We start from the raw sequence: 111,672 nt of genomic DNA on the forward strand, positions 1-111,672 counted from the left end.
AACCCTGGCAGCAGTGGCAGGAGCCCCTCAGGACCTGTGGCCCCCACAGGGTAGTCCCGCGAGGGTGTTATTTATGCCACTGACCAGACTCCAGCAAGTTAGTTGATTCTGGGCCTGCTTTCATGCACATGCCAATAATCAGTCCTGTCTGGCAGTAGCCTAAGGGCAGAGACACACGTGGAGATTTGGGGAGATTAATCGCCCTATCGACAAATTGTTTTTTCTACGGGCGAATAATCTCCACGAACTGCCTGCCCGCCAGCTAGAGTGAAAATCGCCTGTGGGATGACACTCGGAACACTTCCGTTTCCAAAGTCGACTGAAGTTTCCTAGTGAGGCAACTTCGGAAAACTAAGGGTAAGGGCACATGGGCAAATTCGAGGAGATTTAGTTGCCGAATCGAAGCACCGTGAGTGCATTAGCGCAGGTGATTCTTCATTCAAGCATACGGATGGGATATGGGAGAGATCCCATGATCCTGGACTGTTGCAGAAGATTCTTGGCTCGGCGGAGCAATGTGGCTGTATCTATAGCCGTCTTTGGGGTAACTACCCGCTCCCAAGTACAGAGTCTCAGCAGGAGCCTCTAACCCGGGCTCCCTCGGCCGCTCGTAGTATTCTGGGGACTGGTTGTGCAAGTAGTTATTTTGAGAATACTCTTCGCAGGGTGGGAATTTGGGCTCGATGTAGTAGGAGTTTTATTAACAACAAACTTGTGGCCATTAATTACCCCAGATCCCGGGGTCATCAGTGGGGAATTTCTGCCAGAGGGACAACAGGCACAGGGTGATACCTTTCCTTAGAATTAACAGCAGATAGTATTTGCATGATGGGGCTGAGAGTCTGACAGCTGAAGTGCAAGCAGTTACTCAAGTGTCTGTGTAAGTAATCCATTCTGCCTGTAATATACAATAGCCATGTTATACACATGCAGGGCTGCTTACATATACAGTTGTGTCACTGATCATCTAAAGGGGAACTGCATTTTATATCTTGTAAATCTGACACCAGCCCAGAAATTATTTTTTATTTTTTTTGTTGCACTTGCACAAATTAATGGCCGAGGGAGCCAGGGTTAGAGGCTCCTGATGAGACTCTGTACTTGGGATCGGGTAGTTACCCCAAAGACGGCTATAGATACAGCCACAGTATTACTTACCAGCTGTTTTGAAAAATTCTCCTTAGGAAAAATAAAGACCTAGGAGGGAAGTAAGATTTAAAGTGAGTATGGTTCAAATAAATAATTACAAAAGAATTAGGCATACAACACAAAGCCAAACGTCATGATATACACAAAGTAATATTACATATGGTTCCTTTCTACAAAGGCCAACACATTATAAGCAGTATTGCACCGAAAAAAAATCTCTTTGTGCAGTTGCAGGCAGGTGGAGAATGCATGCAAATAAACACCACATGTAACAATTTTCAACAACTTAAAAATATTACTACAGGTATGGGACCTGTTATCCAGAATGCTTGGGACCTGGGGGTTTCCGGATAATGGATCTTTCCGTAATTTGGGTCTTAATGCTTAAGTCTACTAGAAATTCATTTAAACATTAAATAAACCCAATAGGCTGGTTTTGCCTCCAATAAGGATTAATTATATCTTACTTGGAATCAAGTATAAGCTACTGTTTTATAACTACACAGAAAAAGGAATTCTTTTTGAAAAATGTGGATCATTTGATTAAAATGGAGTCTATGGGAGACAGCCATTCCATAATTCGGAGCTTTGTAGATATTGAGTTTCCGGATACGGGATTCTATACCTGTACACTAATCATGCCCAATATATTTTAGCATTGACAGGGATGCCTTCTGGTTGTCACTAGGCAATAGACCACGATGATGGCCTGAAAATGCACAGATATTCACTAATAACACACAAAGAATAGCTTCAGCCATAACAGTTTTTTCTGTGATTATATTTTATTTACAGGTGCGTTTCAGGTATTAATGCCGCCCCCACCTACCCCGACACACTTGCCAATCATACACTGTTGGACAATAGAATATGCAGCACTTGTCACTGTCTACAATGCTATGCCTGAGGTTACTGCTAGACAGGGATTATCTGCATGCATATGAAATAAGGTAGACAGTAAACTGAATTGCTGGTGTCTGCTCCAGTTTGTGTCTGCATTGTGAGGCACTTTGGTTGCCCTGGTGCAGAAAAAAAGTGTTTTTTGCGCAAATAATATTTGGTAATGTACAACTGTATATAAAGTAAGGAAAAATGAAGTCACTTCCTTGGAAAAAAATCACAAAGTCACTGGTCTGGGTTGTGCTGCATCTTAGCAGTATTTCCCTTCTGCCTCCCTAGACGTGTGCAATATATTCAATTTATTTTATAAATGTGAAGTACTAAAAGTTTGGATACAAAAAAAGGGATAACTGTGAAATGTTTGGATGGTGGTACCATGGATCCATGAACTAGTAATCTTTTTATTGTGTATTACAAAAAAAGGTGCAATGTATGAAGGCCTAGTCCCCAAGTCTAGCACATTGTCATCTCATAAACTTGAATGCCATAACAGATTCTGATTCTCGCTAATTTTACTTCCCCTTTGCCCTTCTAACAGAATAGTAAGCCAGATAACCAGCATCACTATCAATTACATGCACAAATCCCTGAACCTTTACTATAATTTACAAATGCCACAACATACTGCCAATCTGATTCTAACATGTTCAAATTAAACTCTGCCCTAAATGATTAGTAAGCTAGTTCCCCAGTATCACTAACAATTTCTTGCATTAGTCCCTGAACATTCAATATAATGTACAACTCCCAGAACAGGCTGCCATTCTGATTCTAACAGATTAAAATCCCCATCTGCCATTCTTACTGATAATAAATCAACCCCCCAAGCCTCATCAACAATCTCTTGCACAACCGACCCCACCCCAAAACCCTCACAACTCCCAGTACAGGCTGGCAATTTGATGCCCAAACAAAATTGTTATATAAATCACTCTATGCAACCTCATGCTACTATAACAATTACACAAACATTCACACAAATATATAAAGGACATCACACAAACGAAACACTGAATGAGCTACTTAGACTGTTCTAGTTAATCTATGTCAGTGTGCATAAATGAGAAAAAAAATGAAATAGCTTTGCGCATAAAATGATCAGTAAATAAGACAAAGGGACACATGAACGAGTTAATCAAAAAACTCAGTAAACAGTTAAACATAAATCAGATTTATTCTTTACATAACTAGAGGGCAGATCAGGCATAACAATCAATAGCATTTTAAAATATATTATAAATTGAGAAAAGGCTGTTAATTTACCTACAGTGCATTAGCAGTATCAGAGAAGTCTTCCAGCTCTTCCTCCCAGTGCTGCTGTGATCTGGAATGAACCAGAACGAGCAGGGAGTGCATGTGAGGAGAAAAAAAAAAAAGCTGCTCGTGCACACACTGGCTCTGCCTTCCTCCCAGCTATGACACAGCATGCAAATGATCTCTCCGACTAGTCAGAGAGATAAGGAGAGCTCAGCAAGCTTAGGGGTGGGGCTTCACCCTGCACCAGGAAGAAGGGGAAAGAAGCTGCTGACAACGCTGGAACCAGAGCAGACTTGCAGCAGGGACTAAGGTACATTAATCTGGGGGGCTGTTTAGAGTAAATTTATAGACAGAAAAAAAAAACGTTTACTTATTCTTTCAGTGTGGTGGACAGGCAAAATCTGATAGTATATGAGAGATACTGAAACTGCCCTAGTTATACAGTTATGTAAGTTGTGAGTGACTTTATATGTTTTGACAATTCATTGGATTTCCTACAAATGTGACACCTAGTTATTTGTATTCAGGCTAGTCTAGGAATTTTTTGACTGCTGACTTTGCCCCCCCCCCCGGAAAATTTTCTGTGGACGCCCATGCTCTTTGGTCCATAACTCCAATCTGAGCCTTCGGGCCCTGACAAGCATCCACTTATATTACAGACAAACCTAATTTTCTGCTTGATAATTTGCAACGACCCCTAAGCTTAGCTTCTCAACAGCTGCTCAGAGCCCACTGATGATGTGAGTGTCACAGATACTTCCCAAGATGGTGACTTAATGATCATTGCTGAAATTGACAAGCTGAAACTTTAGGCTGGTGCAATAAGTTCAGTATATAAAATATGGCATTTTTAGACATATTCTTTAAAAAAAAAAAAAAAAAGTTGTAGGACATAGTACATAGTAAGTTAGGTTGAAAAAGACACACGTCCATCAAGTTCAACCTTTTTACTTTTTTTAACCTGCCTAACTGCCAGTTGATCCAGAGGAAGGCAAAAAACCCCATCTGAAGCCTCTCCAATTTGCCTCAGAGGGGGAAAAAATCCTTCCTGACTCCAAAATGGCAATTGGACTAGTCCCTGGATCAGCTTGTACTATGAGCTATCTCCCATAACCCTGAATTCCCTCACTTGCTAAACACCATCCAATCCCTTCTTAAAGCTATCTAATATATCAGCCTGTACCACTGATTCAGGGAGAAAATTCCACATCTTCACAGCTCTCACTGTAAAAAACCCCTTCTAATCGGAATGGGTGACCTTGTGTCAGCTGGAAAGACCTACTGGTAAATAAAGCATTAGAGAGATTATTATATGATCCCCTTATATATTTATACATAGTTATCATATCACCCCTTAAGGGCCTCTTCTTCAGTGTGAACATCCCCAATTTCGCCAGTCTTTCCTCATAGCTATGATTTTCCATACCTTTTACGAGCTTAGTTGCCATTCTCTGCACCCTCTCCAATACAATAATGTCCTGTTTGAGTGAGGGGGACCAAAACTGTACGGTATATTCTAGGCATTGATTGCTACAGCCAAGTTTATCATCTACAAGGCTCCAAGGTCCTTTTCCATAATGGATTTACCTAGCCTTTAAATAATATGCCCACCACCGATGCCAAACCTACTGGCCTATAATTGCCAGGCTGAGATCGTAATACCTTTTTAAATATTTGAATAACATCAGCTTTTCTCCAATCCATAGGCACCATACCAGATGAAAACGAATCTGAGAAAATCAGAAATAGGGGCTGGTCTAAAACTGAACTAAGCTCTTTTAGAACTCAGGGGTGTATGCCATCAGGCCCTGAAGCCTTTTTTTACAATAATTTTTATTAAAGCTTTATGGATCATATCCTGAGTCAGCCACTGACTAAATTGAGCTCAGCCACCAGTGCAGCTATGAAGTAAGCCTGGGAATTCAGACTCCTCCATTTATAGGGTTTAGTTTTCTTTTAAAAATTCCTATATCTCTGGTGCTAATCCTGTTCTTTGTAATGCAGCCCCAAGGCACATCTCTTACCATTTGAGTCCAGAGGAAGAAGGTTGACAGCATTAAGGATCTCCAGTCTGTTTCTGCTCAGAGGAGCGGTAGCTGGCTTTCACTGTCACAGCCCCATACTTCTCCGAAGTGTACTCAGTTAAAAAATCATAGCCCTTTGTCTGGCTTCCACAATAGGATTAATGCATTAAGAACTAACGTGTACTGGAAAATAAACTTGCTGCGGTCTTAAATATGCCCAGAGTAGATGATTGATGACATGGGGTGAGTTCTCTGTTAATGACCAATGGTCAGCCCTGAAAACCTTGCATTATTCCTACGTGTCCAATAAACGTTACATAGACGGTTAGCTTATCTATTGTGAGTTTGATACGTTCTTGCTTCTAAAAAAAGGGCCAGTTTATTATGGCTAAACAAGAGTACACAAGTTGGAACCCCAGCTGTGACCATGTGACCTAAAAAGCCTCAGTAGAAATTCACAATTACGCATCCATAAGTGATATATTGTTTAGGGTTTAAAAAACTGTCACTGGGGCGATGTTTGTTGTTAAGGAGGTGCCCTACAACAAATTGTGCACCAGGGCCCAATATGCCCTGGCTACTTTGGGTCACACAAGTAGTAAATGTGAGCTGTGCAATTTAAATCAACAGTAAAACCAAAAAATGTATGTATTTTAAAGGAATGACAATATAATGTACTGTTGACCTGCACTGGTAAAACTGGGGCATTTGCTTCAGAAACACAGCTATAGTTTATATAAACAAGCTGCTGTGTAGCCATGGGGGCAGCCATTCAAGCACAGGATACACAGTAGATAACAGATACTTCTGAAGAATCCCATTGTATACTACAGAGCTTATCTGTTATCTGCTGTGTTTTTCAGCTTTGAATGGCACTCAGAGCGCCTCACGCACGAAATTTCGGAAAAATGAAGCGCTTCTAATGCCATCCCGCCGGCGATTTAGATTCTAGCCGGCGGGAAGGCATTGCAGGGAGATTAGTCGTCTGAAGAAGAAACTATTTGTCGCCAGGCAACTAATCTCCCACAAATAGGGTGTGTGTCCCTACCCTAAAACTGCGCACACAAACCCACACTTTTGTATGACAGGAGCAGAGTAGCACTGGTCAGTGTCAGAAAGCACTGTAATAATGGCCACCTTGAGGTCCCTTAATGCAGTGCCAACACAGCTTCACACCAATTATACAGTATCATTTATATCACTGGAATATGAAGCTCTAATGACATACATTAGATATCATTCTGCACTGAAGTTGTACTTTTTAACATATTAGTGTTTATTTATACCCGTGCAAACAGCCACTATTGTTCTGATGAGGTCACCTCATATACAGACTTATTATTATTATTATAATTAAAGATGCAAATTCATTATTGTCCCTTTATAGGGAAAAAAACTCTAGCTATAGCCATTTGGGAAGATAAATGGCAGTTTAAGCTAAAACAAACCAAAGAATTTAAATCCACAAGGGAGTGTGAGAAAATACGACATATCATACATCACTACAGTTATATATTGATTGAGAACTTTTTCTAAAGGCGGCTATAGACGCAAAGACCCTCGATTCGTATGATTTTTGGACCGTGTGTGGAGAGTCCTGACATTTTTCGTCCGGCGGAGATCTGTCGATCGGATAGGTTTGATTTTGTCCCGACCGTCCCGTCGGAGCCCATTGCGCTCTCATCATAATCCTTGGCCGTTAGTGGCATATCGGGGAAAGATTGGCTTGTTTGGCGATGTCGCCAAATGAGCGGATCTTTGCGTCTATGGCCACCTTAAGAGTTGATTGTATAGAGTTGAATGATTGTATAGTGTCCTCTGGTGACAGGTATAAAATCTCTCTGTATGCAATGAGAAACAAAATAAATGAATATATGTCACACATGGATTGACTGGCATCAGATTTTTAGATAAAGCTTGTGGCAATTGCTCATGTGGAAATGGAAGCTGCTTATGAAGATTGCTGAAATGTTATGTTTATGGCCTAAAGGGGGGATAGGAAAAAGCTGCTGCTCCAGCAAGATAGATACTCTAAACTTGAACCATTAGGACTTAATGATGCACAGAGCTATACATTTTTTTTATCTTTTCAGCATTTATGGACTTATGAACGATTTGTGTTGACATTTTACTCAGCAGGTAGGAGACTATCAACGTTGTTTCATTTCACTGTGTACTGTACATGGATGAAATGACAAACTCACTCTTGACTTGACTTGAACTGCTGTGACATTTGGGGGCATATCAAGGGTCGAAGTTACAAAAAACTTTGAATTCAAAAAGACCAACCAAATAGAGGTCGAAGGTTTTTGGGGGTCGAAGTGGTCCGTATTCAGCTGACTTCGAATGGTACAAATAGCGCCGTTGATCTTCTTCGATTCAAAGTTTTCCCCCCAAAAAATTTAGATCTCTCAAACACCACCAATTGCCTCCATATAGGTTCTAGGAGGTCCCCCATAGGCTAAAACAGCACTTCGACAGCTTTTAGGCGGTGAATGGTCGAAGTCAAAGTTTTAAAGAGACAGTACATGATAAATTTCGATATTCGAAGTTTTTTCCAACTTCGAATCGAAGTTGGACTATTCGATGGTCGAAGTACCCAAAAATTACTTCTAAATTCGAAGTTTTTTTACTTCGAAAATTCACTTCGACCTTTGATAAATCTGCCCCTTGATGTTTAAATGTTCTGAAAGTCTTGGTACATTACCGGAGCAGGCCAGTAGATGTCAGTGTTCTGTAAGAAATTTTGTATACCAATGTGTGGACACACTTGTTTGTATTCTGTTAGTTTTAAAAGGGACTTGGGTTATGTACACAGTCTATATGAGCACCTGAGGAAGGATCACCCGATCCGAAACATGTTGTCCATTTTTCAAATAAAGTGATTACTGACTAGAGAAATCGGTTCTCCAGAGTGATATCTATATGTCAATAACCTCTCTTTTTCCATAACAGGCAAAAAACATAAAGTAATTGAGTCGTTAGAATAACTTTTTTTTATTCTTTATGCAAAACACATTCTGAAAGCAACCTTAATATCTTTAAAATAAATTATTTATACATTAAATCTTGTGCGCGCACTTTTATATATATATATATATATATATATATATATATATATATATATATATATATATATATATATATATATATATATCTCAACAGTTAACTTCCGGTGTCATACAGAGAGCATTGTTTCTAGAAATAATCCTACTTGGTTTTAATGGTAAGCAGCAGAATACTGGGGGGTTCAATCTGCAGTAACATATGTGCAACCGGCACTATGACATGCTTAGTCCCCTCTGAAAGGACATTCAAAACATTGTAAAACACAGTATTGAAAGATAAGTCCACTTTGCATGAACCCTGGTTCCATTATCTTCCTACAGCTGAGGTGCTCTCTTTCCAGGTGGGGGGGAGGGGTTGGAATAGATCAAGTGGGTTCAAACTGCATTGATCTCTATGTGTAGTGTAAAGCAGGCTGGTGGGAGATAGAGCTCTTGCTTTCCATGGAATCGAAAAGTCAAAATCAGCTCTCTTAGCTTGGACCAAGCCTTCTTTTCTAGTTGACCATGGGAAGGAAAGAGAGCAGACAATGTGCTTGAATTTCAGACTGCTGTATTCCTTAACCTGTGCAAATAATTAAGACGGTTTGATTCACTTATTCAGACAGGGGTTCCTAATATGGCTAAATGAAAACAGGCCAAAGTGGGCAAGCTAAACAAGCTTTCAGCAGAGAACTGCTAAAGGAACATCGATGTATTTAGCAAACAGCAAACTTCGGCATTAACAGAGCAGTTAAACAAGCATGCTGCTGTCAGAACTAGCTTTTAGATATAAAGCAGTTTGATTTTTAACCATCAATTGTGTGTGTAAAGGAAATAACAGAACTGCAGTGGTACAACAGAGGGCACACTCTATTTTACAGATGAAGAAGAGCCCCTGTGGCCAAGAAATACAAGCCAGAAAGCAGGATGTTCCATTTATTGGGTTTTCTTGTCCTCTGGTGGGAAGTAAGGGGGTGGTGGAGGGAGGTCCTGAAGAGAAAGATAAAATGTTATAGAGATGGAGTAGAGCACTGAGCACAGACAGGGTAAAGACACTGGGCTTACCGATGGCAGGTAGGAGTGTGGAGGGTTCTGTTGGCCATAGTAGCCACTGGCTGCAGCTTCTGCAGCTTTGGCTTCTGCTAGAAGGGAAAAAACACAAGCCACCTTATTGTATGCCCAGAACATTCCATCTCTCTATATTTGCAATCACACATATGTGTAGGAATTGTTTCTTTTAGACAGTACAATATGAAGGAATAGATTATTATGTGCCCAGATCATTCCTCTTCTGTATATCAGTATTCATACATATTGGAGGGAGCTGCCCTAGTGTCTCCCTTAGACCAGTGATCACCAACCAGTGGTTCGTGAGAAACATGATGCTCACCAGCCTGTTGAATGTTGCTCCCAGTGGCCTCAAAGTCGGTGCTTATTTTTGAATTCCTGGCTTGCATAAAAAACAGATGTACTGCCAAAAAGAGCCAGTCCACATAAGGACTACCAAATAGCCAATCACAGCCCTTATTTGGCACCCCAGAACACAGGTATAATAGGTTGGGGACCCCTGCCTTAGACAGTGCAATATGTGGGTATCGTTTATTGTGCAGCCAGAACATTCTGTATATTTATACATATGGGTAGGAGCTTCCACATTGTTTCCTTTAGACAGTACAGTATGAGGGTATCTGTGCAGAATATTTCTACTCTGTATATATAAAACTGAGAGATTGGTAATTTCACCCATATTATTTCTCTCACCTGCTGGAGTGTAAGGCAGATCAGGTGCACAGGCTGAGAGAGACTCCATAGGTCCAGGGTAAGGGGGAGGTGGAGGATGCATGTAGGTAAGGGCTCCGTCCTGTGGGCCAGCTCCTGTGTAAAACTCTGAAAAAGCAGGAGATTAAAAGATGCAGGCTAAAGTTGCTTAGGAACATTCTGCATTTTTCAGTTAGCTATGGGAAAGTCACAGAATGTTTTATCTCTTATTTTCTCAAAGACAAAAAAAATTGCTAATTTAATTGTATTAAAGGGGAAGAATATATTTTTCTACACTCAAATAAAGAAAGACCTGCACATAGCTATTTACACAGAGAAGGTATTCTGTTTCTGGGAGATGCTAGTCCGTTTAAAGCATTGGTTGTGGTTAGTGGTGCTGTGCCTATAGAAAATAAAAGATCCTGGCAACACTGGTGAGAAATGAGCCTGCAACTCAAGGACATGCTGTTGCAATAATAAGCATCTTCCATGTTGTTTTCCATAGCCGAGACATCCTCTACATTCTGCTACAGAACAGCACATATTATGCAGTTATTGTTGTCGTATATGGAGCATGACAGAATTGACAATACCATTTTATAATAGTGTGTTTATAAGAGTAAAATGACTTACCGCTGGGTGGTGGCGGGTAGGGATAACCAGCAGGTGGTGGTGGGTAGATGCCATTGGCTGCAGGAGGTGGGAAGACATAGCCTCCATTGGGCATATACGGGTAGGTAACACTTGGGGCTCCTCCTCGTGAGGCTAAACAGAGGAGAAGAAACACTATTTAATAATGGTGCATAAACGAGTAAAGGATGAGATGAACTGCATAGCCTGAGGCTGAATTTCTGAATTAAGACTCTGCAAGGAGACTGTAGTTAGATTTTCCTATTAGGGCAGGGACACGCGGGCAGATTCAGGGAGATTTAGTCGCCTGGCGACTAATCGCCTCTTCTGCGAGGCGACAATCTCCCTGAACTGCCTTCCCCCTGCTATAATGAGAAAACGCCAGCACAATGGCACTTGCGGTGCTTCGATTTCCGAAGTCGCCAGAAGTTGCCTCACAAGGAGTGCATTGGCGCAGGCGATTATTCATTTTAGCAGGGGGAAGGCAGTTCGGGAGATTGTCGCCCCGCAGAAGAGGCGATTAGTCGCCAGATGACTAAATCTCCCTGAATCTGCCATTGAGCCCCTGCCCTTAAACTTTTTCTTAAACTATGGGACTTGGAGCAAAATGCTTGTTTGCTCTCCTAGGTAGTCCTGGCAGTCCAACCTAAACAAGAGATTGTGGCTGAACACTTGTTGTTGTCTTAGGTATTCTTGTAACTCTTGGTAAAAGACTGATACATGTTTTGCTGTATCTTTACCCTTGCTATTAAGTAAGGGGAACCCTGACCAGATCTTGGGACTCAAATTGTTACTTTAACTGAAAAAAAAGAAGAATACTGCTGAACTAAACCAGTATTGATTCAAACCAAATGCAGCTCACCTTGAGAAGCCACATGTAGCATATGCTGGCCGAATTCTATAGCGCCCCCTGACGGAAAGTTTAGTTTAAATGTAGCAGATCCTTCCCAGCCACCTACGGGCAAAGAAATTAATTCCAGGTTTGTGTTGTATTTATTGCATAACGCAGAGGAAAATGTTGGTGCTTTATAAATACATGTGTATTATTATTATTATAAATAATAATAATAATAATACTTATCTTGGAAACAGTAACACTGCTAACCTCCAGTCTCAGCTCTCACAATGCCCTTGATAAAATTGGCTCCAAATACAGGCTGCTTAATTTCACAGTCCTTCATCAGGTAGAAGGGCATCATAAACGACTGCAGAGGATCCCTCCCTCTGGACACAAATATCACCTGGGGATGCAAAGTTGAGTTATTACCCGCCTCTATAATATGCAGGAACCATGAATAACTCCTAAAATATATCCTTATAATACACAAGAACTAGGAGTATCCTCTAAATGAGATCCTTATAAAAGTTGCTTAGTTATGTCAGCAGTTCGTGCTTAAAGAATAAGTAAACCTTTTTTTATTTTTAAATCTCTAAAATGACTAAATCTTGCCCAGAATAACATACCTTTCTCCCTGCATACAGTCTTGCATTGTTTTTAAATTACAAGCAGCTTGTTTCAGCTAGTTTTGAAGCTCCTCCCCCTTTTCTTTTCTGAGCTCTCATACGTTCTGTTTACTTTAAGAACTGCACTGGCCCAATCGGTCCAACGCTTAGGGACAGAAGCAAGTGTGGCTCATGATACACCCCAGCAAGGAGATGTCAAAATTGTAGCCTGTTAGTCTCAACCGTTTCCTAGTGCCATCTTATACAGAGTCCCTTAACAAATGTATTTACTTGAGTGGACTCAGAAGTCTGTGTGGTGGCATTAGTACAGCACCTCTGAAATAGTGTACCACTGCAATGGCAGAGTTGCTTACACCCCTATAGGGCTAATTTTTATTTTTTTGGGAGAATGTATCTCCAGGTTCGAGGAGAATACCAGTTAGTGGGGTGAGTTACAATGCTGGGGTTTATGTTATGTTTCTTTATTTTCTTCTTCTTCACTCTTTTTTTTTTCTCTTTAGTTGGCGAAGAGTTAGACTTGTGGAGGAATACCAGACTTTACTTCACCCTAACACCACAAATGGCCCATCCTGGATGTGCATGGAAAAAATAATAAAATCAAGAGCCACTTATGGTGGCTGCATGGTATGACAGTAGGGACAAGAACAGAAAACATGTACCTCTTTTCTAGCAAGGGGAGATATACCAAGAACAGTGATACAGAATATGATGGCTGGTGCACCCCAATATGACACGGAGCGCGCAGTTGACACCCCCTCCGGTCCTTGCAAAAAATTATGGCTTTACACCGGTCCCTGTGGCAAAAAAAGGTTGGGAACTGCTGCTCTAAATGATGCATGTTATGATGCTCATGTCACCCTAATCTTTAAAGCGAGTAAACCCCGGCGATGTTGCCAAACGAGCGGATTCCTCCCCGATATGCCCACAGTGAGGTGGGCGATATCAGGCTGATCCGATCGTTGGGTCCTAGGTTAGAATGGGTCAATACGGGTGGTCGGATCTAGGGACCGTATCAAAGAACAGATGTGGCCACGATCCCACAGGATTTTTTGTACCCTGCCAGGTAGTCATCAGGCCGACTTTCGGCCAGATATCAATCAGGGAAGGGTCCCACACACAGGCCAATAAGCTGCCGACTAGATCTGTCGGCAGCTTTTATCGGCTCGTGTAAGTCTAACTGTCCTATATCACTACTTCATTCTGATATAGTGAATAAAGTACGCCCTCGTTACCGAGGAGTTTCATGACCATATAAAAACACAAGGCCGAAGGCCGAGGTAATTTATTATAATACACAAGTTTCAGTGAGTCATCTGAGAGAAATGACATCACTACTCACCATTTATAACTGATGACATCAGTACTTACAGTTTATAAGGATATAATTTACAAGATATTCATGGCTTTTGTGTATTATATCGTGAATAAAGGAACCCCTCTTGTAAAATATAAGTATATTATAAGTAACCAAGGAGTTTCATGACCATATTTTGCAACTGGGGGTACTTTATTATAATACACAAGTTTCAGTGAGTCATGTGACAGAAATTACATCAGAACTCACCGTTTATAACTGAAAACATCAGAACTCACCGTTTATAAGGATATAATTTACAAGATGTGCATGGCTTTTGTTTATTATATGAAGATATTTGCCAAGGTCTTAGCCCAAACACTGTAGCTGGCTGTACTTAGGTTAACTCATGCTGAATTATACAGACCCAATAAATAGGGACTGTGTATGGCATCTTGCAAAAGAACCTCTGGCATTTGGCAAATTGAACAAATTGCCAGTCTGGGCCTGGTTCCAATAAATACTTAGCCATTCTGACAGCAGCAAAGCAGACTGCACCTAAAGAGTCGAGAGGCAGACTTACTCTATAGGGTGTCAGAATGACTCTGCCTTTCTTGGTCCCTCTGAAAGCCTCTGGGGTGTTTTCCATATCACTAAATATGAGCTCCACATGTTCATAGGATGTAAGGATACTGGAAGATAATAAAGGACAAAGATCAGTGAGACATATAGAGAACAGTACCTCGTCATATTGGGCCAAACTGACCATCTTCCCATGTATTTAAGAAATAAGAGTAGGGCCTAGGGTGTAACCTTAGAGGAAGCAGACACTGTAACTGCTGGGGCCCTCAATGCATAAGGGTAGGACTACACGGACGTTTTCCGACGTGCTGCGACAAAACGCCGGCATCAAATCGCATGTGACAGAAATAAAGTATGTGGATGCATTGTCGGATGAAGTCGCAGCATTGATAAGACGCGACAAGACTGTCGGATGCAGGCGCTGCGTCGTGTCGCGTCAAATCAACTCTGCGACTTCATCTGATATTTCTCTTACCTTATTTCTGTCGCATGCGATTTGACGCCGGCGTTTTGTCTCAGCGCATCGGATTGCGCTGAAAACGTCCGTATAGTCCTACCCTAAGGGACCCAATAGCAGCATTACCTATTTAGCCCTTCAGCAAAATATTATTAGGGTCCCCATAAACTTTGGGCTTGGGAAGAAGACATAAAAATATATTAAAACTGCACATCAGTTAATGTCCTGCTGGCACTGACTCCTAAATCTCTGCCACCAGCATTCCCATGCAGAAGTATGCTTAGATATATATATATGGGTACATTTATGTGGATAGCTTTGAATGTGAATAGGGACATACAGCCAATATTATACAAACAGACATTTCACAAAATAATAATCAATAGTACTGCAGTTGAGTTGTGGAATAGGGTGGGGTTTATGTCTATAGCAGCTCCTGGACTGGCCTAACTCCCTGCTCGTCACACGATGCTCCGCCCCAATGATCCTATGGATAAAGACAGACACCCGGAAGCCATATTTAGGAAAGGGAGATGCTAACGTAGAGGAGTGGTGAATGACCGCCAGCCTTACAAGACCCATACTATTCTGTCACTGGCCGACCTACCTCTCGCTGTTGTTAATTATTGCACCTCCGCCATCCAGGTGGTTCCTGTTAAGCGCCATATTGCGGAGAGAAAAAGGCACGTCTACGCAGCCTAGCAACAGCCAATGAACGCACTCCAAGATTGTCAGCCGCAGTCCGTGAACACATAGCCAATAGCAAGGCTGGATGGGTGATTGCGAGGCTGTAGGGGCCAGGCGTGCATTGGCTGAGCGAGGAATCAATAACAAGAAGTAAACTAAACACGTGCGCTATAGGGGCTGGACTAGAAGGTAAAAACAACACTAATCGCTAAGTGGTATTGTAGGAAGGGCAGGTATCAACAAAAATGAAAACTGCCCCGCCCCCTGCGCGCAAACGAGGACGCGCACAATCCTGAGTCAGCGAACGGCATCCGCTTTAGTCCCTCCAGTGGCGGACTAGGGTTAGGCAGTTTATGAGGTACATACCTGGTGCGGTAGAGACTAGTTCCTATCCCTGGAAAGGACCGTCCCTCTAGTAGGAAATAGATGATTCACGTGGCAGTGGGCTAGTTTCTATCCCTAGAAAGGACCTAATGCCTCTAGTGGTGAGGTACCAGGAAAGGATAGGAATTAGTCCAGTCTATAATGACAAAGCTAAATTCCATCCAGTACAAGGACCTTCAAAGTAAGGTCCCAAATAAGGATAGACTCTAGTCTGTTCTAATAGAGCTAGCTATTTCTCATCCTTATAAAGGCCCTCACAATATATTAACCTCAGTGACGTAACTAGTTGTTGGGCCCCATAGCAAATTCAATTTAGGGCCCCAAAATATTTATAAGTTGGCCTATTTTACCAAGATATATTAAAATTGCTAATTAATTAGGGTCTCACTGGGCCCCCCTGCAACCGCAGGGTCTGCTTCCTCTATAGTTACGCCCCTGATTAACCTTATGGTATGTTAAATAGATCGAAAACTATTTGCAACTCATTAAAGGACATATTTCTGCCATTTTTAGAGATAGTACTTAGTTATTCATATATAAGATGTGTGAAATCCATCATCTGTGTTAGACTGTTTTACTGCTATTTCATATGAGGTCCAGTAAAGGGATAGAAACTAGTCAGCTCATACAAGCTAATTCCCATCCTGTCTATGGACCTTCTATTACAGTACAGGGACCATCTGTATTAGGCAAATACCTGGCAGGAAGAAACTAGTCAGTTCATATAAGAACAAGCTAATTCCTAACTTATCTAAGGACCTTCTCTAACAGTACAGGAACCATCTGTATTAGGCAATTACCTGACACTAGGTCCAGTAAAGGGATAGAAACTTGTCAACTCATATGTGAACAAGCTAATTCCCATCCTGTCTAAGGACCTTCTCTAACAGTACAGGGACCATCTGTATTAGGCAAAAACCTGACAGGTCCAGTAAAGGGATAGAAACTAGCAGTAACGTAACTAGAGTCTTCCGGGCCAGGGCACAGGATGTGCACCCGGCCCCTCCCCCACCCCTCTAGATGCGCGGATTACTTACCACCGCGATTTTTGGCGAGACTACCGCACTACAGCGCGATCTCCGGTAGGCCCAGAGGAGGAGTGGGTCCTGGTGCAATTGCACCCCCCCCCCTCCCCCAGTAGTTATGCCACTGGAAACTAGACAGTTCATATAAGAACAAGCTAATTCCTATCCTATCCAAGGACCTTCTCTAACAGTACAGGCAACCATCTGTATTAGGCAAATACCTGACAGGTCCAGTAAATGGATAGAAACAAGTCAGTTCATATAAGAACAAGCTAATTCCTATCCTGTCTAAGGACCTTCTCTAACAGTACAGGAACCATCTGTAGTGGGTAAATACCTGACAGGTCCAGTAAAAGGATTGAAACTAGTCAGTTCATATAAGAACAAACTAATTCCTATCCTATCCAAGGACCTTCTATAACAGTACAAGGACCATCCGTATTAGGCAATTACCTGACAGGTCCAATAAAGGGATAGAAACTAGTCAATTCATACAAGAACAAGCTAATTCCTATCATATCTAAGGACCTTCTCTGACAGTACAAGAACCATCTGTAATGGGAAATTACCTGACAGGTCCAGTAAAGGGATAGAAACTAGTCAGTTCATATAAGTACAGGCTAATTCCTATCCTGTCTAAGGACCTTCTCTAACAGTACAGAAACCATCTGTATTAGGCAAATACCTGACAGTTCCAGTAAAGTCATAGAAACTAGGGTAATTCTAGGTAATTCCTATCCTGTCTAAGGACCTTCTCTAACAGTACAGGAACCATTTGTATTAGGCAAATACCTGACAGTTCCAGTAAAGTCATAGAAACTAGGGTAATTCTAGGTAATTCCTATCCTGTCTAAGGACCTTCTCTAACAGAGCCATTGACATACATTATAGGACTGCTCCTAGGTACTGTCACGGTCGGCACCCTAAACCAGAACTAGTTACAAGCTCCCTGGTCTCGGCTCGGCTTCACCAGTAGTGTGACCGCCTTTGGCTTCGGGAGGAGCCCTCAGCGTACTCAGATGCCACCTGGACTTTTCGAGAGGAGCAAGGCGAGGAGTTCTGGCAGGCAAAGGGACACGACAGTTGTTAAAGTCAGTTAGGCCGAAGGTTGCGGTACAACAGGATAAGGCAGAATCCGTAGTCAGGCAGGTTGGGTCGAGGCAGGCAGATAGCAAGGATCGTAAAACAGGAAAAGGATCAAAACTGGATGATCAATCAAGGGGTTAAGCAGAAGAGTTGTCGTAGGCAGGCAAAGGTCAGGATACAGATTGTTGGATTGTCAGGAAGCAGGCTGGGTCAAATACGGATAATCAGATCGGAATACAAGCAGACGCACAAGGCTCAGGAAACCACAAGAACTATGTTCTATCACGGGCAATGTCTGGAAGCCCTTTCAGGCTATTTGTACATCTAAATTTGGTGCCAATGCACCAGCGCCTTTAAGAGACATGGAGGCGCACGCGCCCTTAGGGGGACAAGATGGCGCTGGATATGGAGCGGCGTGGTGGGCGTCCCCGCTGCACCCCTAGACCACCAGGGCAGGTAGGTTTTGTTACAGGTAACAGGGTTTAGCAGTCTACTAAAAATATCCAATTAAAGGTTCCCTCTACCCAGTTATGACCTAAGTTTATTGGTCCATACAAAATCCTTGAAATTCTAAGTCTGTCAAGGTTTGTTTAGAGCTGCCAATGGATGAATACTGTGATTCACATTTCTTTAAGTTGCTCCAAGACACCAACCATAGGGTCCAGAGGCAGCCCTTTTGATCGAAGCCTTTCTATTTGCCTTAGAGGGGAAAAAATATTTTTCCTGACTCCAAAATGGCAATGGGACTAGTCCCTGGATCAACTTGTACTATGAGCTATCTTCCATAACCCTGTATTCTCTCACTTGCTAAAAAGCCATCCAACCCCTTCTTAAAGCTATCTAATGTATCAGCCTGTACAACTGATTCAGGGAGAGAATTCCACATCTTCACAGCTCTCACTGTAAAAAAACCCTTCCGAATATTTAGCCGGAACCTCTTTCTTCTGTCAGCTGGAAAGACCTACTTGTAAATAAAGTATTAAAGAGATTATTATATGATCCCCTTATATATTTATACAGTACATAGTATCATATCACCCCTTAAAGCGATACTGACAAGTTCCTATAAAAATCATAGGAACGTGTCAGTATCAAGTAGTTGCTGCACCTCAAAGTGACCCTCTGACACTACTAATTGATCTTCTGCCTTGCTTCCATGATGCTGTGCTGGGGGCAGAGCGATCCTTCCATAGGCTGAAGTTCTGTTTTTATTTGTAATTAGCCTATGGAAGGATTGTGCCGCCCCCAGCCCAGTGTCACTGAAACAGCACAGAAGATCTTTTAGCAGTGTCAAAGGGTCGGGTCAACGTAGGTTCGCAGGGCTGGCGGTGGCTTTGAGGGGAACTATTGCGGGCGCAGCACCTGATACTGACACGTTCCTATGAAAGGATTGTGTCAGTATCAATTTAAGCACCTCTTCTCCAGTGTGAACATCCCCAACTTGGCCAGTCTTACCTGATAGCTAAGATTTTCCATACCTTTTACCAGCTTAGTTGCCCTTTTCTGTACACTCTCTAATGCAATAATGTCCTGTTTGTGTGATGGAGACCAAAACTGTATGGCATATTCTAGATGGGGCCTTACCAGTGCTCTATAAAGTGGAAGAATGACCCCCTCCTCCAGTGAATCTTTGCCCCTTTTAATACAGCTCAAGACCTTATTTGCCCTTGATGCTGCTGACTTGCATTGTTTGCTACAGCCAAGTTTATTATATAAAAAGACGCCAAGCTCCGTCTCCATTATGGATTTGCCTAGTGCAGTCCCATTAAGGGTATAAGTGGATATTTTTACATCCCATGTGCATGACTTTACATTTATCAACATTGAATCTCATTTGCCACTTAGCTGCCCAGATTGCCAGTTTGTCAAGATCCTGTTGCAAGTGCCACATCCTGGATGGAATTAATTGGTATGGATAGTTTTGTGCAAACATTGATACATTACTTACAATACCCTCCCTTAAGTCATTAATGAACAAGTTAAATAAAAGTGGACCCAATACCGAGCCCTGATGGGCCCCACTAAGAACCTTACTCCAAGTAGAGAATGTACCATTAACAACCACCCTCTGTACCCTATCCTGTAGCCAGTTTCCTATCCATGTGCAAACGACTTCATTAAGCCCAACAGACCATAATTTAGAAAGCAGTAGTTTGTGGGGCACGGTATCAAATGCTTTGGCAAAATCCAAATAGTTGACATCTACTGCCCCCACTGTCCCGCATCTTACTTACCTCTTCATAAAAAGCAATTACATTTGTCTTACATGACCTTTCCTTCATAAAGCCATGCTGATTGCTGCTAATAATGCCATTCACTAGGACATTTTGAACATGATCCCTTAACAAGCCTTCAAATAACCTGCATCTTTTTACTATTAATATATATAAAAAACTTTTTGGGGTTAGTCTTAGCCTCAGTCTCAATGCTCTCTTCATTTACTTTCTTTGCCTTCTGGATTGCTGTTTTATAACATTTATTATAGTGTTTATATTCATTAAATACAGCTTTTGTCCCAACAGACTTGTCGTTTTTAACCCTGCCAGCCGATTTGTCCTAAATGCAAACATCTACTGCCAAGCAGTTTTTAGACAATTTGTACTCTTTCACTTTAAGGGCCTTTCCTGTGGGGATCTCTTAGTTTACCCAATGTAAACAATACATTGTTTTTTTTTTTCAGGACAACCTGAGCTTTCAAAATATGCTAGAATTTTGGTGTAATTCCACTTCTGTAAAACGATATAGGCTTCTAAGTGTCTAATAAAATGAAAAATCATGTTTCACATAGTACAGCCACATATATCAGAAACATAATTTATTTATGTATGAGAACACAGCAGATTTGTAAAGTTCTGTGTCTCCTGAACGCGCAATTATCAAATAAGGAGATTTTGTGGACTCACCATTAAATCTCTCTTTTTCAGTCGTTTGGGGGACACAGGAAACAGTGGGGTATAGCTCTTATCACTAGGAGGCAGGACATAACCAAAAGAATAAGTAGCTCCTCCTCCACTGTCTATACCCCTCCAGTGGACGGAGCCCTAATTAGTTTGTACCAAAGAAAGTCAAAAAACGTGACCCAAGTAATAATTAAGGAACAAGTACTTCAATTATTTGTTGAGTGGTCCCTCACTCCAAAGTCATCCAGCTCTATCCAACAGAGTCAGTGGCACCGTCCAAGCCACACAATATCCAAGGTATATGCAAAAGTTCACTCTGGAGAGCCAATTTGAATTCAGTGTATTTTATTCAGACACACAACATGTTTCGGACAGCACCTGATGAAGGACATGTCTGTCCGAAACATGTTGTGTGTCTGAATAATAATTAAGGAACAAACCTGTTGGCTAATGCCAAACCATGTCTAATAAAAAACCTTGGGCCTCCAACCAGGGAGGGAAGTCCTGTGTCCCCCAAGTGACTGAAGAGAAAGAGATTTAACAGTGAGTCCACAAAATCTCCTTTTCTTCATTGTCTGTTTCAGTGACACAGGAAACAGTGGGGACAACCAAAGCTGTCCCCAACGTAGGGTGGGCAAGAGGTCCTATGTTTAAGAGATCACTGCGGCTTGCAAAACCTTCCTGCCAAAGCATGTGTTAAGTGCCGAAAAGGTGTCAAAGTAGTAAAGTTTTGCTCTGCACAGTTGTTCTGCCGAGGCTTGGTTACTGAACACCCACAATGTACAGAAATTCATAGGCACAGTGATACCCCCTTACCCCACAGACATTTAGAGACACAGTGACTCCCCCTTCACCCCACAGAAATTCATAGGCACAGTGATCCCACCCCTCACCCCACAGAAATTCAGAGGCACACTGATCCCCCTCACCCTACAGAAATTCAGAGGCACAGTGATCCCCCTCACCCTACAGAAATTCAGAGGGACAATGATTACCCATTACCACTTTCCCATGTTTGAATTTGCTGCTCACTAATAGGTAATTCGCAGTGGAGCGTTGACATGGTAGGATCACATGACTGTGACGTCAGGTCCTTTCTGAGGATAGGAACTAGCCACTACCGAAGAAAAAGGTGATTAAGATGGTGGCCTATGGCGTGCAGGGACCCTCACCCACTGCCAGACTACTGTGAGGAAGGAGTCCATAGCAGGACCTCTTCCGTGCATTATCTGCATCTGACAGCCCGGGACAATTTGAGGAGTGGTTTCCTCTTGCCCCCCCCAAGCTGTCTCAGTGCTTCTCTCCACCGCCTCAGCCCCATTCCGCCCAGCAGCATCATGGGGGTGCAGGGCTTCCAGGAGTTCCTGGAGAAGTGTTGCCCAGGGGCTGTGGTGCCCGTGGACTTGTTGAAGTTGGCCAGGACCATAGCCAGACAACAGCACAGGGCCCAGGGGTTCCCTAGCACTGGATTTAGTGGGCGGGCGGTCCTGGTGCCTGGCCTCGCAGTCCTAGTGCCCACATACCCCCCTCCCATGTGAGCGCACATGCGAGCCCCCTGGAGCACTGGGGAGCTACGCTCCCCGGTAAACGGCTGGGCGCCATGCATCCCCTAATATTCTGCTGCCCTAGGCCCGGGCCTTTATGGCCTCGCCACTCACATAGGACGCCAAACCTGCCCTCACACAGGGCCCAAACCCACCCTCACACAGGGCCCTCACTCTCTAGTACCGCCCTCACACAGGGCCCCAAACCCACCCTCACAGAGAGCACTAAACCCACCCTCACACAAGGCCCTCACTCTCTAGTACCCACCACCAGCCTCCCCATAGGTCCCTTTACTGGTAACCATGAGCCCTGGTTGTTACCGGAGTACGATTCATTAGCCCTTCATTATAGTGGGAGGCCGTGCTGGCTAGCATGTAGGGGTTCATGGGAAAGAAATAGGTCCGTAGGGGAATGGGACAAATCCCTAGATCTGCCCTGGCTGTCATATTGTATTGACAAATTTCACAGGATCATCTGTACGGAGCAAGCAACTTTTGCACAGTGGTGTTTTCCAAGGTACAAAATGGGGGTGTGGAAGCACTCTAAAGGCTAAGTAATAGTATATTTAAGTATAATGGAAGTGCTAGTTTTTATGCACATTCCCTGGGCCCCTGTCTCAAAAGTAAGTTTACAAAACAGGGGTTTTTAGTTACAAAGTTATGATCATAAAGTTGAAAAGCCACCATACCACGTCAAGGTAAACCCCACATGGCGGTCCCTAACTTGTTTGCCTTTCGGCCATAGTATAAAAAGTCTTACTGCATAGTAGCATTCAGTGTAATCAGTGTATGTTGAACCTTGGTTTCAGTGAAAAGGATCTATCCTCCCCCGCCAGTATGCGGCTTTTAAGGGAGAGGCATTGTCCAACCAACGCCCATTTTTAAAAGTATAGGGCCCCATTAGTTTAAGGGGGGTATGGGGTGCTATTAAAAACCACATGAAGCTCAGCCACAGCTTCTGGCAACAATACAATGTACAAAATGGGGGTGTGGAAGCACTCTAAAGGCTAAGTAATAGTATATTTAAGTATAATGGAAGTGCTAGTTTTTATGCACATTCCCTGGGCCCCTGTCTCAAAAGTAAGTTTACAAAACAGGGGTTTTTAGTTACAAAGTTATGATCATAAAGTTGAAAAGCCACCATACCACGTCAAGGTAAACCCCACATGGCGGTCCCTAACTTGTTTGCCTCATAACTTTGTAACTAAAAACCCCTGTTTAGTAAAATTACTTTTGAGACAGGGGCCCAGGGAATGTGCATTAAAACTAGCACTTCCATTATACTTAAATATACTATTACTTAGCCTTTAAAGTGCTTCCACACCCCTATTTTGTACAGTGTTTTCCAAGGGGTGGGTCACCTTTAAATTAACTTTTAGTATATTATAGAATGGCTAATTCTAAGCAACTTTTCATTTGGCTTTAATTTATTATTTTATATAGTTTTTTGAATTATTTGCCTCTATCTTCTGATTTTTTCCAGCTTTCAAACAGGAGTCACTGACACTATCAAAAAACAAATAACTCTATAAGGCTACACATTTTACCATTATTGCTACTTTTTATTACTTCTCTTTCGATACAGGCCCTCTCCTATTCATATTCAAATCAGTGCATGGTTACTAGGGTAATTGTGACCCTAGCAACCTAGATTGCTGAAACTGCAAACTGGAGAGCTGCTGTCTAAAAATAACAAAAAAAAAACCCATCATAAAAAATTAAAACCAATTGCAAATTGTCTCAGAATATCTCTCTTCAGCATACTAAAAGTTCAGTTAAAGGTGAACAAGACCTTTAAATGCTGGTATTTTGATTTACTCATTTTCTGTGTGGTCTCGCCACTCACACAGGACCCCAAACCTGCCTTCACACAGGGCCCTCACTCTCTAATACCTGCCCTCACACAGGGCCCCAACCCTCACACAGGGCCCCAAACCCACCCTCACACAGGGCCCTCACTCTCTAGTACCCGCCACCAGCCTTCCCATAGGTCCCTTCACTGCTAACCATGAGCCCCGGATGTTCCTGGAGTACGATTCATTAGTCCTTCATTATAGGTGGAGGCTGTGCTGGGTAACATGTAGGGGCTCATGGGAAAGAAATAGATCTGTAGGGGAATGGGCGGACGAATCCCTAGATCTGCTCCCTGTCATGAGACTGACTGATGCCAGGCCCTGGCTGTCATATTGTATTGACAAATCTCACAGGATCATCTGTAAGGAGCAAGCAACTTCTGCACAGTGGTGTCTTCCAAGGGGTGGTTCACCTTTAAATTAACTTTTAGTATATTATAGAATGGCTAATTCTAAGCAACTTTTCATTTGGCTTTAATTTATTATTTTATATAGTTTTTTGAATTATTTGCCTCTATCTTTTTTTTCAATCAAAATTGAAAAATCAAAATAACTAAAAAAAACAACCCATAAATCATGAAAAAATGAAAACCAAATGCAAATTGTCTCAGAATATCTCTCTTCATCATACTAAGAATTAATTTAAAGGTGAACAACACCTTTAAATGCTAGGGCCAGAAATGGGCTGCCAGATCAATTCTGTGCACCATTTATAACCACAGCAGGGCATACTGGGTGCTAGTAAGGCCTGCTTGTAATTGATCTGGCAACCTCTTATTCTGTTGTTGCTGTCCTCATGCTCTGCAGAGACTCAAAGTTGGGGCCTGTCAGCCTTGCTGCAACCCTCTTCAGTTTTGAGTTGTACATGGGACAGGACCTGGGGTATTTCGGATAAGGGATCTTTCCCTAATTTTGGTCTTCGTACCTTAAGTCTACTAGAAAATCATGTAAACATTAAATAAACCCAATAGGCTTGTTATGCTTCCAATAAGGATTAATTATATCTTAGTTTGGATCAAGTACAAGCTACTGTTTTATTATTACAGAAAAAAAAAGGAACTCCCTTTTTTTTCTGTTATCCAGAATGGTCGAGACCTGATGTTTTCCGGATAACGGACCTTTTCTTAATTTGGATCTTCATACCTTAGGTCTAGAAGAAAATCATGTAAATATTAAATAAACTCAATAGACTGTCTTTGCTTCCAATAAGGATTAATTGTATCTTAGTTGAGATCAAGTACAAGCTACTGTTCTATTATTACAGAAAAAAAAGGAACTCCCGTTTTACCAGTGCAGGGCAACACTGCATCATATTTTGATTATTTTAAAACACTTGATGCTACTTTTCCTTTAAATGGCTCTGGTGCTCAGACTCCACTTTGTGGGCTTCTGCTAGAGCTTTGTCTCCCTCCTCATAACGCTGTGATGCCAACTGAGAAAAGAGAAGGAAGTCTGATATTTTAAATGGTTATTGACCAATCTGCCACAAGATGTCAGTGCTGTAACATCTTCATGAGCAACAATAGCTCTTGTATTAGCTATTATTATGGGGAATAGGGGAAAAAAAGAATTGGAAGAGAAGCATGTGAGTGGGCATACATTACCTTGTTCATGCTCTCTATTTCCTCAGCACGCTTTCGCACCTGCAGTGCTTTCTTTTTCCAGACGGAGGTCTTATCCATAGCCTCTCTGGCCAAAACCAGCTTTTCCTCTATGTTAAGCAGCTCACTAGCCTTGATCTTTAACTCTGCCTGCTCCTGGGGGAAGCAGAGCCGTGGAGAGGTTTATATAAAAGAAACCTGACTGTATCCAGTGAAATTCCCCCCTTCATTTACTGCTGTGGATAGGAATTGTCAGCAGGTCCCTAACTGCTCTGCAGGGAAACAGTCATACTTATGAACAGCAGGGGGAGCCCCCGCCTTACTTCCCAGCCATGCAGAACTCAAGCAGCTTTGTTTGTTTTCCTGTATAGAGATTTGTATTGGATTTTATTTTTGCCTTTACATTCCCTTTACTGTTTCTAACTCCAGCTACTGGGACAAAGATCATGGAGCCAGATTTAAACAGATAAACTTTGGAGGATTATTTTGCTGCAGACACTGGTTCTGGAGAGTTGGAGAAAGTTTGTATTAAACAAAACAAAAGCTATAAAATCCACATTAGATTACATGACAACACAGGGCCCAGTGCAGTCTGTATATTCTGATTATTAATCAGTCTTGCTGTATCGGCTTCTGGCAGTTATTCATTAACTTGTGCTGTTATGATAATTTATGACGATCCCTAAGCAGCTCAGACCACACTGAGCATGTGCACAGTCATTTGTTTGATTAGGCTTGTGGTGCAGTAAGTTCATGTTAATGTTTAGTATACAAAATACAGCATGTCTAGCCTTATTCTATTTTAGACTTTAATTCCCTTTTAATGATGCACCTTTATTTGAACTCACACTCTACTGGAGAAGTGCTCTTTTTCTTTCACCTTTTAGGTTTGCATGCCCTTTAACCAACCTTCGGACCGTAGTGCCTTTAGGAGGTGGAGATTGGGTACTAAATTCTGCAGACCGTAAAATAGTTCTCTGATGTCCAGGCTTCCTGTAGCTCTACAAAATGCTCTTAAGATAGTGTAAAACCTTTTTTATTATAACCAATTTGAATATAAAATTGCACTCACATTGCACTTAATGGCTTAAAATAGCATGTATCAATATTCCCGCATTGCCATATCCCGGACCCACTATTTCCATGAATGTGCGATTGATGTTTGAAAGAATACACAGGCCTTATATTATAGAAATATAAGGGACAAAAAGGGTAATGAAAATCCCGAGCTATCCCAGACACAAGCAGGTTAATGTGTAAATTGTTGATAATAAATTCCAACTGAGACTCCTATAAAGGTGTGCTCTGGATTTATATGTGCCTATTTCTTAGTGAATCCATATGGTAGCCTGGCAACAGATACAGACACTTTAGTTTCTTACAATTGCCTCACTAGCAGTAATGTTCATGCAATCAGAGCCGGGGGGGGGATATATAAACAGACTGTGGCTATATGTGATTATACGATTGAAGAAGCGGTTATGGCGGAGCTCACCGCGGTGTTCAGCGATCCCTTCCTGGTCGCAGCTATCGCGAGACTTCGGGTGTTAGACCCATATACAACAATCTTCACGCAAATAACTCCTCGCTAGCAGCGCCGACCATTCAACGGAGGGGACACCGATGTTTTAATATCAATCCGGCTTTATTATTTCACACAGTGTAGAGTTACATTCACAGTGGGTGCGCTATGTCAACCTACGCGTTTCGTGTCTAAGTGAACGACACTTCCTCAGGAAGTGTCGTTCACTTAGAAGAGGAAGTGTCGTTCACTTAGACACGAAACGCGTAGGTTGACATAGCGCACCCACTGTGAATGTAACTCTACACTGTGTGAAATAATAAAGCCGGATTGATATTAAAACATTGGTGTCCCCTCCGTTGAATGGTCGGCGCTGCTAGCGAGGAGTTATTTGCGTGAAGACTGTGGCTATACCATAAATCATTTTTAATATACCCACACACATTCTATCTCACTGGGCACAGGTTTAACAACGATGTGGCATTAATAGGGGACATGTAGTTTACAATATACAGTTTTAATGGAAAGACTATATTTTACTGTATATGCCAAGTAATGGGCGTTTAGTTTACAAGTCAGCTGAGTTTGCTTGAGTAACGAACCAGAAGCCACAAATTCTTATATCATTGATGAGTAACACTTTGCTCATGGCAGTGATGTTAATATACGATTGTGCCCAATAATGTGAGATAAAAAGAATATTATCAAGGGGATTCAACCAGTGTAGCAACTTAGACCCCTGTGTTTGGATGTAGTCCAGCAACATTGTGTCATTGTGAGGCCCAAGGAGAAACAGGGCACTAGACTTATACCATAAGGCACAGCCTGCAAGAAGCCGTAAGCCCTATTACAAAAGCATGCTTTCAAAGGGAATGTCACCTTATTTCCACCCACACACATTTAAAATTTGTGGAATGCTCAGGTCCTGCATAAAACAATCAAATTCCTGGGTAGAAGGACTGCAGACAAACGTCTGGACTGGGGAGCGAAAATAATTTAAGTACTTGTATGCCTAGCTTCATACAAAGACACACTTCATTTCATTGACACAGCTTATTTGTTGAGGGCAGGTCTGGACTGGGAGTCAAAATAGGCCCTGGCATTCCAAGTACACAGAGGCCCAAATAGTCCTCCACCAGCCCACTAAATAGTGACTGTCTATGGGACCTTACAGCAGCATTTGCCAGAACCCAAAGATTGCCAGTCCAGGCCTGGTTGAGGGGAACAAACTTTCCTTTCCCTGAAGGAAGTGACATGAAACAACACACACTCACCTTCCCTTTGCCCCGGTTCTTTTAGGACTGTTCAAATCAAATCCAAGGGCATCTATGAGATCATCTGTCTCCTCCCCAAAGTTAAAGTCTTCCTTTTTAGGGGTGGCTAGAGAGGGGTTTGTTGGGCTAATGGGAAGATTATCTAGAGACAGAGCATATATATATATATATATATATAATTTGAGTCACAGGCCACAACAAAATACTGTAGGTCTGTTTTTTATTATTGGGTTTTCCACACACTTTGCTACTAAGAAAGATTTTATGCAAGTTTTAAAGCATTAGCAACTTTTCTTGCCTATCTGGGCATCTGCCCTCCATGTAAGGAGGATACTCTGGCAATGAGGTTACTGCAATGCCTTGTGCATTAAAGGAGAACTAAACTCTAAAAATACATATGAATAAATGCCATATTTTATATAATAACCTTATTGCACCAACCTAAATTTTCAGCTTCTCAATAGCAGCAATGATCCAGGACTTCAAACTTGTCACAGGGGGTCACCATCTTGGAAAGTGTCTGTGACACTCACATGCTCAGTGGGCTCTGAGCAGCTGTTGAGAAGTTAAGCTTAGGGGTTGTTGAAAATTATAAAGCAGAAAATGAGGCTGGTCTGTAATATAAGCTGATGCTACAGGGCTGATTATTAAATTCTGATGCTAATTGCACTGGTTTCTGTGCTGTCATGTAGTAATTGTCTGTATTAATTACTAATCAGTCTTATATTGTGACATTTAGATTCTATATGTATTGTATATTGTGAGTGGGTCCCTAAGTTCAGTAAGCACAGAGCATGTGCAGTGAATCAGCAGAAAAGAAGATGGGGAGCTACTAGGGTTGCCACCTTTTCTGGATTTTTATTTTCAAGGGAGGGGGATACAGGGAATTAACAAAAAACAAAACAACACATAGCATGGTTCACAGCATCGTTAAATTATACATATCGCATCTTAATGCCGCAGAAAACGTCATAGTACAATGTCACATCAGGGCTGTATTAAGGATGCATTATTGTCGTCCTGGCTCCAGGTCTGGGGATTGAGGGTCTTGTACTTAAGAATAGGGGTGATTCCCACCCTGTTCAAGGGGGGATTTACTCAGGAATCTCAACCAGGTTTATGTCTAGCCACGTGCTCCATATTTTGTCGAATTTTGCCGGGCAGCCACGGGCCTCGTACGTCAGCTTAATGAATGGTAACACTTTATTTACTTAGTTGACCCAGACAGGTATTCTTGTGGTATCCCTTCCCATCCAGCCCATTATTAGCATAATACAGCAATGTTCTCATGAGAGATCGTCTTATTCAGAGGGAGTAGGTCTTCTACCAGACCCAGAAGGCAAACCTCAGGGGATTTCTTGCATATATTTAATTAAGTTTGAAGCTGATGTGTGCTATTCAACACAGCACACAATGCCATCCACAGATTCAACCAACAGCAGCCTAACATCAGTGTCAGAACCACATTTACCAAACCTCTCTATACAGCACTGCCCACTGTGTAACTATAATAAAGAAACCGGAGGCAGAGCAAGAAAGAACACAACTTTATTAATATCTTTACATAAAAATTAACAGATTAATTACATTTCATACTTCTCTCTCTTTATATTAATGATGAGGCAGTCTCAGCTATGCATCAAATAACAACATTGAAACATTACAGTGAACACTTCCAGGTCCATTAGATAAATATTCCCTTACTTTCTGTGGTCAAAAGCGATCCTTAAAGTACAAGCTCTCCTTTAGAATAACATTAAGTGTATTGACTAGTGATGGGAGAATTTTTGCCGTTCCGCTTCACGGAATATTTGGGAACTTCCCGCGAAATGGTGAAAAATTTGTGAAACTTGAAAATTGACACCTGCGGTAAAGTCAATGGGGTATTTTATCAAAGAGTGAAGTTAATAGTGAAGTTCCGCCACTAGAGTGAAATTCCGCCACTCTCCATTCATTTCTATGGGATTTTTACAGGCGTATTTATCAAAGGGTGAACTTTCACTTTCGCCCATTGATAAATACGCCTTTCAAAATCCCATAGAAATGAATTGAGAGCTGCGGAATTTCACTCTAGTGGCTGAACTTCACTCTTTGATAAATTTACCCCAATGGGTGTCTGAATATTGTTGACGCTCAGCGATTTTGATGCAAACAACTATTCTGACGTGCGTCCAAAATTTTTTGACGCTGTAGAATTTTCGTGAATTTATTCGCTGCCAGTGAAACGCAGAAATTCTCGACGGGCAAATTTATTCGCCCATCACTAGTATTGACAAATGTATCCCAATATACTGTGCAGTTAAGTCTCTTTTATATTCTTTTCTATTTTGCATCTCTTCGAAGAATAACTTAAAAATTCCATTTGGTTTCTATGGAAGTGTAACTCACACTACTCTATACAAAATCGGGAGTCCATATTAATCAAACCAAGCCCACGGGACTTGCCCCAGTTCAAAAGGGCCATCAACTATAGAAAAATTTATATCAAAAAATGATATAAGTCCCAAAGCTTTCAAGTAAAAAATATTAATTTATTGAAGTACATTTTAAAAGAATTAAAGCTGGTACATACTACCCCCCATATCCCACCTTACGCGTTTCGCACCCTCCGGCGCTTAGTCATATGACTAAGCGCCGGAGGGTGCGAAACGCGTAAGGTGGGATATGGGGGGTAGTATGTACCAGCTTTAATTCTTTTAAAATGTACTTCAATAAATTAATATTTTTTACTTGAAGAAAGCTTTGGGACTTATATCATTTTTTGATATAAATTTTTCTATGGAAGTGTGCCTGGTAACCCTAAAAGCAGGTGGATGTGGGTCAAATGCTATTATAACTGTGTATTGCTTATCTTTCTCTTCTTTAGCACTTCTCCCCCCATTTTACTTATACTATCCTGTTGCTAAATTCAGTGAGCCTGTCACTCAAACAGTAAACAGCTCAAATTCTAGACCCAGACGAAAGTTTAGAGGTAGATTTATCAAAATGTGAGATTAGAGCTCACCACAGAAAAATTCACCCATTTTCTATTCAAACCTATGGAATTTTTGAAATCATATTTATCAGTGGGTGAAAGTGAGAGTTTCACCATTCAATAAATACAATTCATTCCCATAGGAATGAACAGAAAGTCAGTAAATTTTCCTGTAGTGAGCTCTAATCTCACATATTGATAAATCTGGCCTTTAGAATATCATTGCTACATCATTCTGAAAGGTTTATTATAAATTGGACTTCCACCTCTTTTTAACATTAATGGAGAGGCGCTTCTGCTGGTTAGATGGATCATTGCTCCTACTTTTGTTTATTAACCACTATACAAACAATGTTGTTCTTATAAAGGCTAAAAGGGTCGGTATGGCTCTACCAACTATATGGTTGTCTCCAACCTAGAGCAACAACAAGCCGTGCCAAAGGTTTGGTAAAATCTCAGTTAATGTGGGATTCCATTGCTTACGCCTTGCTTTGGCCCCTTGCTAATCAACAACATTTGATGGAAATTAGGTGAACAATTTCATTACTTCGAGGGTTGGTTATCAAACAAAGAAAACTGCTTTTTGTGTTTCCAGTTTCAGGTTAAGCGGCATTGGTGGGCGGATCACAGTTTGGACTGTAAAGGTTTCAAGTACTTGTGAAAGGATTCATGCACCTGTTGAACAATTATAAATTAGATTATCAGGCAAAAAACCTCGTCAGGCAGAAGTACTGTAAGGGGTTTATTTATTTCAAGTGCGAATGTTAAAAAGTCAAAAAATTCTAGTTTTTTTATTTATTATAAAATTCAAATTTTTAGTGGAAAAAAAACGTAATGCTGCAAAAAGTCGGAATCCGAAAATTCTTCATCTCGGACCTGCCGAGGTTGTATATAAGTCAATGGGAGAAGTCCCTATCCTAATTGAGAGTTTCTGTGATCTGTGTTGGAATCAGTTTGAAAATCCAACTTTTTTGGGCAAAAGTTTTGGCTTTTCTGGAAAAAGCCCCCCAAAAATCAAGCGAGTCGTGAAAAAATGACTTGATTGAATTGTGCTTTTTTAATAATAATAAATAAAGTCCGATTTTGATAAATAAGGCCCTAAATGTCCCTGTGTCCAAGGTTAAGATTTGTTATGTGTCTATACCTTTTCGAAACATTTCTGCTCACCTGTGTTTTGTTGAGTGGTGATTTCTTTGCCCACTCAAACATATTCTCATAGACGTTGCCATCATATCTACCCAGAACAGATCCCAGTTGTGTGTCTGAGTAATCAAAGGCATCCACCAAAGCCAGTGCATTAGGACGGATTACTGCTAGCAGATCCTTTACTCTTTGCTGCACTTGATCAACCTGAAGGGCGGTCAGAAGTCCAGCCTATAGAGAAAGAAGCATCCTATAATGACCTGAAATGAATTACCCCTATCAAGCAGAATGGTTCAGTTTGTCTCAGCTTTCAGTTGCTGTGCCAACTACATGGGGCCTTGGGATATACCAAGAGCGATTCAGGCATCAAAACTTTAACCAAGAAGTACACAGCTTACTTAGAGACTTGTCTTTTGCAGACAGTTCTGTCTGCAAAAGCCAATGAATATACAATATTGTTTATTATTATTGACAAAAAATTGACTTCTAAGCTGAAGTATATTACTGCCTATTCATAAAACACTGGTAAGGTCCCATTCGTCACTTGCAGTAGCTCTTTGGTCTCCAAATAACAAAAATAACATTAGGCAACACAAGAACAGCGATTAAGTTAATAAAGGAAAAAGATCTCCAATAAAAAGACAGGCTTCCAGTGTGGGGTTGAATATATGGAAGAACACCCAAGTATTAAACATTGGAACTGAAAGTTGTCTAGTGACTGTCCAGCACACAGACCTGAAGGAAGTCTCCAGTGTTCTTGCTGATCCCATGTAGGGCGTAGAACAGGCAGAGAGAGCTCAGAATACGATGAGCAGCCACATCGAGAACCTCAGACAACTTTTCTGCAAAGAGTCTCACGACCACATAATGACAGTGTGCCTGGGAGAAGAAAAATGGCGCTTTAATACAGGGCTAAGGTATTCCGATATTAGCAGAGTAGAGTGGTTATTGGTGCACACTACAAAGATATTATTGGTAATCTTCCTCTAGGAGCCATATTGTGATATTCACCTCCAGAGCTCCACCCATCCTTACCTCTGAAGCTCGGACAAGATCTACAGAATTCTTATTCCATGCATCTTCCTTGCGCATCTTCCTTGCGCTTTCCACGTCAGCGTTCACATTCTTGGCAGCAGCCACAACTAACCTGTAGCATAAACAATCAGAAAGAGTACAAGGAAAGTAATCAAACTGTGTGTCTATAAATGTGGAATCCATCCATTGTTACCATAGGGACATACCATGCAGCTCGCTGTTTGTAGGCCTCCACCAGATTTTGAATGTCATTGATGTCCTTGAGAAAGGATCGGCCAGCAACAGGGTGGGGCTGTACACGGTGCTGGGAAACATCATTGAGGTATGACACCGTTCCATCAAGTTGTTTCCCAGCAAGAACAGCTATGTAGCTTTTTACCAAAAACCTAGAGAGAAAAGATTACAGGCTTTAAAGGAAAACTATACCCCCAAAATGAATACTTAAGCAACAGATAGTTTATATCAAATTGAATGACATATTAATGAATCTTACCAAACTGGAATATATATTTACATAAATATTGCCCTTTTACATCTTTTGCCTTGAGCCACCATTTCGTAACTCTATCTGTGCTGCCTCAGAGATCACCTGACCAGAAATACTACAACACTAACTGTAACAGGAAGAAGTGAGGAAGCAAAAGGCAGAACTCTGTCTGTTTATTGGCTCATGTGACCTTACATGTGGTTTGTATGTGTACACAGTGAATCTTACAATCTCAGGGGGCGGCCCTTATTTTTTAAAATGGCAATTTTCTATTTATGATTACCCAATGGCACATACTACTAAAAAAGTATATTATTATGATAATGGTTCATTTACATGAAGCAGGGTTTTACACATGAGCTGTTTTACTCAGTATCTTTTAATAGAGACCTACATTGTTTGGGGGGTATAGTTTTCCTTTAAACAAAATAAAAAGTATAAGCTAACTTCCAACTGCAGCTATGCTTGTACTTTCCCGTTACCAGCGGTTTGCAACTAATCACTGCCCCAATTTAATATTTCCATTACATGAATACAATTGATTAATACTGTATTTCAAAAACTGCCTGGGCAAACAGTATTGGTCATAAACCAATAGAAATCACATATTTTGGCCACTCATTCTTCCTCCTCACCTTGCAGTCTGCAGCATCATCACTGTGTTTTCACCCTCATATGTGCATGAAGGAGTAAAGGTCACATAGATATCTGGTATCCCACTGGAACGGGAGTATCCATGCCCACCACATGCCATCCTGCACTCCTCAATACCTGCATTGGCTGCCCATGATGTGAAGGCTTTCAAGCCTGCAGAAAGGGCATGCAGCTGTCAGTGGGTAGAACAGCGGACCAACAGAAAAGAAAAAGGAAACAAATGCAAAATTAATTTGAACTCATTTCAAGGCATCCTGACTCATTATTATAGATAAAATAAGCACACTGTAAAAGTGATATTATATAGCAATAACAAAAAAAAAGAAACTTAAATGAGATATCAAAAAAATAAAATTAACTTTGAAAAAAATTCAGCAATTGGTTTAGTGGATCTTCAGCTTGGCATGTTAGATTTTATCTAGTTTCTAGAATTACTAATGCTAGCAAATGGGAAGAGGCAGAGCTAGAACTATTTTTTGAAGTTTTTGAAACCGTGACTATAATCACAATCTTTAAAACCACCGCTGTCACTGAATGTATCATAAAAAAGTATTATAAAAAGTATGAACGAAAAAAAGACAGCTGAACAAGCCAAAACCTATAAAAATTTTAAAAAACTCGAAATACTGATTGGTGTAAAAATGGTCCAATAGGAACAGTGCACCTCCCCCATTGACTTCTACAGCACCTCGATAACTTTTTCTTGGCATTGAAGGCTTTAATGGGGTTTACACTTAATAAATCTCTAATTTTAGAGCTATTTAGAATTATATACCAAAACCAAAATTTTTTCGAGATTTGTTAAAAAAAAAAAAAAAAACCCCCCACAATTTGATTGTTAGTAAATGGGCCAAGTGTCAGTGATTTTAGTTTGCCTGGTTTAACTTGGTCTGCTTCTACTAACTTAGTAAGGCTAAGGCAGACCACAAAAGCCAGCAATTCATTCAAAATGTTTAATAAAGTTTCAGTTTCTCATAAATAAATCACTGGGAAAGTTCATTTTAAATGTGTACCTCCCCTTTAAAGGAGAAGGAAAGGCAAAAATAAACTTCAGCTCTAAGTGAAGAACAGAACATATATTTAACAGCAAACATTCCCTCATTAGTTTCTTCCCCAATATAAGGGCTGCAATCGATTTAAAAAAAAGTTTAAACATGTATGTAAAATCATACCCAGTTTGCAGTCCGAAAATCACTCTGAATAGGGCGCACGCATGCGCAATAGTTAGCAGCAGTGCCCTGCGCATGCGCACTGGAATCTAATGTGGTCCCTGGTAGAGATGACGTTGCGGTCATGTGATGGAGCCGTACGTCATCACTGACCTCTCTGCCCCCGCCTCATTTGTTCTACCTCCAATCGGGATCCTGCTTCCTAGGACACTCAGTGAATCTTTGAAGCTCCTGCGCTTGCTCTGGTTTAAATTTACAGCTTGTCAGCGAGCGAGCGCAGGGGCTCAGGAGCTAAGCTGTAATTCAAAGATAAAAAGCAATCCAGCGAACGGGTATGTCTGACTGAGGTCTGCAGTGATTTATTATAAAAAAATGAAAAGACGCAAACTTTTGTTGTTAACTGTAAAGCTCTGGGCGCATGCGCAGGCGTAAGTGGTGCACCATTTTGAAAATGGCGGCGCCAAACTTTACACCACGGCAAAACTTCAAGACACTGGTGCCCAAAACTATTATAAAATGACAGTTTTCAATGCGGCGTTTCAGGTGGGGGCCTGATGACGCACAAAATGGAGTAGGTTATATTTTTTTGTTTCCTTCTCCTTTTATAATTTCCATTAGCATCTTCTCTATTTAGAGCAATATGTTGCTCCCCAAACGCTACTTGTTATTGCTAATAAAAAACCCTACCCTACATAGACCGCCTCCCTATTCCCCCCAGCCTAGGTGGTACCTTTGGTAAATGCTCCTAACTCTTTATTTACCCTGCGGTGCAGATTCAGGGCATTGGAGTTCACGGGCGCCATGTTCTTCTCTTTGGTAATCCTCCGGTCTTCTTCCGGCACTTTGGCAATTTCCGTGACTTTCGTCGCATGCGCCGTTACGCCTCTTTCTTCCCGAAGGTTACCAAAGAGAAGAAGATGGTGCCTGTGAACTCCGATGCCCTGAATCTGCACCAAGGGGTAAGTAAAGAGTTAGGGGCATTTACCAAAGGTACCACATAGGCTGGGAGGACAGGGAGGGGGTCTATGTAGGGTAGGGCTTTATTAGCAAGGGTTTACTTCTCCTTTAAGTAACATGACAGCCCCGCCATTCATGCATTGTGAACCACATCCCAATTTTATCTGAACACATAAAGGGACATATAGAATTTTTTGCAGAGCAACCCATACTAACCGATGAAAATTATCTGCTCTAGCCTGACTGAAGCTAATTGCGGATAAGGTGTGTGGTGCCATTAGTGCTCTTATGCAAAAGGACATCTGTGTTAGAAGAGCAGCGCTAATATCTCACCTCGGGCAGTTCATTCAGGTTACCAGCTTGGATTTCAGCGCTGATTCTGTGGTAAGTGTGGCTCATGTAGGATCCCACAAACTGGAAGGCATATGCTGTAGCCAGCAGTGGGAATAACTTGTATTGCTGAGTCTGAAAGTCTAGGATTTGGGGTTCTGGCTCTCTAAAAAAGACAAAGGCAAGACCTTATATACAAAGTAGCAATAAAAAAAGATGATGGAATGAGTGGAGAGACAGGAGAAGGAGCATGGTGGACGCTGAGAGTAGGCAGAGATACAGTATGTGAAGGAGAGAGCACATTGTGTTAAAATGTAAATAAAACATGCAAAATAAAGTTTTAGGAGGGCATTGTTCTAGGTCATGTTACAGACCAATAGGATAACATTTAAACTTTCACACCTCCACACAGCCCTGTTGTTGGGTGACACAACTTGGTCAGATACAATACCTGTTTGAAAGTGATCTGTAACTTTAATATGGAGATTTGGGTCTGGTTTCAAACATTCTGGATTTGATTTATGCCTTCAGTGCATCACATCTCTACATTCCTTCGTCTACAGCCAACTTAACAAGGACTCACCCAGCTCTGATCTCTGACTGGTGCCTCACTGCACTATACCGAATAGCAATGGTGCAGGCCCGGGAAAGGCTGCGTGCAGAGTCTCCCACAATCATCGAACGAATAAACACCATAGTGCCATAGGTCAGTTTGTCACTGAGTGGCTTCACGTAAGTCCCATCTGGCTCCACCTAGAGAAAACGGTACATGGGATCATATATTTCTAGCACTTTTTTTTTATCAATGATCCTTTAAATAGTTAATTGAAGAGTGCACACCTTGGCATACTTCATCAGCATATTCTCTCGAGGAATTCGAACTTTGTCAAACTTAAGGAACCCATTATCTGTTTCATCATATCCAAACTTAGGTCCTATGTCTCCAACCACCACACCTGCAGCCATGTGCGGTACAACAAAGAAGGACTTTGGTTAGACCAATAAAATTACTGTGCCAACAGCCAGGGATGTTACCTAAGCATGACTCACCTGGAAGAGGTTCATGGGTGCCCATGTGGCGGATAGGCACTATAAAAGCTTGAAGCCCTTTACATTCTCCTTGTGTGTAAAGTTGTGCCAGCACTACAGCATGATTTGAGGTCTTTCCCACTTTGAGAGAAAAGAAAAACAGATTAAAACTAATTATGTAAGATGGGTGGTTAGATGCCCATTTGAAACTTGTCAAACTGTTTAATAGAAATTGCATTTTTAACGAAAAACGTTAGTACTTAAAGGCTTTTGCTTTAAGCAGTTTCTTTTTAAATGGTCCTGGCCTCAACTGATGAATTATTGACTTGTAAAGCAAGATACAAGCTGCAACCCCAAATTCATCTGGGCAGACAGCTCAAACAATCGTAACAGCAAGATGCAGCTCCTCTTCTTAATCTGCCAATGCAGAATACACTGGCAAATAGACATATCAGCATATAAGATTTTCCATCATGCCTAACTCCTAAACTGACCAATATTTATAGCTCATAGTTATCCGTAGGGATACAAAAAATATAATCGGTAAATGTATGGCCTACACCAGTGATCCCCAACCTGTAGCTCGTGACAATATGTTGCTCACCAACCCTATGGATGTTGCTCCCAATGGCCTCAAAGCAGGTACTAGATTTTGAATTCTGGGCTAGGAAGCAAGTTGTAATTGCATAAAAACTAAGTATTCTGCCAAACTGAGTCTCCTGTAGGCTGCCAGTCCACATAGGAGCTACCAAATGGCCAATCACAGCCCTTATATGGCACCGCAAGGAACTTTTTCATACTTGTGTTGCTCCCCAACTCCTTTTACATTTGAATGTGGCTCATGGGTAAAAAAGTTGGGGACCCCTGGCCTACACCATGGGCATGGTCAAGGCAAGTAACATATTCCAATGTTCTTACATCCTCCAGGCCACCATTTGATAGAAGAAACAGTTGGGCTGTTGAGAATGAACTCCTGGGTGGATGGATCATAGGTAGCTGTGGTCTCCAGCCCTCGGAGGTGGGTTCCTAGTTTGAACGATAGACACAAAATCACTTGAAGAAAGTGACAGCAGGAACCAACCCTCCACATTAGTAAAAGAAGGGAGAGGCAACCTTAGGCTCTTTGTATGTTGCAGAAATACAACCTCTTTAACTGGTCAACTGGCTGTGATGGGAGTTGCAGATGTGGAGCATCTGGAGCACTGAAGGTTGACAACCCCTAACATAGAAAGAGAAGAAAACCAGCCCGGCCAGAGAGACCTAAACATGTGCCAAATAATAATCCTTTCTGTTGTATTCTTTTTCTCGGTCTAAGAAGCTTTTACAGGACAGGTTCATCAGAGGATGTACAATGCTAGGGTGAGGAATGTGGTTACCATGTCCCATCTCAGTTTGAGCATATGTCCCAATGATCTCCAGATTCCAGGCAGGCATGAAGAGACGCTCCTGCTGCTCGGGTGTAGCCTGGTTCAATAGCGTGGGCAAGAACATGCCCAGATGAATATCTAGGGGCTCTGGTCGGCCCCGGTGAACAAAACTGCAGAGGAAGGGGAAACAGAATGGAGGAGCATAGGAAAAATAATGGAGCAACAAAGCCAAACAAGAAACACAGGGAGAAAGGAGAAAACAGCAATGGAAATGAAAGGAAAAGAAAATTTGGGAAAATACAAGAGAAATTGAATGAAGACAACAAAATATAATGTTTTATGGAAAGAGAATCATAGGGTAACATAAAACAAAAAAGAGCATTAAGAAGGGTAAACAAATGAAGTCAGTTTGTAGCAGTAAATAAAGAAGGCAAGAAAGAAGTCATGATAGGTGATTGTATAATAGCAGTGAAATGTGAAAGGAGAAAATTACACCAGGAAAAAGAAAAGAAGAAAAAAAAATAAAAGGATTAATTTGTTAAGTACACTTGATTTGAATGTGGTGAGATCATAGCAGGCAAATAATTACACATGCACACACCAGTCAATAAATACTAACAGGCAAAGAAAAGGCTTGACAGGGCAGCTGTAGCAGCTAAGAGACAAAATAAAAAAAATTGTCGATCCAAACTCATCAATGGGAATCCAGTGAAATTTAACAGCTCGCTCTCACTATGGCAGCTTCCACTGAGATAATACACTCTGACACATTCCAGCTTTAAACATATGTCAGTATGACTTTAACCTGACCTGACACCAATTTTATCTTCTAAAATTAACTGCTTACCAACCAACAGTACCATAAGGCACCTCTATTGGACCTGGCACTGCTTTCCCAGTTGCCTCTATTGGGCTTAGAGTGAGGCAAAAACTTCAGTCAGATGAATATGCTTATTTGCTTAAAAATTACATAAATATGCAAAATAGAGTTTGAATGGGGTTTTGTGTTTGGTCAAATCTTTTGTGGAGCACACAGTATGGCGCCACTCCAAGTATTTGTGTTCCGTGCATCCCTACAACTTATTATTGAGAATGATTGTAGGTTGTTTTTTGGCATCTGTTGGGTCTCTCTGGCATTGCCACCCATCCCCCTAGCCCAGACTAACCATGTCCCAGCTCTGTCTGGGCATAGGTGCCAATGACCTGCAGATGACTGGCAAGGGGCAACCACTTCTGCTTCTGCAAATCCGTCAATTGATTGGCTAACATGTTGCTGAACATACTGAAGTGTAAGCCCAGGGGGTCGGTTTGAGAGCCAAGGCAGGTTCTACATAGGAGAGACAGAACAGTCAAAATGTCAAATAAAGGGTAGCTAATGAAGTCTAAGACTGGTTGCTATGGGTTAGTAGACTGAGTAAAATGTCTAAGCATGTTATGGCATTACCCACTTAGAAATAACTTCTACCATGTTATTAACTAATTTTGAAAAATAACAGCTACACTATATTGCCAAAAGAAACCAAATATCTGCCCGTCCAACAACTCATTCCCAACCCAAGGGTCATAATATGAAGTTGCCCCTCCCTTTACTGCTATAACAGTCCCTCCTCTTCTGGGAAAGTTCCCACTAGGATCTAGATCAGGGGTCCCCAACCTTTTTTACCCGTGAGCAACATTCAAAGTCCCTTGGGTGCCAAATAAGGGCTGTGATTGGCTATTTGGTAGCCCCTATGTGGACTGGCAGCCTACATGAGGCTCTACTTGGCACTATACATAATTTGAGGTCGCTGAGAGCAACATCCAAGGGGTTGGAGAGCAACATGTTGCTCACAAGCTACTGGTTGGGATCTCTGATCTAGATGATGGAACAATATTGGTGGGGTTTGCTTCCATTCAACCACAAGAGCACATGGGAATTGTTGTTTGGGATCAGGCCCAGCTCGAAGTCAGGGTTCCAATTAATCTCAAAGGGGTTCATATGGGTTGTGCTCAGGGCACTGTGCAGGCTAGACTTCTTCCACTCCCATCACACATTATTGTATTTGGTCTTCCCCAAACTGTTCCACAAAGTAGGAATCAAAGAGGTAATAATGTAATTTTACTGTGATGATTTATGACACAGAGCAGCTTTCTAAATGTCATGCTTGGGGCAGTCAATGTTCTGATAGGACATACTGTACGTAAACAAGTTTTCAATGCTTTTAAAGTCATCTGTAAATGGAAGGACAAGTGAAAGCAGTATTTGTGTCCCTGTCTGCACTGCTAGTTGCGTCTCTTGAAACAATGCTCAATTCAGTTCTCATCCAGGTCTGTTAAAGGAGAACTAAAGCCTAACTAAAGAAGTAGGCTAGAAAGGTTGTACATTGTATTCTGGGCTTCTGTATCATCCCAAGGTAACCACAGCCCTTTTAGCAGTAAAGATCTGTGCTCTCAAAGATGCCCCTGTAGCTTCAATGTAATATAAGGCTGATTAGTAATTAATACAGATAATTACTACATGGCAGCACGGAATCCAATGCAACTAGCATGAGAATCCAAAAATCAACCCTGTAGCATAAGTTTATATTACAGACAAACCTTATTTTCTGCTTCATAATTTGTGATGACCCCTAAGCTTAGCTTTTCAACAGCTGCTCAGAGCCCACTGAGCATGTGAGTGTCACAGATACTTTCCAAGATGACAGGTTTGAAATCCTGGATCATTGCTGCTAGTGAGAAGCTAAAATTTAAGGCTGGTGCAATAAGGGCATTACACAAAATATGGCATTTCTAGCCATATTGATTTTTAGGGTTTAGTTCTCCTTTAATCAGATGGCGTCTGCTACATTAATTCAGGAATCCGGACCAGCAGTGCAGAGAATATAAACAAGCATATAGTTAAAAGGTCTAGAATTACTGAACGCAGCAGTATTTATTTAAACAAGTGTTGTACAAAGTAAAACAACAGTGTTACACAAACACACTTTGTTCTCTGTGCAGTCTAATGTGAGTCTGTAACAGGGAATTCTGGGAAAAAAAGCTGTAGCTTTCACAGTGCCGAGAGAAAAAGTCCAAGGTTTGTGGGTGATAGTGTATGCTTGGAGAATCATGTACAAGGGTCACTACGGTTATACCCCTCCTATGTACTCATTGTATGTGACATAACAGTAAGGTTGGGCGGGGACTTGTGTTAACCTGTGCAATGAGAGGAATGCAAATGATGACTTAAAGCTTGAAGAATCTTGCAGGAAGCATTTCCCTGGTGCATTCATTTGTTGGTAGCGAATAAAAGGGTTTCATTGTGCCCCTGCCTCAAATCTATTCACAAGTTACCATGAAAAATGATTAAACTGAACACACTGTTAACCATTGCTTATGGGATAAAGTTCTCTCCTACTATTAAACATAAGGCTATTAGAAGTCACCATTGAGTAGGTCACAGGTCATTAGGTTATATGCGCTCTCCTGCATCATGAGTATAATACAAAAGGAGTAATGTACCCCCAACTGTAAATTATAAGGATATCAGAAGTCACTGAGGGGTTCTGTGACCATATAAAGGCACAAGGCTGCAGGCCTTATACATATAAAGGCAGAGTTATACAGGGAACTCTGAGTATCACTCATGTATTATAAGTAGGGATTCACCAAATCTAGGATTCGGTTCAGGATTTCGGGCAGGATTCGGCCTTTTTTAGCAGGATTCGGCTGAATCCTTCTGCCTGGCCGAACCGAATCCGAATTTGCAAATTAGGGACGGCGAGGGAAATAGCATAACTTTTTGTCACAAAACAAAGAAGTAAAAACGTTTTTCCCTTCCCATCCCTAATTTGCATATGCAAAGTAGGATTCGGTCCGGGATTCGGCCGAATCTTTCACAAGATTCGGCCGAATCCAAAATAGTGGATTCGGTGCATCCCTAATTATAAGGGATAGTGTACCCCCTACTGTAAATTATAAGGATATTAGAAGTCACTGAGGGGTTCTGTGACCATATAAAGGTAAGAGTGACTTCTAATATCCTCATAATTACTATAGGGTGTATATTCCCTATTTACCTTGTGTGTATCACTGTATTTACATACAGATGTGATGCCTTCAAAAGTCTCTCTTTATAAAGTAACAAGGCAGTAGAAATAGTAAGCAGACATAGCACCTTTTAAAAAAATGGAAAAAATGGAGTTTATAGTTCTCCGGCTCACAACCCTCACCAGCAATTTTCCTCAAACGGGGGCACAAATGTAATCTTTTTTCAGCATAGCCTCGCCCCATACCTTTTGAACCAGTAGATCTCCTCTGGGTCGGAGATGCCATGTTCCCTCATCTTCTGAACCATCAGGGCACTCTTCTTGATGGCCACTTCGTACCGCTCACTGCGTGACAGAAAGTTGGGGTCTTCATGCTGGAAGCTGGGGTCATTGAGAACCAGGCCCTCTATAAATGGTAAATTGAAGAAAGTGCGGAAAGGTCAAAACAGTTCAGCAGTTACTTGAAATATTTACTATTACTGCCCAATGATACTTTACGGTCATTGCCCCAGTGGATAGAGTAGGAATTCGCACCACATCTTGCTTTTCAACGGCCTGTGCATGGCATGAAAATGCGCTGTACCCAATTGGCTGCCCTTACTTTGATCCAGAGTACTGTCCCTATTCCAGGTTATGGCTTCTGTACTGCCATTATTCATAAATTACCCTGAGTTTTGCCCCTATTCATAATTATACCTCAAGTACAGCCTGCAGTACTGTCACTATCCCTACTGGTATTCCCCTAGAACTGCCTTTGTTCCTAGTGATGCCCCCCAGAACTGTCCCTATCTTTAGTGATACCCCAAAAGCTGCTCCTTCTCCTAATGATAACCCCAGGATTGCCCCGCCTCCTAGTGATAACCTGAGGATTGCCCCGCCTCCTAGTGATTATCCTGATATCCCCAGAACTGCCCCTGCTCCTCACGATAGCCCCAGTGCGACCCCTGCACCCACCAATTTCTCTCCTCCTGTGGGTCCTCTCGGGGCTGCCATCCAGGATGTAGGTGATGGTCTCGGGATTGAAGGAGGCGGCGGCCCTCTCCCTGCTTAAGTATGGGTTCATTCTCTTGTCTGTCCGGCTGGAATAAGCAACTCAGACCTTCGGCCTCACTAGTGACAGCTAAACCCCGCCCCTCCCGACCACATGACGGAAAAGGGCGGCGATCTAGCGGGAACCCGTCCCCCAGACTACAACTCCCAGCAGGCCCCGCGGTGGGCGTGACCATATAAGTGACCAAGTAGGAAATAAGCAAAAGTCACGGCGGGATGATTAGATTCGGGTGTTGTTGGTGCCCTGTCATGAGTGCGAATTTAGGGTAAAGGAACGAGTTTCTGAGTGAGTGTTGCAGCAGCAGCAGCGGGTGATTGAGGGGCAGGTATTGAGTGTATGCTGACAGGCAGTAGCTGCTTCTGAGTGAGTGCGGTCTCATGGGGGGGGGGGCAATGCTGCGTTATCCCTGAGTGAGTGTGAGAGAGGCTGGTACTGAGGCTGCACCTCTGAGGAGCCCCTTAGGTATGTGCTGCTGGAGTGTGGGAGACCGGTACTGATTGTACGGAAAGCATTTTAGGACATCCTCAGGGGAAATCGTTGTGGCGCTATCCTAAGCAAGAGGAATGTGACATTGCATGCTTTTTTACTCAGCCATCCTCTGAGGCATATGTCACACCTCGCTCCTCCCTCCTCAGCCGTCAGCTCTTCCTCCTCCCTCCTCAGCCATCCGTCCTGGGTCCTAGCTCCTCAGTCGTCAGCTCTTGCTCCTCACTCCTCGGGGTGCGCATATTCAGGTCGAGGACGCAGGTCGGATGGCTGAGGAGTGAGGAGCAGGACAGCTGAGAAGGGAGGAGCGAGGTGTGACGTCTGCTTTGAGGAGGGTTGAGTGGAAAAGCAGGCGTCATTGCATTCCTCTAGCATAGGAAATTGCATACAGGAGATTTCCCTTGACATTGTCCTAATATGCGTCCCATATGCAGGGTGTTATATGGAATTTGCACCCTGCATCCCCCATGCACAGAGTGGCTTGGGGGTAACTACTGGGCGCATCTTTAGAGACACAGGTCTTCATTACTAAAGTGATATGGTGGCTTTGGGATGGTACAGGAGACACATATAAGGTGCAGCATTTGCAGCCTTTGACCCGTAGTTCTGATAAAGCCCTTAGTATTGCACCCCCAGGCCTCACATATATAGTAGTATATATTTTGGGCTGCTGAATATGTCACATGGCAGTGCTGACATGTACAGTAACTGTTATGCTAATTAGGTGCCTTCTGATTGGCTGCACAGCAGGACCATCGCCATGGAGTCATCTTGTGATGTCATCAACCAAGTTAACCTTAGGGCCAGAAATGACAGTTTTTTCAGTTGTGGCTTTGCAGTCAGAAGAGAAGGAGCATTTTTCAGTTTTGGCTTTGCAGTCAGAAGAGAAGGAGAATTTTCAGTTTTGGATTTGCAGTCAGAAGAGAAGGAGAATTTTTCTTTGGAGAATATTTTATTGGTTTTAGGCGACGCAAGACATGGGAAATTACATCTCTACGTTCGTAGACCCCATCGTTGGCCTTAGAAGGAGAAGATTTCAGGCTCCATCAAAGTAAGAGAGTGGATAAAATATTGTAGATCTAGCCAGGAGAGGTGTCATTCATATTGGGTTTAAGCTGTATGGGAGCTCATATTAACTTGGTTTGGGAATGAGGGTCTGGAGCGCAGGGTCTGCTTCCTCTATAGTCACACTAGTGAGAGTTTGTGTGCCCACTGCAATCTATTGGCAGAGCATGAGTGGGGGGTGTAGTTTTCTGTTCATGGGTCTGGGGAGGTTTCTATGCAGGAAGGGGGCCCTGTTGGGAATCTCAGCATTACTCTCACTCTCCTCTCTCGCATATTCCCTATATTTTGTATGATTGCCTGTTCATAGATAGCAAACAAGCCAAGCTGTTATGTCTCTGCCTGACTCAACATGGCTGAAGGGAGCTCCAACTGTCACTGCAAAAGTCAGTTGGTCCTCCAGCCTGTGCTTGCAAAGGGGCTTCAGATAACTAATAAGTATGCAGATAGACAGATATACACACACAAATGCATTTCTCAAAGTAATTTCATGCAGAGGTGTATTTCTTTTTGCAATTGCTATTACATTTGGCAGTTGACTGTAGCTTATAGTTCAACTGCAGAGACCCTAATGCATTGATTGCTTGCAGATTCCCCTGTGCACTCAGCGTGGGTTACAAATGAATGTAAGGGGCAGAAATCACATTAGTATACTGTGCTCACTCCCCAATGAAACATGGGCAAAGAAACATTCCTAACAACAGATGGTATAGATCCACATGATTGTATATTCATTCTCCCATGATGCACTGGCCCTAAATCCGCCAATGTGCCACATCTTTTTTTAAATGTAGCCCCTTGTGCTCTTTTGTTGCCAAATCATGATTCCTAATTTGGAAATATTATGTTGCTTATACCCTGATGCACTGATTCACATGTTGTATTGCTACCCATGTTGAAAGTTGGTTCAGTTATAAATGGCTGCCAGTCGAGCCAAGCTGTTATGCTCTCTGCCTCACTCAACATGGCTGAAGGGAGCTCCAACTGTCACTGCAAAAGTCAGTTGCTCCTCCTGCCTTTGCTTGCAAAGGGGCTTCAGATAACTAATAAGTCTGCAGATAGACAGATATACGCACACAGATGCCTTTCTCAAAATCATTTCATGCAGAGGTGTATTTCCTTTTGCTGTTGCTATTACATTTGGCAGTTGGCTGTAGTTTCAAGATTCACATGTTGTATTGCTACCCATGTTGGAAATGGCAGTTGGTTGGTTCAGTTATAAATGGCTGCCTGGGTGGTGGGCACTGCCAGTTGAGTACCATGTGGATTTTTATGGACATGCAAACTTTAATAAAGATAAATTCGTTATTTTCATTGAGCCTGTCAATGTTGGAATCGAGTGTCTTCTCTGTTCTGTATCCATTAGTACAATGTGGCCCCAATAAAGAAAACACAATACTCTATAGCAGGGGTGGCCAAAAGGTAGATCAGGATCTGCCTGTAGCCCTTTAGCTGGGGATCAAAGAGCTGAAGACACTGTCGCAAGACACAGTTTGTCTAAATCCCCCTCCTATTTCATGTTTTTATTCAGATATTTATCATGATACAGTTACATAAGTAATAATTGTTTGTTGAATATAGCAACATACATTTTCTCATAAATCAATATTTAAGTCATATTTTCCATGGAACATAATGCCAACAATGCTTTTATGGATGTAGATTATAATGGGACATCATCACTAAAAGTAGACCTCACATTAGTAAAGAATGGGCACTTCTGCTCTATAGTACTAAGAGTTTATGTAAAAGTGAACAAGCCCTTTATGAATTCATATATATGATTTAAGTGACCAGACTTATGACCCAAGGGGTGAACTGGAATCACTAGTGTTCTGCATCCCTGTTTCTGTGTCCCTGTATTAGTGTTTCTCATAGACATTTCCTCTCATATATATTATTTCTTTAACCATGAGCTCACTGCTTTTATCTTTTCTTCCTAGATCTTCTCAAAAACATCCAGCGAGACATCGCAGCAGGTAGGTCATTTTTCACTATTACTGCTTTCAGGTGCCAATGTCTTTCAGATTCAGCATGTGCATAATGTCTCCACGCTGCTTATGGTTATGTGTTTTATGCCAAACTAATTATTTTTATTAATAACACCACATGGTCAAACTGATACTGTTACATAATTCTAGTAATCTGAATGCTTTCTAAGGTACAGATCCAGATTGTAGTTTTCGTGCACACAATATGCCTGGCTGGTGCAATGCTATAATGTGCAAAGATGCAAAGACTTGCGCCTATAACAAACAAGGGAAAGTTGTGCTCACCACTAATTTTTAAAACCATTAGGCGGGGGTGCAATGAGGCTGTGACCACAAAATACATATAGACACATACAAGAGTCCTCTGCACTCAACCCATTATCAATATATTTAAGACAGAGACATTTTGTGCATACTGCTACTCAAAAATGCCTTACCCTTTAAACAAAACAGGGATTGTTTGTCCATATATTGCAATATATTTAAGCTGGTCAACTACGTCAAAGTCATCCCATATCTGGCCAGTCCTATGCTCAATTTTCATCTGATTCATTAAGAATTCTATTGCCTCATTATACATTTCTCCTAGTCAGTTTGGGGGACACAGGGACCATGGGTATAGCTAGTACCACTAGGATGCAGGACACAACCCTAAAACAGAACTGACTCCTCCTTCACTGGCTATACCCCCAGTAGGCGGAGCTTAGGTCAGTTTGAGTTGTGTCCTCAGGAGGTTAGGTGAAAGTTCAGTCCGACAACTCAACGGCTGTGGCCTAGATCAACCACCAAGGCGGTACAAGAAGCAGGGGAGCGCTCAACGAGATAAAGCTTATCTTTCGATGGGCCGAAGCTCAGCAGGTTCACTTGTCGGCCATCTACATCCCGGGGTTGCTGAATTGCGAAGCGGACTTTCTCAGCCATCAGTTCCTAGACCCGGGCGAGTGGTCTCTAAACGACGACATCTTCCAGGAGTTAACGCTAAAGTGGGGCATCCCAGAAGTAGACCTCATGGCGACCAGACACAACAGGAAGGTTCCACAGTTCCTGGCTCGCTACAGAGATCCCCTGGCTCACAACGTCGATGACATCACGGCTCCCTGGCTCTTTTGGCTGGCGTACGCCTTTCTACCTCTGCCACTCATTCCCAGAACCCTCAGAAAGCTTCAAAGAGAAAGGACCACCCTCATTCTGATTGCTCCAAGGTGGCCCCGACGGGCTTGCTTCTCGGATCTCCTCAACCTATCCGTGGCAGAACCATGGATCTTACCGCCAATTCCAGACCTTCTCACCCAGGGACCGATCCGGCACCCAAACCTAGGAAACCTCTCCTTAACGGCATGGCTCTTGAGACTGAAATCCTGACCCAAAAGGGTTTTTCCACAGCGGAGTTCCTGCAAGTCGGTCTCTCCATGGGCCTGTCCTTAGGATCTCTGAAATCGCAGATCTCTTCCCTTTCGGTTCTCTTCCAGAAACGGCTCGCTCTCCTTCCAGACGTCAAGACATTCATGCAGGGAGTAGCTCATGTGGCTCCGCCAGTTCGCGCACCTGTTCCCGTGTGGGACCTTACCTTGGTTTTACATGCTCTTCAACTGCCTCCTTTTGAGCCTTTAGCATCTGTGACTCTCCAGTGGCTCACCTGGAAAGCCGTTTTCCTGCTAGTCATCGCCTCTGCGAGACGTGTCTCTGAACTCAGTGCCCTATCCTGTCAAGCTCCTTACCTTGTCTTCCATCACGACAGGGCTGTTCTTCGCACTATTCCATCCTTTCGCCAAAGGTCGTCTCGGAATTTCACCTGAACCAGGAAATTGTTGTGCCATCCTTTTGTCCGGCTCCAGCAAATCCTAAGGAACAAGGCTTGCACACCCTGGATCCCGTGAGAGCCTTGAAATTCTATCTGCATAGGGTTCATGACATCCGTAAGTCCGATGCGCTGTTGGTGATCCCTTCTGGACCTCGCCAGGGTACCCCGGCTTCCAAGCAGAACATTTCTAGATGGATGAAACAAGCTATCCAAAGAGCTTATACAGCAAAGGGGAAGGATCCCCCACACAGAGTCACGGCTCATTCCACCAGGGGTGTGAGTACTTCCTGGGCGTTCCGTAACCAGGTTTCGGCTGAACAGCTGTGCAAGGCAGCAACGTGGACCTCCGTCCATTCGTTCTCCAAATTTTACCACTTTGATACCTTTGCGGCATCTGACACTCGCTTCGGCAGACGGGTGCTGCAGGCCGCGGTGGCTTCTTCTTAGGCCTCTTATCCCACCCGGTTCTGGGGACAGCTTTGGTACGTCCCATGGTCCCTGTGTCCCCCAAGCTGACTAGGAGAAAAGGAGATTTTGTTTACTTACCGTTAAATCTCTTTCTCTTCAGTCACTTGGGGGACACAGGGCTTCCCTCCCTGGACTGAGGCCTTCACTTCCGTTAGATATGTTATGGTTACTGTTATGGTTGTTCATTACTATTGCTTTTGTTATTCCTGTTGACTTTGGTACAAACTGACCTAAGCTCCGCCTACTGGGGGTATAGCCAGTGAAGGAGGAGTCAGTTCTGTTTTAGGGTTGTGTCCTGCCTCCTAGTGGTACTAGCTATACCCATGGTCCCTGTGTCCCCCAAGTGACTGAAGAGAAAGAGATTTAACGGTAAGTAAACAAAATCTCCCTTTTACCTGCAACTTACTTGCTGCTTTTAAAGTAAAACTCCCAAACTTGGCTGCCCTTTTATTAGACACCAGTGGGATCACCTGACTATAGCTGGGAAGGGTGGGAGCTACAACATGGAGCCGGTCACTGCTCCTGTAAAACTATAAAAAACGAGGGAAAGTTGTGCTCACCACTAATTTTTAAAACCATAGGCGGGGGTGCAATGAGGCTGTGACCACAAAATACATATAGACACATACAGTACAAGAGTCCTCTGCACTCAACCCGTTATCAATATATTTAAGACTGAGACATTTTGTGCATACTGCTACTGAAAAATGCCTTATCCTTTTAAAAAAAACAGGGATTGTTTGTCCATATATTGCAATATATTTAAGCTGGCCAACTACGTCAAAGTCATCCCTTATCTGGCCAGTCCTATGCTCAGTTTTCATCTGATTCATTAAGAATTCTATTGCTTCATTATACATTTTACAAAAGGGACTAGGTTTACCTACAACTTACTTGATGCTTTCAAAGTAAAACTAAAGACTTGCGCCTGTCTCTGTCGGCTGCAGTGTAGCAAATTGCATCATATTGAACACCTCTTCCACATAAGGAGTGAGAATGTGGGAACATAATATGCGCTAGATCCTTTTACAGTGCTCCTTGAACCTGTGAGCGCCGCATTCTGCACCATTAAAGGGGCAGCTGGCACAAGAGTACAGAATACTGCTGTCCTGTATCAGTGTCAGGTACAAGGCCTGAATTACACAGGTGTCAGACAGCCGTAGGCTGGGCCTAGTCCAAGGGAGAGAGCAGATTGTTGCTGGGACCACCAATTTTCCATATTTATTTTGGGGTTAGGGATCCCTATAAAGATTTATCTCTAGGCCCTAGTGGCCAAATGGTTTTATCAGTGTTTATATCAAAGCTATGTGCCCATTTGAGTTGCACCCCCTGTTACAAAATACCACTAATGAATTGGTCTTTCCTCATTAGCGCTCAAAAGCAGAATTTGGGTTGGCCGATCAACGGCGGGGAGCCAACGAGATGGATAGAGCCCGGATACCATGGACCACAGGCGAGACCATCTTATTCCAGGTATGTGCTGCAATATTAGTACATAATAACATATTTTGCAGCTGTTGGTGTTACTGTTTCCTAAAGCATTATAGTACATTCTAGATATAGCATGTATTTGTGTGGCTCCATCAAAATGCAGAGGTAACTGGTATAGAGTATGTGATTAGTATTTATAAGGGTCATTTACTACATGCAGGGCAGGGTGCAAAGTGCAACAAAATTAATTCTCTGGGTTTTGCACTTTGCACCCTGCCCTCCCTTAACATAGGAAAATTGCTGTAGGTCTCTGCCCGCCAAGACATAGAGCAGAGACCTGCAGCTGCCCCTATGAATACAGTGCTGTTTGTTTGGCAGCAGTGTATTTATGACGGGTGGGAGGCATTTCGGCAGACTCACTTCTTACTCTTTTCCTGTATTTGGGTGTGCAGGTTGAGGAGCAGCTGCAGGCACAGTCTGAAAAAGGGCTCTGTAAGGACAGGACTGCCCTGCACCTGCAACCTCTGCTCTCTGCACCTCACAACAGTTTCAAACAATTTATAGGCCCACCCCAGAGCCGGGCCTGACAGGCCAGTCACCCTAGGCAACCCGACCGGTCACGGCGACCACCAGGTGCGCATGTGCTAAAACAAGTTCTCTGCCCATGTGCCAGAGCAGGGACTAGGAAGCAGATAAGGTACATGCCTGGTTCCCCCGCAGCTTTTAGCCCCAGGCACGTGCCTACTTTGCCTACCCCTAGTTCTGGCCCTGGCCCACCCGTACCTCCTTCCAATAGAAGTACACTATTGTGTACCTCCTTCCAATAGCCATTAAGAGGATTGCTAAATACATCTTTGGTATTAAAAGAGTCTCTTAACGCATACCTCCTGACTGTGGAACACTAGAGTGGATAAGAAGAAAGGTCTTGCCTATATTTATATGCTGGTCAGAGCTGATCAGAGAAACCTGAAGTACAGGTTTCTCTTCTGAACCCCATAAATGTATTTAAACCCCTGAAATATAACCTGGTTTCTCTTTTTCAGCCTGTACTCCACCCCACACTTCACGAGGAGCATGAAGACCACAGCTCCACCTGTGTCCTCCTTGCTGTTTCCAATGGAGGAGCAGAAGAAAAAGACGACCTCTGGCAGTTATTGGCTAAGTGTGCCCCCTATGGGGCCACCAATAAGGTGAGTCGATGGCACAGATTAGGTTCAGAGGGAACACAGGGCAGTGGCTCCACCACTCTTGACTGCCTTCCCCAGCTGCCCTTATCACTTAACCAGTAAAATGCAGCTCACCAAGGCAGAGAGATTCATCCTGAGATTATTGGGCAAATGTCTGTATCTGGACAGAGCTCTGATATAAATTGCACACACAGAAGAAAGAAAGAGCAGTAGCAGTTTGCTTTCCCCACTTTACCCTGTAATTTACAGAAAACTGAAAATAGCAAATCTATTTACCATATATTGTAGCTGCAGCAATGTTACAGGTCTGAACCAATATCACGTTTCTCCAGGAGGGGAGCTGACTACTGCTTCATTGTTGTAATGGTATGGTAGTCAGGACTGGCAGTGCAGCGTATAAATACATGTATTGCTTTCAGTGCAATTACATTTATAACTTATGGAACCAAAAATTGCAATTATCGTACGGTATATAGAAAAAAGAATTTCAAAGAAATTTGCTTTCATTATGCTGCATTTGGGTTTAAATTCCCTTTATAGAGGATCAGTGAGTAGTTAGTGCATCCCAGCTAATTGAATGTTATTTTTGCAGCATTTCTGAGTTTTCATCTTAAATTTTACCCTTTAGCCACAAAATATGTACCTCTTTTGCATTAGGCAGCACTCGGCATAGATCCTTAACTAACGATGTCTTTTATTACAGACCGATGGACCTGACGGCACCACTGCCATGTTTAACGATGCCAGACTACTGGCAACCCATTGAGATCTTGTAAGTATTTTCTCTTACATAACATAGGAAATCTACTGCTAAAAGCGAGTCTGCTGCTAATGTGACTGGTTGCGGGAATCCATTAGACTTTATCCAGATCCCTTAGAAATAAAGAGCCCAGTGTCAACAAAAAGAAAATCAGCTCCTGTGGCCGCTGTGAAGGCACGACTCATTACTGTTATACAGATGCTGAACCTTTGGGCTAGGGTTTAGTTCTCCTTTAAAGGAATTATGCACAGACAACTATGAGATCTCTCATGCTCTGTCGAGACATTCCTGTTTATGATAGTAACTGCAGAGATGCAGATCTTAATGTGCCCATTGGTGTTGCTGTACAGATTTAGATCTCTCTTCACAGTGGTGTAGCTACCAATGGTGCAGGACATTGTACAAGAGCTCACACTCCACAGGGTTTATCAGGAAGGAAGGACAGAGGATGTTATTGGTGCCCAGGGGATTGGATGGTAGTAGGGTCAGTTCAGGGGGTGGGGGTAGGTGGAGATTCTGCACCCAGATGTGCCTAGTTATGTTACTGTATGCACATGTTCTCTAACTTTGTACATCCCATAAATGTATTTAAAGCCCTGAAATGTAACCCATTTTCTTTCACCTTTTCCACAGTCCTCTACCTGAGAGGGAAAGACCTCAGCGTCAGGAGCCGGTTCCTCCATCAGCCTTCGAACTAATGGTCAGACAGAAGTGCTTGAGAATGGAAAGGTTAGGTTTTTCCTAAGCCAGTAAAATAGCAAATCTACTTACCAGATTTTGTAGCTGCAAATTACCAGTACTAAACCAGTACAGGAAGTCCTCCATTAATTAACATTTGACTTACAAACAACTCGCACTTACAAACAGAGGCTATTACAATAACATACTGTGGTTTGCTTGGCCTTTATTAGCGTTTAGCTTTAATAAACCACCTGTTGCATTCCCCTCTGGCATGTGTTCTCTACTGCAGAGAACAGAATGGTAAAAATAAATACTATGTTGAGACAAACATCTGTCTAAGTTGCATTTAATAAGTACATGTAAATGTTTCTTACATACAAAATTCAACTTAAGAACAACCCTACAGACCCTATCTTGTATGTAATCCGGGGACTGCCTGTATTACATTACTTCATCATCATCATTTACATAATTTATTATGGACAAAGGAATTTTACGTAGAACACAATACATGTGAAAAAAAATCTTTAAAGGGGTTGTTCACCTTTGAGATAACTTTTAGAATGATGTAGAGAGTGATATTCTGAGACAATTTATTTGTTTTCATTTTTTATTATTTAAGTTTTTTCAGTTATTTAGCTTTTTATTCAGCAGCTCTTCAATTTGCATTATAAGCAATCTGGTAACTATGGTCCAATTTACCATAGCAGCCATGCACTGATTTTAATAAGAGACTGGAATATGTATAGGAGAGGGCCTGAATATAAGGATCAGTAATAAAAAGTAGTAATAACAATACAGTTGTAGCCTTTCAGAGCATTTGTTTTTTTAAAAGGGGTCAGTGACGCCCATTTGAAAGCTGCAAAGAGTCAGAAGAAATAGACAAATAACTATAAAACTATACAAAATAAATAATGAAAACCAATTGAAAAGTTGCTTAGGGTTGGTCGTTCTATAACATAATAAAAGTTACTTTAAAGGTGAACCACCCCTTTAAGATCCTTTATTAACCTGGTTTTCTTTACAGAGAGGAGCTAGAAGAGAAGCTGCTGCTCAAGAGGAATATCAACGGTACAGAAACACTGTTTTGGCAGAGTAAGTATTTGCCTCTGCACGATGATAACATGAAGATTGTCTGTTCCTGGTTCCAGCCCCTCTTCTTCTCAGAACCTTTCTTTGGGGGCCAAGTGCTTCTTTTTACTTGAGTAACAAACCTTTCTTTGATGTTACAGAGCGCAGAAGTTAGCTCGGAAGCGCAGGCTGAATAGCATGCATGAAAGACCAGCTTATGCTAAGGTAAGTCTTGACTATAAATTGGCCTTTCCATCTCTCTTCCATTTCTATAGTACTGAAACCATTGGCAGTAAGTATCAGTTTTACTTTAATGGCCTATGAGCTATTTGGATTCTTGATTTGTTCACTTGAATAACTCTTTATTTTCTCTTTGCAGAAACCCTGTTATTCAGTGTCATCGTGCGGCACAAGGTATGTACTGTATATGAATACGCTCTCGCTTACTCAGGGGTATATCAATATCTGATAAAGCAAGATGGATGCACATTCTGATACTAGATATTGTTGGCACCATAGTTGATGAATCGACACTCCCAATAATGTTCCTGTTCATTGATATGTCATTGGGCACAAGACAGGCTCATGAGGAAGCAAAGCATAATAAATTAAGGTTTTTTTACTGGAATTGGGGTACTATTGTGGCTATTATCTATATTTAAGCAATAGGATTTCCCTGTATTGATATAACCAAGGAATCATAGTGCATGATGGGATCTGTAGTCCTCTCACAAGCCAGCCCTGATCATGACATTATAATTAATAGAGTGTTGCCTCTTATACTCTTTTACCTCTTGAGATGAAGGCCCTTTCCACATGCCAATGAGCAAAGTCTACATCCTGGTTGCCCAACATTTGTCAGCTAAATATCACATGCCTTATAGTGAGTAAAGACATCAAAGTGCATTATGGGATCTGTAGTTTATGCACTGGTATAATGTTTATAATCACAGTGTAGAAGGATTAAACGAGAACTACCCCCCACACCATAAGCCCCCCTAAGCTTCCAGTATCCCAATTAAAGTTATAAAAATCTTCATTTATTATGATTGCTTCCTCAGGAACCTGTCTTGTACCCAATGACAGGTTTATGGTAGGGGGCTAGTTCTCCTTTAAGAGCAGACACGGGCATTTATAAGGAAATTAGAATTGCCCGGGTGCTCCTATTGTTATATAATAGGGCAGGGCTGTCCAACTGGTGGCCTGCAGCCCCCCCTTGTGTGCCCCCCCCACATGAAAGTCTGCCTGCTGTGTCTGCTTACCATGTGTAGACTTTAAAAGGTGTCACTACAGAGATAACCTGGCCCCTGCATTGTTTAATCAAATTCAGACTGTAATCCTCTGTATTGTTCATACATCTCCCCTGCATTGTTCACACTTGTGACACCTTTATTGTTCACACCCCTAAAGCCCTGTACTGTTCACACCTGAGACCCAGACTGAAACTGCCCACATTGTTCAGATGTTCACACTTTATACAAAATGCTAATGTGGCACCAGCACTGTGTCCCTGTATGTAGCAAATCTTAGAGTGGTCCTAATCAGTGGAAACTTTCTCCTGCTCTGTTCCGCCTTCCTTATGCTCCCTGTGTATGCCATACTCTGCCTGTGTGTGTCCTGTTCTGCAAGTGTATTTCGTGCTATGCCTGTGGACCATAAGCCTGGTATTTGTTTTGGGGGTTGTTAGCATTTGAAAATTATTGTAAGGGGGACCTAAGGTATTTAATCATGTGCTAAGGAGTGCTGTATTATACACAGGGGTGGATTTTAGGGTAGGTCTTAAAGGAACAGTTCAATGTAAAAATAAAAACAGGGAAAATAGGCTGTGCAAAATAAAAAATGTTTCTAATATAGTTAGCCAAAATGTAATGTATAAAGGCTGGAGTGAGTGGATGTCTAACAGAACAGAACACTACTATCTGCAGCTCTCTATCTCTGAGTTAGTCCGTGACTATAAGGGGGTCCACATGGGACATAACTGTTCAGTGAGTTTGAAATTGATCCTTAGCATTCAGATTCAAAAGCAATAGTTATGACTCATGTGGCCTCCATCAAGTCACTGTCAGTGGAAACCAAGAGAGCTGCAAAGCAGGAAGTAGTGTTCTGGCTATTATGTTGCACATCCAGTCACTCCAGCCTTTATACATTACATTTTTTTCCTAACTATATAATCAAATTTTTTTTTTTTACACTGAACAATTCCTTTAATATGACAACTTTTTTCACATATGAGTGATAAATTATATCCGTGCAGTGAGCACCAGTAATTCGGTCTGTTGATGTGCTACCACCATTAATGTGGACATGGTCTTGTGGTAACATGGGTGTGGTTTAAAAACAGGAGTGGTCATCACTGGCTTCCATTATTGGCCCTCCACCATGTAGGCCAGAAAAATTCTGGCCCTAGGTACCACAGAAGTTAGACTGAACTGTAATAGTGGAATTATCCACTGTATCCCTGGTTGTTTTGCTCAATCACCAGATTTGGGATTAAAAGTGTTATAGGGTTCTACAGGAATATAATTTTGTTAAAAGTAAAAACGTGATTTACATTAACATTTCTTTATTTTTTTTGCAGTTGGCCCTCGTAACCACCAAGTGGCTCATACCACCACCACCACCAGCAATTTTCTTTGTACGTATCTCATCTTCAAGAGATGGTGGTGAGTAAGAATATTCCATCAGAGATGTCTTCCACCTAATTCTACCAGCGGTGCTTCCCCTCCATCTAAAATATGGTTTTATACACAGGAGCACTCATAAGCCACTCGGTAGACCCTGCATTTCTTTTCACTCCATCCCTCAGTGTGCAGAAGCCGGGATCTGCAGGCTACCTGTGATCTAATGGAATGGAAGGAAATGCAGCATTCACCTAGCAGCTGAGCGGTGCTCATGTTTATGGTGCCATATTTTTTTGGTCTCCCTTTTTCACACTGCCATTTCACCAGCGGTGCTTCCCCCTACACCTAAAATATGGTGTTATACACCTAAAATATGGTGTTATACACAGGAGCACCCATAAGCCACTCGGTAGACCCTGTATTCCTTTTCACTCCATCCCTCAGTCTACAGATGCCGGGATCTGAAGGCTACTTGAGGTCCAATGGAATGGATAGGAATGCAGAATTCTCCCAGCAGCTGAACGGTGCTGATGTTTATAGTACCATTTTTTTTGGTATCTCTTTTTCACACCAGCGGTGCCTCCCCTTACACATAAAATATGGTGCTATACACAGGAGTACCCTTAAGCCACTCAGTAGTCCCTGCTTTCCTTTTCACACCATCCCTCAGACTGCAGAAGCCGGGATCTGCAGACTGCCTGGGGTCCAATGGAATGGAAGGGAATGCAGCATTCACTTTGCGGCTTAAAGACACTCGTATATATGCTGCCATATTCCCTTCTTTTCCTTTACTTCCACTGCCATTCCACCAGCGGTGCCCCCCCTTACACCTAAAATATGGTTTTATACACAGGAGCACCCTTAAACCACTCAGTAGACCCTGCATTCCTTTTCACTCCATCCCTCAGTGTGCAGAAGCCGGGATCTGTAGGCTGCCTGGGGTCTAATGGAATGGAAAGGAATGCAGCATTCACCTTGTGGTTTAAAGAGGTTCATATGTATGTTGCCATGTTCCCTTACCTTACCATATCCCCCCTCTATTTCCCTTGATTCAATATGGTGCATTGATCCTGGGAGTAAATCCGATCGCCGTTAAGGGGTCAGGAAGGAATTTTTCCCTCTAGAGGTTTTTTGCCTTCCTCAGGATCAAATTGCGCAATTTATCTCATAGTTATTAATAAAGCTGTGCCTTTCACAGATTAACATCAAGCTGCTGTGTTTGTGTCTTTATTCTGGGCATTGGTCTCATTTCGGAGGTGTAACATTTAGTGGGGTGGGGTGAGAATGGAACAAATGAGCAGAGAAAAAACACTGAAAAGTCAAAGAAGAATGAAAGTAAGACTTACTCTTGTTTGATAAAAAAAAACTGCTTTCCATTATATGTGTCAGTCTGTCAGTACCTTATATCCCCAGCACTTCAATACCTGTGAGTGACACAAGTCCTCCTGTGGGTATGGCGGCTCCAACAAGTATTCTCAAACTGGGATAACGGGCTGGAGATTCTGTTTCTGATGGTCATTCCTAGGATCCTACCGCCATTTCCCTTCTTGGAATGTGGGCTATATACTCATGCACCCACTGGAACATTCACACATAACAAAGCTGGAGGGAAAGATCTATCCATATATGATATAGTTTAATGAGATACTGACCCTCTGATGTATCACAGTAAGAAAGACAAAGGATCCCTCTCACCCACTGAGTGTGTTGCCCACCGTTAAACCAAGCCAGTCATCTCATTAGGTCCAATGATTGCCTTTATGGTCAGATAACAGCCAAGGAATATGAGGCCATTTATAAAACTAGGCGCAGCTAATTTAAACAAAATCAGGATTAGATGCACCCCAAGATCAGTGACGCAACTAAATGTTACTGGGCCCCCCACACTTTAGGTCTCCAAAACATTGCTAAGTTTACCAGTTCTACCAAGGCATTGAGATCGCTCATTAATTGGGTCCTTATTTAGTCTCTACATTTGTACATGAAATTACTACTTTGCCACCTTGCTATGAGTTCTGGGGGTATTTGTACATGAAATTGTTATGTTGCCACCTTGCTATGAGTTCTGGGGGTATTTGTACATGAAATTGATACTTTGCCACCTGATACATGGGATTGCCACTATGTTTATTTTGTTTTTAGTTCTGGGGTAATAAACATGAAATTGCAACTATGTTCATTCTGCTAAATGTTTTCGGGAGTTATAAATAATAATTATGTAAGTGGCTTTTTCTCAGAATAATTTTCCTAAAATGAGATTTGTGCATTGAAAGAGTTAAAATAGATGCTTAGCTGTCTATTTATTCAATGTTTCTCAAGTGGACATGGTCTAAATTCTGAAGGAACAGCCCCCTAAGTTTACTCGTAGTCTGTACAGAGACATCCCATAAATAAAACTATGGCAGCATAGGTACTAACCACAATTCAGCAGGAACAGCCCTAAGGTTGGTCATAGCCTGCACAGAGAGATACCATAAAATTATGGCAGCATAGTTATTCCCATGTACTAAGCACAATTCAGCAGGAACAGCCCCTTATTTTTCTCATAGCCTGCACAGTTGCACAAAATATTTTTTTGAGCACATAACCTAAAAAAATTAGAGGAAACACTGTCCCCAACCAACCTGCCCTCAACTGGCAGCAATAATGGGACAGAGGGAAAGGCAGTCACTATTTGCCATTCAGCCCTGGAACCCTGTGCCAGACAATAAAACTCTGTCTAGGGAGCCCCACCAAAATGGTTCCAATTGGGCTCTGCAGTTGGTAAGACCAGCCCTGAGCATGGCACAGGCAGAATAAAATGGGAGGCAGGGAAACCTTTCAGGACTCTGATGAACAGTTTATACTGTGCTTCATACAGTGACATAGTTCTGGTGCCCTTCCAGCAGTTTGTCTGAAGTGTGAACAGATGAACAATGTGAGCAGATCTGGGTCTGAGGTGTGAATAATAAAGGTGTCACAGGTGTGAATAATGCAGGGAGATAATTGTTATGACCAATGCAGGAGTTTACTGTCTAAATTTGAGGTGTAAACAATGCAGGGGCCAATTAATCTCAGTATGGATACCATTTAAAGTTTACACAAAGCTAAGGAGTCACAACAGGCAGACATTCTTGTGGGGGCCCCACAGAGTAGGGTCGTGGGCTGCCAGTTGGACAGCACTGTGCTAGGTGATCCTCTGCTTCACCTCTGGGACTGCAGGGTTTACTTTGCAGTGTTACTGGCAGGATCAGACGGGACCAGTGGGCCTCGGACCTTGTGGGCCCCACCAACCCAGACCTGTCCATAAAACTATGAGTGCTGCTCCCTGACCCCAAAGGCAGCACAAGAAGAGAAAACAAGGTACATATGGGGAGTTATCGCTGGGGAAGGGGTTGCGGCTGGGTAGGGGGGCCCGAATGGGGTGTGTGGGCCTTTGAGGCAATAGCCCCATTGGGCCCCAGACCCCCCAGTCTGACACTTGTTACTGGGCCCACAGAACTGCCATAAGTTGTCCTGTTTTACCAAGAAAAATTTGGGATCCAATGCAGCCTCAGGGCCTGCAAAGTGCAAACAATTGGGTGCACACTACTATATTGTGGAAGTAACTGCCTTTGCTCTGTGTCTCCCTCATGAATGAAACCTGTTTGTGGCAGCTCTGTAGATATTAGGGGTGGAGGTGTATGTGTAACCCTATCTGGCCCATACCTTATACATAGTGCAGCCCAACCCTGTCCTTACCAATAGCCATAGGACAAATATGCAAATACTGACCAATCGTGCATTATACCCGACACTAATAATTCCTCCAACACTTGAGAGCTACATAAATAGGTAATATGAGGAGTACTTTTAGCAATGAAAAGTGCACGGAAATATAAAGGTGCAAAGAAAATCTGTCCAAATCAGCAGTAACAGGCACTTCAGCATTTGCACCACTAGAGGGACTGGAAGCATTTCTATGTGACATTCTGGGCCAGATGCAAGTTGATGACAACTATTTTTCATCTGTAACTTTATTTTTTTCACTGAATATCAGTCAATCTGCTGAGTATTGTATTTGGTGCCTGAAGAGGGTGTGTCAGGGGTGTGTGCATCTGGCACCAATTAAAACACAGCACTGGTATTATAGGGAGTGAAAATCTTCACACATGCTGTTAGGGGTTAATTAAATGGGTGGTTCTCCTTCAAGTTATCATTTAGTTTGTTATAGTGTGTCCTATTCTTGGAAACTGGTCTTCGTTATTTATTTAATATAGTTGTTTAATTGTTTGCCTTGCTTCTTCTTCATTCAAGCTTTCAAACAGTCACTGATCCCAACAACAAAAAACGATTACTCTGTAAGGCTCATCTTTTTATTCATCTCCTGTACCTAGCCCGGTTTCTCATTCAAGACATTGCTTAGTTGCTAGGGTTTGTAACACCTTAGCAACTAAGCAAATAGCTGCTGAAATAACGAACAAAGAAAATGAAGACCAATTGCAAATTGTCTATGTCTACATTTTACTAAATGTTAATAAAATGGAGTCTATGGGAAAAATGTCCATAATTCAGAACTTTCTGGATAACAGGTTTCCGGATAATGGATCCCATACCTGTACTACAAGGTATTTGGAAAGGCTCCCTGCACCACCCCCAGCTATCAGCTCAGTGCTAGAATCTCAAAGGGGCACAGAGATCAATATGCAAAGTGACATAACTGTGAGGTAGAAAACTGCGAAATGAAATTGTCTGTGTCAGTTTACGTCATTTATATTTTAGTTAGGATTTGTGGAAGACACAAAGTGATGGAGAATGTTTCAGTTACAACTGTGGAAAGCAGGAGGGGTATGTGGAGCAGTAGAAGGAGTTATATGCAGAGGTATATGGAACAATAGGAAAAGCTATAGCGAAGGTTATAGGAGTCATTATAGAGAGAGTTATATGGAGCAGTAGGGGTAGGTATAGGAATGGGTTATGTGGGAGTTATAGGGATAGTTATAAAATATGGAGCAGTAGGAATAGTTAGAGGCAGAGTCATATGGAGCAATGGAACCATATTTGGAGTTGATTTGTGGGACAATTGGAGAAGGAATAGGGATTGGTTATATGAACTATATGGAGCACGAGAAGTAGTTATGGGGGTTATATTTGGCATAAGGAGTAGGTATAGGGAGGGGTTATATGAGACAATAAGAGTAGGTATAGTGACGGGTTATATGAGACAATAAGAGTAGGTATAGGGAGGGATTATATGAGGCAATAAGAGTTGGTATAGGGAGGGGTTATATGAGACAATAAGAGTAGTTATAGGGAGGGGTTATATGAGACAATAAGAGTATGTATAGGGAGGGGTTATATGGGGCAATAAGAGTAGGTATAGGGAGGGGTTATATGGGGCAATAAGGGAAGGTATAGGGAGGGTTTATATGAGACAATAAAAGTAGGTATAGGGAGGGGTTATATGAGACAGTAAGAGTAGGTATAGGGAGGGGTTATATGAGACAATAAGAGTAGGTATAGGGAGGGGTTATATGGTCAATAAGAGAAGGTATAGGGAGGGTTTATATGAGACAATAAGAGTAGGTATAGGGAGGGGTTTTATGAGACAATAAGAGTAGGTATAGGGAGGGGTTATATGAGACAATAAGAGTAGGTATAGGGAGGGGTTATATGGGGCAATAAGAGAAGGTATAGGGAGGGTTTATATGAGACAATAAGAGTAGGTATAGGGAGGGTTATATGACACAAAAAGAGTAGGTATAGGGAGGGGTTATATGAGACAATAAGAGTAGGTATAGGGAGGGGTTATATGAGACAATAAGAGTAGGTATAGGGAGGGGTTATATGAGACAATAAGAGTAGGTATATGGAGGGTTTATATGAGACAATAAGAGTAGGTATAGGGAGGGGTTATATGGGGCAATAAGAGTAGGTATAGGGAGGGTTTATATGAGACAATAAGAGTAGGTATATGGAGGGGTTATATGGGGCAATAAGAGTAGGTATAGGGAGGGGTTATATGGGGCAATAAGAGAAGGTATAGGGAGGGTTTATATGAGACAATAAGAGTAGGTATATGGAGGGTTTATATGAGACAATAAGAGTAGGTATAGGGAGGGGTTATATGAGACAATAAGAGTAGGTATAGGGAGGGGTTATATGGGGCAATAAGAGAAGGTATAGGGAGGGTTTATATGAGACAATAAGAGTAGGTATAGGGAGGGTTATATGACACAAAAAGAGTAGGTATAGGGAGGGGTTATATGAGACAATAAGAGTAGGTATAGGGAGGGGTTATATGAGACAATAAGAGTAGGTATAGGGAGGGGTTATATGAGACAATAAGAGTAGGTATATGGAGGGTTTATATGAGACAATAAGAGTAGGTATAGGGAGGGGTTATATGGGGCAATAAGAGTAGGTATAGGGAGGGTTTATATGAGACAATAAGAGTAGGTATATGGAGGGGTTATATGGGGCAATAAGAGTAGGTATAGGGAGGGGTTATATGGGGCAATAAGAGAAGGTATAGGGAGGGTTTATATGAGACAATAAGAGTAGGTATATGGAGGGTTTATATGAGACAATAAGAGTAGGTATAGGGAGGGGTTATATGGGGCAATAAGAGTAGGTATAGGGAGGGTTTATATGAGACAATAAGAGTAGGTATATGGAGGGGTTATATGGGGCAATAAGAGTAGGTATAGGGAGGGGTTATATGGGGCAATAAGAGAAGGTATAGGGAGGGTTTATACGAGACAATAAAAGTAGGTATAGGGAGGAGTTATTTGATACAATAAGAGTAGGTATAGGGAGGGGTTATATGAGACAATAAGAGTAGGTATAGAGAGGGGATATTTGGGGCAATAGGAGGATTGCTAGTGGTACCATTCATTAGAGGCCCAGTTGAGGGGATGATATAAACAGAATGGTAACAGCTAATGTATCCGTCACTTATAGGCAAGAGAAAATATTTTATACATCAAAAATCATAGATAATGATTTAAAGCACACATTAAAAGATATTTAAAATGTATATTGCTTTGGTTCAGAGAGAATGGGACTAGCTGAATAGATTATGGCTGAGCAAACCCCTATATGATGAAAGCAGATATATACAGACTAGTGGCAACCTGAATATACCCTACTCTTACATCTCACTGGAATTGATCCATATATGCAAACCCCTATATGCTCAAACACCCCCTTTCACACTCAGTTCCACCCATTAGCCAATAAGGATTTTTGGAGGCCATGTACTTGTACTATTGGGAGGTATGTGTCTGACCCCCCCACTGAGACCAGTCCCCATATGTCCACCCGATAGCCTTAGGATGCACCGCTCCCTTTCATATATATACATTGCACGTTATTCATCTGCAGTCTGTTGTTGTGCAAGAAATGTTAAAAACTGCTGAACAACTGCGGGAACAAGTTGTGACCCAAGAGCACAGGAATGTGAAGGTTTGTTAACCTGCTGAAGTACCTTGTACTTGATCACAACTAAGATATAATTAATCCTAATGGGGTTTTCCCCTTTAGAATAATTTTTAATATGATGCAGAGGGTGATATTTTGAGACAATTTGCAATTGAGCTTCATTTTTTGTCATTTGTGGGTGTTGCGTTATTTAGCTATTTATCCAGCAGCTCTCTAGTTTGCAATTCTACTAGTCTGGTTGCTAGGGTCCAAATTACCCTAGCAACCATGCCTTGATCTGAATAAGTGACTGGAATATGAATAGGAGAAAGACTGAATAGAAAGACAAGTAATAAAAACTAGCAATAAACAATGTAGCTTTACAGAGCACTTGTTTCTTAGATGGAGGGTCAGTGACCCCCATTTAAAAGTTGGAAAGAGTCTGAAGAAGAATGCAAATAATTTAAAATCTATAAAAAAAAAAAAGAATCCCAATTGAAAAGTTGCTTAGAGTTGGCCATTCTATAACATATTTATTTCAAGTCTATAGCATTGTGTTCTTGTTGAACAGTTTTGCTCTGCCTGTCCTGCAGAGCTTGCAATCTGCAGAGTGTGTGTGTTGCTAGGCTACTGTATGCTGCAGCAGACTAGCTTGTTTGCTTTGCTGCCTCGCTGTCCACCTTTAGATCCATCCCTTTCTGGCTCCTTTCTTAGTTTGGGAGGGAGGGAGGAAAGGGGAACTTCTTAATCTCATAGAAGTCAGAAGCATCTGGCGTGGTGCCTGCCCCTTACTTACCCACAAGCTCATCCACATACAAGGCACGACTGGGTCAGCTGACAGTTGGGGAAAAAAAATAAAAAGTGGCACAGGTTAACCCTGAGCATGCAGAATGAGTACCGGGTTTATGCCAGGCCCGAGCAGGCACAGCACCAGGCAAAGCCCAAGTGCCCAGGACTCCCCAGCAGCACATGGCTGAGATTCTGCGAGAGCTCAAACAAACTCGGCAGCAGAAAATATGGATCCCCCATCAGTGCGAAAGGCTCCAGCAGAGGAGAGGATGTGAGTGCCTGCCAGAATACATGCTACTGCTACTCTTACTACTTATATTAACCTGGTGCCCCTTTCCTGCAGGAATACATGCTACTGCTACTCTTACTACTTATATTAACCTGGTGCCCCTTACCTGCAGGAATACATGCTTCTACTACTCTTACTACTTATATTAACCTGGTGCCCCTTTCCTGCAGGACTACATGCTACTACTCTTACTACTTATATTAACCTGGTGCCCCTTTCCTGCAGGAATACATGCTACTGCTACGCTTACTACTTATTTTTACCCTGGTGCCCCTTACCTGCAGGAATACATGCTACTACTATTCTTACTACTTATATTAACCTGGTGCCCCTTTCCTGCAGGAATACATGCTTCTACTACTATTACTACTTATATTAACCTGGTGCCCCTTACCTGGCGGAATACATGCTACTACTACTCTTACTACTTATATCAACCTGGTACCGCTTTCTTGCATTCTGTGGAGTTTATCCCATGCACGATAAACCTACAATCTGGTGTGGCTTGTACCTAGTACTTGCAGCATTATTGATTAGCTATAGTCTATGCAGCATGGGGCCTCCAAAATGTGACACAGGTCAACCTAACAGGGCACAAAGCAGTAAATTGGGGGGGGGGGGTGAGATTTAGGGTCAAGGGTTATTCCCTGTCCAAGATATACTTTGTTACAAGACGGGAACCTACCAAACTGTAGAACAGCAGATGGGGGGCTTAAACCCCTGAGATCTAAAAGCAAGAACAGAGAGTCAGATGCACAGGAGGGAGAATTCATTTGCACGTGCCGCGGCTCCTGAAGTCCATGGGAAAGAAGCTAAAAATAATAAGGGTTCGTTGTGCAGTCTGTGTAACCCTTGGACTGCAATGATATATACATATTCCCTTATTAAAGTGTGTAAAATCTTTGTAGGTCAGGTGTGTAGAGCTTTCAATTTTTGCATTTAGAAGAAGTAATGTGGGAGCTGCCATGTTGTTACCTCTGCTGAGGCATCTTCCATGGACCAGTGGTTTCCAAATTGTAAGGTTTACCTCTGTGGGGGCTTGGAGCAGTGGGAGTGGGGCTCAGTCTGAAGGCATCTTAGGGCTCCTCTTCAATATACACCTGAATGGCCAGCTTGCAGGTCAATAAGGGTGCTATTTGTGGGGATATGTATTTGTATATGCATCTGTACTCCTTTCTTGAGCTAAAAGGGACCCTGACCAAAGGTTGGACCTTCAAGGGGGAGCCTGGACAAAGGCTGGACCATCAAGGGGTCCTTATCGGTGGTTGGACCTTGAAGGGGGGCCCTGGCCAAAGGTTTTACAATCAACAATAAGTTGTAAATTCAAGGGGGGAGGGGCTGGCCAATAGTTGTACATTCAAGGGGGGGGGGCTGGCCAATATTTGTACATTCAAGCGGGGGGGCTGGACAATGGTTGTACATTCAAGGGGGCCTGGCCAAAGGTTGGACCCTATGGGGGTTTCAACTGAAAAAGTGACGGAGCAGCACTTACAGTACAGACAATGGCGTCTCTGGAGAATGTCATTACTGAGGAAGCAATAGCTATTATACACAAACACATATAGCAGCTAGTATATACACAGTACAGCACTCTAATTAGCCTTTATATAGTAGCTCCGTGTCTTTAAATATTTTACGCTAGGCAGTAAAACTCAATCATGAATTCACTCAGGATCAGGGATGGGCGTATTTTTCCGCCTTGTTTCGCCATGAAAATGACGCCCATAGACTTGTATGGCGTAGTGCGTCAAAACAAATTTTGACGCCCATAGACTTTAATGGGCGTTGGTGACATTTCGCCAGCGGCAAATTTTTGGCAAAACAAAACGGGTCAAATTCGCCCAAGCCTACGCAGAGCGTAAACCAGATGATATCACTGGTTTTATATGTGCCCCCACACAGTGTATCCATATTAGTGTGCCAGTCTTTCCATTGGGTACATTTACTGTTTCAGTAATCAAGCAGCACAGACCAGTATCAGTAATTGATGGCTTCCCATCCTGAAGCTGCACAGTTATGGTTACGCTGGTAATAATGCTCTGTGCTCGGCCAACCTTTATTACCCTTTTTATAGCCACATATCATATCATGCCATTAGGATGCATACAGCATGGCAACTCTTTTTCTCTCTTTCTCTCTCTTCAAACATTTTAGATTGTCCCTGACATTATTTGTAAGAACAAAATAATAGCCAGATAGTTTGGCAGAATGGAAGTTAAAGGCAGGCACAGATCCAAGAAGCAGATCGAGTACAGGAATATAAATGGGACAGTCTGGCTGGCAGGCTATTGCTTGGGTGGCACAGAGAGATCCTGACGCATCTACCACATTATTTAAAATGCCCCAGAAATGGGAAAAAAACCACAAAGGTTGTTTGGCCAGAACAATTTGTCTACAGGAAAGATCCTAGCTTGGGGAGTCACAAAGAGGCCAAGATTCTGCCTCTAGTGTTCTATAACGGCAACTAGTAATAACGTTACTTCCCATGTGCTGAACCAGCCACTTTAGATATAAAAGGGCACTGTGTTGTTATAGATTCAGAAACCCATATATGCTGAGTTGGACTTTACATCTTGAGCACAACTTGGGGGTTCCCATATTGGAGTCATGCTGGGAACTGCAAAGAGTCAGCAAGTGTGCCGCCATTTTTCTCCTGATGATCTGGAGACCTTTTCAATAGATAAATGGGATTTAATGAATAATAAGTAATTGACCTAGGGTGCCATGCAATTGCCATTTTCAGGTTTGGGAGAATTTTGCTTCTTTTTAAACATGAACTGGCTTTAAACTATGCCTCTATATCCTACTGAACATTCACAGGCAAATAAAGTGACTACAAAGCCTACTTATACATACAGATCCGCCTTGCTATTAAAGAACCAGAATTAAAGGTCCAGTATTAGGGGGATGCCAACTCATTGTAATGCACATTCACCAAACCCATGGAGCCATGTTGAATCCTAGGAGAGGAGGCAAGATAACCCCACCACCCCTTATGCTCATCTGCCTCAGATTTCAGGTTACACGTGTCCACCTTCCAATTTTTTTGGCCTTTCATGGTCCGGCCAATGTGGATTTTGTCCTCAGTGGGATGTATCATTTAGCCGTCTCTTCTATTCCCTCTACAGCCTCCATTCCTCAGTTCACTAATTCGCCTACCATGACTTACATCTCCAAGAAATTCACCCACTACCTCAACTGGATCGGGATCCCAACAAAAGGTTGGTGCTTTTCACTTCCAAGCATTTCCATCTTTTCTGGTAAAGCTGTATAGCACCATTGGGAAATGTAATGAGCTTTAGCAGGAAACTACAGGAAGTATTCTAACAGAGAACTTGAGTATTGTTAATGAAACTGGGACCATCAAAGAGAGTTTATCTAGGCAGAGACAGGAAGATCCACTTGTTTGACATGGTCTAATTACAACAAACAAATTGTCGAATCACAGTGCAGGCCTATGGTAACCCATAAGGAGAGGCCCTCGTCATCAACATGAGCTTCTTGGCCAACAAAATCTAACCTGCCCCATAGATATCTGGCCAGAGGTTGGATGAGCAGAACATCGGAAAGGCCACATACACAAGCCAATGGGCTTCTGGGTCCAGTTGAGCTGTTTTTGACCTATGAATGGCCATCTTTAAGTAGTTATGGGGGAAGAAGCAACCAGACAACAGATAGCTAATTGCTCTACTGCAGTTCAGATAACGTAAACATCAGATTGGTTGATGTGGACTTCAACTTCACTATCATTTAACTGTGAAATGATTGGTCACTGCAGCAAATAAGCGCTCAACGTTTTGATTTTGATTCCTGTTTTGGTCACCAACAGAATGTATTTTGTCTCCCAGTATTAAACGTGGGGCAGCGAGAGGTTGTGCAGACCTACAAGAACTTTGAGTTTTTCCTACTGGACAACCAGGAAGCAATGAAGATACGAAAGTGAGTATGTGTTTCCTCTATGGTGTGTGCTAATGTAGAATACAACCTGATCCTTGTAGCACTGACTAGACACATACAAGGGATAAAGAAGCTAAAACCTTGGGAATGTTTGTTTCAGCCCCTATGTATAGCACTTCCTAACAGTATTAAAGGGATTCTGTCGTGATTTTTATGATGTAGTTTTTATTTCTAAATTACCCTTTTTACACTGCAAATAATTCACTCTATAATGTAAAATTTCATTCCGGAACCAGCAAGTGTATTTTTTTCTAGTTGTAATATTGGTGTGTAGGCAGCCATCTCAGGTCATTTTGCCTGGTCATGTGCTTTCAGAAAGAGCCAGCACTTTAGGATGGAACTGCTTTCTGGCAGGCTGTTGTCTCTCCTACTCAATGTAACTGAATGTGTTGCAGTGGGACCTGGATTTTACTATTGAGTGCTGTTCTTAGATCTACCAGGCAGCTGTTATCTTGTGTTGGGGAGCTTCTATCTGGTTACCTTCCCATTGTTCTGTTGTTAGGCTGCTGGGGGGAAAGCGAGGGGTGATTTCACTCCAATTTGCAGTACAGCAGTAAAAAGTGACTGAAGTTTATTAGAGCACAAGTCACATGACTGTGTGTAGCTGGGAGACTTACAATATGGCTAGCCCCATGTCAGATTTCAAAATTAAATATAAAAAAATCTGTTTGCTCTTTTGAGAATTGGATTTCAGTGCAGAATTCTGCTGGAGCAGCACTCATGGCAGTAGTCCTTTAAAAATTCTGCATCGTTTCTGAAATAATCAAGTCTATCTTCACTATCCCTCTCTCAGCATCTGTTTCTCTTCATTCTGTCTTCATTCAGCAGTTGGGTGTCAGATGAATAATATAATATGTGTTATATATGGGGCTTCCTTTCCTAGCCTATGTATTAGAGCTCACTCAAATAACGGATTCCAGTACAAACAAAATCTAAAAAAATAACTGCCTTTTGCACAAATCCTGCATTTAGAGAGACATCATGTCTGGTGATTTTTAATAGAGTGAGCTCTAATACATCTTCTAGGCAAAACGAGCCCCCCCCCACCTCGAGAATAGTGAAGATAAACTTGATTATTTTAGAAATGGTACAGAATTTTTAGACCTGGGGGTCTGTTTTCGGCCCAAACCTGCCACTGGAAAATTGATGGGTCAGATAAAGTCTCCTATGTGGCTTCAGACATCCTTACATTTTGCAATATTATTTGTAATATGATAATCTCTCTATGGGTCCAATGGATAAGGATAATGCTGTGTTGTGTTGACTTAGTACTGCTCTACCCTCCTGGTCTAAGGACTGTAGCTTCTCTTCTAAGAACTCTTCATACATACAAATCTGTTCAGCCTACCAGTGCTTTTCAACATAGAATCTACAGCATCCACATGAAAGGATGATAGTCAGAATATCTACATTTCCGATCCTATAATTAGGCAAAGCTAATTTTCCACATTATAAAATAAAGGGGTGTAACATTATAAAAATACAAGCCCCAAGGCCATTGATGTAGTCACGTGCTGCTTTAACGTGGCATTGCTAAGTGCAACAGCAATACACGTATGGGATCCGTTATCAGGAAACCAGTTATCCACAAAGCTCCGAATTATGGAAAGGCCATCTGCCATAGAGTCCATTTTGTCCAAATAACTCAAATGTTTAAAAATGATTTCCTTTTTCTCTGTAATAATAAAACAGTACCTTGTACATGATCCCAACTAAGATATAATTAATCCTTATTGGCAGCAAAACCAGCCTATTGGGTCTATTTTCTAGTAGACTTAAGGCATGAAGATCCATATTACAGAGAGATCGTTTATGCGGAAAGCCCCAGGCCCTGAGCATTCTGGATAATGGGTCCCATACTGTACTGGCATGGCTCCTATCATAGGAATGCAGGTTTGCTAGGCATAACACTGCTGGGGTGACTGGGCATTGATCTCACTATCCAGGGACACTCCACATTTTAGTGAATTAGCATTGTCTGAGCGAATTTTCGCCTGGCGAAGTGTAGCGATGGGTGTGAAACTGACGACTTTTTGCCGGTTAGTGAATCTGCCCCCATGTATTATGTTGGTGTTTGCCCATTTAAAGAATTAGGCACTGCAAATTTTATTAGGCCCTCCATTCACCACATTAAGGGGGCTATTTATTAAAGTCTGAATACTGGGATTTTGGCCCAGGAGCCATCGATTTACATTCTAGCCAGCAGGATGGCACTTGGAGCGATTGTTTTCCAATGTTGCCCGACGTTGCCTTAAAGCGATTTGTCGCCGGGCGACTAATCTCCCCGAATTGCAGCGTGTGTCTCTGCCGTAAGGGTTGCGATTTTGGCTCAGGAGCCTCTGTAAATAACCCCTATGGTGTCTTGGCTGGAGGTGAACAACTGCTACATTGTTTCATTGGTATACCTTGCCACATCTAGCAGTACAGAGAATTACCAGCCTCTATACATTACATTTTTGGCTAACTAACTATATTAGAAATATTTTTTTATTTTGGAAAACCTATCTTTTTACCCAGTTTTTATTTATACACTGAATTGTTCCTTTAAAAGTGCTGTGGTGCAGCCAAAGTCTGTCTTGTCGATGTAGTGCAATTATAGATAGAAGTTACTTGACTGGGTATTACTGATGCATGAATTACCTTTCTGAGACTTGTTACATATATAAGGCAAAACATCAACAATTATTTTGTATTAACTCAAATTAACATATAATTGTCTGTGTCCTCTATATTTTTGTAACTATTTGTGTATTTCTGCCCCCAATCATAACAGATGTGACAACTATATTAAAGGAAGTTTTATCAACCCATCAATCAGTTGATGAGAGAAGGGGATATGGATAAAGGATGCTTCTAGCAGCTTGGAATAGTCCAATTTTGATTTGAATTTGAAAAAAATTTGAATTTCGAAATCTATCATGTGTCTTTATAAAAATTCGACTTCGACCATTCGCCATCTAAAACCTGGCGAATTGCTGTTTTAGCCTATGGACCTAGATCCTATTTGGAGTCAATTGGTGAACTTTGAAAACTCAAATTTTTGGAAAAACTTTTAATCAAATTAGATGGAATGCTCTATTACTTTGATTCTTACAATTCGAATTCGATCGAACATGGACCTATTCGGCCAAAAAAAAACCTTAGATTTTTGGATACACTCCAATTGGTCTTTTTTATTTCGAAGTTATGGGAGTTCAAAAAAACTCCCATTCCTTCAAAATTCGACCTTTGATAAATCTGCCCCTAAGTGTATTACACAGATGATCCACTTGCTTATCTGTGTCTCACGAACAGGTAGATCTTGGCACCTGACATGTTGGGGCAAATCTCGCAGTTTTGAGCATTTATTTTAATATCTGTTGGTCCATAAAAAACCTTATTGGAAAATAAAGTCTGGTCTTTGCTAAAAGGGCATATTTTGTGTGGAATGTGTGTTTCTAATTGAATAGATTTTTACATGATACTTCACCCAGTTAATCTACACACAGGCTCTGCAAGTATGATCTGGCACAGTCCCTTGCTACAATCTCAGCACAACATGCCTCCGCCCAGCACATGTTTGTAGAGCCCCTCTCTGCCATTGTAGGCTCTCATAACCTGGCACTGGGAGAACTTGAGGAAGATGATGATGAGTTTTCAGGATCAAATCATAATGTTAATGTTATTTTAGAGGAGGCCACACTAACAGCCTGTGCCCTTGTAGGCAGCCTTCCTGTGCTGTGCGCGCGTCTGATGACTTGCATCAATGGAGCAAACCTGTCTCTGCTTCAAGAGTCCGTGGACGAGCAGAGAAAATATTTTCAGGGCAGAGAGGGATCTTCAAATGGAAAGTGATGAGTGGAAACACACTGTATCCATAAGCTGGAGATATATTTGTAGGTAATTCAAAGAGGTCCTGTCCAGTTCTGGTCCAGAGAAGATACATTGTAATTGTATAATTGGTTGTCTGCTACTGAACTATAACTACCAAATCCCCAACAGGCTTGGTACAGGCGCTTCATTTACTCAGCTGGGCATCCTTATTGGACATCCCTGACCTGTATTTACTGGTGCCATAAGTTGCCAGCTTCATTCAGTTAAATTCTTGCTGTATGAGAATGCCAACTGGGCTTCTAAATTACACACTATGGGGCACATTCACTGAGTTCGAGTGAAGTAATAGAATAAAAAAAACTTCGAATTTCGAATGGTTTTTTTGGCTACTTCAACCATCGAATTGGCTACTTCAACCATCGAATTGGCTACTTCGACCTTCGACTACAACCTCAAAACGAACGTTTCAAACTAAAAATCGTTCGAATATTTGACCATTTGATAGTCGAAATACTGTCTCTTCGACCCCTACTTTGCCACCTAAAACCTACCGATTTGCAATGTTAGCCTATGGGCAAGGTCCCCATAGGCTTTCTAACAATTTTTTGGTCGAAGAAAAATCACTCGATCAATGGATTAAAATCCTTCGAATCGAACGATTTTTCGTTTGATCGAACTATTTACGGTAAATCCTTTGACTTCGATATTTGAAGTCAAAGGATTTACATTCGGCAGTCGAATATCGAGGGTTAATTAACCCTCGATATTCGACCATATGTAAATCTGCCCCAACTGTATAAATTGTAACATTCAGAAAATGTTATATGAATTTCTGAATTGCACAGCCTTTAGTACAACCAGATATTTTTTTTTTTATACAGATTTCCGTTTAATTCTCGTATTAGAGCGATTTCTCTCTGATTTAATCGACTTTAAAACAAACCCCTTGTACTGTTGAGGCACTTATTTGTCTTTGTTTCCTTTAAACATCACACATTTCTCTGCATTAAGCAATATACATTGGGAGTTTGGTTTACATAAGATTAAAAATTACATAGACAGGCTTTGCTACAGCACCATGTTGTGATACAGGCATATGTTAAGGAACATAAATGGGCAGATTTTATGGGGGAAATTAGTTATTATAATTATATGTGTCTAGTACTAATGATTGTGCATTCAAATTTACTCAATATCAATAAACCACTTTCATAGGGGCAAAGAATTGAAAAGAAATAAAAGTAAAGGTAGTTAGCATAAGGCATTTATACTGCAGACATCAGAATGTCTAGAAATCAATTGCCTATGATTAAATACCTGAGGGTATGAAATGTGTAAGGAGGAATACCATGCATATATTTTTAATAAGGGATTTTGAATAAAATGTGTAACTTTTGTGCAAGATTTTTAAGTTATGGATTAACCTTTTATTTTTAATTATTTTATGGCATGTCCTTGGTACTGGCTGCTGTATCCCTGGCGTTTTATTTACGTGGCCATATATATTCCCCAAGGGAAACTTGATAGTATTTGTCTATAAGTCTAGTCTGGAAATGGATAAGGAGGTTGTAGAATGGGAGAGCAATGCCCTTAAAATACAGTAATGATTTGGACTTGTCTACCAGTTAACAATATTAGTTCTGAATCTATTCATCTATGAGATTATGAGACATAAAGACCAGTCAGTTAAAATTACCACCATGCACCAAACACTTATCATCACTCTAGCACCAAAGACTCTATCATCACTCTATGGCGTTCAGTTGATTTTCACACCTCATGCTGGAACTAAGCAAAAGTGACATAAAGAACTTATTTGCGCTTTTGGTCCAGCAATATATGTATGAAAATGGCTGTTGCTGTGTTCATACTTCCTTGCTTTAAATGTATTATATACTGTCTTTCAATTAAAACTCTTAGGGGCAGATTTATCCAGGGTCGAATTTCGAAGCAAAAAATACTTTGAAATTCGACCATCGAATTAAAATACTTTGACTTTGAATATGGAAGTCGAAGGATTTTTCACCAAATGTGGCCATCGAACGATCAAAGTAAAATAGTTCGATCGAACGATTTCAGCGTACAATCAAACGATTTTACTTCGATGTGTAAAGACTTTGAAAAATGGTCTAGAAGGTCCCCATAGGCTAACATAACACTTCGGCAGGTTTAATTTGGAAAAGTATTGAAGTCTAACTTTTTTTAAAGAGACAGTACTTCGATTAACGAATGGTCGAATATTCAAACTATTTTTACTTCGAATCGAAGTAAATTCCAAGTCGTAGTATCCTATTCAATGGTCGAAGTATCCAAAAAATTACTTTTACTTTTTTAACTTCGAAAATTCCCTCGAATTCACTTCGAGCATTGATAAATCTGCCCCTTAGTTTATAAGACAAAGGCTTGTTAAAATTATACTTACTAACAGGGAAGAAGAACATAAATGGCAAGAAAGCTGGTAGTTTATTTTTCCAGAAAAAGTGGCAAGTCTACATACAGAAGGGAAGAATTCAGTGCAGCAACACGTAAAAGGGTAGAGAGATCATAATAGAACTAAGGTTACTACCACAGACAGCTATTTCTTATTTAACCACTGAGATTTTTTTTAACAAACAAATTGATTAAATCTATGGGTATATTTTAGGTCACTGGAAGAACAAGAGGAAATAGTATGTATGCGCTCACACAAAAATATATCCTCGGAGTGCTTGTAACAAATAGTGTAATAGTCCAGTGAATACAGTTCTCAACAGGTCTTCCCTTGAGAAAGATCACAGGCAGTGACCGAAATGTTGGGATTGTAAATGAAATGGAAAAAAAAACTTATTTTTGTTTACACACAACATGTTGAGGGCTATACTTCACTGGACTATATATATAGATTACTTTTTATCCACACACTTGACTCGAGTTTTTATCATTGTATCCAAGCACACAAGTGTTGTTTGTGGTTCACATACACTGTGGTTTAGGATTGGCTCATTTGAATATGCTTGAGATATTCACTAACCAATGATCTGGCAACACGTCACACACACCCCCTGCCGGACACCCCCCCACTTGTCTCTTCCTGTATATTAACCTTTTTTTGTAGAGTTGTGTTCACTTTGAGAAGGGTTGTCTCCCATAGACCCTATTTTATCCAAATAATCCAAAATTTTTAAAAGATTATTTCCTTTTTCCTTGTAATAATAAAACAGTACCTTGTACTTGATCCCAACAAAGATATAACTAATCCTTATTGGAGCTAAAACCAGGCTATTGGGTTTATTTAATGTTTACATGATTTTCTAGTAGACTTAAAGTATGAAGATCCAAATTATGGAACGATTCATTATCCGGAAAACCCCAGTTCCAGAACATTCTGGATTACCGGTCCCATACCTGTAGTAATATATGAAAAAAAGGGCTTTAAGGCTTGTTTCACGTTTATTGTTGTAGAAGACAGACAGACATGCATACAGTATTAATGCAAAAGTTAAGAACATTATTATAAAACAGGACACCATATTTTCATGTGAATACATTTAAACTGATAAAATAGATAGAAAACCCTTATGCCTAGTAATTATAGGTTGTCAGGGAAGGGATGGGGTTTACTGGGCGATAGACAGGAGGTTGGTAAGCATCTGGGGATGCTTCAAGAAGTAGCAGTCCACTGCCAAGGTCTTTCCGGCATCGAGAAATGGCTTCTTTATAATCTATTTTCTCCTTGGTGATAGGGTCAACAAGATCCTTCTTATAATGTGCCTCATCCTGAATTTGATCAGCCAGTTCTTTACTCACCAGACCCTGTTCTACTGCCTCAGAAACTGGGATTCGGCCTGTTTGTTTTGTGTCGATGAGACCTCCTGTGAGATGCTGGACAATCAAGTATGGTAAAGCTTTCTCTTTAGGCATTAGGTTCTTCTGAACAGCTTCTCCAAGAGATAATCGCTTTTTGCTAACCGGATCCTCTACACCTGTGAAGGCTTTCTGTGCATGGAGCAGACTCTGTGTGTTACTGCTATCGATCAGGCCCCTCTCTATAGCTTTATGAACTGAATATCTCTCTTTGCTCATAATGTGAATGATACCACCAGTGGCTGCCTGGGCTTCAAGCATCTTCTGACCAGTTTCAGCATCTAGTATTTTCCTTGTTAACGCACTTCTGATTGTGCATTTGCTGTCTGTGCTTTTGTCATATATGCCAGCAATTGGGAAGGTGTCATCGTGAAACATTTTGGGAGCACTCTGTGTGAATAAGCTGCGAGACTGAGTAGACGTTGGGGATTGGGTCCAATTATTGAACCAATTGAGAGCGATGGGGGCTTTTCTCCAGCCACCAGAAGGGCAAATTCAGAAATAGGGAGCTTGCCATCACGGTACATCTGTAATTCTTCTTTGGTGACTTTCTTGGTCCTTAGGGCATCCTCAATGGAATATTGTTTGCCACTCTTCTTATCCAAAAGGACAGAAATTTCACCACTGGAACCCATGGTGGAAATCTCTTCCCAGTCACACTCTAATTCTTGCAGTTGGATATATTGACTCCTATCTATGATGCCCCTTTTATAAGCTTCATAGGGAGACATTTCTTTACCCGTATCGGGGTCCAGGATAGAAATTTTTGTGGAAACATTTGTCTCCCTCATTTGTGTCTCTTGGTTGCGTTCTTCTCGATTGACACGAGACTGCAGCTCCCTAATATTTCTTTCCTTCTCATAAATGGCATCTTTTTCAGAAAGAATTTTGGTTTCAAAAAGGGCCAGCTCATGACCCAATTGCATCTTTTTCTGACGTTCAATCTCTGCTTTCTGTGACAGCAATTGAGACTCCTTGCTGAGGAACACACTTTTTTGCTGCTGTTGTCTCCTCAGCTCCAGTAGTTCATTTTCTTTGGTTGACTTTTCTTGTTGTAGCTGAAGTTTTGTTTTCTTAAGATCGGCTTCCTCCTTTGACCAGGTATTCTTCATTGCATCAACCCTTTCTATCTTTTCTGTGAGTCTTTTGCTCTCATCTTCCAAGTCTTGCCTTGCATTACGTGCTTTTAAAAACAGTTCTCTCAACCTGACTCTCTCGTTCTCAAGCACCTTGTCCTTTTCAACTCGAATAACTTCCTTGTAAATGGTTTTCTCCACAGATTTCTCCCTCTGTAAAATATCTATCTTCATTTGCAGGTTTTTACATTCTCTTTCTATGTTTAGATATTGGCTTCTTTCATTATCTAATTCACTGCGAAGAGAATTAGCTGCTTTTTCCATAACAGGGTCCCTTTCTACCTTAACAACTTCCTCCATAACAATCTTCTCCTGCACAGGAGCAGGGCTTTCCTTTATCTCCTTGATCCTCAGCGTAATCTGACGCAGCTCTTTTTCTGCCGCCAACTTCTTGTCTCTTTCTTCTTGAAAGTTAAGCAGTTTCTGCTGCTCTTCCACTAAGGTACGTAACTGCTGCACCTCACGTTCCAGACGCCGCCTGTTGCTTACTGCATCATCAAGTGCCCTGCTTAGCCTGAAATGATCATCTTTTATTTTGGGGTCTTGCTTAACAAGGACCACCTCTTGCACTACAACCCTCTCCTCTGGCTTTCTTCTTTCAAGCAGAATGTACTTGCTCTGTAAGTCATACACAATATTCTCCACTTCCCTCCTTTTCTGAGGCTCATCTCGTACTTCTTGACGAAGACGTTCTGCTTCCTTTATTAGTACTGGATCATTTTCATACTTGACTACCTCTTTATTGACTGTTTTAGTTTCCACTTTTGACCTCTCCAGTTTCCAGTCATCTCTCCCTTTAGTGAGTTTGGATTTCAGCTCCAGGTTCTTGACGTTAGTTGCTTCCATATCCTTCATTTCTACCTTAAATTTTTCTATTTCCTTTAGCAACTCTGGACTTTTCTCTAGTTTGACCACCTCGTTGACAATTTCTTTATACTCCACTATGGGTTTCTGGGATTTCAGCGTAAGCACCTGAGAATGGACTGTATCAAACTCCTTATCAGACATGGATTTTCTAGAACCGAGTTCTTGCAGCACAGACTTCAGCCTTGCAATCTCCTTCTTAGTTTCTGGTTCTACGATAAAGACTTCATTGACTCTTTCTTTGATTTCAATTTTGGGCTTCTGCTTCTCTACCACCATGTACTAAGATTGTAGCTCTGTCAGCTCTCGTGTAACAACCTTACTTTTGTTTCTTTCTTCTTCAATTAATGTCCTTAGCCTTGCTGCTTCCTTCAGGATTTCTGGATCCTGTTCAACCTTCTTTACCTCCTTAACTATAACCTTGGGCTCAACAGACTTAATCAGCTTTTCCAGCTCCTCGGCTCGGGTCCTCAGCTTCACCACGTTCTCCTGAAGTGATTTTCTTCTGAAATTCTCATCATCAATCTGTAGCTGAAGTGACATGGCAGCCTTTGCCATTTCTGGATCCCTCTCTAACTTTACCACCTCTTTCAACACTACTTTCTCTATTATATTTGGTTGTTTCTGATCCAGAATCAGCACTTCTTTCTTTAGTCTCTCTAATTCCAAAGAAATTGAATTATTTTCTTCTTTCAGTTGCTTTATTTCCTTTGTGAGAGACTGAGCATTTGACTCCAAATCACGATCTTTTTCTATCTGTGTGACCTCTTTAGTCAGCAACTGTGGCTTAATGTTCTTCCTTTGATCCTCCAAAGTTGCCAGTCGTTTTCTTACCATGTTTATCTCAGACTGAGTGATCTCTCTTTCCTTGTTAGTCTGTTCTACTTGGCTTTTCCTTGCTGACAGATCACTCTCTACCTTAGGCTCCCTGTAATACTGTACCACCTCTATTTCCTCTATGCGCTCCACTGGTCTTTGTGTCTTCAGTAATATCAAACGTTTTGTGTTCTCCTCCAATGTCTGCTGTACTTGAGCCACCTTCTTCTTTTCTTCCTGTAGCTGGTTGGACAGATTCTCTGACTCTCTGACAGACCTCAGAGTATTTTCTGAGCGCAGGTTTTGCTGAGTTATAGCCTGGATTCCATCTGTACCATCAGACTGGCAAAAATAGAAATAATATAATATATTAGATTGGGATGGTTCAGTATAAATGCAACTAGTAATTATTCGTAATATCCAATGTTTATTTCATGGCCATTTACACTGTGCATATGACAACAATAGATTGTATTTTTAGTTTCTGACCTATGTCAAATAAAAGCAAATGAAATAAGCCATAATTGGGAACCAAAGGGTCACTTGTGATGTGCCACTCTCCATTCCTTTCTATCGAATTTTTAAAAGAGTATTTATCAGTGGGTGAAAGGGAAAGTTCATCTTTTGATTAATACATCTTTCAAAGTCCCATAGAAATGAATGGAGAGTGGCGAATTTCACTCTAGAGGACTGTGGTGATCTCTAACTTCACTCTTTGATAAATATACCACTTAAAGGGATGGTTCACCTCAGGTTAACTTTTAGTATGTTATAAAATGGCCAATTCTAAATAAGTTTCACTTGGTCTTCATTATTTATTTTTTATAGTTTTTGAATTATTTGCCTTCTTCTTCTGACTCTCCAGCTTTCAAATGGGGGTCACTGACCCCTTCTAAAACAAATGCTCTGTAAGGCTACACATTGATTGTTATTGCTACTTTTTATGACTCATATTTCTATGTACACCCTCTCCTATTCATATTCCAGTCTCCTATTTAAATAAGGCATGGTTGCTAGGGTAATTTGGACCTTAGTAACTTAGTGCCTGAAATTGCAAACCTGAGAGCTGCTGAATAAAGCTAAATAGCTCAAAAACCACAAATAATAAAAAATTTAAACCAATTACAAATTGTTTCAGAATATCACTCTCATCATCCTAAAAGTTATATCAAAGGTGAACAACCCTTTAGGTCAAAACAGAGAGGTGAAAGGAAACGTTTTTATCATTAGGCTATTAGGCCTTCGCAATTCATTTTGATCTTTGATGAACCCATGAATATATATATATTTTTGTCGGCAGTTTCAGATTGTTGTTACCCTTTGGTTGCTGTGTTTTTGTTAACAATATTGCACTTTAGTAAGTATTGTTTACAATATATGCCACTCAAATTTATGGATATTGTTAGTGTTTTACAGAAGGAAATTTAGTATGTATTTTCATATTATAAGCAGAATGCCATCTGTGTTTTTGAAAAATTTGGCACTACAGTGTAATTTATTTTTTATATTATGCATTGTTTAATGCATTGCACTGTTGTGTTTTATATTTAAGCACTATTGCACCATTTTTATGCACTAGTTATATTGGTATTCAAAAATTACACAGTTTTTGGAATGATCAGGGTACAATTCACTACAGGTTGTACTTGTATAACTTCGTATGTGACAAATAAAGGAATCTATTTATCTATCTAGCTCTCCAAGCAATATATTCTCAATAATATATTTTCAATGGGCCAAGGCAGAGTCGGGCCAACCCGGCCAGGCGCCCTATGACAACCTGGCGGGCCGGCTCTGTGCGCGCTCAACTGCGCATGCGCGAAATTTCACTCCAGCGCGCATGCGTGAAATTTCGCTCCAGCGCGCATATTGCGAAATGTGTGCACGCATGCTCAGAAGAGCATTTATGTGCAAGACACCAGCGGGAGTCGGGGAGAGACGGGACCGGACACTGGGTAGGCAACAGAGCAGGTACGTGCCTGGCGTCCCCTCAGCTTTGTGCCCTAGGCCACGTACCTACTCTGCCTACCCCTAGTTCCGGCCCTGGCCAAGGTGGAAAAGAAATATGGTGCTTTGCCCTAATTTTTTTGCACCTTGGCCCAATAACGAGGCCCCTTATGTTGCGTTTCATTTACTATCCCTAAGACCAGTATGCTAATTATCTGGATGTTAGAACTAGCGCATAAAAAGTGAGCAATACGGCCACATACCTTATCCAAAACTTTCTTGGCAAACTCCATCTGAGTAAGCTGCTGCTTACTCTCCACAGCAGCCTGGCTGTAATCGCGTCACTAGATCTTTTTGCTGTAGAAAGAAGTTTATCAGAGAAACCCAGTCCAGAAAGATGGAACAATTGGTATAAACGTTCTTAACTTGACTTTTAGTTGACAGGAACAAGAATAATATTTTGTTGTTGCATTCCCTCACTATAGCATCCCCTACTAATTAAACTGCAAAATTTAAATGGCCACAACTACCTGAATAATGAATAATCTCAATAGTGAATAGGGTTGAAATTTGGGGGCATTTAGCTTTGTAGCTGAAAAATTTGCGAGGTTTTCACAGGGGACAAAATTATGCCGAAACTGCACCTAACATCTCGGTTTTGATGCTGGGATCCGCCCTTTTTGACGCCGGCATCCGTTTCTTGAAGCGAGCATTTTCGCGGTGCCGGTTTGCGACGGATTGCAGGACATTCGCTGCGAGATTCCGTGCCTTGGCCAAATAAATTTGGCCCATCACTAAACCTGAAACCCTAGTCAGGAACAGGGATAGGGGTACAGCATCAAAGAAGTGGAAGTACAAGAGCACTAAATTTCAGAGCCACCAGAGTGCTGAAGGCAGCATTCTGGTTAAAACACATGACAGCAATGCAAACATGCTTGGGTTCCCTACTTGAGACTGCAAACCCATAGCCTGCCAGCTGTTAAAGAATTATAATTCTAAGTACTGTATCTCCTGACTGCCAAAATGCTTTCAGTGGGTGCTGAGAATTCCAATTATGCCATTACTTTATGCCATTAGGCCAAATGTTGGATTCCTAGTGAAAAAGTACCCTTGCTCTCTGACCCAGAAACAGTTCCTGCTTGCCATACAAAGTGGCACGCACCAACCATCCAAAATAACCCTTTTTATAATATCAGGTTGCACCTCACTGTTTCTTCTATTCCTGCTGGCATAGATACACCCTTTCCGTTTAGGAGGACAGGGATTTGGTGGAGGAAAGGGTCGTTACTGTACGGCTAGCTTGTTTTTCATAGTCCTGTGAAACAAAATACAGTAAGACCTTAACATGTATTTAACATTTAAGTCGCCAGGACCATAACATTTATAAGACTTAAATTTATGTAACAATTATTTTTGGACTTAGACTGTGGATATGGTAGGTTCATTTTTACTTAAACAGCGGTGATAGGAAGATCAGTTCTAATTTGATGTACTCAACACAAAGCATTCACTAGGTCATCTGAAAGTTTAACCACATTATTTTTCTCTGGTTCTTTCCTCTGGATCTCATCCAACAGCCTCTAAATAAAATCCATTCAATCAATTTTCATTATGACAAAAACTACCCATCAAACAAGATGGCCATGTGCAGTTCTGGGCAAATTAAAACTCATCTTTTTGTTTATGCCATTCTCAATGAATATAGGCTTCTGCTGAACAACAGCTTTATAGCCTATTTTTTATTTTAGCACATATAATATATATAATATTATACAGTATATATTGGTGACAAAATTATGTGGGGGGAAAGGTGTTTTTTGTTTCCTTAGTGGGAGAGGTAAGCTCCCAAGTAAGGTGGGTAAATAAACAGAGAATGAGTTCTCAGTTCAAAAGACTTTAGTAGCCATATCTTGGAAGCTGGAGGGAACTTCATCAATGTTTGAAGATAGCCCCAGTGGGCAGGATTTATTTTTATGATTGTGTTTTGTTATCCTTGAAAGTGGTCAACCCCTGCCTTTAAAGGAGAAGGAGAGGGCTAAATTAAGTAACTTTATTTGAAAGGTCTATATAAATACACCAGTAAAACCTCAAAGTAATGCCGGCTCTGAGTCTCTGTTCAAAAGAAACACCACATTTTTCCTTTTATGTGTACACAGGGCTCTGTATCAGACTTCCGTTTTCAGCTAAACCCTAGGGCACGGCCTTGAGGCATGCTCAGTTGCTTCTCTCCCCTCCCCCCCTCCCCCTGCCTGCTGATATGAGGCCCCAGAGCTAGCGAGCAGGAGAGACTCAGGCAGGAAGTGATGTCACACCAAGCCAATATGGCAGCTGCTATTCTAAACTAACAGAGAACACTCAGAGCTGTTTACTCAAGTAGTAGTAAAGGCATTCTACAGAATAAATATAGTGTTATAGCTTGCACTATTGTGGCTAATCTATTGGCAATAAAACTGCTTCATAGCTTCCTTCTCCTTTAAAAAAAGATAGTGTCTGTTGTGGATCCCGCAAGCTTGCACAGCCAACTGTTGCCCTTGTAATTGGACAATTTTAGAGACAGGCTATTCCCAATTGTGTGGTTGTATTATGTTTTCATCTTGTCATTACCCTTTACTCATAAACTCTGCTCACCTTCTGAGACTTGCAGCTTGTAGTTGACTTTGCTGGGCTATCTGATGATGTGAACTTGGTTTTAGGGAAGACCCTTTCAGCCAGTAGTAAACAATAATGAATGAAAAAAAAATCTTTAAAGGGTTGTTTCACCTTAATTACTTTAGAATGATTAGAGAGTCATATCTGAACAATTATTTTTATTTTTTATTATTTAAGTTTTTTCACGTATTTAGCTTTTTATTCGAGCAGCCTTTCAATATCATTAATAAGCCACATCCTGTAACTATGGGCCAATTCCAAGCAGCATGCACCTGCTTTTAAAAAGATGGATCTTATAGGAGAGGCTGATATAGATCGTAATTCAAAAGTGTAATAACAAGACCAGTTGTAGCCCTTTCAGAGCATTTTGTTTGTTTTAAAAGGGCCGTCCTGACCCATATAAACTGACAAAGAGTCAGAAGAAATGACGAAGATAACTATTCAAAACTACAAAAATAATGAAACAATTGAAGTGGTAGGTGTCTTATAACATAAAAGTTATTTAAGGTGACACCCTTTAAGATCTTACCTCAACTGTTCTTTTACAGAGAGACTAGAAAGAGAAAGCTCTTTGCTCAAGGAATAATCAACGAGTACACAACACTGTTTGTGCAAGAGTAAGTATTTGCCTGTCTGCCATGATACATGAAGATCTTCGTTCCTGGTTCCAGCCCCTCTTCTTCTCAGAACCTTTCTTTGGGGGCCAATCTTCTTTTACTTGGCATTAACAACCTTTCTTTGATGTTACAGAGCGCAGAAAATTAGCGGACGCGCAGGCTGAATAGATGCCCATGAGAACCAGCTATGCTAAGGTAATCTGACTTTAAATTGGCTTCATACTCTCTTCCATTTCTTGACTGAAACCAGTGGCAGTAAGTATAGTATTACTTATAGGCCTCATGAGATATTTGATTCTTGAATTTGTTCACTGACAAACTCTTTTATTTTCGTCTTTGCAGACCTGCATTCAGTTGTCATTTTCGTGCCCACAAGGTATGTACTGTATATGAATCGTCTCGCTTACTCAGGGGTATATCATATCTCGATAAAGCAGATGGATGCACATTATACTAGATAGTGGCACCATAGTTGAGAATCGACACCTCCCAATAATTCCTGTTCATTGATATTATTGGCAAAGACAGGCTATGGGAAGCCAAGCATAATAAATTAAGGTTTTACTGGAATTGTGGTATTTTTGTGGCTTTATCTATAATTTAAGGCAATAGATTTCCCTGTATTATAATACCAAGGATCATAGTGCCAATGATTGATCTGTAGTCCTCTCACAAGCCAGCCCTGATCATGACATTTATAATTAATAGAGTGTTGCGCTCTATACTCTTTTACCTCTTGAGATGAAGCCTTTCTCATGCCAATAGCAAAGTCTACATCTGTTGCCCACATTGTCAGCTTAAATATCACATGCCTTAGGTAGTTTGAGTAAATCAAGGCATCTATGGGCTCTGAGTTTTGCACTGTATATGTTTATAATTCACCAGTGTAAAGGATTAACGAGAACTACCCCACACATAAGCCCCCCTTAAGTTCTCCAATATTCCCAATTAAATTGATAAATCTTTCATTATTACACAGATGCTTCCCAGAACCTGTCTTGACCAAGAAGGTTTGATGGTAGGAGGGGCTAGTTCTCCTTTAAGAGCAGACCCCACAGTGGCATTTAAAGGAAAAATTTGCGGGTCTATTGTTAATATTGGGCAGGCTGTCCAACTGGTGGCCCCTGCCACGACCCCCCCTTAGTGCTGCCTCCCCCACATCAAAGTCTGCCCTGCTGTGTCTGTCCATGGGTAGAACTTTAAAGTGTCTACAGAGATAAACCTGGCTCCCTGCATTGTTTAATCAAATTCAGACTTTAATCCTCTTTATGTTCATACATCTCCCTGCATTGTTCACACTTAGTGACACCTTTATAAAATGTTCTACACCCCTAAAGCCTGTATCTGTATCACACCTGAGACCAGATCAAGAAACTGCCCACATTGTTCAGATGTTCACACTTGTATTACAAAATGCTAATGTAGGCACCAGCACTGACTGGTCCCTCGTCACTCTCGACAATCTTTGTTCGTCTGTCCTAATCAGATGGAAACTTCTCCTGCTCTGTTCGCCTTCTTATGCTCCTGTGTATGCCGTAACCTCTGCCTGTGTTGTCCTGCTCTGCAAGTGTATTTCGGCTAGCTCGGTGACCATAAAGCCTGGTATTTGTTATGAGGTTGTTGCATTTGAAAATCTATTGTAAGGGGGACTAACCGATGTATTTTAATTCATGTGCTAAGGAGTCTGTTATTATACACAGGGGTAGATTTGTAGGGATAGGTCTGGTAAGGAAACGAGTTCAAGTAGAAAACTAAAAACAGCCGGACAAATACCGGCATGTGCAAAAACAAAAATTGATTTCTAATATAGTAGCAAAATGTAATGTATAAGGCTGGAGTGACGTGAAGTCTAAACAGAAAACAGACACTACTATCTGGCGCTCTCTATCTCGAGTTAGTCCTACTATAAGGGGGTCCACAGGGAACATAACTGTTCAGTTGAATTATGAAATGATTCCTTAGCATTTCAGATCAAAAGCAATGTTGATGACTATGTGGCCCACAAGTCATTGTCGAGTGGCTAAACCAAGAGAGCTGCAAGCAGGAAGTTAGGTTCTGGCTATTTGTTGCACATCCAGTCATCCACCTTTTACATTACATTTTTTAAATATAATCAAATTTTTTTTTTTACACTGAACAATTCTTTAGATACGACTCAATTTTTTCAATTATGAGTGATAATTATATCCGTGCGGAGCACCATGAATTCGTTCTGTATGTGCTACCACCCATTAATGTGGACCATCCGGTCTGTGGTAACATGGGTGTGGTTTAAAAAACAGGAGTTGAGTCATCACTGGCTTCTTATTGCCCTTCCACCATGTAGGCCAGTTACAAATTCTGCCGCCTAGTACACAGAAATGAGGACTGAACATGTCAATAGTGGAAGTACCACTGTATCCTGTTGGTTTGCTCAATCACCAGATTTGGATTAAAAGTGTTTATGGGTTTAAGGATATAATTTTGTTAAAAGTAAAAACGTGGATTTAAGATTAACATTTCTTATTTTTTTGCAGTTGCCTCGTAACACCAAAGTGGCCATACCACCACCACACCAGCAATTTTCTTGGATAACGTATCTTCATCTTCAAGAGATGTGGTGAGTAAGGATATTCCATCAGAGATGTCTTTCCACCTAATTCTACCAGCCGGTGGCTTCCCCTCCATCTAAAATATGAGTTTTATACCACCAGGAGCACTCATAAGCACTCGGGTAGACCCTGATTTCTTTTACTCCATGCCCTCCAGTGTGCAGAAGCCGGGTATCTGCAGGCTACCTGTGATTCTAAGGAATGGAAGGATGCAATTCACACTACGCACCTGAGCGGTGCTCATGATTTATGTGCCATATTTTTTTCTTTCTTTCCCCCTTTTTCACACTCATTTCGACCATGGGTGCTTCCCCCTACACCTAAATATGGGTTAACACCAAAATAGGGTTATACACAGGAGACCCATAAGCCACTCCGGTAGATCCTGTATTCCTTTTCACTCCCAATCCTAAGTCTACCAATGGCCGGATTCTGAAGGATAACTTGAGGCATGAATGGATTCAGGATATCGCACGAATTCTCCCGCAGGTGAACGGTTGCTGATGTTTTATAGTACCATTTTTGATTCTTTTTACACAGCGGTGCCTCCCCTACACATAAAATATGTGTATAACACAGGAGTACCCTTAAGCCACTCCGAGTATCTGCCTTTCCTTTTTCACACCATCCCTCAGAGCAGAAGCGCGGATACTGCGACTGCCTGGGTTCCAATGGAATGGAAGGGAATGCCAGCATTTCACTTCGGCTTAAAGACCACTCGGTGTATATATGCCCCAATTCCCTTCTTTTCCTTTACTTCCACTGCCATTCCACCAGCGGTGCCCCCCCTTACACCTAAAATATGGTTTTATACACAGGAGCACCCTTAAACCACTCAGTAGACCCTGCATTCCTTTTCACTCCATCCCTCAGTGTGCAGAAGCCGGGATCTGTAGGCTGCCTGGGGTCTAATGGAATGGAAAGGAATGCAGCATTCACCTTGTGGTTTAAAGAGGTTCATATGTATGTTGCCATGTTCCCTTACCTTACCATATCCCCCCTCTATTTCCCTTGATTCAATATGGTGCATTGATCCTGGGAGTAAATCCGATCGCCGTTAAGGGGTCAGGAAGGAATTTTTCCCTCTAGAGGTTTTTTTGCCTTCCTCAGGATCAAATTGCGCAATTTATCTCATAGTTATTAATAAAGCTGTGCCTTTCCACAGATTAACATCAAGCTGCCTGTGTTTGTGTCTTTATTCTGGGCATTGGTCTCATTTCGGAGGTGTAACATTTAGTGGGGTGGGGTGAGAATGGAAACAAATGAGCAGAGAAAAAACACTGAAAAGTCAAAGAAGAATGAAAGTAAGACTTACTCTTGTTTTGATAAAAAAAAACTGCCTTTCCATTATATGTGTCAGTCTGTCAGTACCTTATATCCCCAGCACTTCAATACCTGTGAGTGACACAAGTCCTCCTGTGGGTATGGCGGCTCAACAAGTATTCTCAAACTGGGATTACGGGCTGGAGATTCTGTTTCTGATGGTCATTCCTAGGATCCTACCGCATTTCCCTTCTTGGAATGTGGCTATATACTCATGCACCCACTGAACATTCACACATAACAAAGCTGGAGGGAAGATCTATCCATATATGATATAGTTTAATGAGATACTGACCCTCTGATGTATCACAGTAAGAAAGACAAAGGATCCCTTCTCACCCACTGAGTGTGTTGCCCACCGTTAAACCAAGCCAGTCATCTCATTAGGTCCAATGATTGCCTTTATGGTCGGATAACAGCCAAGGAATATGAGGCCATTATATAAAACTAGGCGCAGCTAATTTAAACAAAATCAGGATTAGATGCACCCCAAGATCAGTGACGCAACTAAATGTTACTGGGCCCCCCACACTTTAGGGTCTCCAAAACATTGCTAAGTTTACCAGTTCTACCAAGGGCATGAGATCGCTCATTAATTGGGTCCTTATTTAGTCTCTACATTTGTACATGAAAATTACTACTTTGCCACCTTGCTATGAGTTCTGGGGGTATTTGTACATGAAATTGTTATGTTGCCACCTTGCTATGAGTTCTGGGGGTATTTGTACATGAAAATTGATACTTTGCCACCTGATACATCGGGATTGCCACTATGTTTATTTTGTTTTTAGTTCTGGGGGTAATAAACATGAAATTGCAACTATGTTCATTCTGCTAAATGTTTTTCGGGAGTTATAAATAATAATTATGTAAGTGGCTTTTCTCAGAATAATTTCCTAAAATGAGATTTGTGCATTTGAAAGAGTTAAAATAGATGCTTAGCTGTCTATTATTCAATGTTTCTCAAGTGGACATGGTCTAAATTCTGAAGGAACAGCCCCTAGTTTACTCGTAGTCTGTACAGAGACATCCCATAAATAAAACTATGGGCAGCATACGGTACTAACCACAATTCAGCAGGAACAGCCCTAAGGTTGGTCATAGCCTGCCACAGAAGATACCATAAAATTATGGGCAGCATTAGTTATTCCCATGTACTAAGCACAATTCAGCAGGAACAGCCCCTTATTTTCTCATAGCCTGCACAGTTGCACAAAATATTTTTTTTGAGCACATAACCTAAAAAAATTAGAGGAAACACTGTCCCCAACCAACCTGCCCTCAACTGGCAGCAATAATGGGACAGAGGGAAAGGCAGTCACTATTTGCCATTCAGCCCTGGAACCTGTGCCAGACAATAAAACTCTGTCTAGGAGCCCCACCAAAATGGTTCCAATTGGGCTCTGCAGTTGTAAGACCAGCCCTGAGCATGGCACAGGCAGAATAAATGGGAGGCAGGGAAACCTTTCAGGACTCTGATGAACAGTTTATACTGTGCTTCATACAGTGACATAGTTCTGGTGCCCTTCCAGCAGTTTGTCTGAAGTGTGAACAGATGAACAATGTGAGCAGATCTGGGTCTGAGGTGTGAATAATAAAGGTTGTCACCAGGTGTGAATAATGCAGGGAGATAATTGTTATGACCAATGCAGGAGTTTACTGTCTAAATTTGAGGTGTAAACAATGCAGGGGGCCAATTAATCTCAGTATGGATACCATTTAAAGTTTACACAAAGCTAAGGAGTCACAACAGGCAGACCATTCTTGTGGGGGCCCCACAGAGTAGGGTCGTGGAGCTGCCAGTTGGACAGCACTGTGCTAGGTGATCCTCTGCTTCACCTCTGGGACTGCAGGGTTTACTTGCAGTGTTACTGGCAGGATCAGACGGGACCAGTGGGCCTCGGACCTTGTGGGCCCCACCAACCCAGACCTGTCCATAAAACTATGAGTGCTGCTCCCTGGACCCCAAAGGCAGCACAAGAAAGAAAACAAGGTACATATGGGGAGTTATCGCTGGGGAAGGGGTTGCGGCTGGGTAGGGGGGCCCCGAATGGGGTGTGTGGGCTTTGAGGCAATAGCCCCATTGGGGCCCCAGACCCCCAGTCTGACACTTGTTACTGGGCCCACAGAACTGCCATAAGTTGTCCTGTTTTACCAAGAAAAATTTGGGATCCAATGCAGCCTCAGGCCTGCAAAGTGCAAACAATTGGGTGCACCACTACTATATTGTGGAAGTAACTGCCTTTGCTCTGTGTCTCCCTCATGAATGAAACCTGTTTGTGCAGCTCTGTAGATATTAGGGGTGGAGGTGTATGTGTAACCCTATCTGGCCCATACCTTATACATAGTGCAGCCCAATCCCTGCCTTACCAATAGCCATAGGACAAATATGCAAATACTGACCAATCGTGCATTATACCCGACACTAATAATTCCTCCAACACTTGAGAGCTACATAAATAGGTAATATGAGGAGTACTTTAGCAATGAAAAGTGCACGGAAATATAAAGGTGCAAAGAAAATCTGTCCAAATCACAGTAACAGGCACTTCAGCATTTGCACCACTAGAGGGACTGGAAGCATTTCTATTGACATCTGGCCAGATGCAAGTTGATGACAACTATTTTTCATCTGTAACTTTATTTTTTTCACTGAATATCAGTCAATCTGCTGAGTATTGTATTTGTGCCTGAAGAGGGTGTGTCAGGGTGTGTGCATCTGGCACCAATTAAAACACAGCACTGGTATTATAGGGAGTGAAAATCTTCACACATGCTGTTAGGGGTAATTAAATGGTGGTTCTCCTTCAAGTTATCATTTAGTTTGTTTATAGTGTGTCCTATTCTTGGAAACTGGTCTTCGTTTATTTATTTAATATAGTTGTTTAATTGTTTGGCCTTGCTTCTTCTTCATTCAAGCTTTCAAACAGTCACTGATCCAACAAACAAAAAAACGATTACTCTGTAAGGCTCATCTTTTTATTCATCTCTGTACCTAGCCGGTTTCTCATTCAAGACATTGCTTAGTTGCTAGGGTTTGTAACACCTTAGGCAACTAAGGCAAATAGCTGCTGAAATAACGAACAAAGAAATGAAGACCAATTGCAAATTGTCTATGTCTACATTTTACTAAATGTTAATAAAATGGAGTCTATGGGAAAAATGTCCATAATTCAGAACTTTCTGATAACAGGTTTCCGGATAATGGATCCCATACCTGTACTACAAGTATTTGGAAAGGCTCCCTGCACCACCCCCAGCTATCAGCTCAGTGCTAGAATCTCAAAGGGGCACAGAGTCAATATGCAAAAGTGACATAACTGTGAGGTAGAAACTGCGAAATGAAATTGTCTGTGTCAGTTTACGTCATTTATATTTTAGTTAGGATTGTTGGAGACACAAAGTGATGGAGAATGTTTCAGTTACACTGTGGAAAGCAGGAGGGGTATGTGGGAGCAGTAGAAGGAGTTATATGCAGAGGTATATGGAACAATAGGAAAGCTATAGCGAAGGTTATAGGAGTCATTATAGAGAGAGTTTATATGGAGCAGTAGGGGTAGGTAAGGAATGGGTTATGTGGGAGTTATAGGGATAGTTATAAAATATGGAGCAGTAGGAATAGTTAGAGGCAGAGTCATATGGAGCAATGGAACCATATTTGGAGTGATTTGTGGACAATTGGAGAAGGAATAGGGATTGGTTATATGAACTATATGGAGCACGAGAAGTAGTTATGGGGGTTATATTTGCATAAGGAGAGTATGGGGTTATATGGTATAGTGACATATGAGACAATAAGAGTAGGTATAGGAGGGATTATATGAGGCAATAAGAGTTGGTATAGGGAGGGGTTATATGAGACAATAAGAGTAGTTATAGGGAGGGGTTATATGAGACAATAAGAGTATGTATTGGGAGGGGTTATATGAGACAATAAGAGTAGGTATATGGAGGGGTTATATGGGGCAATAAGAGTAGGTATAGGGAGGGGTTATATGGGGCAATAAGGGAAGGTATAGGGGGGTTTATATGAACAATAAAAGTAGGTATAGGGAGGGGTTATATGAGACAGTAAGGAGTAGGTATAGGGACGGGGTTATATGAGACAATAAGAGTAGGTATAGGGAGGGGTTATATGGTCAATAGAGAAGGTATAGGGAGGGTTAGTATATGAGACAATAAGAGTAGGTATAGGGAGGGGTTTATGGAGACAATAAGAGTAGGTATAGGGAGGGGTTATATGCAGACAATAAAGAGTAGGTAAGGGAGGGGTTATATGGGGCAATAAGAGAAAGGTATGGGAGGGTTTATATGAGACAATAAGAGTTAGGTATAGGGAGGGTTATATGACACAAAAGAGTAGGTATAGGGGGGGTTTATATGAGGACAATAAGAGTAGGTTATGGGAAGGGGTTATATGAGACAATAAGAGTAGGTATAGGGAGGGGTTATATGAGACAAGTAAGGAGTATGGTATATGGAGGGTTTATATGAGACAATAAGAGTAGTATAGGGAGGGGTTAATATGGGGCAATAAGAGTAGGTATAGGGAGGGTTTATATGAGACAATAAGAGTAGTATATGGAGGGGTTATATGGGGCAATAAGAGTAGGTATAGGGGAGGGGTTATATGGGGGCAATAAGAGAAGGTATAGGGAGGGTTTATATGAGACAATAAGAGTAGGTATATTGGAGGGTTTATATGAGACAATAAGAGTAGGTATAGGGAGGGGTTATATGAGACAATAAGAGTAGGAATAGGGAGGGGTTATATGGGGCAATAAGAGAAGGTATAGGGAGGGTTTATATGAGACAATAAGAGTAGGTATAGGGAGGGTTATATGACACAAAAAGAGTAGGTATAGGGAGGGGTTATATGAGACAATAAGAGTAGGTATAGGGAGGGGTTATATGAGACAATAAGAGTAGGTATAGGAGGGGTTATATGAGACAATAAGAGTAGGTATATGGAGGGTTTATATGAGAACAATAAGAGTAGGTATAGGGAGGGGTTATATGGGGCAATAAGAGTAGGTATAGGGAGGGTTTATATGAGACAATAAGAGTAGGTATATGGAGGGGTTATATGGGGCAATAAGAGTAGGTATAGGGAGGGGTTATATGGGGCAATAAGAGAAGGTATAGGGAGGGTTTATATGAGACAATAAGAGTAGGTATATGGAGGGTTTATATGAGACAATAAGAGTAGGTATAGGGAGGGGTTATATGGGGCAATAAGAGTAGGTATAGGGAGGGTTTATATGAGACAATAAGAGTAGGTATATGGAGGGTTATATGGGGCAATAAGAGTAGGTATAGGGAGGGGTTATATGGGGCAATAAGAGAAGGTATAGGGAGGGTTTATACGAGACAATAAAAGTAGGTATAGGGAGGATTATTTGATACAATAAGAGTAGGTATAGGGAGGGGTTATATGAGACAATAAGAGTAGGTATAGAGAGGGGATATTTGGGGCAATAGGAGGATTGCTAGTGGTACCATTCATTAGAGGCCCAGTTGAGGGGGATGATATAAACAGAATGGTAACAGCTAATGTATCCGTCACTTATAGGCAAGAGAAAATATTTTATACATCAAAAATCATAGATAATGATTTAAAGCACACATTAAAAGATATTTAAAATGTATATTGCTTTGGTTCAGAGAGAATGGGACTAGCTGAATAGATTATGGCTGAGCAAACCCCTATATGATGAAAGCAGATATATACAGACTAGTGGCAACCTGAATATACCCTACTCTTACATCTCACTGGAATTGATCCATATATGCAAACCCCTATATGCTCAAACACCCCCTTTCACACTCAGTTCCACCCATTAGCCAATAAGGATTTTTGGAGGCCATGTACTTGTACTATTGGGAGGTATGTGTCTGACCCCCCCACTGAGACCAGTCCCCATATGTCCACCCGATAGCCTTAGGATGCACCGCTCCCTTTCATATATATACATTGCACGTTATTCATCTGCAGTCTGTTGTTGTGCAAGAAATGTTAAAAAACTGCTGAACAACTGCGGGAACAAGTTGTGACCCAAGAGCACAGGAATGTGAAGGTTTGTTAACCTGCTGAAGTACCTTGTACTTGATCACAACTAAGATATAATTAATCCTAATGGGGTTTTCCCCTTTAGAATAATTTTTAATATGATGCAGAGGGTGATATTTTGAGACAATTTGCAATTGAGCTTCATTTTTTGTCATTTGTGGGTGTTGCGTTATTTAGCTATTTATCCAGCAGCTCTCTAGTTTGCAATTCTACTAGTCTGGTTGCTAGGGTCCAAATTACCCTAGCAACCATGCCTTGATCTGAATAAGTGACTGGAATATGAATAGGAGAAAGACTGAATAGAAAGACAAGTAATAAAAACTAGCAATAAACAATGTAGCTTTACAGAGCACTTGTTTCTTAGATGGAGGGTCAGTGACCCCCATTTAAAAGTTGGAAAGAGTCTGAAGAAGAATGCAAATAATTTAAAATCTATAAAAAAAAAAAAGAATCCCAATTGAAAAGTTGCTTAGAGTTGGCCATTCTATAACATATTTATTTCAAGTCTATAGCATTGTGTTCTTGTTGAACAGTTTTGCTCTGCCTGTCCTGCAGAGCTTGCAATCTGCAGAGTGTGTGTGTTGCTAGGCTACTGTATGCTGCAGCAGACTAGCTTGTTTGCTTTGCTGCCTCGCTGTCCACCTTTAGATCCATCCCTTTCTGGCTCCTTTCTTAGTTTGGGAGGGAGGGAGGAAAGGGGAACTTCTTAATCTCATAGAAGTCAGAAGCATCTGGCGTGGTGCCTGCCCCTTACTTACCCACAAGCTCATCCACATACAAGGCACGACTGGGTCAGCTGACAGTTGGGGAAAAAAAATAAAAAGTGGCACAGGTTAACCCTGAGCATGCAGAATGAGTACCGGGTTTATGCCAGGCCCGAGCAGGCACAGCACCAGGCAAAGCCCAAGTGCCCAGGACTCCCCAGCAGCACATGGCTGAGATTCTGCGAGAGCTCAAACAAACTCGGCAGCAGAAAATATGGATCCCCCATCAGTGCGAAAGGCTCCAGCAGAGGAGAGGATGTGAGTGCCTGCCAGAATACATGCTACTGCTACTCTTACTACTTATATTAACCTGGTGCCCCTTTCCTGCAGGAATACATGCTACTGCTACTCTTACTACTTATATTAACCTGGTGCCCCTTACCTGCAGGAATACATGCTTCTACTACTCTTACTACTTATATTAACCTGGTGCCCCTTTCCTGCAGGACTACATGCTACTACTCTTACTACTTATATTAACCTGGTGCCCCTTTCCTGCAGGAATACATGCTACTGCTACGCTTACTACTTATTTTTACCCTGGTGCCCCTTACCTGCAGGAATACATGCTACTACTATTCTTACTACTTATATTAACCTGGTGCCCCTTTCCTGCAGGAATACATGCTTCTACTACTATTACTACTTATATTAACCTGGTGCCCCTTACCTGGCGGAATACATGCTACTACTACTCTTACTACTTATATCAACCTGGTACCGCTTTCTTGCATTCTGTGGAGTTTATCCCATGCACGATAAACCTACAATCTGGTGTGGCTTGTACCTAGTACTTGCAGCATTATTGATTAGCTATAGTCTATGCAGCATGGGGCCTCCAAAATGTGACACAGGTCAACCTAACAGGGCACAAAGCAGTAAATTGGGGGGGGGGGTGAGATTTAGGGTCAAGGGTTATTCCCTGTCCAAGATATACTTTGTTACAAGACGGGAACCTACCAAACTGTAGAACAGCAGATGGGGGCTTGAACCCCTGAGATCTAAAAGCAAGAACAGAGAGTCAGATGCACAGGAGGGAGAATTCATTTGCACGTGCCGCGGCTCCTGAAGTCCATGGGAAAGAAGCTAAAAATAATAAGGGTTCGTTGTGCAGTCTGTGTAACCCTTGGACTGCAATGATATATACATATTCCCTTATTAAAGTGTGTAAAATCTTTGTAGGTCAGGTGTGTAGAGCTTTCAATTTTTGCATTTAGAAGAAGTAATGTGGGAGCTGCCATGTTGTTACCTCTGCTGAGGCATCTTCCATGGACCAGTGGTTTCCAAATTGTAAGGTTTACCTCTGTGGGGGCTTGGAGCAGTGGGAGTGGGGCTCAGTCTGAAGGCATCTTAGGGCTCCTCTTCAATATACACCTGAATGGCCAGCTTGCAGGTCAATAAGGGTGCTATTTGTGGGGATATGTATTTGTATATGCATCTGTACTCCTTTCTTGAGCTAAAAGGGACCCTGACCAAAGGTTGGACCTTCAAGGGGGAGCCTGGACAAAGGCTGGACCATCAAGGGGTCCTTATCGGTGGTTGGACCTTGAAGGGGGGCCCTGGCCAAAGGTTTTACAATCAACAATAAGTTGTAAATTCAAGGGGGGAGGGGCTGGCCAATAGTTGTACATTCAAGGGGGGGGGGGGCTGGCCAATATTTGTACATTCAAGCGGGGGGGCTGGACAATGGTTGTACATTCAAGGGGGCCTGGCCAAAGGTTGGACCCTATGGGGGTTTCAACTGAAAAAGTGACGGAGCAGCACTTACAGTACAGACAATGGCGTCTCTGGAGAATGTCATTACTGAGGAAGCAATAGCTATTATACACAAACACATATAGCAGCTAGTATATACACAGTACAGCACTCTAATTAGCCTTTATATAGTAGCTCCGTGTCTTTAAATATTTTACGCTAGGCAGTAAAACTCAATCATGAATTCACTCAGGATCAGGGATGGGCGTATTTTTCCGCCTTGTTTCGCCATGAAAATGACGCCCATAGACTTGTATGGCGTAGTGCGTCAAAACAAATTTTGACGCCCATAGACTTTAATGGGCGTTGGTGACATTTCGCCAGCGGCAAATTTTTGGCAAAACAAAACGGGTCAAATTCGCCCAAGCCTACGCAGAGCGTAAACCAGATGATATCACTGGTTTTATATGTGCCCCCACACAGTGTATCCATATTAGTGTGCCAGTCTTTCCATTGGGTACATTTACTGTTTCAGTAATCAAGCAGCACAGACTAGTATCAGTAATTGATGGCTTCCCATCCTGAAGCTGCACAGTTATGGTTACGCTGGTAATAATGCTCTGTGCTCGGCCAACCTTTATTACCCTTTTTATAGCCACATATCATATCATGCCATTAGGATGCATACAGCATGGCAACTCTTTTTCTCTCTTTCTCTCTCTTCAAACATTTTAGATTGTCCCTGACATTATTTGTAAGAACAAAATAATAGCCAGATAGTTTGGCAGAATGGAAGTTAAAGGCAGGCACAGATCCAAGAAGCAGATCGAGTACAGGAATATAAATGGGACAGTCTGGCTGGCAGGCTATTGCTTGGGTGGCACAGAGAGATCCTGACGCATCTACCACATTATTTAAAATGCCCCAGAAATGGGAAAAAAACCACAAAGGTTGTTTGGCCAGAACAATTTGTCTACAGGAAAGATCCTAGCTTGGGGAGTCACAAAGAGGCCAAGATTCTGCCTCTAGTGTTCTATAACGGCAACTAGTAATAACGTTACTTCCCATGTGCTGAACCAGCCACTTTAGATATAAAAGGGCACTGTGTTGTTATAGATTCAGAAACCCATATATGCTGAGTTGGACTTTACATCTTGAGCACAACTTGGGGGTTCCCATATTGGAGTCATGCTGGGAACTGCAAAGAGTCAGCAAGTGTGCCGCCATTTTTCTCCTGATGATCTGGAGACCTTTTCAATAGATAAATGGGATTTAATGAATAATAAGTAATTGACCTAGGGTGCCATGCAATTGCCATTTTCAGGTTTGGGAGAATTTTGCTTCTTTTTAAACATGAACTGGCTTTAAACTATGCCTCTATATCCTACTGAACATTCACAGGCAAATAAAGTGACTACAAAGCCTACTTATACATACAGATCCGCCTTGCTATTAAAGAACCAGAATTAAAGGTCCAGTATTAGGGGGATGCCAACTCATTGTAATGCACATTCACCAAACCCATGGAGCCATGTTGAATCCTAGGAGAGGAGGCAAGATAACCCCACCACCCCTTATGCTCATCTGCCTCAGATTTCAGGTTACACGTGTCCACCTTCCAATTTTTTTGGCCTTTCATGGTCCGGCCAATGTGGATTTTGTCCTCAGTGGGATGTATCATTTAGCCGTCTCTTCTATTCCCTCTACAGCCTCCATTCCTCAGTTCACTAATTCGCCTACCATGACTTACATCTCCAAGAAATTCACCCACTACCTCAACTGGATCGGGATCCCAACAAAAGGTTGGTGCTTTTCACTTCCAAGCATTTCCATCTTTTCTGGTAAAGCTGTATAGCACCATTGGGAAATGTAATGAGCTTTAGCAGGAAACTACAGGAAGTATTCTAACAGAGAACTTGAGTATTGTTAATGAAACTGGGACCATCAAAGAGAGTTTATCTAGGCAGAGACAGGAAGATCCACTTGTTTGACATGGTCTAATTACAACAAACAAATTGTCGAATCACAGTGCAGGCCTATGGTAACCCATAAGGAGAGGCCCTCGTCATCAACATGAGCTTCTTGGCCAACAAAATCTAACCTGCCCCATAGATATCTGGCCAGAGGTTGGATGAGCAGAACATCGGAAAGGCCACATACACAAGCCAATGGGCTTCTGGGTCCAGTTGAGCTGTTTTTGACCTATGAATGGCCATCTTTAAGTAGTTATGGGAGAAGAAGCAACCAGACAACAGATAGCTAATTGCTCTACTGCAGTTCAGATAACGTAAACATCAGATTGGTTGATGTGGACTTCAACTTCACTATCATTTAACTGTGAAATGATTGGTCACTGCAGCAAATAAGCGCTCAACGTTTTGATTTTGATTCCTGTTTTGGTCACCAACAGAATGTATTTTGTCTCCCAGTATTAAACGTGGGGCAGCGAGAGGTTGTGCAGACCTACAAGAACTTTGAGTTTTTCCTACTGGACAACCAGGAAGCAATGAAGATACGAAAGTGAGTATGTGTTTCCTCTATGGTGTGTGCTAATGTAGAATACAACCTGATCCTTGTAGCACTGACTAGACACATACAAGGGATAAAGAAGCTAAAACCTTGGGAATGTTTGTTTCAGCCCCTATGTATAGCACTTCCTAACAGTATTAAAGGGATTCTGTCGTGATTTTTATGATGTAGTTTTTATTTCTAAATTACCCTTTTTACACTGCAAATAATTCACTCTATAATGTAAAATTTCATTCCGGAACCAGCAAGTGTATTTTTTTCTAGTTGTAATATTGGTGTGTAGGCAGCCATCTCAGGTCATTTTGCCTGGTCATGTGCTTTCAGAAAGAGCCAGCACTTTAGGATGGAACTGCTTTCTGGCAGGCTGTTGTCTCTCCTACTCAATGTAACTGAATGTGTTGCAGTGGGACCTGGATTTTACTATTGAGTGCTGTTCTTAGATCTACCAGGCAGCTGTTATCTTGTGTTGGGGAGCTTCTATCTGGTTACCTTCCCATTGTTCTGTTGTTAGGCTGCTGGGGGGAAAGCGAGGGGTGATTTCACTCCAATTTGCAGTACAGCAGTAAAAAGTGACTCAAGTTTATTAGAGCACAAGTCACATGACTGTGTGTAGCTGGGAGACTTACAATATGGCTAGCCCCATGTCAGATTTCAAAATTAAATATAAAAAAATCTGTTTCCTCTTTTGAGAATTGGATTTCAGTGCAGAATTCTGCTGGAGCAGCACTCATGGCAGTAGTCCTTTAAAAATTCTGCATCGTTTCTGAAATAATCAAGTCTATCTTCACTATCCCTCTCTCAGCATCTGTTTCTCTTCATTCTGTCTTCATTCAGCAGTTGGGTGTCAGATGAATAATATAATATGTGTTATATATGGGACTTCCTTTCCTAGCCTATGTATTAGAGCTCACTCAAATAACGGATTCCAGTACAAACAAAATCTAAAAAAATAACTGCCTTTTGCACAAATCCTGCATTTAGAGAGACATCATGTCTGGTGATTTTTAATAGAGTGAGCTCTAATACATCTTCTAGGCAAAACGAGCCCCCCCCCACCTCGAGAATAGTGAAGATAAACTTGATTATTTTAGAAATGGTACAGAATTTTTTAGACCTGGGGGTCTGTTTTCGGCCCAAACCTGCCACTGGAAAATTGATGGGTCAGATAAAGTCTCCTATGTGGCTTCAGACATCCTTACATTTTGCAATATTATTTGTAATATGATAATCTCTCTATGGGTCCAATGGATAAGGATAATGCTGTGTTGTGTTGACTTAGTACTGCTCTACCCTCCTGGTCTAAGGACTGTAGCTCCTCTTCTAAGAACTCTTCATACATACAAATCTGTTCAGCCTACCAGTGCTTTTCAACATAGAATCTACAGCATCCACATGAAAGAATGATAGTCAGAATATCTACATTTCCGATCCTATAATTAGGCAAAGCTAATTTTCCACATTATAAAATAAAGGGGTGTAACATTATAAAAATACAAGCCCCAAGGCCATTGATGTAGTCACGTGCTGCTTTAATGTGGCATTGCTAAGTGCAACAGCAATACACGTATGGGATCCGTTATCAGGAAACCAGTTATCCACAAAGCTCCGAATTATGGAAAGGCCATCTGCCATAGACTCCATTTTATCCAAATAACTCAAATGTTTAAAAATGATTTCCTTTTTCTCTGTAATAATAAAACAGTACCTTGTACATGATCCCAACTAAGATATAATTAATCCTTATTGGCAGCAAAACCAGCCTATTGGGTCTATTTTCTAGTAGACTTAAGGCTTGAAGATCCATATTACAGAGAGATCGTTTATGCGGAAAGCCCCAGGCCCTGAGCATTCTGGATAATGGGTCCCATACTGTACTGGCATGGCTCCTATCATAGGAATGCAGGTTTGCTAGGCATAACACTGCTGGGGTGACTGGGCATTGATCTCACTATCCAAGGACACTCCACATTTTAGTGAATTAGCATTGTCTGAGCGAATTTTCGCCTGGCGAAGTGTAGCGATGGGTGTGAAACTGACGACTTTTTGCCGGTTAGTAAATCTGCCCCCATGTATTATGTTGGTGTTTGCCCATTTAAAGAATTAGGCACTGCAAATTTTATTAGGCCCTCCATTCACCACATTAAGGGGGCTATTTATTAAAGTCTGAATACTGGGATTTTGGCCCAGGAGCCATCGATTTACATTCTAGCCAGCAGGATGGCACTTGGAGCGATTGTTTTCCAATGTTGCCCGACGTTGCCTTAAAGCGATTTGTCGCCGGGCGACTAATCTCCCCGAATTGCAGCATGTGTCTCTGCCGTAAGGGTTGCGATTTTGGCTCAGGAGCCTCTGTAAATAACCCCTATGGTGTCTTGGCTGGAGGTGAACAACTGCTGCATTGTTTCATTGGTATACCTTGCCACATCTAGCAGTACAGAGAATTACCAGCCTCTATACATTACATTTTTGGCTAACTAACTATATTAGAAATATTTTTTATTTTGGACAACCTATCTTTTTACCTAGTTTTTATTTTTACACTGAATTGTTCCTTTAAAAGTGCTGTGGTGCAGCCAAAGTCTGTCTTGTCGATGTAGTGCAATTATAGATAGAAGTTACTTGACTGGGCATTACTGATGCATGAATTACCTTTCTGAGACTTGTTACATATATAAGGCAAAACATCAACAATTATTTTGTATTAACTCAAATTAACATATAATTGTCTGTGTCCTCTATATTTTTGTAACTATTTGTGTATTTCTGCCCCCAATCATAACAGATGTGACAACTATATTAAAGGAAGTTTTATCAACCCATCAATCAGTTGATGAGAGAAGGGGATATGGATAAAGGATGCTTCTAGCAGCTTGGAATAGTCCAATTTTGATTTGAATTTGAAAAAAATTTGAATTTCGAAATCTATCATGTGTCTTTATAAAAATTCGACTTCGACCATTCGCCATCTAAAACCTGGCGAATTGCTGTTTTAGCCTATGGACCTAGATCCTATTTGGAGTCAATTGGTGAACTTTGAAAACTCAAATTTTTGGAAAAACTTTTAATCAAATTAGATGGAATGCTCTATTACTTTGATTCTTACAATTCGAATTCGATCGAACATGGACCTATTCGGCCAAAAAAAAACCTTAGATTTTTGGATACACTCCAATTGGTCTTTTTTATTTCGAAGTTATGGGAGTTCAAAAAACTCCCATTCCTTCAAAATTCGACCTTTGATAAATCTGCCCCTAAGTGTATTACACAGATGATCCACTTGCTTATCTGTGTCTCACGAACAGGTAGATCTTGGCACCTGACATGTTGGGGCAAATCTCGCAGTTTTGAGCATTTATTTTAATATCTGTTGGTCCATAAAAAACCTTATTGGAAAATAAAGTCTGGTCTTTGCTAAAAGGGCATATTTTGTGTGGAATGTGTGTTTCTAATTGAATAGATTTTTACATGATACTTCACCCAGTTAATCTACACACAGGCTCTGCAAGTATGATCTGGCACAGTCCCTTGCTACAATCTCAGCACAACATGCCTCCGCCCAGCACATGTTTGTAGAGCCCCTCTCTGCCATTGTAGGCTCTCATAACCTGGCACTGGGAGAACTTGAGGAAGATGATGATGAGTTTTCAGGATCAAATCATAATGTTAATGTTATTTTAGAGGAGGCCACACTAACAGCCTGTGCCCTTGTAGGCAGCCTTCCTGTGCTGTGCGCGCGTCTGATGACTTGCATCAATGGAGCAAACCTGTCTCTGCTTCAAGAGTCCGTGGACGAGCAGAGAAAATATTTTCAGGGCAGAGAGGGATCTTCAAATGGAAAGTGATGAGTGGAAACACACTGTATCCATAAGCTGGAGATATATTTGTAGGTAATTCAAAGAGGTCCTGTCCAGTTCTGGTCCAGAGAAGATACATTGTAATTGTATAATTGGTTGTCTGCTACTGAACTATAACTACCAAATCCCCAACAGGCTTGGTACAGGCGCTTCATTTACTCAGCTGGGCATCCTTATTGGACATCCCTGACCTGTATTTACTGGTGCCATACGTTGCCAGCTTCATTCAGTTAAATTCTTGCTGTATGAGAATGCCAACTGGGCTTCTAAATTACACACTATGGGGCACATTCACTTAGTTCGAGTGAAGTAATAGAATAAAAAAAACTTCGAATTTCGAATGGTTTTTTTGGCTACTTCAACCATCGAATTGGCTACTTCGACCTTCGACTACAACCTCAAAACGAACGTTTCAAACTAAAAATCGTTCGAATATTTGACCATTTGATAGTCGAAATACTGTCTCTTTAAAAAAAACTTCGACCCCTACTTTGCCACCTAAAACCTACCGATTTGCAATGTTAGCCTATGGGGAAGGTCCCCATAGGCTTTCTAACAATTTTTTGGTCGAAGAAAAATCACTCGATCAATGGATTAAAATCCTTTGAATCGAACGATTTTTCGTTTGATCGAACTATTTACGGTAAATCCTTTGACTTCGATATTTGAAGTCGAAGGATTTACATTCGGCAGTCGAATATCGAGGGTTAATTAACCCTCGATATTCGACCATATGTAAATCTGCCCCAACTGTATAAATTGTAACATTCAGAAAATGTTATATGAATTTCTGAATTGCACAGCCTTTAGTACAACCAGATATTTTTTTTTTATACAGATTTCCGTTTAATTCTCGTATTAGAGCGATTTCTCTCTGATTTAATCGACTTTAAAACAAACCCCTTGTACTGTTGAGGCACTTATTTGTCTTTGTTTCCTTTAAACATCACACATTTCTCTGCATTAAGCAATATACATTGGGAGTTTGGTTTACATAAGATTAAAAATTACATAGACAGGCTTTGCTACAGCACCATGTTGTGATACAGGCATATGTTAAGGAACATAAATGGGCAGATTTTATGGGGGAAATTAGTTATTATAATTATATGTGTCTAGTACTAATGATTGTGCATTCAAATTTACTCAATATCAATAAACCACTTTCATAGGGGCAAAGAATTGAAAAGAAATAAAAGTAAAGGTAGTTAGCATAAGGCATTTATACTGCAGACATCAGAATGCCTAGAAATCAATTGCCTATGATTAAATACCTGAGGGTATGAAATGTGTAAGGAGGAATACCATGCATATATTTTTAATAAGGGATTTTGAATAAAATGTGTAACTTTTGTGCAAGATTTTTAAGTTATGGATTAACCTTTTATTTTTAATTATTTTATGGCATGTCCTTGGTACTGGCTGCTGTATCCCTGGCGTTTTATTTACGTGGCCATATATATTCCCCAAGGGAAACTTGATAGTATTTGTCTATAAGTCTAGTCTGGAAATGGATAAGGAGGTTGTAGAATGGGAGAGCAATGCCCTTAAAATACAGTAATGATTTGGACTTGTCTACCAGTTAACAATATTAGTTCTGAATCTATTCATCTATGAGATTATGAGACATAAAGACCAGTCAGTTAAAATTACCACCATGCACCAAACACTTTATCATCACTCTAGCACCAAAGACTCTATCATCACTCTATGGCGTTCAGTTGATTTTCACACCTCATGCTGGAACTAAGCAAAAGTGACATAAAGAACTTATTTGCGCTTTTGGTCCAGCAATATATGTATGAAAATGGCTGTTGCTGTGTTTCATACTTCCTTGCTTTAAATGTATTATATACTGTCTTTCAATTAAAACTCTAGGGGCAGATTTATCCAGGGTCGAATTTCGAAGCCAAAAAATACTTTGAAATTCGACCATCGAATTAAAATACTTTGACTTTGAATATGGAAGTCGAAGGATTTTTCACCAAATGTGGCCATCGAACGATCAAAGTAAAATAGTTCGATCGAAACGATTTCAGCGTACAATCAAACGATTTTACTTCGATGTGTAAAGACTTTGAAAAATGGTCTAGAAGGTCCCCATAGGCTAACATAACACTTCGGCAGGTTTAATTTGGAAAAGTATTGAAGTCTAACTTTTTTTAAAGAGACAGTACTTCGATTAACGAATGGTCGAATATTCAAACTATTTTTACTTCGAATCGAAGTAAATTCCAAGTCGTAGTATCCTATTCAATGGTCGAAGTATCCAAAAAATTACTTTTACTTTTTTAACTTCGAAAATTCCCTCGAATTCACTTCGAGCATTGATAAATCTGCCCCATAGTTTATAAGGACAAAGGCTTGTTAAAATTATACTTACTAACAGGGAAGAAGAACATAAATGGCAAGAAAGCTGGTAGTTTATTTTTCCAGAAAAAGTGGCAAGTCTACATACAGAAGGGAAGAATTCAGTGCAGCAACACGTAAAAGGGTAGAGAGATCATAATAGAACTAAGGTTACTACCACAGACATGTGGGGTTTTACCTTGACGTGGTATGGTGGCTTATCAATATTATGATCATAACTTTGTTACAAAAAAACCCTGTTTAAAAATTACATGCACTTGCATATTTACTTGAATCATTTAGACAGGACTTTAAACTTTTTGAAATTGGCCTTAGGTGTGCATCCACAATCTCCCCTAGTTTTGTATTTGCCAGGAGCTTTGGCTAAGCCTCATGTGGTTATTGCACCCTCCATACCCACCCCTTTTTACTTTTGGTGGTCCCCCTCACTTGTTGTGGCCTTGGTTTGTGCAATCTGTCTCCCTTAAAAGCCGCAGATGCTAGCGGCATGGGAGGATCTAGCCATGAAAAACCAACGTCCCATTAGACACTTCTCTATGTACACACACTTATTGTGTCCTTCATTTATTTCTCTTTACACCCTTTCATTCTATGCTCACTTTTATACATACTCCCAAATACACATACACTTTCCCTTACCACTTACCATACACACCTTCACATTTCCACTTACACATGTATACACACTATTGTGCAACTGCACATATCACTCTACTTTGTCTTTAATTACAACACCTGACTTCTACTTTTCTAAAATGGGGCGTTGGTTAAGGCAGTCTCTCCCACTTAAAGCCGCTCAGCAGTTGGCGGGGGAAGATTTAGCACAGAGTTTGAACCAAAGCACAGGAGATGTTTACATAAAGAATTGTTACTAAGAGAGGTAATGTTCCTTTTTTTTACTATGGACTAAAGATAAATAAGTCAGGGACCACCATGTGGGGTTTTACCTTGACGTTGGTATGGTGGCTTATCAATATTATGATCATAACTTTGTAACAAAAAAAACCCTGTTTAAAATTACATGCACTTGCATATTTACTTGAATCATTTAGACAGGGCTTTAAACTTTTGAAATTGGCCTTAGGTGTGCATCCACAATCTCCCCTAGTTTTGTATTTGCCAGGAGCTTTGGCTAAGCTCATGTGGTTATTGCACCCTCATACCCACCCCTTTTTACTTTTGGTGGTCCCCCTCACTTGTTGTGCCTTGGTTTGTGGCAATCTGTCTCCCTTAACAGCCGCAGATGCTAGCGGCATGGGAGGATCTAGCCATGAAAAAACCAACGTCCCATAGACACTTCTCTATGTACACACACTTATTGTGTCCTTCATTTATTTCTCTTTTACACCCTTTCATTCTATGCTTACTTTTATACATACTCCCAAATACACATACACTTTCCCTTACCCACTACCATACAACACCTCACATGTTCACTCTACACATGTCATTACACCACTATTGTGCTACCTGCACATATCACTCTACTTTGTCTTTACATTACAACACCTGACTTCTACTTTTCTAAAATGGGGCGTTGGGTTAAGGCAGTCCTCTCCCACTTAAAAGCCGCTGCAGCAGTTGGCGGGGGAAGCCATTTAGCACAGAGTTTGAAACCAAAGCACGGAGATGTTTACATAAAGAATTGTTACTACAGAGAGGTAATGTTCCTTTTTTTACTCATGACTAAAGAGTAAAAGTTAGGACCCACCATGGGGGGTTTTACCTTGACGTGTAGTGTGTGGTTAGTCAATATTATGATCATAACTTTGTAACAAAAAAACCCTGTTTAAAAATTACATGCACTTGCATATTTACTTGAATCATTTAGACAGGGCTTTAAACTTTTTGAAATTGGCCTTGGGTGTGCATCCACAATCTCCCCTAGTTTACTACCACAGACAGCTATTTCTTATTTAACCACTGAGATTTTTTTTAACAAACAAATTGATTGAATCTATGGGTATATTTTGGTCACTGGAAGAACAAGAGGAAATAGTATGTATGCGCTCACACAAAAAATATTCCTCGGAGTGCTTGTAACAAATAGTGTAATAGTCCAGTGAAATACAGTTCTCAACAGGTCTTCCCTTGAGAAAGATCACAGGCAGTGACCGAAATGTTGGGATTGTAAATGAAATGGAAAAAAAAAACTTATTTTTGTTTACACACAACATGTTGAGGGCTATACTTCACTGGACTATATATATAGATTACTTTTTTATCCACACACTTGACTCGAGTTTTTATCATTGTATCCAAGCACACAAGTGTTGTTTGTGGTTCACATACACTGTGGTTTAGGATTGGCTCATTTGAATATGCTTGAGATATTCACTAACCAATGATCTGGCAACCACACACACACCCCCTGCCGGACACCCCCCCCACTTGTCTCTTCCTGTATATTAACCTTTTTTTTGTAGAGTTGTGTTCACTTTGAGAAGGGTTGTCTCCCATAGACCCTATTTTATCCAAATAATCCAAAAATTTTTAAAAGATTATTTCCTTTTTCCTTGTAATAATAAAACAGTACCTTGTACTTGATCCCAACAAAGATATAACTAATCCTTATTGGAGCTAAAACCAGGCTATTGGGTTTATTTAATGTTTACATGATTTTCTAGTAGACTTAAAGTATGAAGATCCAAATTATGGAAAGATTCATTATCCGGAAAACCCCAGTTCCAGAACATTCTGGATTACCGGTCCCATACCTGTAGTAATATATGAAAAAAAGGGCTTTAAGGCTTGTTTCACGTTTATTGTTGTAGAAGACAGACAGACATGCATACAGTATTAATGCAAAAGTTTAAGAACATTATTATAAAACAGGACACCATATTTTCATGTGAATACATTTAAACTGATAAAATAGATAGAAAACCCTTATGCCTAGTAATTATAGGTTGTCAGGGAAGGGATGGGGTTTACTGGCGATAGACAGGAGGTTGGTAAGCATCTGGGGATGCTTCAAGAAGTAGCAGTCCACTGCCAAGGTCTTTCCGGCATCGAGAAATGGCTTCTTTATAATCTATTTTCTCCTTGGTGATAGGTCAACAAGATCCTTCTTATAATGTGCCTCATCCTGAATTTGATCAGCCAGTTCTTTACTCACCAGACCCTGTTCTACTGCCTCAGAAACTGGGATTCGGCCTGTTTGTTTTGTGTCGATGAGTCCTCCTGTGAGATGCTGGACAATCAAGTATGGTAAAGCTTTCTCTTTAGGCATTAGGTTCTTCTGAACAGCTTCTCCAAGAGATAATCGCTTTTTGCTAACCGGATCCTCTACACCTGTGAAGGCTTTCTGTGCATGGAGCAGACTCTGTGTGTTACTGCTATCGATCAGGCCCCTCTCTATAGCTTTATGAACTGAATATCTCTCTTTGCTCATAATGTGAATGATACCACCAGTGGCTGCCTGGGCTTCAAGCATCTTCTGACCAGTTTCAGCATCTAGTATTTTCCTTGTTAACGCACTTCTGATTGTGCATTTGCTGTCTGTGCTTTTGTCATATATGCCAGCAATTGGGAAGGTGTCATCGTGAAACATTTTGGAGCACTCTGTGTGAATAAGCTGCGAGACTGAGTAGACGTTGGGGATTTGGGTCCAATTATTGAACCAATTGAGAGCGATGGGGGCTTTTCTCCAGCCACCAGAAGGGCAAATTCAGAAATAGGGAGCTTGCCATCACGGTACATCTGTAATTCTTCTTTGGTGACTTTCTTGGTCCTTAGGGCATCCTCAATGGAATATTGTTTGCCACTCTTCTTATCCAAAAGGACAGAAATTTCACCACTGGAACCCATGGTGGAAATCTCTTCCCAGTCACACTCTAATTCTTGCAGTTGGATATATTGACTCCTATCTATGATGCCCCTTTTATAAGCTTCATAGGGAGACATTTCTTTACCCGTATCGGGGTCCAGGATAGAAATTTTTGTGGAAACATTTGTCTCCCTCATTTGTGTCTCTTGTTGCGTTCTTCTCGATTGACACGAGACTGCAGCTCCCTAATATTTCTTTCCTTCTCATAAATGGCATCTTTTTCAGAAAGAATTTTGGTTTCAAAAAGGGCCAGCTCATGACCCAATTGCATCTTTTTTCTGACGTTCAATCTCTGCTTTCTGTGACAGCAATTGAGACTCCTTGCTGAGGAACACACTTTTTTGCTG

General features: G+C 41.4%; 4 protein-coding genes, 1 long non-coding RNA gene and 1 pseudogene across 14 annotated transcripts in view; 2 read left to right on the forward strand and 4 right to left on the reverse strand.

Moving 5' to 3' along the window:
* LOC121399033 overlaps positions 1-3,741 on the reverse strand; it is a 4,401-nt gene extending 660 nt beyond the window's left edge. The window contains exons 1-3 of the long non-coding RNA XR_005964697.1: positions 3,317-3,741; positions 1,159-1,197; positions 1-898 (exon numbers count right to left, since the gene is read on the reverse strand). The exon at positions 1-898 is cut by the window's left edge and continues 660 nt beyond it. This is a non-coding gene — a long non-coding RNA (uncharacterized LOC121399033). The remainder of the gene's footprint in view (positions 899-1,158; positions 1,198-3,316) is intronic.
* Positions 3,742-8,954: 5,213 nt separating this feature from the next.
* On the reverse strand, positions 8,955-15,328 carry wbp2.S (WW domain binding protein 2 S homeolog). 2 transcript variants are annotated; one of them, XM_018238531.2, is made up of 8 exons: positions 15,170-15,328; positions 14,107-14,215; positions 11,871-12,006; positions 11,628-11,720; positions 10,769-10,900; positions 10,139-10,264; positions 9,443-9,516; positions 8,955-9,367 (listed from the first exon to the last, which is right to left on the reverse strand). In XM_018238531.2, exons 1-8 carry the CDS (start codon positions 15,226-15,228, stop codon positions 9,314-9,316), a joined length of 783 nt encoding a protein of 260 aa, XP_018094020.1. In that variant the 5' UTR covers positions 15,229-15,328; the 3' UTR covers positions 8,955-9,313. The 2 variants fall into 2 exon arrangements, with proteins under 2 accessions (XP_018094020.1, XP_018094019.1); XM_018238530.2 differs by having other exon boundaries at positions 9,443-9,519.
* Positions 15,329-29,970: 14,642 nt separating this feature from the next.
* Positions 29,971-44,669, reverse strand: acox1.S (acyl-CoA oxidase 1, palmitoyl S homeolog). Of its 2 annotated transcripts, XR_005964815.1 has the most exons (15): positions 44,545-44,669; positions 43,837-43,996; positions 40,750-40,910; positions 39,135-39,242; positions 38,238-38,357; positions 38,028-38,143; positions 37,771-37,940; positions 37,191-37,353; positions 34,713-34,903; positions 33,797-33,976; positions 33,591-33,702; positions 33,291-33,434; positions 32,580-32,786; positions 31,227-32,087; positions 29,971-30,819 (listed from the first exon to the last, which is right to left on the reverse strand). XR_005964815.1 is itself a non-coding variant. In XM_041579234.1 (14 exons), exons 1-14 carry the CDS (start codon positions 44,651-44,653, stop codon positions 32,037-32,039), a joined length of 1,992 nt encoding a protein of 663 aa, XP_041435168.1. In that variant the 5' UTR covers positions 44,654-44,669; the 3' UTR covers positions 31,227-32,036. The 2 variants fall into 2 exon arrangements, 1 of the variants encoding a protein (XP_041435168.1); XM_041579234.1 differs by lacking the exons at positions 29,971-30,819; positions 40,750-40,910 and adding an exon at positions 39,593-39,753.
* Positions 44,670-44,809: 140 nt separating this feature from the next.
* Positions 44,810-59,409, forward strand: LOC121399196. Of its 7 annotated transcripts, none has more exons than XM_041579236.1 (11): positions 44,810-44,906; positions 45,878-46,178; positions 48,133-48,168; positions 51,821-51,922; positions 52,924-53,070; positions 53,771-53,839; positions 54,461-54,556; positions 55,536-55,603; positions 55,741-55,804; positions 55,959-55,993; positions 58,158-59,409. In XM_041579236.1, the coding sequence occupies exons 2-9, from the start codon at positions 46,105-46,107 to the stop codon at positions 55,752-55,754; spliced, it is 606 nt and encodes a 201-aa protein (XP_041435170.1). In that variant the 5' UTR covers positions 44,810-44,906; positions 45,878-46,104; the 3' UTR covers positions 55,755-55,804; positions 55,959-55,993; positions 58,158-59,409. The 7 variants fall into 7 exon arrangements, with proteins under 7 accessions (XP_041435170.1, XP_041435169.1, XP_041435174.1 ...); XM_041579235.1 differs by having other exon boundaries at positions 44,813-44,906; positions 45,852-46,178; XM_041579240.1 differs by having other exon boundaries at positions 44,825-44,906; positions 45,875-46,178.
* Positions 59,410-66,538: 7,129 nt separating this feature from the next.
* Positions 66,539-73,559, forward strand: LOC121399098 (6-phosphofructo-2-kinase/fructose-2,6-bisphosphatase-like). Of its 2 annotated transcripts, none has more exons than XR_005964749.1 (4): positions 66,539-66,640; positions 69,787-69,879; positions 70,488-70,597; positions 73,389-73,559. XR_005964749.1 is itself a non-coding variant. In XM_041578949.1 (4 exons), the coding sequence occupies exons 1-4, from the start codon at positions 66,550-66,552 to the stop codon at positions 73,435-73,437; spliced, it is 324 nt and encodes a 107-aa protein (XP_041434883.1). In that variant the 5' UTR covers positions 66,539-66,549; the 3' UTR covers positions 73,438-73,559. The 2 variants fall into 2 exon arrangements, 1 of the variants encoding a protein (XP_041434883.1); XM_041578949.1 differs by having other exon boundaries at positions 70,507-70,597.
* Positions 73,560-77,844: 4,285 nt separating this feature from the next.
* LOC121398783 lies at positions 77,845-83,826 on the reverse strand (annotated as a pseudogene).
* Positions 83,827-111,672: the final 27,846 nt, after the last annotated feature.

The sequence above is a fragment of the Xenopus laevis genome, chromosome 9_10S (assembly GCF_017654675.1).
Source record: "Xenopus laevis strain J_2021 chromosome 9_10S, Xenopus_laevis_v10.1, whole genome shotgun sequence".
In the NCBI taxonomy this organism is placed as follows: Eukaryota; Metazoa; Chordata; class Amphibia; order Anura; family Pipidae; genus Xenopus; species Xenopus laevis.

Bases quoted from the DNA above. Each gene is read 5' to 3' on its own strand.
- wbp2.S (XM_018238530.2), bottom strand. From the start codon at position 15,228: ATGGCGCTTAACAGGAACCACCTGGATGGCGGAGGTGCAATAATTAAC. The intron at 12,007-14,106 runs GTAAGTCTGCCT...TTGCATCCCCAG, and splicing joins TCATTCTGACACCCTATAGA to GTGATATTTGTGTCCAGAGG. The intron at 11,721-11,870 runs GTTAGCAGTGTT...CTTTGCCCGTAG, and splicing joins TGTGAGAGCTGAGACTGGAG to GTGGCTGGGAAGGATCTGCT.
- acox1.S (XM_041579234.1), bottom strand. From the start codon at position 44,653: ATGAACCCATACTTAAGCAGGGAGAGGGCCGCCGCCTCCTTCAATCCC. The intron at 39,754-43,836 runs GTATGGGGCGAG...CTTCCTCTGCAG, and splicing joins GAGATCTACTGGTTCAAAAG to TTTTGTTCACCGGGGCCGAC. The intron at 33,435-33,590 runs GTAAGGATGGGT...TTCTTCTCCCAG, and splicing joins ATCTTGTCCGAGCTTCAGAG to GCACACTGTCATTATGTGGT.
- LOC121399098 (XM_041578949.1), top strand. From the start codon at position 66,550: ATGGCTGAGATTCTGCGAGAGCTCAAACAAACTCGGCAGCAGAAAATA. The intron at 69,880-70,506 runs GTTGGTGCTTTT...TTTGTCTCCCAG, and splicing joins GATCGGGATCCCAACAAAAG to TATTAAACGTGGGGCAGCGA. The intron at 70,598-73,388 runs GTGAGTATGTGT...CAATCATAACAG, and splicing joins GAAGCAATGAAGATACGAAA to ATGTGACAACTATATTAAAG.
- LOC121399196 (XM_041579236.1), top strand. From the start codon at position 46,105: ATGGGAAATTACATCTCTACGTTCGTAGACCCCATCGTTGGCCTTAGA. The intron at 51,923-52,923 runs GTATGTGCTGCA...TCTCTTTTTCAG, and splicing joins GCGAGACCATCTTATTCCAG to CCTGTACTCCACCCCACACT. The intron at 54,557-55,535 runs GTTAGGTTTTTC...TTTTCTTTACAG, and splicing joins AAGTGCTTGAGAATGGAAAG to AGAGGAGCTAGAAGAGAAGC.